The sequence below is a fragment of the Lutjanus erythropterus genome, chromosome 24, assembly GCF_056507025.1.
Source record: "Lutjanus erythropterus isolate fLutEry1 chromosome 24, fLutEry1.hap2, whole genome shotgun sequence".
NCBI classification, from domain to species: Eukaryota; Metazoa; Chordata; class Actinopteri; order Lutjaniformes; family Lutjanidae; genus Lutjanus; species Lutjanus erythropterus.
Window position 1 is genome coordinate 17,591,926 of NC_139340.1, and position 110,126 is coordinate 17,702,051.

The following is a 110,126-nucleotide window of genomic DNA, read 5'->3' on the forward strand; positions in this document are numbered from 1 at the left end:
ACATTGAAATATCTCATCATACAAAAAGATAAAAAAAAAAAGATTGTGTCAAATAATTCAAAGCTCAGCAGACTTCACACATCAGGATCAACTACATGTGTGAACCTCGGTGAAATGTGAATGGGTGGATGAAATGAAGACAGCAGAAATAAATCATTGCTGCGGGGAGGTGTTTATTTATTGATGAAGGCTTTCTTCTCTAACCTACATCAAAGGCAGAGTGACACACGAGGTGTGTGTAAGTGTGTGCATGAGAGAGACAGACGGAGAGGGATCGACTGACTGGGTGTGTGTGACGTGTGTGTTTTACAGTGACAGCTGAATCAGGTCATTAAAATGAGATCAAAGTGACATGACACCATATCATCAAGATCACAACCGGCAAAACTTTAAATGCAGACCTTTCTCCTGTCAAACACAGCAAGTCTTATACAGCGAGAAAGTCAGAAATGTGTCAGCTTTAAATACAAAACAATACCAGCAATAGTAATTTAAGACAATATAATTGTTGCTATGTTACAGATAGCAGTTAAGTGGTTGTGGAACGTGTCCTCGCAGGATAGATTCAAGTTCTACCTCAATAAAATATTCACGTGTGATAAAATAGTTATTGGTAGCTGTAATAATACCCAAGACATTCTTTTGGAGTGTGAATATACTGTAAGAGATGGAGGGGCAAAGTCTGCAGGCATTCAGAATTCAGCTGAAGTTGATGCAAAACTCATCAGCCATAACACAAATACTCGCAGGCATTGGAAAGGAAGCGTGGGGTTTTAGTTAGCGCTTTAATCGTGCCTGAAAAGTTGAGCCCATTTTTCTTCACAAGCCGACATTTTTTTTGACAAGCTTCCCTCTACGCACCAAATAGCGGGAGGTTTCAGCAACAGGGACATATGTAGGGAATCTGAACTGGCAAATAAATAAATAAACAAATACAGGACAGCCCGAACCCGACGTGAGCCTGTGAAATATGTGAGAAATAAGTTCTGACCCGACCCGAATGACTCGTGTACCTTGAGGCAATCAACAATGTGCACAGCATCTTTTGACTGTGGCCAGATCAGCTGGACGCGTCGCCACGGAGGAAGTGAGTGGGGACAAGAGTCATGCTAACTTGAGCGTGAGTGTCACATGACTCCTGTCCTGTCTCGACACAATTCCGGAAAAAAAAGCTCCCCCCATCCTGTTCCTGGCAATCCACAGTCAAGTGCCTGCAAAAAACTGACCTGTCCCGGGATCAATAGTGAAATTGATCCATCCAAATTGACCCATGGGACCAACAAAAAAAGTCCAGCTTGGATTTAAGACGGCTCCTCACTGACTGTCTGGTCAGTAAAATGAAACAGACATATTGAGACTCGGGCTGAGAACGTCAGCAAGACAGTCTTTATAAAGGATCTTTGTCTACCATTTGATGTCTCTCTGTGTTCTACCTTATTCCATGGCCTTAAAGTTGATATTGGGGCCCGGTGTCATACCATGTGATGCATTTGGCCCTTCACAGTACTGGTCCCTGTCTGGAAAAAACAATGGGCGAAAACCTTGTTTTAATAGAAAATAGAATACGGAGACATGGCGCTCACAGGTCTAAAATTAAGAGTTAAAAAGTCTGAAATAATTCAACAAAGACACAGTGTCAGGGTATGTTCTTGAATTTTAATAAACAAAAGAAAAATGGAAAAAAAAACTGAAGCAGCAAAACTTTCTACAGGAGAAAAGAAAGGTTGTTCTAAAAAGGGAGAAAGAAGTGAAAAATTAGGAAAGAGAAAATGTTTTTCAATCAATCGTGAAAGAACAGACAGCTTGTATAATCCTAATGCAAATTCATAAAACTCATCTTCCAAATGCACTTTACTCTACAGACAACTATACACTCTTAGAAATAAGGGTTCTAAAAAGGTTCTTCCTGAAAGGCTCAGGTTCTACCCAGAACCATTTACTTGAGATTTCCATTAAGAACCATTTTTGGAAGAAAGAGTTCTTCAAGGATTGTTGGAGTTCTTGAAGAATTTCATGAGGGGTTCATGAATCATTTGTGGGTTCTCAGCAGAACACCCTGGGTGGATTCTAGATAAAACCCATGGAATATAAATGTTGGTTTTAGGAACAATGGGCTTTGAAGTAGAACTCTTTGAAAAGAACCTTCATAAAGACAAGCTGAATAACGTAACCTTTACGGTTCTTGTTGGCACCTTTATTTCTAAGAGTGAGCGGTTAGAATTATTGAAAAGGGTTCTTGCGAAGTTCCACATCCAATATTAACAAAAGATTCAGACCCAGAGCGTAGACGAGCTGAGAAACTTGAAAGCTTGGAAGTTGAAAAGCTCGATACCCAGATGCATTTATTTTATGAAAGGTTTGGGTCAGATATAGAGAATACCTCACGGATAGCATTTTTCACAATATTTAAAATTGAAGAATATATAAGACGTGGTTCTAAAGGAAGACTTATAATGAGATTATTTCAAATGCACTTTGATTTGGAAGCAACTGCTTGAGGAAGTCTGGAGAAGATTTCAAGATGTGCGCTGGATATCAGGCTATAAATCTACAAGTGGCGAGTGACTTGTCGAGAGCAGGTGCTTCAGATAATTCTCGTTTTATTTCTATTTGTTGGAGACTCTTGTCTGATCCTGGAGACTCTCTGCAGCCTTTCTAGTTCACTTTGCCTTTTCTCTTCTTGCCTGGACAAAAGACACAAAGAGAGGCACGAATATTACTCTCGCTGTTCGTTAATAAATGGTTTGTCTGTTTTTGCAAAGGAGTCATAAGACATTGAAGGTGATGAGGTGATGGTGATCATTAACAGACCAATGAGAAGCCAGGACATTCAGACAACAAAAAAAAACAGGAAACATCACTGTTTGTTCCTCCCCTTTACGATGGAGAAACATCCAGTAGTGAGCTTGTCTGTCTAACCTTTGGTTTTTGTCTTGGTTTTTCCAGGACAAGGTTTGTTGACCGAGATTGTCTGCTGACACTCTGCATTATACAGAGCCTTCTTCAGTGTCCCCGTTCTGGTCCGTGAGCCAGAGCTTGGGTCACACTCTCCCCAACTGCCGAAGCGATACTTACAGTCAGCTAGAAGAGAGAGACAGGCAGAAGATACATGAACACACGCTGGGTGCAGGACGGTCCAGTCCACCATGACACCTTACTTCAGAAAAACACCAATGAAATTATCCTGAAGCTGAAACTTGGATGCAAATTCTAGATTTGTGATGTCAAGAAAGTTGCTAGAAAGAAAACTGTTAAAACTGTGAAGCTGTTACACTATGATGCCTATTTGTTTTTGTGTTTGGATTTAGGTCCTTAGTTGTTTGTTCTTTTGCTTCCCGGATGATGAAAATGGGCAGAAGTTGAAGATAAAGTGGTACTGATGACCAATACTTTCATTTGGTGTATAATAATAAATAATTTACCTTGAAACATTGTATTCAAAGTTGTTTTTTCTGAATATTGTAAAGTAAAAGTGTTAAACTTAAATAAATCTTCACTCAGTACAACCCACTAATGTTTAGCTTCCATCTGATTTGTTGGAAAAAGTTTTTAAAATTGTTGAAGATCAAGCTAATCTTAAACTCATGTAACATGTTTCCCTGTACTATAAAGAAAAGTGAGACACATAAGACAGTGACAATGCAGCTGTCCTCTACTGTAAAAGAGAAGGCCATCCTGCAGAGTTATGCAACAGTCATTGTAAACCTCTGAGCACGACGGCTTCACAAATACACTGATGGTATCATTATGGCCACACTGATGTTTTCATGCAGGCTGCTGCACTGGATTGCATCAGAGTTACAGGTGCTTGTGATGTTGTTTGCACCACTACAGGATTCTGAGCAAACATTCACATTCGTTGTATTAAATTACTGTTGCAGATGACTTTACTTTCCTTATTTTCACCTGCTCTGTATCCACTCATCAGTCTCTAACTTTTCTACCGTTCTGTGTGTGTGTGTGTGTGTGTGTGTGTGTGTGTGTGTGTGTGTGTGTGCGCGTCTTACCTCCAAAGAATTTCTTCCAGTTGCAAGGTACTTTACATTTCATCTTCTTGGTCTGCTGGTCACATGACCCCTCTCTAAACCCTGCTCCGCAGTCCCCGTTGCTAGGGACACAGTTGCCATAGCGCCAGTCGGTGCATTCTGACCCGGACGGGGTGGGTTTGTTTTTCTCTGAGGACAGAGTAAAGATTTATATTAACTTGTTATCTCAGACGTGCAGAGTTTCAATATTGCTTCAACATGCAGTCCACAAATGAAAAGACGGCCCGAGCTCCCCAGTTCAGCGAGTCTGCTGGTGACTGCTGCTCACTGGGCTCCAACTGTGTCAACAAAACAAGTGTGAGCAATTAGGTGTTCAGTGAGCAGCACTTACAGGTGCAAATATGAAAGTCAGCGTCCATATGAGTCAAATTTATTTAAATTTATTTGTCACTAAAAACTTGATTCAAAATCATGATAAAATCCAGATGTTAGAAGAGGATCTTACTGTGCAAGAGAAATGTAGAAAGACAGAGACAGAGTGGAAAAGATGGGAAGGGAATCTCACCTTTCTTGTTTTTCCCTCCAGTTACAGTTTTAATGGTGATGAGGGTGACTAACAGCAGCAGCAGCAGCGCAGCCCTCATCCTGTACAAACACACAGCAACATTAAAAGGGTTCACATGCATCACAACTGCTAAACCATTAAGTGTTGACCCTCACCCCGAGGTTATTTCATGTGAAATCATTATGTGCTCCTCTCACCGCTTCCATCACAGACCATAATAACCCGACAGGGGACTTCTGAACACTGGTTCTCTTTATACAAGGAAATGAGCACATAACTGTTTTAAAAATGCAACTTTAGAAAAGGTTCTACTCAGAAGCCCCTATGTCTTTTTTTTTTACAGTTACTTTTGTTTAAATTGAGAAAATACTTTGCTTTTGTCAATCCTTGAAGAACTCTTTCTCCCAAAAAGGGTTCCTTGGAAGAAAAGGGTTCTTAATGGAACCCATCCAGAAGCACATTGCTCTGGGTAGAACCTCAGCCATTTCAGAACCCTAATTTCAAAGACAGCCGTATCAGTGAGTGACTGACAAATCTCTTCTACAGAACACAGTCAATAAAATATCTGCGTTGAATCTGTGAATAAAGTTAGCATTCAGTTTAAACAGTTTCAAAGTGAGTATATTAGTTGATACAGTCTTTTTTAAAAAGCAAAAAGGCAAAAAGAGGAACATTTTTTCAGTATGTAGAGTACGTTCAGATCACCTCAGCTCTGAGGCCGTAGGCTGATGCAGAAGATCTCTGATCCTGCCGGCTAGTGAGGCAAAGCTAATGATAGTTAATGATGTCTGTTGGAAAGCTTGAAGTCTTCGCTGGAAGATAAAAGAGTTTCGTGGGTTGAAAAACATGTTTGGCATCCATCTTCTGCTCATGTCTAAATAAAGAATGATTTCTAGAAATATGCTAGGCAGCACAACTTACAGCTTTACAACAATGCACCCAGAGCCCTGCAGTAATGAGCTACATTTAAAGTCTGTCTGTTATTGGCTGCTCACTGCTGGTGGCTGCAAATACAGTGGCTGAATATGACACGTCTTAAAGTTTGGAAATGCATGTTTTGAAGATGGATGTGATGAATCACTTCTACATGTTGTGCATATGGTTGATGGCATGTTTATTATTGCATGTAGGGTGTAAATATGTACCTGAGCAGTTTGATGCTGGTGTTGGCAGGTGTAAAATATCTGCACACCACTTCACTCAATCAATGTCAATGCATGTCCATGAGGCAACATGTGAATTATTTCTTTGAGATTAAAATCAGAATTCTGACTTTAATCTTAGAATTCTGACTTTATTCCCCTAAATTAGATTTTTTCCCCCTCAGAATTCTGGCTTGAAACTCTGAATTCTGACTTTATCCTCAAAATTCTGGCTTGAAACTCAGATGTTAAAGGCTGCATCTTGGGTTCTGCTATTGAGACAAGCCAAAGTGAGAGTTGGCTGAAGGCTCTGGAGAAAACAAATAAGTGGATTTGATAAAAGTGTTTTATCAAACAGCTTTTTCCAAGGTCAAGTAGAACATTTAGTTCAGCACACAGTGAAGTGTGATGATCTGTCTGAACAGTATACACTTCCTACAAATGCAAATGGACTTCCAGCACATCTATTATACATATATGATGTATATCAGTGTCCTCAGACAAAACATTTTGCAGGATTTTTCACAGTCTTCCTGTTATAAGTCAGTAAAACACAGAGCAGGCGAAGCTGCTGGAGCATGTTAGAGAGGAGGTTTCACACGCCAACCAGGCTGCAATTATGCACTGCAGCTCTAATAACCTGTCCAGGGACTGGAGTTGAAAAGCACCATCCCATGAGCATCCCATGAGAAAACCACTCCAAGCTTTTCCAGGATCAACTGAAGCAGCAGCGAGGGGGATAAAAAAAAAATGAAGCTATGGCAATAAAGCTTAAATCATCATCCAGACGCTGGTCAACCTGAGCTTCATTTATGTAGAATTAGACGAAGAAGAGAAGGGTTTAAAAAATGATGTTGCTGATTACGATACCGTGAGACTGTGTGTGTGGAGGTGAGGCAGAGGATTTTACTTCTTCCTCAGCTGCCTGCATTTTGTTGCGATTTTTAAAAGCTGCATAATTAAAGCAAATGTTTGCAAATGACAAAAGAGCCATAAAAAAATAATAAAGAGCAGCAACATCTGTTTTCACTGCCTGAAACAGACAGACAGACTCTGTTACGACTCAGAGTGAAGGTCAGAGGTCATCCTCACTGTTGGGGAACGAGCAACAATGAGGCTTTTTCAGGTCAGAGGTCAACAACAGTCTGCTCAGAGCGTCTCACGTAATAAAAAAACTGACTGCAGACCAGCTGAACCCTTTCTTCAACATATTTTCATTCATTCATGTCCAAATACATTTTAGATTCTACTTTAACAAAGTGCTAGATGATCAGATACATGACTGAATAAATGCAAAAGAATAAGCAAGATTTGCAGCATTAAAGGGAAAGTTCAACCAAAAATCAATAACTTTTTTAAACAAATGCAAAGGATGATTGAAAATGCCAAACAAGACAGAAATCACTCAGAGATGAGAGTAAATATTGGATCTCTGAATTGCTAACAGCTGACTGGAGTGGGATTTTATTAATTTTACAAATGCTGAGACAGTTACAGTGCTTGAAACTTTAAAAAAAGCACTTGTATGAGCAGCAAGATGCACATGAACCACTATGGAGAGTCAGTGAGCAAGTGACAGATTGAGAAAGACAGACAGACTGCCAACGAGACAGAGAGGGAGCTCGGCTCTTCTTATCATCAGTGTTTCAGTAACAGCTACAGAACAGTGAAAAACACTTTAGTGACAGTGACAGAGTGTGTGGCAGTAAATTAAAAAATGCATGTAAAGTGCACTTTACAGGCGGTGTCACGTACCATACGGCTGCAGTATTCCTGGTTCCATTCCAGCTGACAACCTGTGCTGCCCACAGAGAGCCCACCCCTCTCTCGACAAGTTCCCCATCTGCATCTCATGTGCACCTGAAAGGAGCTGTTTGTTCGCCACAACAAAACCACGGCACAAGTGATGCAGTAAGACCATATTTCTCACATGAACCACAACAACACTATCAATTCATTTTTATGACCTTACAGTTGCCTCAGAGTTGCCTTCTGCAGGAATCTACATAGTATATAGCAGCATTTACAACCGTTTAAAGCTCAGTTGGGAGTGTTGGTGTAAAATGAGCTGATCTGGCTCATTTTTATATTACTTTTCTGCCCTTATGCTAATTGTGTTTCTGGCTGGCAGTTTGACACGACCAGCGCAAGCTTCCCTTCAAAATTCATGGAAAAGAAGAGCAACAACGGGAGCATTCAGCTGTGAAATTATCAACTTTCCAAACCCAAATTCCTCATCTGTGCATCACGTTGCATTAAATATACATAAGGGTTTTTTTTTGGTGAGACTTTTATAATCGTGCCCCGCTTGGCTCAGAGTTAGCTGGTTTGCTGCAGTGTTTGCTGAGGAAATGATTCTCATCCAGCTGAGGAAACATGCTACAGAATATATAGGCTACCATGTAAAAAGAGCAGCACACAACAAGTTCAGTGCATCGTGATTAATTCAACCACTCTGCACCCCGGTACAGAGTGACATTAAGCTTTTTCAGCCACTTGCCCTTCAGGCGAGTAGCAGAAATGTTTTATTTGCCTGACAGCCAAACGTACTTGTCTGGGACAAGGATCTGGACAATTATATAACATAATATTATTATTTTTCAATTATTTTACCTCAGTAAGCTTTAGAATTCACAGTGGGGTTGGTATTAATACTCTTGCTTAAGTACTGGACTTTGTCAAACTACTTCCCCCCACAGCCTAACTGCACCCGTGTGTTACATGCATGTAGATGTGTTACCTCCTGAACCTGAACTCTTTCCTCACCACTGACAAGATAGATCGTCATTTAAGACACAGTGCTTCCAGTCAATTGCTAATTTCACTGCAAGGCAGTAGAGGACGCTGTGATGGATCATATGACAAAAATTTGAAGAAGAAGATGATGTTCTGTAGCAAACATCGGTGCTCAGCTGCAGATCTGCGGGTCAGAGAGCACCATGACCCGACCGCAGAACCCAGGAAGAGCGCAGAGAGCGCTCCAGACCCCGGGTCTGTTGGACGGAGCATTTCGGGCGTGGGGAGGGGGACAGCTAACATTAGCTGGTGACAGTGATGTCACACACGTAATATGAAGCGATAAAAAAGCAAAAGTAAAAAAGTGAAGTGAATTTTTCTCATTCTTCTCATTTTCTGTCGGAAAAAGTGGATTTTTTGATGCAACCAGCCAAAATTCAAGTGCTTATAAAAAAAGAATGAATGAAGCTGGAACAAAATGATTTTTGTGTCTGAAACTAGAAAATCTGTTTTTCCTTTTGACATATTCCACATTAACATATTCATAGAACTGAATGTTCTGTGGCTGTTGAAAAATCTGTGAATTTTGTCAAATATGCTGGCGCTGGGGGGGGCAACTTTTTAAAAAGAGAGTTAAGGCAAATCTAGAGGATATCCTTTAAGGACAAATGGATGTATAAGATGCTGCCCACCTGTTCAAAATGTAAAGTGAGAAAAGACCTGCAGAAACAGAAGGTAGAAAACAGATAGACAGAGAACCGTCTGTCACAAGACCTTTATCCATAATTTCATTCTGAAGCCACTGAGCGAGAAACCAGAGCTGCAAACTTTTCAATTTAGTTTGGTGTGAGAGTCACTATCACTGAAGTCGGTGCATTTTATGAGAGGGCCTCGGGTGACATTACCCTCTGCAGGGCTTGGGTCATCACTCCTCAACCTCCCAGGAATTTCGCTTAAAACGTTCTGCAGCCAAAGACACTGTTTGTCCTGCATTCTAGTGAATTCATGGAGTCAATTTGCTGCAGAAATGTGGAGTCTCGGGGTCTGTGGGAACCCTCAGGAGAATCTGCAGGGTTGGCAAACAGCTACATCTGCACACAGTAAAACTGTATGAAAAGTAAATGAAGGAGAAAAACAAAAGTCTGCCTAGTTTGGATTTGTCAACTTGTGACACCTTGGCAGCTAAATGAAGCTGTTAACCAAAGGTACTGTCTATAATTATAAAAATAGGATCTAGGATAAATACCAATGATGATTTGATATTCATTTTTTTAATTTGCAGTATTCACCTCCAACCCCCTCTGCCTGTCTGCATGATGGGTTTAACTTAATTATGATAATATAGTGTGATGACATATCAGTGTGTCTGTCTGCTGTTTGCTGCCCAAACTTTCTGAAGGAAAAATCTCTCTGGTCACTGGTTTCAGCCCAGAGGTTTTGGTCCAGGGCAGCTGTGTAATTGACATTATTCACATTGAGGGCCTGTAAACTTTCTGTCAGCCAGGATCTCACTGTGATCGATGCATGAACACAATGTTTTCTGCCAAAGTCTGAACAGTTTTAGTTATTTCACATGAGACTTTCTGTATTTGTGTTTTTCTTTGAACTCCTGTCACTGGTTTGAAGTGGAGGAGCTGAGCTGGAACACAGTGATATCACAGACATCTGTGCACCAATTAGGATTAAACGACATTTGAAGCAAAATCTGATGAAACAGTTATTATCTCCAGGGTGGAAACTACTGTCCCGACCTGTTGCAATGATTTTACTGACTGCTGATTCGTCACTCCTTCTAACCAGCCAGCAGGGGCCACAATCCACCAAACAAACTGCTAGGCTAAAAACAAGGCTAACCCTGTTTGTTGCAGGGCACATTTTGACCTTTGCTATGGCTCAAACACCGACTTCGCTGCCACCTCCACTCTGCACCAGTGCAGAGCGTTCAAGGTCCGCTAGTAAACAAATGAGTGCTGCAGATTTCACTGCAAAATCAACTTTACTTGTTTCATCACCTCAGCCTCTTCCAATCCAACATGTCACTGTCCTGATCATTGTTACCGCCATGTCCACATCATGTATTATCATGACGCACGCATGTACACATTAAATACTTTATACATAAAAATCTAAATGCACCTAAAAAAAACCCTCAAAAGTTACTTCAGCAGCTTTACTCAACTTTTGAAATGTAATTTTTTAACATTCAAGTTTATCTAAAAGAAGAAAAGTAAATTATCTAAGTTGGTAAAACTTAAAATTTAAGAGCTTGAGTTGAGCTCAAAACTCAAAAATCTATTGAAGTCATAAGACATAATAAGAGCATTTAGGTGGAATTATCAGAATAAAACATGTACTGTAGGTATATTTTTTATGTGAGCCAATAAAATCTTCTCTACATAAATAACAAAATGTGCTAAGTAAAAAACAAAATACTCTTAATAAATACTTCTTGACTAGTTGACTAGTGATGAATAGTTAATTGATCAGATAGATTTTAGGGTTTTGGGGTCTTTAGAATAAAGAGATTTAAGGAGGGACTGATTTCAGTGGTGTGAAATGTGTGTCTTTGTATCAGCTACTGTAGACACTGTGTGAATGTGAAATACTGACACTACCAGAAAGAAAAACCCTGGTCAACAGACAGAAAAACTCTAAACTCCCCTGAGTGACTTTCCTCTCTCTGCTCTGATTATCTCTGTCAGAGCCTAGGGGTCCATCTGCCATAAGACACAAAGAAAAAAACAAACATAGTAAAATCAGTCCCGAAACCACATTCGGACTTTTTTATGAACATGAAAGCAGACAAAGGAAATATTTCTTCAGGGTCAGGACGGTATGAGAAGTTATTTCCAGTGGAATGAGTGTGTCTGAGAGAGGGAAGGAACAAATGCTTTCCCTCTCCTGCACTGACTGCAGTGTTTACTGTGATGGACGTGGCGTCCTCCCCCATGACTCAGATTAAATCAGGATATCGCCAGTGGCCATTTTATTTTCTTTTACTCTGTCATTTTAGAGCCGGTTAAATTATACCCCTCAGATTTACTGTAACTCAGGACAATCCATTTAGGTCAAAAGTAATAGGAATGGAAAATGAGCTGTGACGTAGTGAGCCTACTGTAAACTGAGAGGTTATCAAGTAAGATTTATCAGAGCGATACACACTGCCTGGACAGAAAAATAAAAGTCATCACCTGGATTTCATTAAGCAAACAGGTAAGATCCTTCCACTGGATAATTAATGCAGTGATTAATATGTTTCAGGTGGCAACAAGTTACTTAATGCAACTCTGGACAGAAATAAATGTTGAGACATTTCATGAACTAATTGAAATGATGCCATGGAGGACACATGCTGCAATTAAAGCTAAAGACGAAGATTTTAAAATTCTACTAAAATATTAGAAAAATCTTTCAGTGTGAATTGAAAAGCTAGAACGCATTTTTGGCAGAATATTTTATTTTAATGTCCTGCAGGAGTTTGGTGCCGTTATGCACGTTTTGTGCTACTTTAAAATTCAGTCCAGTGGTCAAATTTATTCAAATAAAACAAAATGAAAATTTATTTTGTATTCAGTCTGAATGCACTTGCATGCTTTGCATGTGCAGAATCATTTCCATGGTTACTGTGGCATGACACCCCAGTCCTGCTGTTTTTTTTTTTTTTTCTTTGAAGAGAAGTGGGTCATTGCTGGGATAATTTGTACCTCCTCATCATCTTTATACAGAATTTTAAGTGAGGTCCGGCTTTATTCTGGCAAAGTTTAGCTTTAATGGGCTTTAACTGTGCAGAACAGGATTACAACAACTAACCTTTAATTTTAACTTCTGCAGAGCTGGCATTTAGCAGACACAGTGTGTTTATCTGACAGGACCAAGAGTCTTCGTTGATCATTTAGGCAAAACACAACCTCATGATAAAAGGCTGACGGGACAAGTTTCTGTTTTCATTTTTAATCTGAAGAGCCAAGTGTGCTGAGGAAAAATAACAGTTTTGTCCCCAGCCACCCCAGTTTAGAGTTTGGATTCTGACCAAATTATTAGAAGTGAGGGAGGTTGGGGATGAGGGCTTGAGAGCTGGTGAATGTGTGTGTGTGTGTGTGTGTGTGTGTGTGTGTGTGTGTGTGTGTGTGTGTGTGTGTGTGTGTGTGTGTACTGCTGTTGACTCTGTAATTAGGGATTTTGAAAAGCAGCCAAGCGGAAATGACTTTTTATCGGTCCCTGTATGACCTACTAACTACAGCAGAGAGCTGGACCAGAGAGACAGAGGAAGGAGAAGAGACTGTATACACACACACACACACACACACACACACACACATGTCTCAGTGTCATCTGTAAGTAACAGCCTGTCTACACAGAGTGTTTCGTGTGTGACGTCCTTCACTTTCAATCAGTGCAGCTGTATTCAATGGCTGCTTCACTCACTGTTTATTTGTGTAACTGCAACACAAAGCAGAGTGCTGCAGCAGAATGGATCCAGTGTACACACACACACACACACACACACACACACACACACACACACACACACACACACACACACACACACACACTGCGAGAGACCATTCACAAAGACCTGTCAGGTTATCGAACATAATGTGCAGCTGCATTATTTTTAATAATTGCTCTGATTGTTTTGTTTTAATGTGACTGCTTACTGGTGCATGGAAACACATTTCTGCCAGCAAAAGAAAAAACACAGTAGGTCGTGATAATGAGATAAAAAATAAATAAATTATGGGGTAAAAAAAGTAATAATTAAGATATGAATGATGAGATACAAAGTCATAATCATGAGACAAAAGTCATAATCATGGATAAAAAGTAATAATTGTGAGATAAAAAATTAATTATGAGAAGAAAAAAGTAAAAACTATGAGATGTTAAGTATACAACAGATAAAAAGTCATAATTAAGATAAATGAAGTTACAATTATGAGCTAAAAAGTTGAAATTATACTTTTTGATCTCAGAATGATAGATTTTTTTTAACTTATCCAGTGATCAATATATAAATATTGTTTATTCATATTTTGAGGCTGCAGTCCAGTAACAGTGATCTCTGCTGCTGTAATTACAGGATGTATCTCATGTTATAAACAGTGAACACACAGATTCCTTTACATCATTGACTCATCTGTTAAGTTACCTCATTTTACTGAGGGTATTCCCACTGGAGGTGGACTGCCAGGACCGCTGGAGTCACTGACCACCTCTCTCTGATGTTAGAAGCTCACATCCCATCCACCTCCACACAGACTGCCTGAACAACCACAAGTCAACCATGAGTCAACAATTCCTGCAGATGTTTCACATTAAAAGCCTCCCAGTAAAGGGAGGGATTATCTCCTTTGAAGGTTTTTAATGTGAAACATCTGCATGAGAAATGTTGGGTTTTATTTACTGTAATTGCATGAGTGAGACAGTTTTTCTATTAAACTCTGCAGGGAGCGTGAGATGACTTGATTATGATGAGCCTCACATTAAAGTATTGGGAATTTTTTAATTGTAATTTTGTTAGGGAATTTGCACAATATCAAGTGGCATCAGAAGGGCCTGAAGGTGGGTCCTGCTTTATTACTTTATTACCCTGCGTCTGGTTGGTGTTTTTTTGTCTGCATGATTTCAGCTGATATTGTGCTTACCTGGCACGTATTCCTAAATGAGTTTGTGTTTAATCATATTATTACACATCAGACCTGAGGCCAAGTAATATTCCAACAGAAGAATACCACTCAATGAATAGAATACAGTGGGGGGTAGCTCATTTTTTCCAGGGCCCCGAAGCTGATTAATCTACCCATGTGTGAAAAAGGACATTATGCATTATGAAATTATCAAGCAGTCCCTCCAGGATTTTTGGGGGCCTTCTTTTGGGATTGTTGCAGCCTAAAATGCCTTATTTCACAGCAGCTTAAAAAAACTGCAATGCATGTTGCAGTGCTTTTAGGGATTTTTTTGCAATGAAAATTGCAAAAGAAAGTTGCAATTTTTTTGGTGTAATTCATTAAAAATCAAAGGCAACTTGCTCCAGGGAGAACAAAACCACACTTGTTTGGTAACCATGGTAATTAGGGTTAGGAACTGATTTAGGAAAAAAGCCACAGCAGATGATCAATTTCTGAGTCAACTGGTCTCACACAAGAACCCCTGGGTTCTGTAATACAGCCTGTCCTCTCTCTCTGTAAGGTGAGGCTGAGAGTTTGCAGTAGTGTACTTGAATATAATTCATAGCTGACTGGGTCATAAATATTCACTACGGGGGCAATAATAGTTTACACAATTAAGATTTACTGGACTGCAGCTGTCCTCTCTGCTCCCCAGTCTGTCCTGTTGCCCAGTTTGTCAGTTAAAAAAAAGCCAATAATAACATGCAATTCTCTCAACCTGCTCCCATCTGCCTGCCCTCTCTACCTCTCTTTCCCACACACACACACACACACACACACACACACACACACACACACACACACACACACACACACACACACACACACACACTGGAACTGTGCCAGATACTAACAGCACAACACAACAAAGCTACTTGTATCAGCAGGAAGCAAAAAACATGCATTTCGAACATTTTTAATCAAACCCTAAAAATATGCTACAATAGCTCAACTTGCTGCAGATACATTCCTCCACATTCCCAATGCCTCTCTCCCACTGTACGAGCACAGTGCACCCTCACACACACATGCACGACACAAAGTGTGCGTACAGAAAAGCTTTAGTTGCAGTATTTGAGTTGAGTTGAGTTGCGGGGAAAGTGCTGGGATCTGGCACGGGAAATGGGACAATTATATAAAGACTAATAAAACCCAGCGGGCAGATGATAAGCACCAAACAGAAAAGGGTTAGAGACGCAGCCAATCTTCACTACAGAGTTTGAAATACAGGGTTTTTTTCAATGTATGTTTATTTTTAACACCTAATTCTGAATCCATAAACAGAAAACACAACTAATTACAGGTTTTTACAACACTAACATCCTTTTGTCCAATGTGTTGTCACATTTTCAAAACTCGAAACACAATTAGCACAGCGCCCGTACACATACCATGAACACAGTTCAGGCAGTTTTCACAGAATATGCACTCAGTCCGTTCCATTATTTCTAAAATGGTTCAATTGTCCAGCCAAAATGATGGATCTGTCTTTTCTTATGTACAAATGTTTGCACACAGCACACCAGAAATGTTCAGTGCAGTAAAAATCCTCTACTTCTGCAAGTTAAAAAGCTATACTGAAACAGCTGATGAGCATTTTTGAATGAATCCTGTGTGAAACATTAAGAAAAAGCTGATTTATGTAAGTTTGTAAAACAGACCACCATCAGCTGATTCCAATCTCAGCTGGAGATACATTAGCCAGGTGTGGAGATTCTTCCAATTACATGGACATATACGACAAAACAAGACTTTGTGGACTGATTTTGTTCAACGTGGACACTGAGCAGCACAGAGGAGAAAGAGAAAAAATAATGGGCCTCACGCAAGAACATTTTTGTATTTTTTTCTTAAATTTGCCTTACTTTTTTGTAGGAAGTGCTCGTACGAATACGCCACGTCAGATTCAGCAAACGTTTGTAACTTCAGATACCTGTGTAGATGATCCACCTGTGCATATTTGAGTGCACATGCATAAGACTTGTAAATTAGCATGATTATCGTTCTAATAATATCATACATGACTGCACTTCCTGCTCCATGTCCATGAAGGAAAATCTGTAATTTTAACAGTGGTGGAATTAAAAGACCTGCTAAAACAAAGAGGCGGGAAAAGCGAGTGCTGCTGATGTCGTCTGACAGGATCAGACTGAAGAAACATCTCGATATGAAAATGGCTTCAGAGAAAAAAATGACTCGCCATAGCAAAGCAGTTGATGACTGCAGCGAGAGGAAAGGGTTAAAGGGAAGTGAGGATGTTCACCTGGACAGAGACTCAAAAATGTCTTCAAACTAATGAAACATGCAGTTCTTAGTGAAAAACTTCAGTTTGAATAACAGCAGACTGACAGAACACAACTCTACGACAGATCTGACACTCAGAAAGTGTACTTGTATCGTATTGTATTGTATTGTATATTGGTGAATGCGACAAGTTCTCTTAAATCTCTCGTACGCACCGCCTCTGAACAAATCTGAGCGGTTCCTGCATGAGGCCTAACGTCTGGAAAAGGGAGAGGACGAGATGGACGAGGACAGAAAGATGACCAGACTGAGGATTACTGGCCTGAAATTTCATGTTGCTACTAAAGTAAAGTTGCACTTCTGTCACTTAGTTTTTTTTCTGTAGCCAGAGCAAATGAAAACATGAGCTCGGCAGATACGTCTGGTTCCCAGGCTAATTATTTTCTACTGTATGTTTCTCTGTATGTTGTCATTTCAATGTTGTCTTTTTGGCTAAATCTGGCTTTTATGTAGCCCAAAAAATCAAGATTGAGACACTGAGACCTGGACCATGTTTGGTCCGTCTGATGTGGTTCAAATCTAACCCAGAATTAGCCGTTGAAGTTTTGGACCGGTCTGTCTGTCTTTTCAGCGACGACTTTTCACCTTTCACTTTCAACCAAAACTGAACATAGATACGATGTCAGCAACATAAAAATGACATCTCTCCATCTTTCACTTTCAACCAAAATCAAACTTTTCTTAGACGACTGGCAAAGATGCTTTTTTCCAGCGTCTTTTCAACTAAATTTTGCTCTTTGGGATAAATCAGAAATGCGGCAATCAAGCAAAAAATGTGTTGTGGTTTACAGCAAAAGGAAACTGAATACTGTCTGTTTGATGCAGGTTTGTTTTTTGCATTTAGCAGTGTGGACTTGGTATTTAATGAACAAATCAGAAAATTAACCATTTGACTAACTGTGTGATGTAGGTGAGAGTTGGTAATAAAAGTATTTTAAGTAAATGCTTGAAAAAAAGTCAAACTTTCTCAGTGGAAGCTTTTAGCAAAACTTCATTTTGAATATATGGGTTAGTTCTATAAAATCACAGTGAACACAGAGTTAAACAAACCAAATGAGCTCATTTGGTTGTTGATGGAGGTTCTTTGTCATTTTTAAGTTGAGAAAATGTGCTGTAAAGTCTGAGCCGAAGCATAGAGAGCACTTACTTGTTCAGCAGGCAGTTGCAGAAAGACTCAGGGGAAAAGTTGTGTCTCTCTCCTGTTTCCTATGTATCTCACTCTTGCACCTCCCCTCGCCCCCTGCTTTTGTCTCCCAAACCAGTTCATTCTGGTTACATTAGCCCCATTCACCCCACGCCCTCAGACACACACAGTAGCACACACACACAGTAGCACACACACACACACACACACACACACTCCAGTGAGACAGAAGCACAACTTCAGTTTTAGTTGATTGTATAGATCCACATCAGCGAATACTAACAGCAGCACTTGTGCCACAGCTGGAGCGAGGAGAATTCCTCCTCAGCTTTTGTTGTTTCTTTGATCGTTGTGTATCTTGTCTTATCAAACGAGACTGAATCAATTCATGTCTCTCTTTCATCTTATACCCATAATTTGGTGTTGATCTATATCATGGGAGAGAAAAGACATAAAAAGGCAACAAAAACAGCACAGAAAATAACATTTTTCAAAGCTATTATGTAGCAGAGCGGCTTTGATGGTATTTAAGCAGGCCAAGAGGAAAAGCCAATGGAAAGCAAAAAATACGACATGAGTCATGTTTTTTTTTATAAGCTGGCAAAACCCATAATAACCCCTGAACCACCAATTTACTGTGTTTAAGAGCACGCTGAATAGCAGGTCCACAACAAGTTGTTGTTGTCTTAGTGTAGATATCCACGGTGCACAGAAGATGATATCATCTGATGAAGCTTTGTAAATGAGCGTGAGAGCAGTTGGCAGTGTGTCATCCTCCTGATCAAAGACACCAAAATAACCTCCGAACTAAAGCCTTCATTATTCATGAGAAATTAGCTCGCACTTGTCAATGGGAAAATGAATAGAGATTTCACAGGGATGAATGCAGCAGCATATATTATATTACTTCTTCTCTGACTCCTCTCACTGAACCAAGAGTCTCAAACCGAAGCACCCAAGAGCTCCTCATTCCATCACTGACAGCTCCACACATTTCTCAGTCCTTCCAACAATTCAGCCAAGCGCCATGAATTCTGCACAGCTTCACAATTTTATCCAATCATTGCAACTTTTCTGCAAATCTGGCCAATCACTGTCATTTCCTATGAGTTCCAGCTACGCTAAAATCATACATGAAACGTGTCAAAGAATAAACTCAATGTTTAGTTACTAATTTGTTGTATTTTTAACTTCTTTTTAATTTTGTTACAGGTACTTAAGAGGTTTATCGTTGTTATTGTAATTGCATTTTTTTTTAAGTTGTAATCTTGAGTCTTTTTGGTGAGGTTAGATAAAGCACTCAGAACAGAGCGGTTTTATTCTCCCTGGAACAAATGGCCTTTGATTTTTAATGAATTATACAAAATAATTAAACATCGCAACGATTTTTTGACTAGTTTCCACAATTTCTTTGCAAAAAAATAACACTTTCACGGTGATTTCTTAAAACTGTGTATTTGGTAGCCAAAGATCAGTTTTGCAAACCGATGACAAAAGTTGAAGGGATTCTGATTCTGAACATTTTATTGGTGCAAAAATTCAAAGCGTAGATCAACTGTCCTCACGTATTGTAATTCCTGCACAGTGAGGGGACTGCATACAGGAAACCTTTATTTAATCAGGTTATCTCATTGAGATCAAGACAGATCTGAGTACAGCAAGAGAATTTAAAGAGATTTATTGACATAATATGGCAGAAAAACAATAGTAAGGCATATATTAGGCGGCACAGTGCTTTAATATAACATGCATGCATATCTTCATGATGAGCTGCAGTAACTTTTCAGATCGAGTGTTAGCAGTGCTAGCACACAGCTGTCTTTCCTTGCAGATTAATAATAATTAGTTTTACTATGTTTTATTTTTTACTAAAACATTTTTATCATATTTAATGTGCAGGATGAGGACAGGAGGACTGTGTGTTTAAATCAATGATGCTCTGTTTAATAGATGTCTAACTTTTTGAAAATGTCAACCATATTGTTACTATATTATTTATACACTTTCAATTATTTATTTTCTTAAAGTTTCTGTGTTTATCTGAACTTATTCTGTCCTTGTGCTGCTGTAACACCCGAATTTCCCCTCTGGGGGATCAATAAAGGATTATCTTATCTTATCTTATAGACAAACCGCATCAGAGACAAACTGATTCAATGTTAAAACTCTCAAATCACCCAGTGGAATGAAATGTTCAAGTTTTTAAATCCTTCACTAATCATTTCCTCATGGGATATCAAGATTTAGCCTGTCCTGGGATCTGCTCTGATCACCACGGGGGATGTTCAAGTTTTATTCACAAAACAAATTGAAGCTAAAAGCTGACTGGCTGAGATAGGAGAAACTCCCAAAAATAATGTTTGTGTCGGTCCGAACTTTAGGACTCCTGAGTTTTTGGTCTCAGAGTCATTCAGTAAGAATTTCAAAGATGGAAGCTCTTCAGTCTGAGACAGTTCAGAGGTTCCTGAGAGACCTGCTCACTGCTGCATGAATCAGCCTGTCCACACCAGAAAAATGTACGGTGGTAGAAGCTTATTCCCACTGATATGTCCATTTATTGTTGGGGGCGCTCTCTAGTGAGTGCAAACACACACACACACACACACACACACACACACACACACACACACACACACACACACACACACACACAGGGAGAATAAACAGCCGCTCGAGTAACTACAAAATGATCCACTGATCAAACTTTTGTGAGTAAGACAAGGCGAATATTTGCTTCGCTTTCGGTGTGAGGACGCCCGTCAGTTTACAATCAGTCTCGCTTCACTCTGTGCACAAGCATGAACATCACCTGTTGCTGATTGGCTGGAAGAGCCAAGAGCTGGAAGTGTTCGCGGGATTTGATAAAAAGTTAACACACCCCACCTTTAACCCTAATCAGGTAGTTCTGTTGCTTAAACCTCAGCAAACAGACCGTTTTACAACATAAACTACGTCTAATGTCACGTGAGTTATTCCATGTGACTAAAGTTAAATAGTTAAAGTCCCATAAGCCTTTGCTGCTGGTACTTTTCACTGGTAATACATAACATTTTGGGATCTATTCTGTTGTTTAGGTATGAGAATGTGCTGAATTTTTTTGAGAAAATGCTAAAATACAAAAGGGTCCAGAATTCAGTGTCTGCCCTTTGCTCCTGCTTTGCTTCTTCTCAGTGCTAATTGGCAAATTCCTATTTATAAGCTTTGTTCAGAGGGATAATTACGAGGGAGGAAATGTCAGAGCTACGTACCTGACCCATTCAAAAAGCCATGGACTGTGGAGATCGATCAGTCCCACTACATGTACGTGGATAGAAATCTCCTGCATTTAAAGTGGCTTTTACATTACATTTACTTCTTTTTTAAACCCTACTCTGACTGATAATTAGTTGAAAAAAATGTGTAGGAGATTTTCTAGACAAATTAGTCCTGGGCACGAAGACTTAGAGCTGCACTAACAGTGGCCCAGTAGTGCATCCCTCCACACAGCTCCAGAGGAATCAATCAAAAGAAGAAAAATAAGCAACACAGGACGCTTATTCCCAGAAAACAATACAGCTGCTCATTAAGACAAAGTGATCAATACATTTGATCTGAAAGGAGCGGCTCAAATATCACCCTGATTGACTGTCCACTGTGGACGACAGAGGACACACCATCCTGGGTGGAAATCCATTGCTATTTTTGGGAAAGTGAAGTGAGTTGTCCACAGAGGATAACAGAGTCTCACTGCTGCCATCTGGGTTGTTTTTACTGTAAGTCAGAAATATGACGAAGTAGAAATGCTGCAAAATGTTTTGAATGTCTGATGTACACAGGCTCAGCATGCACTGCTTCAACATGGATCCTAGCATTAATGCATGCATACTGACATGTAAAGAAAGTCAAGATGTATGGACTTAATTAATTATTAAATTCATAAATAAGACATTACAAAATAAATTAGAAGAGGTCACTCAGAGTGTACATCTTCAACAGACAACCTGAAAAGATGATCTGGATGTAATCTCAACATTTTTATAGATTTGTATTAATGTTAGGACAGCTGAGGGTATGACAGGAAACTGGGGGTGAGAGAGTGGGGGAACGACCTGCAGCAAAAGGGCCGTGAGCAGGAATCAAACCCGTGGTGTCTGCAAAGGACTCTAATAAAAGAATAAAAAAAGTTACTCACCAGGCTGCCATGTTGACATCAGATGTGAGGAGGATGGAGAGGGACGTGGACGAACATGCACGTGCAGCCAGACTGGAGAACTGCCAGAGAAACTCAGAAAACACACACAGTGACTTAACATTCTACTTTACTATATCTTAAAGAAGGACTTGATGTGGGACATACAGGTCTAGCAGAATAAATTGATAAATTGGCAACAATCATGTACAGACACTGAGGCTGCTTTACCGCAAGGATTTTAAGAGGACAGGACATTTGTCAGTCTAAACTGGCGGCTCCAGGTTGTCCAGAATATGGGGACATTTACATGATTTCACAGTCAAACATTTGAATCTTTGAAGCTTTGTGCTCTGAACTTGTTCTGTAGCACCATGGTAATGTGTTTACAGGAACAAAACAGAAATAATTAAATGCTAAATTCACTTTGCCAGTGTGTAATCCCATATCTATGAAAACACAAGAGAAACAAGAAAAAACACGAGTTGTTCTCAAATATACTGCCTTTTTAATTATATATAACAAATTATACAAATATCAAAGAACTTCAACACAAAAAACAAACGCAGGATTAAAAAGACAGAAAAAAATAGAAAATTAAAACTATTTTTACTGTTTCACACCAACGTGGTTACCAAAAAATAATGTCATGAACACAAGAATAAAGACTAGATTGGCCACAGATGTGTTAAAAACAGAAACAGAAGATTGAAGACTGCGATGCAGTGCATGCAAAAGTTTGTCTTTAATGCAAAGCTAATCTGGAGACACCAACACATTTTTCAAAAAGCTAAAATTCACAGGCAAAACAAAATAAAAAGTCAGTGAAGCTAGTTTGAAGCTTGTCTTTTTGGTTGGCCAATTATTTCAGCGGCCGCTGTTCTGAATCAAAGTCAGAGCAGATTCTAATAATTTACTGTACAGAAATCATCAAACCCTCAAAAATCCTAGAACACGCTTTTTTTTCCCTCCACTGTGACTGAAAACGGGTTGGAGGTTAGTTCTGAAAAGCAGCTGCACGCTGCTTTTCATCAAAGCGGCGTGCGGTTCTTCAGTCTGATCTCAGAACGTAGGAGTCAGCTGCAGCACAGAGCAGAGGTCTGGAGGTCCAGCTGGTCACTCTCTTGTTAAAATCTGTGAGTACTCTGGTGGCCCTGCTGGACAACCTGCTGCAGGACCAAGCACTAACTGGATTTTTTTTGTTCAGTGATGGGGTATTCATTCTCAAACCTCTTTGGTGAACCTGTGTGAATCAGTTATCCCATCAAAAGCTGCCTGCCAGTCGTGTTTCTGAAAATATCATGATCACATCCACAGAATGTGTGACCTGCTATTACCAACAGGGACACGGTAAAACCGGCAAAGTGCACGCAGTTTTCCTGAATTAAAGACTGTGGCGAAGCTGCACACTTAGAGGATCACATGTAGACAGCAGGCTTGAAAAACACACATGAAAAACCATTTCATGTTAATGTCACATAACGAGTGAGGACTGGTTTCCCACTGTGGCTGCCTGGCTGGCTGTTGACATGCACATTAACAGAGCAGTAAACCCTGTTCTTTATATGCACAGAAGCCACGATTCTAACATGGTTCTAACATGGTTCTAACATGGTTCTAACATGATCCAGGTTTATGATACTGAGGTCTCATCTCATATTACAACAAGGGTTCCAGGGCTGAAGGGTTGAGATTCTTTTTTAAGAAAGGGTTTCACTGTAAGATTGAAAGGGCCAAGAGAGCGAGCACTGGTTCTAAAACCGGGGTCCAGAACCCTATTAGGGGGCCGCCAGAAATCAAAAGTGGTCCCCAAGTCTTTGTCTGTTCTGAGGGCGTCAGAATCAGATTTGGACATGTCGACTAAAATCACAATTTCAACGTTGCTGATTGCTCCAAGAAGAGAATCTAAGCTAACCCTGCTCGGACCGAGCGAGCGTCAGCCCACTTTGATTCTGGATCCCAGTGGAACCCTGAGGAGTTTGGCAGATGCAGTGGTATGAAGGTACTGCAGGTAGTAAGCTAGTTAGCAGAAAATGCTACCATTAGCAGCTTACATCAGAGCCGACAGAGACAAAGTATAATCAAGAAAGATGCCCCAAGCGCACGGCTTCAACATGTGGAAATCCAACGCTTGGCAGGCCTGTTACAGTTGCTAAGCCATGATTGGACAGTTGCTGTTTGGAGGAGGGGCTTAGCGAAGGGTCAGCTCTGTACAAACTGAGTTACCTGAGCTGACTGCACTACAGTGATTTGCGAGTTCTATATCTTCAAATTTAAATAAGCTTTGACATTTGGCACAACAAAATATAATAATCATACACAACTTGAGACTTGATTTTACTTGACTTCAATAATCCTCATAAAATATGAACATGTAATTTTCTTTTTTTTTTTTAATCTAAAGCACACATACACACACTCACGCACTTTTGATCTAATTTGACATGACTGTGCTCTAACAGAAGCCTCCTACCCAGTCGAAGAAGAAGAAGTATAAGCACATTATTATTTTGGTCTTTTTAAAAATGGAAATGGAATGATTACATGAACATAAGTTAAATCCTCCCGTTGACAAATGATTGAAATACTAACGTATTGATTGAAACGTTTTGGATACTTAAATGGAAGGTAAAGTCAGACCTCTGATCTCAGACATGCAATCCTTCAGTACAGGCACCAGAAAATCATCACTTTGATTATTTTCCAACATATAAATAATAATAATCACCTCCAGAAAATGTTGATATAACTCAACAAAACACAACATATTGATAAAGCTGTGTGGGTGAGGTAAGACCAACCGAAACTTTTCAAAGTACAGCAGGTTGTAGGTGATGATTGGTGAAATAATCACACACCTTCATTCCAACTAACATTCAGGGGGAATGGCAGGAGCTTGGTTGGTCTGTCCAACACTTTGGTCCAAACATAATCTTCTAGAGCTGTGAAACCTGACAGCAGTATTCAGGATCCCCTGGCCTTCATACAGTCGCCCCGGCTTCCAAACACTTTGGTTTGTGACAAAATACTTCAAAAGTAAATGGTCCAGTTTCCACAAAATTAGCTGAGGATATTCATGGTCCAAAGAAGATGAATCCTCATGGCTTTGACACTCTGATCTGTCCTACACTAAAGATTGTCCCAGTGGACTACAGACCATTCACCATGTTCAGGTGAGTCGTATAAACTTACATATTGTTATCATTTGATCAGCAACTGAAAAGACAATGGGCAGTTAAATCTGGAGAGACATGTTGCTAACGTACGCTGTTGTCTCACGGTGACTAATGTCTTCAAATATGTTGCTTTAGCTTGAAACATGACGCGATGTGCCTCCAGATTTTCCCTGTCCATCCTCTTCTCTGTTGCTGATCAGTTACAAAGCGGTGAAATTATTTCATGTGCAACCTGGATCACAGCGCTACAACATTTGAGCTTCTCACGCTGAGCGTTACGTCAGAGGAAAATGGCTGCCATATGAAAATGGTGAATTAGTTGTTGCATGTTTGTTTTATTGTTAGTTATTTAAATATATATTTTTAGGGCACTAAGTGAGACAGCTGTTAAATGCTAACGGCAAAAGATTATATCAACACAGTATGACCTCAAAATAACAATGGATGTGTACTTAGAAATGAACTCCCTATGAACTCGCTCTTCAACTGCGTCACGCTTCCTGTCACTGCCTGAAACCACCACGTCTTCATCGTCCCTGAAGTCAGCGTCTTGGCCGGGGCTGCTGTAAATCACCTCGGTATTGTATTCCAGGTCATCAAGCTGGCGTCCATCAGTCTTGGAGGCTGCGTTCCAGTATAAGAGGACTGCTAACTGAGCTAACAGTTAGCAGCAGCAGTGCGCTGGTGACTTCTGTGTTTACGTTCACGTCGCAACACTCCACTTTCATCCGAGGCCAAACGGCAAAGAGCAGCTCCCACATGGAGGTTTTTTCTTTCAACTACTGAAAACTTATTTGACTCTTTTGTTTAGTCGTCTATCAGGGGACATTTCCTGAGTTTTTCAACCATGACGAGTCTGCGGACTCAACTTTGCATCATCACTAATTAATGGAAGATGATGATCGCTTTAATTGACAATGGAGTCCTTTGAAATTATTTGATATGTACACGTTCTGAAGAACAAGTCTGTTAATGTTGACTCCTCATTGATCATCCCAAACACTTTTATTACTGAGCTGCTCAAAATGAAAAGGAATGACTTCATGAACATCTCATATCTTTGCCCTCATTAACATACGTCTCAACCCTCAATAACTGTCACTACAATCATGGTTTCATCAGTATAATCACCGCCACGATCATTATTAAATGCATGTTGAGATCAGATTTGGCACAGCTTCGCTCTCTGTGCTGTCAAGGAAGGACACATGTCAGCGGTGAACTGTGTCCATCCTCCTGTCACACAGGCCCAAATGAGCTGTTGTCAGTCTCGTGAAGACAAGGAAGAAGACAGCAGCTTCTTCATCCATGTCCGTGTTCGTACGGAGTTCAACAGTTTCAGACAGCTGTTTCCTGGTCCTCTCTCTGGATCATCTGGTAATGCTGTCTGTTCTCCAGATAGGCCGCCAGCTCTGCATCATGAGCCTTCTCAGCTCTGTTCTTTGGAGTATCACCCTGATAAAGAGACACAAAGAGGTACACAAGCATTTTAATTGTCATTTCTGTGTGTCCATCTAAGCATTTTTTCCCCCATCTTAAATGTCAGTTGCTCTTCTGAAAACGCCCAGCTGGTCACGCTTGCGGGGTGCAGCATCTTTTCCACTGAGACATGTTGGTTGCTATGATACAAAATGTCCGTGAAAGCAACGGTTAATTTATGTGTTGCAAGTATTTAATTTCACAGATGGTTGTGTTATCAACAAATCCTGAATGTGGACATGTCAGCACAAGGTAGCGTACTTGTTCTGGCCCTCCTCCTCTGTGATTAGACGGCTGGGTAACAAGCGACAGCGACAATGACGGCGTTTTACCCAAAGCTGAACATTTTTCAACTCTCAGTGACCAGAGAAAAAAAGCAAACATGCAGTGCTCATCAACATCAGGAAAGGAAGTGCAAGAAGTGGATTAATGCACGTCATGTTACATACATGCATTATGTAACTTCAACAGAAGTAAACTTTCACATGGGACATGAACCCTGGTCTCCTGGGTGTTTGACCCGTCCTTCAAACATGGACTTTCTTGCTCTTTAAACTACGCCACCTGGCTTCACTTAAAAGCCGCGTCCAGAAACGATGCTGGAGGAGTACCCACACGCTGCCCAGGCTGCTGTATTTAGCGCTTTGGGAGTGAGAAGGAGCTGCACAGCGCCGCCACATTTGCACAGCAGATCGTGTATCTCATTATCTAATGGGCAGACTGACAGCTTGCTGGGCACTTTCACGCTCCTCAAGATGAACCATTTGGATTTTAATGAACCTGTGGACTCTGGTACTGTAAGACTCTCGCACTAACAAAGTCACCATGTTGCTCCTTCAGTCTGCAAGCTGTGATGAACACAGGGCTTTAGACTTTGAGTCTTGTTAACAACAGAGCAGCCTTTTGTCAGGGTCTTATTCCCACTTGCCACAATGACCAGCCTCCCCACTCCTCCCCTCTGTGCTGGAAAGCCTCTTGTGTTTCATTAGGTTCCAGTAGCCGTGTCTAAAATGTGTGTGATGTGAGTTTACAGGCCGGCTCATGCTCTGTGTTGATGACTTTTCCATTTCACATTTCTCTATAATTGAAAAGTGTTGTTCTTGTTACAGTAGCATTCTCTCCAGCAGATAGAAATGAGATAATGAGAAACAACGGAATTCAAATTAAATCAACAACATGTGTCCTTGAGAGGACGCACACATACATATACTGTATATACACAAAACACGACACACATTTTCTATGGGGGAGGGGCCTTTATGCTGAATCACATCCAGAGTTTAGAACAGACTCTAATTAGTTGAGTCCAGTGTGTGTGTGTGTGTATGTGTGTGTGTGTGTGTGTGTGTGTGTGTGTGTGTGTGTGTGTGTGTGTGTGTGTGTGTGTGTGTGTGCATTTGTCTTTGGGGTTCTACCAAATTTGGAAACATTCCCAGTGAACGAGTGAGTGAGTGAAATGAACGGAGAGAGGGTGAGACGAAGACAAAGTGGGGGGGGGCTAAGTGTAGAGTGCAGAGATGTAGAGATAACACAGAGTACTTTATAGCAAATGTCAGGATCATAGTCTTCTCTTCTCAAGTCATTTGTTTCTTTTTCCCTTCAATGCACTCTCTCACTGTCTGTCTTTCTCACATGCTCTCTCCCTGTCTCTCTGTCTTTTCGTTCCCCTCTCTCTTGCCATTCTTTCCCCTCTCTCCCCATCTTTCCTCTCTCTCTGTCTCTGTATCTAGGTCATTGCTGAGTCCAGCCAGTTAGGAGCTTTTTCTACAATGGTTGGAACCTCCACGGAAAACTGAACACAAATGAAAGAAGATGCATATTTGAGACCGATCGACCGAGTGGCCAAAACACACACACACAAAGAAAAAGCCATGATGGCTGCCACAGTGTGTGAAGCGGGGGGGAGTGGTGACTGCCGTTAACATTAAAAAAGAGCGATATCTCTGCAGTCATGGTCATGACAGGTATTGGAATAAAATCTCTGTCTGAGCAAAAGCACAGTCTATTCTGAGACTCTACAACTCTATGCTGAAGTATATTCACAGTGCAAAGTTCTCTGTCATGTTTATTTGGATGCAAAGCAAAGAAGCCAAGATGTCCCTCCACCAATCGACAGTACATGCTCCAGCATTCCCATCATCATCCGATGTGAGACAGACGTCGCTTCCACTGTCCCTCATCAGCAGATCTGGCAAACATGAGCGCTCTGCTTCCTTTTGAAAGGCCAAGGAAGTCTCCAGAGCCGAATGTCTGAGATTATCTGGTCATTTGCTCTGTGGCAGTGTCCAGCAAAGTGAACTCTTCTTTGTGGTGCAACAACAGAAATTGGTGGGATGCTGCCCTAAATCTGAGCTTTTGTGGGACGTTTCCTCCATGAGAGGCTCTGGATATGCATGAGAAGTCTTCCTGGAGTTAAGCAAGTCATAACCACATCTGGATGATGTATCAGGAGGAAGCTCTGTAGATCAAAGGTGTTTGAACTGCCAAGAAAACTGATCTGGTATCTCATTAAGAGACCAAAGCTCTGTTTTTTAAAACCACACAAAAATTAGGTTCTTTGTTATCTGTTAAAGAACAAAAATAAAAAAGAAATCTCTGTGGTTATTTTGAAATGAGCAGAATAAAGATGAAATTCTCCAGGGCCTAATAGGAACATGTTATTATTTAAGCTTTTTTGCTTTCTTTTCATTTGAAAAATTGGAAATATCTTTTTTGAAATGAGACATTTCGCATTGGCAGGGTAGCTTGAAATGGGAATAAGAGCCTGTGGCCACATAGCCATTTTTTTGTTATTTTCCCTGGCAGAAAGTGCACTGAAATTAAATTAAATTAAAATTAATTAAATTAAATTAACCATCTGCATGTGGGCTTTGTTTCTATGACAACCATATCTTTAAAATTTCCATGATGTCGTTGTTGTGCTGTCTAGCATCGCCTGTTGGTTAAAAGATGGGAGCAGGAGAGAAGCTGACCTTCAAACCACAGAGATTCACTCAGAAGCTGCAAAAGTACTGAAAACACAAGAAAATAAGAAGAAAAACAGAATGGCAAAAATCTCCTCCATTTTCTTTGTTACCAGGGTGACAGGTTCCTATCTAATATATAAGTGGTTGCATGACAAAAAGACAGTGGCGACTTTTTGAGAAGTTCAGAGAAAGTTAAAAAAAAAAAGGCAGAACGCTTGGAAAAAAAGATGGTGGGCGCTACATCTTTTCTCCAGGCGGCTGTATGCTGCCACAGACTCTCTCTCCTCACTGTGAACTGAAAAAAAAAAACACGCTGATGCTCAGAAAACAATTCTATGTGAACACAGGCCCTAAGTGACGGGCAGGAAAGTGTTTGTGATGTTATATATTTAATGAGTGGAGCCTGGTGAACGGTGACCGGACATGCATGCATGTGTGAGAGTGTGAGCACAGAAGCTACCTGTAGGTCCGTTTTCATCAATGAGGCTCCTGCTTCTACCAGATAATGACAGATGGTCCTGTGACACAGAGATGCAGCTCGATGAAGGACCGTCTCCCCGCTGGTGGTCCACAGTACAGAGACAGAGAGAGAGGGAGAGAGCGAGCATGAGATAACAGCATCTGACGTCTTCTGGGAGTCGAGCACCATTGATGACCAGGCACCCCACGGCTTTTGTTTGGTTTCTTATGTTTATTCTCTTTAAAATTCGGTACACTTGTTAGCATGCCCAGCACATATAGACGGAGCAGAGCCCAGTGGAACAACATCAAAGCTGGAGCTACAATCACAGGACAAAGTTTGAGAGTTTTACAACACTTTCTCAGCCAGACTGCATCACCTGCTGTATATGTCCATAAAAAAATATAATTATGGCCTCGGGTTGATCAAAGGGTGGAAACAAGATTCAAAAACAAAAACAAAGCAACTTGAAGATTAGCATGTTTGGTAGCTGGCGCCTGACTTGGCGCTGGCAGCCTCAGTGTTTCATCGCTCCTGGACCCCAACCGTCCTGCCAGGACTGTGCTATTTATGCAAATATGTGCACTTGTTGCATAACGCAGCATATTTATTATTACCTCTTCTTTTCTGCCTTGCATACACAGCATACTAGAACACCAAATATAATATGTAGCATAAGACAGCATACTTATTATTCTCATTGTAATGTATTATTCTGTATGTCTAACTTCTTCACTTTCCTTGCATCACTGTGCTGTATCACAATGTCAAGTTTACTTACTGTAGCTTTTCTGTGACATCAAGCAGGTCACTTGGAGCTGGAAAACAAACAGATGAGAGGAAATTACTGTAGAGAGACATCAGACCAGACCATTATTATACAACTTTTCTGTAGTGACCCTCTCCTGCAAGTCACATGGCAGCCATAGGGACCAAAGCACCAAAGTAGTGTGATGTCTGCTGTTTTTTATGACTTCAGCATGACTTCAAATAGCAAACATTACTGGTATGACTTGTGTTTTGTCCAAATCTAGACAGTATGTATATGCAATGTATTGTGCAAAGCATCTAAAGTTGAACAAAGCATCAAATCATTGTTACAAAAACACCATTGCATCTCTTCATGGTACAGAAGGCTGGATGTATTAGAATTTATTATCACTGACTCTAATTACAACATATGACTTGATGGTAAATTGTGATTCATAATGGATGCTGGTTTGCTTACCGTTGTCCAGGATGTAGCGGACCATCTCTTTGCTTCCTGTGCTGACAGCATGGTGCAGTAAAGTGCAGCCTGATAAGTCCAGCGCTGTGAGGTCTGCTCCCTTCAGGTGCAGCTCCTGCAGCTTTTGGTGAAACAGGAGTTAAATGAGCTTTAAAACAACACGTAAAGTGTGGCAACATTTTGACTGAATACTATGGAAAAATCTCTTCATGCATTAGTTGATTCTTTGACCACTCTGACGGTCTCTGAAGCTCCTTCCAACTGACAGGCAGGTAGGCTGCATCAGCTAACACTTCCTGATAAACTTTGTTTTTTAATGCCTTAAACGTGATCTAATGGTTGCATCTTGTTCTCATTCTGTGGTGCAGAATTTCTCAAACAATGGAAGTGAATGATCAGTTTTCAAATGTAAAAAAACAATGCCTCCATACAGCTCGTCTGGTGTAATCCAAGCCTCCTAAAGCCCCGACATACGCACACATGAACGTGGCCCCAGGCTAAAGATCTACAGTGAAGACGAGGATGAGCAGTATGGAGGCGTTTTATGTTTTTTGCTGGTTGTTTTTTTACGTTTGGAAACCAGTCAAAATTCACTTCATCTGGTATGGAGATGTTTTTCTTTACTTTTGAATCAAAGTTGCTATGGCAACACTATTTCACTGCATTTTAATTAATAATAATATGTTTAATTATTATTGATTATTTATTTGCATGAGAGTATCAATACTATAATGTCATGCTGCAATTCATAGTCATGGTTACTAGGTTTTAGATCAGGCCTAGAACGTCTTTTTATTGAACTTCATTGTATCCAGTAGTTATTATTTATTTTAAACTGTAAGAGGGAAAAAACTCTTTCTAACTGCCAGAGAGAGGAGACACACTGCCAGCTGATGTCAATACAAAAGAGAGATCAATACTGAGGACATGACACACCTGCCTCCAGCCTCTTAATTGAATACGCCTGAACACAAGGCCTCACCATCAATAGTTTAAACACACCAGTTATATCAAAAACAGCTGCATTCATTTAGTCTCGTTTCTCTCCACCTGATGAATAAAACTCCAGTATTCACTCTCATTTAGCTCTTAAAACTTCCACTCCCACAATGCACTCTGTCCTCTTGCTGCTGCTTGTGCTTCATACGAGCAGGAACCAAATTTCACAGCTCTGGTCTGAACATTTTGTGGATTCACCCACTCTTTACTCATCTCAAACTCTATCCATGGTAATTTTGGGTAACTTATCATGGAGTTTAAGCCATGCTGTGCTAAAGCCACGTGGTTACGACAGATCTGAAGTTTTGTGAGAAAGTTGTGTATGAAGAGTTAGCAGATGTGCAGCTGATTCCAGGTCTCCAAAGCAAAACCATACATGTGATGAATGAATATTGACACACTGATGATTGACACTCACCTTCTTCATGTCCTTGTTCTTCACACACTCGATCAGCATCTCTAGCGTGAGAGAGAGAAAGAAAGTGAGAGGATGTGAGAAGGGCACCAGCTGTTTCAGAGTCAACATTTCTTTGCTGTTCAGCTGCTCCCCATCAGGATACCTTGCGGGGCAGCTGGATTCGCAAGAATCCATCTTGGCAGGCTCCAAGTTATCCGTTTGTGTTGCACCAGAGCGGGTGTGAGCCAATCAGCATCCTCATAGGGACTACTTTCAGCTATGGGCATGGTTTTGGTGCACCGACAGCGAGAATCGCCCATGGAAACGACTCATCTCGACATTTGAAGATGATTAAGCAGATGCTGTGATAGCATCAGTTATATCAGAACTGGAGAGTATTTCTTCAGAGCAAAGAAGGATTTTATTCTATGATTTAATATTTATTCACCCATTTTTCATTTGTGATTTTGTTAGTCAGTAGCATACAGGGAGCTACAACTTAATCTTGTTATACAACCCTGTGCTGGGAAATGATGAATAAATCTACCTTGTACCTTATAACCTTATATTTATTTAGGCAATTTAATATGGACTTAAATTGCATTTCACAGAACGGAGAATCTTTTGAGCTCAAGCAATCAAAGAAAAACATCGCACTGTGTACTGGAGTCAGGGTCATAAGGTAAAAGTGGCAAAAACCAAAAAAAGAAACTCTCACGTCTGGTCAAGCTGCAGCCAAAACATTAGAAGAGAAAAAAGACAGAGGAGTCATATTTTTATGGCAAACTCAAGCACAGGGTGCTGGAGGGACATTTAGGGCTGCAGCTAACAATTATCTTCATAAAAAATGTCACAGTCCATGATGAGGCTGAGTTTTAACTGACCAGTCTGATGTGTGTAGCATGTGTGTGGTTTTTCTGTAGCAGCTGACGAGTCGTGTGTAATAACACACTCAAATGGATATATCATCATACTGTCTCTGCCCTGCTGCCTTCACATGCTGCAGGAATTTAATGAACTGAAGGAGAAGCTTTTCATACAGCATGAAGCTGCTGTGGACAACAGATACTGTAAAAAACACTCAGTCATTTATGGATAATTGCAAACTGATTTACACGACACAAGATGCAATGCTTTTCTTTGTTTTAGCATAAATGTATATCTTGCATATTTGATATCAGACTGAATTTGTTACACTTCATCTCACTTATCAGCCGACTCAGTGGATTCAAAGGTCTGGATCCAGGCGAGGATTTAGATCACTGGTTGGACAAAATGAGACGTCACCGCAGATTTTGGAATTCTGCCATGGGCCTTTTTTTCTGGCATTTTACAGATAAGAAGAATCATCCATTACTTAAGAATCAACTGATTAACTGACAATGCAAATAATCATTTGTTGTAGCCCTAAAACAATGATGATGACTTGAATGACTGTGCAGTGCAGAATTCAATAAACTCATTAAATTAAAATTAAATTAAGTATGAACAGGGTGTGATTCACTTGGGGGGATGATCTGTATATGCCAGAGTGAGTATGAGTAAATACTATGGACAGCACTGCACCAATAAAAAGCACCACCCAAGTGTCAAACTGCAGGACAATGCTTTGCCACTGCATGAGGAAATACAGGTAGTTTACAGCTGGCAAAACCCATTCTTTTAAGTTTTTAAAAATCATCACTAAAGCTTAAGTCCTGATCAGACACAGCAGTTTCTGCAGTGTGAGGAGTCAAACGGGGAGACAGAGCGCTCATGTGGACTGACAGCAGCATAATATTCTCAAGTTCAACTTGATGAATGCATGCATGTGTCATAGTGCGCTCTGGTAATTAAAAAATGTCACTAAATCTCTGAATTTAGCAAGTTATTTCATCAATTTCACAGCACAAACACCCACTTACTTCGCTATGGGGCTTGAAGTAATCATCAGATAACATTAAATATTACACAAACTTTATTTAGAGATTTTGATTCTGACAAAGGAGGGACTGGATCCAATTAAACATGTGCTGGAGGCTCAACGATGCTGTTCTGGTGCACTACTTTATTTACCAAAATGTTTTAAAGAGATTAAAACATTCCTGCTGATGCAGTGTTTCGGTCACAGTTCTTAAATTGTTTTATTAAGGTAACTAATTATTCTATAAATGTTACTTTAACATCTGCAAGGAATATGGCAGACTTCGTGATCTATAGTCCTTAATAAGACTGTTTCAAAAACTTTTTCAGAAATCGCACCCTGAGTATGAACAGCATGTGAGCAAACTTCCCAGCATGCATTGTTTGAGAGTTGGCTTCATGCTTTGTGTGGAATAGAGAACTGACTCTTCAAAAATAAGAGAATATAAAAGTTTGTTGGAAATGTTTGTCAGAGTGGCCGAAGAGTTGCTCGTTCAATTTAATATCTTAAGATGCAAAATTACTTCAAGTCGCCTTTTCAAATTCAGTCAAGTTAAAGATTTAAAGCAGCCTGGTGCTAATATTTTCAAGTGAAATCAAATGTTTTTACAGTGTAGTTACAGCACTCCGCGACTCCCCTGACAAAAAAGAGTGAGATGGATATAGATATACAATATATAGACAGAGTGGTTACTTCTTGTGGCTCTGTATATTTGATGAGACAACAGCTGTAGTTATTCTCAGCCTGTGGGATTTCACCAGAAGTGCCAGTGGTGGAAAGAGTACTGAAAATGTGTACTCAAGTACAGCTACTGTTACATTACTAAAATATCACTCAAATACGATAAAAAAAAGTACTGGTGTTAGAAAAGTAGCAAAAGTACAAAGTACTCGTCTCAAAAACTACTCAAAGTATTAGTTACTTTGTCCCACAGATTTCATAGTTAATTATGTGATAATTAGGAAGTATACTGATTTTATGTAGTGGGCGGTAAATACCAATTAACACTATACATTGCAGTTAACTTCAAAGAAAGTTGAAATGGTAAATACCACCTTTAACACACACTTACCATGAAATTTGGAGGTAATTTGTGGTTAATTTCTAATAAATTTCAACTATATTTCTTGGTAATTACCGCATATGTACTATGTAAAATATGGGACCTGGAAATTGAAGCGTTACCTTACTTTTTTACTTTTTAATACATTATCAACAGAAGACATTCTTTTGTCATTTGTATCTCGTTTTAAGTTTGTTTCCCTGTTCATCTACTGGTTCCACCAGAGAAAACAATGTTGAACGAGGGGCAGTTCCTTCCATCTTTAGATTATAGATACAGAGTGAAAGTACAGACTTGAAAATCTCCTCGTAAGTTACAGTAACTTATTTGCAATTAGTTACTTCCACCTCTGAAAACACCATCACACTCTAATACAAACATGTACATACAGACACAGGGAGCAGCCATTATGGAATTAAAGGAGAGTATACATCGCCAGCTGGTGAATTAGATGAAGCCAATAAAAGCATCATCGTTGTGATGTTCATCCTCATCAAAAGCACTTCAAACACAGACGCCCAGTGTGTTCATGTCATTGGTTATTGGCTGAAACACATGCTGCGTGTATGGCTGAAGCCAGGCTGACATATGAGATGAATGTTTATTAGGTTGACCTCAATACTCGCTCTCACTCCCTCTCTCTCTCTAAATAGCTGAGTCCTAATCCAGTTATGTTAGGCTTAGTGTGAGTGTGTGTGAGGAGGGGAGGGAGGGGGGAGGCAGGGCGGGGAGGGAGCGCAGACTTTGAAAACCTCTAAGAGCTTTTGTGGCTGCAAGACAAATCAAAAAACAACACACAAACCACAAAACCCAACACACACTGTTGGATGTAGGAATTAAATGAATTTAGCCCAGGGAAGGAATTAAGTAAACCAGAGAAAATGAGAGCTGGTCTGAAGAGAGGAGAGGAGAGGAGAGGAGAGGAGAGGAGAGGAGAGGAGAGGAGAGGAGAGGAGAGGAGAGGAGAGGAGAGGAGAGGTTTATGAAACCACAGGGGCTATGCGAAGACCCGCCCCCTTCTTTCTATCTCCCAGACACACACACACACACACGCACACACACTCTCTCTCTCTCACATACACGCACACGTCACTTGCTCCATTGAACTCCTCAGTTTGATGCAGTCAACCTGTCTGACCCTTACGGGAGCTGTCTGTGTGTGCGCGGATGAAGGACAGAGGACGAGTGTCTGCATTAGAAGTAGAGGATGCATGTATGTTCCACAGAGACGGACTGAAGCGAAATGTCTCCATGACTAAATCCATTTTCTTTTCTAAACAAATTATGCAAATTAAGGAAAGCATCCTCGTCCTGGTTGTCCACATCTGAGTCAACAAGCGTTCATGTGCAGTCAGTGAAGAAACTTGTCAGTTTCTCTGATTGGCTGTGTTCAGACTGAGAATAACGCAGCGTCCTCCTCCTTCATTTCAATGAGCACACTGCGTTGGAGCAGCTATGATGCAGCCAAGGGCTTCACCGAAAAAAAAGAAACACAAGTTTACAGAATCCATACAACGCTCACATGTGTAAGAGATGTGGAGGAAAATGCAGAAACCTCAGTAGCCTGGGTTAAACTAATCAAGTGCGTCCACAGTGGGAGCGATATTTCACATCTAAAATCTCTGATATCAGTAAAAGATTTAGAAGAAATCTCTGCATGCAAGGCCCAAGGCTGAAAACCAGCACTGAATGCCTGTGACCTCTGATCCCTCAGGCGGTACTGCATTAAAAACCCACATGATTTTATTACTACATGGCCTTGGGAACAGATCTGAAAACTGTAGTTTGTAATCACAGTTCGTCTCTGCAGCTACAAACACGAGTTAAAACTTGACTTGATAGCAGAAAATGTTAACAGCTATAAAACACACATTTTTTCTTTTTTTCCCTCTTTGTTCTTATTTAAATTTCTTAGTTAAGCTCTTATTTAAGTTTAATTTTAAGTTTCCTTATCCAATAAATGGCTCCGTCAGACAAAACTATGTCAAATAAGATGCAATTAATATGAATAATGATTAATCATTAACTTTCTATGTATATATGTGAGTGTGTCTTCAGCCTGGGGGGGCTCAGCTTTCCTTAGATACATGTGGGGGGGGCTCTGAAGAAAAAAGGTTGAGAACCCCTGCACTAAACTGTTGAGAGTGGATGCTTTCCTCGGAGGCAGCTGGCTTTCAACACGTCTCTTTCAGAAACATCAGCACACCTGAATTAGCTGCTGTTGCTGCAGAATGGGACTGATTTCCATAGTGACTTTAATCACTGACAGAAAGAACTGGATCGTTCAGCTCAAAAATGCAGAACACCAAGACTGGAATCAAACACAAACCTGCTGGCAAACTGAGCGCCAAGAAGAAGAAACACAACTGAACCAGATCATGAAGCGAAAACTTGCAACTTCCCGAGGAGAATAAAACCACAGCGAGGCTGACAGAAAAGAAAGCTCAGGCTCCCACACAACCAACATCCAGCATGCAAAGTGAGCGCGCAGAGACAAGAGGTTGAGAGAATGTGTGTCAGAGAAGAAAACAGTCTGTCTGGAGACACAGAAGCTGTCTCACTTCTCTTTATTACCCACAGGCACACCTGTCAGCTACACGCTACTGTTCTGAGCGTAACCTGAAATTTAAATGAATCTTTAGAGCAAACGTCAAGCTGTAACAGCCAGGTCTGACGAACCACCTATAGGACAGACGTGTGTGTGTGCATGTAGTTTTAAACCACTGTAGTTGAGACATTTTGAGCTGCCCTACTTAGCCCCTTTTACGCTGCTTGTTCAGGGCTGTTGCGCTGTTATTCCGCCTCGCTGTTCTGTATAAAACATACAAACATGGAACGGAGGAATCTAAGCTGGCAGCAGAGGAAGTAACAGAGACAAAATCCACGTCTATGAGAAAAGGGTGAGACAGTGAGAGGCTGCTGTGTTACACATTCACTGCTGTGTGTGATTGTGTTTTCATTGTTCAAAGAAACTTATGAGATAATCATCCTGGAGGGGGAGACGTACATGTCTAATAGATTATGTTGTTCATGTGACTGTCCAGGATACAGACACAGTAAACAGACTCATGATGTCAGTAAGATAAAAAAAAATCTTCAGATATCATCATTGTTTTAAGGTTCATGTTTAGTTGAGATTAAAAGAGAGGCTTTGTAGTTAGGGTAATAGGGAATGAATTACAGCAGGAACCTCAAAAGTATTGAGAGAAAAAAATGTGTGTGTGTGTGTCTTACCTTTTTCTTTCTCCCTCTCTGTTTCACTCGTCTTTTGGTTTTTTTCTTGTCTACAGAGAGAGAAACCAACACAGAAAGAAAACCTGTTCAAACACTTACTGTTTATATTCAATCTACATTTACAGCCTTTTGCAGTGTTAAAAACATTCCTGTCAATAATAGTCCTCTCATACTGTGGCTCCCCTTAAGTGCCATTTATTGGCACATCTGCAAGTGACGTTTCGAGCTACTGCTGCGCCTGAAGAAGAGTGGAAACGTCACCCGTGGATGTGCCAATAAAGTGCACTTAAGGGGAGCTACAGCGTTCGGACTTTTTCTTCCACGTTTTCATTGCTGACGTGTCTGATCAGGCTGTGCCACAGAGCTCCGAATGTGTCCAAAAACCATTAAAATCACATCAGTGAGCCACACTGTTGCACTGAGTGACATGTTCCTTAACTACCATGAACACAAACACTGTACTTTATTTTGACTCAATCCCACTTGCACAGTCCTGGTGCTCAAATACTGTATTTACCTCAAATTGCACCAGGTGTTTATTTCTCATGTTTCTGCTAATGCATGATGCTCATAACACAAACTCAGTAACTTCTGTGTGAGTTTCAAATCAAAAGCCCTCTAGTTTCAGGGGACAGAATCATTTTATTTCTTAGAAAAGCTTTTATTTTGAAATATTTGAAAAATTCAGCAGGAGGAGAGTGGAAATAACAGCCATGGTAAACCAGCCTGGACTTATTAATTATCTGTATTGCATGTATATGTATATGTAGCATGAAAGAACTACAACTTTCATTTCCATGTGCAATTCTGTGTTGTATGATGAACATAAATTATCATAGCATTAAAAAGACAAAATTAAAGTTTTCTTTCTCTCAGGCCTGTATTTGTATGTATGAGATGCAATTAATCAGACAAATAGGGATAACATTTGAATTCAAGTACACATGTATATTTTATATTATATATAAAGATAACTGTAAATGTCAGAAATAAAAAGGTATATAAATTAACTACTATATAGCAAGTATATAAATGATAATAGAGATTACAAGCAAAGGGAAGAAGAATAAACCTGACAACCTCCCGTACTTCTCTGTGGATGACTTTGCCTAGGATCTCATTTTGCTTTTACACACACACACACACACACACACACACACACACACACACACACACATTCATTTTGTAAGTGCAATAGTGTTTTAATGAACAGAGCGCTGCTTTGCTTTAATGAGTACCGGTATGTTTTTAATGAGCAGAGGAATGTGACACAGACTTGACTCAAACTGACAGTATCACAAGAACTTTGCGTAGGGGCTGTTAATGAATGAAAACTCAAACTAAACACACAAACTCACACACACAGGCACATTAGCATTAAACCGCAGACAACAGACCACGCCATCACACTCCTGCTGGCAGATTTCTCACACCTTGGACTGTTGGTCCAAACTGAGAAACCTGTCTCTTGTATCTTCAGTGAACTTTGTGTTGGTGCAGTAAAAACTTTATGTGTATGTGATCAAAACAGTGAGTGAAACACAACCACGTTTGTTTCACAGCAGAGTTAACCAGTCTGTTGGATGCTCGTGCACTGACCTCAGTTTTGGTTTAAAATCAGCAGCAGTGGTGTTGGAACGATGGATGCAACCAGCCCTGCGAAACACAAACCAGTGACAGCATGACGACAAACAGGAAGTACAGGAAAAACTCTTTCAGTAGTCAAAAATATAAAATAGAACATAATGACAAATTAAGCTGAGTATGAGTATGAAATAACATAGTACTGAACTTTTGTAAGGTGTTGATTCAGTGTCGCTTCAGTGACCCGAACCCATGAGGGTAATTTGCGGATAATTCCTAAGTAATTTCAAACATTTTACTTGGTAATTACCACCTATTTACCATAAAATTATGGCTGGAAATTGAAGCGTTATCAAAATTATTTGTTTAAATTTGCTGTTTTATGTTCCAAAGTGCAAATATTACTTGTTGTTAGTGTTTGTGTCTGTTCAGAACTTGTTGGTTTGGTTTAAATGGATCGAGGTGGTTGTTGAGTTTCATGAGCTTAGCTGTATTTTCCATCATTTTTTATGAGTTCTTGGCTTCTGCCTCGAATTGCAATAAACAGGAGACGTCAGCAGGAGATACTTCATGTCTCTTCATAACATACTAGAACGTTTCATAATGGCAAATATTCGATTAGTGTAAAATCAAAGTTATCATTCATGCTGAGTCATGTTTGTGCCCACCTGATGAATCTAAGGCCAATATTAGTCACCAACACCTGTAAAAAATATCTGTCTCATTGGCTGCTAAATGTTCCACTGGTCCACTGGTCTCTGACTGTGTTTGTCGGCTGTTTGCTGCAGGGCAGGTAATGATCAGTGGGTTTGTCAGAGCCTTTTCACTGAAAACAGCTGCCTGCTGCTACTAGAGACCAGTAAAGTTGAACTGCAGACTTGGTGATAAACTTGTGGGTCCATCACACTAGTGACTTGACCTATTGATTTAACTTGATCTTGATACACTCCCTGATCTTGTTAAATCATTTTGCAACTGTGATCTCAGTATATTTAGGTCTACAAATGTTCCAGTTTTGCAGGTTTTCTTGGATTATATTCAGTCCCTCTGGGATTTTGTGGGCCTGTTTTAGGGTTGTTGCAGCCTAAAATGCCTGCTTTCACTGCAGCTTTTCTAAAAAAATTGCGATGCTTGCTGCAAGGCTTTTAGACATTTTTTGGAATGAAATTGCGGGACCAAGTAAAAGTTGCGATTTCTTTTGTAGAATTCATTAAAAATTAAAGACAGCTTGTTTCGGGGAGAACAAAACAACCACACTAACCTCACCAAAAAAGCTCAGAATTACCAAAATTATACAAATCTGCTTGATTTGTAAATAAAGAAGTACACCTGGGGAGTATTTCACATAGAGGCAGAAGACTTTCTGGAGCTCAAACGCAGTCAAAACAGCACAAAATGATTAAATAAACGTGCACAGAACATTTATAAATGTCAATAAGAATGACAAATCATAATTATTATTTTTTTTACCATCAGTATCACTTATTACTTATTAGGATACATCCAACTAAGAGTATACTGACCTGCTGAGTTTGCTGGCCACAGGAGTTGAGTTGTGTGTTAAAGCTTCTGCTGCAGAGCTGTCACTGTTCACCCGCTGCCTCTGAGAAGAACTACAGCAGAACACAGAGAACACAGACACTCTAAGTTTACAGTCAGGACTGAGTGTTTCCTCCACTGAGTTGCAGCTTTTCCTACTGACCAAGTCCTTCTCTGTACGTTTGAGCAGCTTCCATGCGTTTTTCTGAACTTTTCTGTGGTTTAAACATCCCAAAGTCGACAAATACAATATTCAGCATGTTCTACATTCTGTTGAAAACATCTGGACGCAAGTGACCATACAAAATGTAGATGTGAACTGTTCTACACAACAAGATCTAAACATATTTAGTTAATCAGTTTTAAATAGGGAACAGGGAGCTATCTTCTCTGACCCCACTCCTCCTCACTCATGTCTTCCAACTCTGCCCTGGACACTTTCCTCTCTACTTTGTCCTCCTCTCTGGACTCTCTCCGTCCTCTCACCTCTCGGCGGGCTCGCCCGACTCCTCCGGCACTGCGGTAGTCTCTGACTCAGTGATGCTGACAGAGTCGCCCTGTGAGCAGCTGAGAGAAAACAGAGGAAATCAAAGCACTCTGAGGACCTCCTTGCATATCAATCTCCTCTCTACTCTTTCCCTGGATCCTTATCTCCAGCTAAAAGCTCTTTCAATCCAATCTCTTAAATCCAAAATTCAATCTACCTTCACCAATAACAAAAAACTTTTTCTATCTTCTCTACCCTCCTTGACGCTCACACTATCCCATCTCTCTCCTCACTTCTACTCACTAACTTTTTAAAAAAGCTAGATGACAATCTGCATTTCCCAATTACTTGACAACACCTGTCCCATATCCACCTCATCCTTCTATCTAAATTCCTTTTTACCCCTCTCTACCGATGAAGTACTAACCCTGGTTACCTCCCACCCCAAACTTCCTGCTCTCTTGATGCCATGCATTCTCACTTCCATCACTCTATTACTCCTGACCTCCTTCCTCTCCTCGCCCACTTCATCAGTGCTTCTTTGACAACTGGCTGTTTTCCTAACACTCTAAAAGCAGTTAGAGCCCTAACCCTCCTTCAAAGAAACCCACACCCAATCATTCTGTCTCTCTTCTTGCATTTCTTGAGCACTTTCTAAAACGCCAGAACAACTTTCTACCCTAACTTAAACTGCTCTCCCTGTTCCCTGCTGCCACAGAGGAACTCAGCACTGTTAGAGTAGCCTCTCCCTCCTCTGTCGTCATCCTGCTGGACCTTTCAGCATCATTTTACACAGTGAACCATCAGATCCTTCTTCACATCAGGGACCCGGGCCCAGGTGTGATTGCACGTCACCCAAAAGTCCAGTTCCTTTGATTGGTGTGAACAAACTGCGCCCGAGTCCCCTTGAAAAGGTGATCTTGAGTACGGTTCATGAGTACTCTGGTACAGTGTGAAAACTACCATACCAAAACAAGTGGACCGCTACAGGGATCTTGTAATTGGTGGGATACACTATAGCAAGAACATAAACAAATGTTGCATGGATGATGATGCAAGCGCACTCGCCCTGTTCACATCCCTCCTTAAGGGCTGCACTCACAGGTGCTCTTTTCTCTTTTTCTCTCTACACCACTTTACTGGGATCTGTTATTCATGGCTTTTATACATGGATTTTCCCATCAACTGAGTTTCTCCTGAAACCACATGAATTTCAGTGTCTGGCTGAAACCTCTCAGCTCATGTCTAAGGCTACCCAAAGTTCAACCTCGACAGGACTGAGCTGCTCTTCCTTCCAGGGGAGGCATCTCTGCTCCATGACCTCTCTGTTACCACTGAGGCTGCTGTGGTGTCAGCCCAGCTGGAGAGCCAGTGGCTTGTTCCTCCCCGACTCCAAGGGAGGCTCTGCTATCACTCCAGAAAATAACAACTATTATGTTTTCTGTCCTGGCTTCATAAAGGTGGAACAAGCTCCCCACTGACAGCAGAAACTCTTCTCATTTTCAGGTGCAGATGAAGGACTCATCTGTTCAGTTTGCACCTAAAATCAGCCATAAAAAGAGCCTCGTGTCCATAAAGAGTGCTCTCTTTTCTGCACACATACGCTGGCTTGCCCAGCCCTGCGCTGCAGAGATTTGCATCTCGACTACCCACTTGAGGGAGAGTCTTGATGTGTGCTCCTCTTGAGTCAAGTGGCTGTAAAATGCTAACCTGACACACCAGATGGTTTGTTACACAGAAACATCTGGGAAGCCGTCCATAGAAATTGTTTGGAAAAGGGCAAATGCTTTAAAAAAAAAACAACTGACTGTCCAGTTTAACATCAGCTAACTTAACTGAACAGAAGCTGAAGCTGACTGGAGGAAGAGCGAAAACATCTTTTCCACTGATAAAAGCCTTCAGTGCCATCCTTTGCTCTTCTTTAAATTAATAAATACTCTCCAGTTGTGTTTATGCTAATATCTTCAAGAGCTGCCATTGTTTGTTCGAGACAAGTTGTCTCCATGGACGCTTCTCACTGTGGACTGCCAGTAGTGCCTTCGAGAATGCTGATTGGTTCACACCACCTCTGGTGTGGTCACAGACGGATAGCTTGGAGCCTGGCGAGATGGACTCTCTCACAAATCCAGCTGCCTTGCAAGGTAAAATGCAGGTTAACCACATGTCATTTCCAATAAATTCTTCACAATAAAAGTCCCCCACAAATTTTGTTATCATAAAACTTTTGTAAGGAAGCAGTAAAATCAGTAAATGTTTCAATCAGCAGTAACTTAACACGACTCCTATACAGTTGAAAGAGTAAAATACAGCAGATACTTGAAAGTACTTGAAAGAACTAAACTTCAAACCACAGAGATTCATTGAGTTACAAGTTAAAAAATCCCTGATAGGTCAAAACTATGCTGTAGGAGTTTATGGCATTGGACAACTGTTAACCCCTTATTTCGGCTGTAAATTAGGCTTGACACCCATTTTGACGAGTCAGCTGAGGGTCCACTACTCATTTGGTTCTGGACGTTTTGACTGTATCACACTGTCTTCTTTAGCAGACTGAGTTTGCTGAGTTTCCATGGATCTGTAGATGATTCTGAGCCCTTCCACTAAAGTTCAGCTTGACATTTCATTCTTTAACTGACAATCTCAACTCAAGGTCCACTTACTATTGTATATGTTATTTCTTTCTTTCATTTATGTGTAAGGACTTGTACTGCAGGTAGAGCTCCACAGCTGCGGCTGCAACAACAAAGCATTCACCACTGAGATAAACATAGCTCTCCTGTGCATGTCAGCCTCTTCTAAAACACAAATCCATGATAAAATCTAACATTTCTCATGTAATAAACCTGGTTAATATTTGAGAAATCCCCTGAGCTGTGGAGAGCCTGCTGTCTTGTGAGCCTGCGTTAACAGATTTTCACCTGATGCTGAAGTGTAAACTGACGGTATGTGAAGCTATCAGCTCAGAAATCATTTAAAAAAACACAATGTTTTGTGTGTAGGTGTCTTTCAGTGTGTTTGTCAGAGAGACAGAGGGATAGAGAGAAGCAGAAGAGAGAGGTAATTATAGTGGGAGGAATAACGTTCACCTCTGGCCCTGCGTGGGCAAACTGCTACACTGTTTGTGTGAGTGTGTGTGAGTGTGTGTGTGTGTCTAAGTACAGTAGATTGGTGTGACTCTTGAGTGCTCTGACATGCATTCCATTTCTCTCTCCATCCACTGTTTTTCTGACTCTATCTTTCTCCTAAACCCATCTCTCCCTCTCTCTGCCCCTGCCTCTCGGTCTCATCTCTCCTCCTCATCCTCCCACTCAGTGCACTCAGCATTGCAAATCAGCCCGCCAACACACATGCACATGCGCGCACACACACACATGTGCATGCGCATGCACGCATGCACGCACACACACACACACACACACACACACACACACACACACACACACACACACACACACACACACACACAGCCAAAGGGAAGTGTTGTTAGATCAGCAGGTTGCGTTGCTCTGCCTATACTCACATTGTACCTGTTACTTTATTTATTCCCTCTTTTCTATTCTGTATGCTAATCTTTATATGTTCACATTTTGTATTTTAAAACCACACAGCAGCTCAAATGCCAGGAGAAATATTATGATCCTGTAAGCATTTTCATTTTACCCCCTTTGTCATACTGTCGGCATTGTTGTTTCAATAACTGATAGATGTGACACATCAGATAATTCAACTCAGATGATACAAAAACTAAACACTGTTCCAGGATCTAAACCGGTCTCTGAACCCTGCGCAGTCTTTTTGCAAGGGTCAATTAACTTCAGCGATGTTGTCAGTGCAGCGCATCCACTTACACTAATAATTAGCGTTCATTACCAAAATGGTACAAAAGAGCACTGATGCTAATGAGTAAACACATTACATGATGTGTTCAGGAACACACACATGCACGCACATTATCTTTAACAACATGGACATAATTAACACGTTGTCACTTAATGTTACAGCATGACTTTCTGTTGTCAATGTTTTTGTTAATTGAGCTCATCATGTGTCATATTTATGTTTACATGCAAACAATAAGATCACAGAGTAACACACCTTCACAGTTATCACTACACAACCACAGATTTATCAGGGTTTTCATTGGGGATATATAAAATCACCTGAAGCGTAGTTTTCTGCATTATATGTTCTGCTGTAAAACAAAGCATACAGGTAAACATACACTGATATATCTGTGACAGGCCACAGAATCTGTGCACTGAAATATTCCTTTACATTCTGGTAAATCTGCACCATGGAGAGTCATGCTGCATTAGCTGCTTGTAACGGTTGGAGATGTAATTATCACTGAATTCCTATGATGATGATGATGATGAGGGAAAATCTTAAATTGGATTTAAGACTATTTAAACATCTGATAAACTGGAAAGAGTAAATCTCGCTGATCCTTTAATGTTATTTAAGATTTCTGTAGTGATAATGAAAATTTCCAGTGAAGAACTTTACTCAGGATAATCAACAGATGTCTGGATCTTTAGTTAAGCACTGAGCTGTTAAGTGACTAAAGTTATAAATTTAAAAAAGTGCAGTTATTTGAAAGATGCTGACAGTATTCTATATATTTCTGAGCAACAAATCCCATGTGCAGACTCAAACCAACAATGAATGTGTCCTCCTAAACAAGTAGTATAGCCTGATATATAACCTGTAGTTTATTTTGACTCAAACACACATACAGGAAACCGTCCTGCTGCTCCAATTACCCACCAGAGCACAAAATATGGGTCAATCCGCCTCTGAAAATAGTCCCCATCAATGCAATACTTAATAGACAAACGTTTAAAACTACAGTGTCCCTTTGGCTGTGTGTGTCCAGTCCAGTCATAGGGGTCTTTTCATGGGATTAGTTGATAATAAGGAAAATACAGGCTGACATCATCCTCTCCTCTCTCACTGTGTCTGCGTTCTCTCTCTGCTCTGATCTCATCATTCTGATGGAGAGGCAGAGTGTGTTTAAAGACAGCTTCTGTAACAGGTTCCTGTAGGTGAGAATTTAATCTGTGTATCTCTGTGTAAATATGCTTAAAAGGATTTCATATGGAGGCAGGGCAAGCAAGGACACACACACACACACACACACACACACACACACACACACACACACCCATAGCTAATATTATAGTAACACTTGGCTGTTTCTCAGAAGGAGAAGAAAGTGTGGAAAAAATGCAGATAGAAAATATTATTCACATATTTACACTCCCACACACACATATGCACTTATGCACACACACACACACACACACACACACACACACACAGACACACACTTCAGAATTATGCAGTTCTACTTTTCTACTTCATGCAGGCTTTGCCCTCTAACAGGCTCAATAGGCTTGACAACTCAAACTGTGAAGCAGCGCACTGAAATTAGCATGTGCTTGCTCAACTACAGTGAGCCGAGCCCTTCCTACAGTCATATAGAGTCATACAGAACACAGTAAATATATAAATATATATACATATATATATATATATATATATATACAGTTGTTACTGTGTTGTATTTTAATCTACAGGTTGTTCTGCTCTGATCACTTCATGTTCCTGTTTTGATAAGTAGCAAACAAAATGTACTAAATCTGTATAATTATTACATTTGATATAATTACTCGTCTTCCACTGTCTGTCCCCTCAAAAAGCTCAGTCTAACCAAGACAACTGCAGACAAGCTGTCAGTTCTTCTACATCAGGTGTAGGATCGATGCTGTTCTTACATCTGCCAGTTCAATTAGCACAAAAGACAATGTGCCCCATCAGCTATATAACACTGGAACAATCACTCAGCATTTGAAAACCTCTTGCTGCTGTGATATTCATTCCCCAGGCTTCATCAAAAATGTTTTTAACTGCAAGGTAGCAGATCTTCTGCACTACTTACCCTCAAAATGGAAGTTTATCGAGCCATTCTTAGAAAAAAACAATCACGAGAGCTCACAAACGAACAATTACACGCCGTATAAAACCTCCCATTTTAAAGTAAAATAATTAAAAGGCTGATTTTCAACACCTTCCTAGCTGTAAACAACTGTTTTGATGTGTTACTGTCAGGATTTTCACCACTCCGAGGACTTACGTGGCATCCTCATAAACATGGGCAGTGGAAATATTTCAGTCTTGTTATCAACAGATCTCAGTGCTGCATTCACTGCCAACCATAACATGTTACTAGGCACACTGAAAAACAGGGTGCTACCGTGCTAAAGTATTCTGAATGAAGGGATGCTGGTGCCTATCACTGTCATATCCCTGCCAGGCAAGCGTCCAACATACATCCCCACGCTGGGTTTAAAAGGGTCTTCATTTCTGCACCAAATGTCCGTAACTCTGTGTTCAGCCTCTGAAGCCTGAAACAAAATCAGGCAGCTGTGGAAGCTAAACTAAGGAAATAACAGTACGATTGAAAAAACACAGCAGCCACCAGTATAACCGAGCATCTTGGGTTTGCCTAACTGGGCAGGTTTAAGAGTAAAATAAAAATAATTAATATTATGGAAAAAGACAACAGATTTATATCTTATCACCAGGTGAATATGGCTCCATGCAAACACTGAGTAAGCGCATAAAAACAAATCAAAAGAACTAAAGTGATTGTATTTGGACCCAAAAAAGAACAATTAAATGTCACTATGGCATTTTCCACAGTCTCTTCCCTTTTGCCTTTCACTTGATACGTGTGCAGCTGTTAGCACAGTATGTTTTCTCATTTTTTCTATAATTCAGTCCAGTAATGTTTTTGTTTGGCTGGCGGCCTACTTTCCTGCATGTATCTGTCAAAAACTGTTAAGAGACGTGAATTCTTATTATTTTTTTTGCTCTAGCTTATCTACCTCTGTAGAGAACAGATTGACTGATTAAGGAGACTGTATTGTCTCAATAAGCCACAGCTGTCCTTGATGCCATAAAGACAGTGAGTTAGAAATCTGACAGCTTATTGTGCTGCAGCAGTTTTAAATAAATAATGGCTCTGGTTAGTCGTGCTTGGCTTTAAGGTTCAGCCGGTGGTGACAGGATCACAGCGGTGGCGATTGACCTACTTGCTGTTTTCAAGGCTGGAGGCGGGGTTGACCAGGTCCGGCATGGCTGAGGGGGAGGTACCGACCGTCGTCATAACAACCAGTTCAGGGTCTAGAATGAAGATCTCTTCCTGGGAGATTTCTGATACATAGTTGAGATGTTCCTGATTTAAAAAAAGAAAAAAAAAGAAATGTAAATAAAAACAGAATGTATTCATTTGTAAAAACTTTTCAATCTCTAGTCAACTGAATACAGTACAAAGACAAAATATTTAAAGTTTTTAATTAACTTTTTTTTTGGTCTAATGAACGCCCTGAAAAAGACGCCATGAGGATGGCAGTGCATGTCGCTCTAAAACCTAAATGTACATTTCAGTAATAATGGGGCCTTCAGAGATGTGACAGTTACCCATGATGCCATGGGCACTAACACACCCTCATACCACAGATGCTGCAAACTGTCATGCGGTAAGTACCCCTCTAGTGTCAGTATGCGCAGGGAGCTGTGGTCAGTTTAGCAATAATAAATGAGCAATGTCCACGTGGACTTTCAAAATAAAGACACTAAACTAAGAGTCGGGGTTAACGTGCAGTCAGACTGAATCAGGCGCAGCAGAGTTTAGTCACAGGATTGTGTAGCGGTGTGAGAACATAACCACTGTGAAACAATCAGAAAATTGCATTTAATTTTTCTGATTTACTGGCTCATACTGCGCTCTCTCCCCACTCATTCCTCATGTTGACCGCCCAAAGCTGTACACAGCCTCTCTCCCTCTCTTCTCTCTCTCAAACACATTGACATACACCAAAAGAAGCTCCTTCGTGTTGCTACAAAATAAACCAAACAAGGACACAGTTGGGAGAGTGTGATCATGAACTCTGCCTGGTTAGTGCCTGTTTTCAGATATATTTCAGGCTGACTGTGGAGAACGTCTGATCTAAGGTTCATGATTGGCCACCCCCATCAGCTTGCATTTCCTGAAAAGTCGATTCGCACTACCGCGCTATCCTGTGATTTCCCTGCAGCACCTGATTCAGTCTGAATGAGGTCTTAGAGTTAGTTATGTATGCATTATCAAGATGATGCTGTGCAAATGATAAAAATCTGCTTTATTTGTGAACGAAGAAGTGCATCTGATGTATGACATTTGCATGGGGGACTGTTGTGATTGGTGGAATTTGTGGGAGGTAACAATGATTGGTCAAATTTGCAGAAAAGCTTTGCAATCGCAACATCACAACTTCCTGGAGGGACTGGTTCATTTCACCAGGAATACTGATCAGTCGCACTGACGCCATGATTACCATAAAACAGCTCACTGACTTACAACATCACCCAGGAGAAAAAACACATCTAAAAACTTATAATTTGCTTTGAAAGCAGTTTTCAGAGCTGCAAAGTCACCGGGACTCGAGGTGATTGCAGTAGAACATGGAACCCTCGGCAAATTGACCAAGCCACTTCATATGTCACCATGATTCTTTGAGTGAAATAAATCTCTCCAGTCCGGTAGACGATCCATATGGAGCTGAGTGGAGAGGTGCTGTGAGGTGGCTTTTCACAGCTCTTGATCTCAGAGTGGAGCTCCTGCTCTCTGAAGAAGAAAGTTCTCACAGCCACATTAAAAATGGACAGAACTCTATAGACGTGGCTGGAAAAGACCAAGTGGCAGTGGAATATATCTGAGAAAGTCCAGCACCCTGCCTCTGACGGTGAAACTTTAAACTCTGATTTTAAGCTAAGAAGGAGCTGAATATTAACAAGAGCCAGTATCCAGATGCAGCAGCAGAAGCCTCTGTAGCTGTGGTGTATTAAACACTTGGCAGAGCCTTTACTACGTCAACAATGGGAATAATCGACCCCTTACTAAGCCCCACCTTCAAACAGCAACTGTCCAATCATAGCTTAGCAACCGTAACTAGAGCTGTCAAGCTTTGTTGAAGGTGTGCAGGAGGCTCTGAGAGGAGTGATACTCGGTGTTAGTCTGGACGGTGATGTCTTTTTTGTCATCTCTCAAAAACGTGAAACACAAGAACACATGTGGTGAATGGACGTTATGGCATGTATGCAGCTGTTAGCTAACTTTACCTAAACACTTTCACAGGGTGTTTGTTTTAAAATGTGTCGGATGGAAACATTAAAACGTCAGCTGGAGTTCAGTTAGCATTAGCATCAGCTTACATCAGCCAGCTACACTTATAAAATCTCCTTTGAGTCATTATTTTCACCGACAAAATCCACCGTTGTCAGCTGGAAATGAGGAGCTGCTTTTGCTTACGTCTCTAAGGATTTGAAGACCTTGTGTTTCAACAGTTACTCACAATTTCCATGTTAAACCTGCCACTGTTATCACTGCACAGTGCTTAAATGCAGTGAGAGAATGGAAAGTTTGGCAGGCGTGTAGTGAAGGGTGAGTCCAAGGGCTTAATTTTCAAGGGGGACAGTCTGAGGATAATATTATTTCTCGTCTCCCTCACTGATTCATTTATGAAAATAACTTTTAATGGTGTTCTCCTATGATCCATCTGCTAAAATCCAGATGGGAGGAGCTCTTAGCCTAAACCCATTCATGTCCCCTGTCCTCATATTGAATATGTAACTACATTTAGAGAGTTAAGAGTCTTGACATGACAGAAATAACATCCAGTGAAGTGGTGTTAGGTGTGACAGACTTACCTGTGCTCTGTCTATCCTGTAGAACCGATCTGCTGTTGTGGCTGAAGAGACAAACAGAATCACTGTGTTAACTGATGAAATATTATGTGCACTGATAGAAAACCTTTCCTGTAAAATCAGCTGATTTAAAACAGATTGTTCCACGCAGTCACTGAGAGTTCTTTTCCCAAAACACAAATGGCTTTCATCGTTGTTAAATTGTACATGGGTCGGCTCCTCACTTTTGTGGCAATTATACTGAGAACCACTGTATATATGACAACCTGCAGAGTAACAAGACAAGGCAGTATCATCACGCTGTGAAAAAGCACATTCAGTCAATTCCACTGTCTCTTACACCATAAAATAATGGGATTTTACACCAGTACTTTCCATTCAGTCTCTGAGGAAGTGAGACAGCAGTAGACAGACTGACTGACTGAACTGATGAATTAAATGTGGGTTTTGTGGATGTGTTCTGGCTTTGCTCTGTTGGAGTTCCTGCTCCTGTTCTAATTACTTACTTTTGGACTGGATGGTCTTAATGAAGATGTTCTAGTTTCGCCTTGTTGGAACATTTCATGTTCGTGTAATGTGTCCAAGTGCTATTAATTTAAGACTTTTTATCTTTGGCGGTAAGACCATTTTAATAACAGTCTAAAGATGAAAACTCGTGGATAATTAATTCTAATGCTGATTAATGAGCGTGGTCCCTAATAAATACAAAAACAAAAAACAACAGAAATGCAGGGAAGGAGACTAAACTTTAAAGGACTCGGCATTCTGCAATTTTTGGACAGTTTCACATTTTGAGATTCAAAAGCCTGATTTACCTGGTATATTTACCTGGTATATTTTCTTTGGTACATCTACATATATAAAGGAAGGAATATTTTATCAATCCATTTATCTATCCATCAAAGTAGCTATCAATATAAGCCATGCCCATTTGCATCCAGATCAATTTTGCACCATTTTGAATTTTGTCCACTACTGCCATTAGTTGACGCTGTAGCAGCATCATCTAAATATAAAGATAGGAATCTCTGTTCGTCTGTGTATAAGGCTGTCCTTTGTATAACCCGAGAACCGTTCTTCAAATCGATTTCAATCTTGTCGGGTATATTACTGAGGACCCACAGGAGTGCACTGTCGAGTGTGAAGTCGATCGGATAAGCGGTTCTCAACAACGCTGCAAGCAGCACCTCTGGGGGCCAAGCAATCAGCCTGCTCTGAACAGGCACCGAACAAGTATACAAAATACAGAAATACAGAGTATAGACCGACACAGGTGATTAGTAGCTACAGCAGAAGAGAGAAGAAAGAGAAGACCCCATAACCAAGATAAAGTTCATTTTGTCTGACTTTCAGAGAGACAGGAAGCAGGTAGGCTAAATACTCGTTACACAAGACAGTGTTCTAAAAATACTTAAAGACTTTTCCCCGTGTGATCAGATCATCAGCATAAAGACCTCATCGAGCTCAGGAGCTAAAAACTTGATCCGGAAGTGAAACTGACTTACTGCTGTTACCTGTGCTGTGCTGGACTGTACGGTCACATACTGCGGCTTTATTGATGCCACTTTAAAGGCAAACCTTGAGTGAAAGTTCCCTTTAATTAACAGGATCACACTGTGACAGAGCACCTGCTGCACCACACACACACATTTCCTGTGTCCTCTTCAAACACTTCTCCCTGCTCTCTCTGTTTCAGCGAGCTCTCTTTGTTTGACTCCAGTTCTCTGCTAAAATTCCACCAGGACTCACAGAGCAGAGGTGTGTGTGTGTGTGTACGTGCATGTGAGCGTGTACGTGTGTGTATGTGGGTTTGTGTGCTTGTGTGAATGCATGTATAACATTGTGTAAGACGTGGGGGTTTTCTCTGTGATATTTTTGGTAAGCTGCTGCTGTATGAGATTAATATTCATGACATTCACCAATAAACAGGATCTGATGGAATTATGCTTTTTGTTATTTTGAGGGAGTGGGAGAGCAAGAACCTGTTAGCACCTGTTAGCACTGTTAGCACACTTCATGTGTCTATGCAGTTCTTTAACCTTCTTTAAAAGAAAATTCTTTTGTTTTTTTGAGATGTAAAAATCTTGTGCTTGATAGGGTTGGCCTGGCGATGCAACAATACTGGGGCTGCAAATTGTGAGCTCTTTCCTTAATCAATCACTGGTAAAATGAACAATCAATTAATTGTTCTTGCAAAATCTTAAAAATTTCTAGAACCCAACATAAAGGGTTATATGTAAAGGTTTCACCTAGAACCCCCTGTGAGAGGTTCGACAGAGAACCCATTTATGGTGCTGTGGTTCAACCTAGAACCCTCTGGAGGTTCCATCCAGGACTTTTCTACCTTTTTAAAGGTGCTAACAGGAACCCAATTAGAAGCTTTAACCGAGAACTGTTTTATATTATGGTACAAAGAGCTATGAAAACAATAATCAGGTGCTGTTCAATACAATGAAGCAGTTTTTGCTTCCTCCTGTTACCGGCCATTTTTTAAGATCCCTTCCTAACATGCTTCTTAATGAAAGAGATGGAGACAAAAATCCACAGTTCTTGTTCTGTGAAAAATGTATTCCCAAGTTTATCTGAAGTTAATGCAAGGCTTCAGCAGCCTGAGTTAATTAGATCACGTGAGGATCTTCCAAAGTTAGTTTTTTTTAGTAAATTCCCTCTTTTTCCACCCCTGCACTCCAGCTTAGCGAGGAAACACTGTCTGGGGAACCATAAAGAGGAAATTCACACTGAAACACTGTGCAACTGAAAGTCATCCACTGTATTGATTAAATGAGACTGCTGAATCCTTATTTTAGCTTCATATGTAAAAAGGACTGTGGATTTTCTCTCCTTTCACACATAGGAAGGAAGGGTTTTCTTAATAGGCAGCGTGAACAGGAGAAATGATTAATTAATGTCTCACTTTTGACCCTGCTCTTTCCCTTTATTTGTCCAGCTGTGTTGGACAAATAAAGGGAAAGGTTGGGTCAAACAGGGTTGCAACAATAACCAATAATGCAATATCGTGGTCACATGATGCCTGCTGCAGGGTTGAACTCTTTACCGTCATCACCACAAATTTCATTTCGAAGGATCAGACTCATCTTTTAACATGGATCTATGGATTAACGCCATTACACACGAGTCAGGAACACAGCCTCTGATTGGTCGACAGACTCAACCCATCGTGGGGTTGTCTATGGACTTTTAAATCTTTCTCTTTTTTGGTGTAATATATATTATTCTACTGATATTCTGTGCATTTCAATCTGCCTTTGCAGGGCATCACTGTTTTCCTTTTACTTATGATGCTACACACCATGTGTGTATTTCAACTTGTGTATCATTCACTCCCTTTTCTATCTGGACTATGTGAGCTGCTGTAACGTGTGAATTTCACCTGGTGTGGCATCAGTTTATTTTATTTTATCATAATTTGAACCATGGTCACGTCCTACATTCCAACTAGGGTTGTCTACTATATAACCATCATTTTGTGTAAATGTAATGACTCATGAGAACTAGTAGAGACAGAGACTGACTTTCTCCATTAAGATGTGACTTGTGTTTTTTTTTATAAAAAATAGAAACTTGTGTCTTATTGCACAGCACAGTGTGGAAAATGTTTGTGTGGAGAAGAAGCTATTGAGGGCGAGAGAGTTCAGGCAGTGGAAAAACTGATCAAGGAAAGAGTAAATTATTAACAAGATGATGTACTTACAGTCAAGGAAACACCACTTTGGAGATAATCTCTGCGAGGATAGAATCTTTGGCTTGGCTGCCTCCTCCTGAATGACAAACAGACACAAGTGTTAGATTACAGAGCAGGAGGGAACCAGCTGGCCGTGAACAGGAGCTCAGCTGACCTGAGGATGGAACTTTTTCTTAATATTGCTCCATCTGTGGAACAAGCAAGTTTGTCTGATTTTTTTGCCGTTTGCAGAGATTCCTGTCTACATAATTACCAAATACAGTTAAGTTTCAGAGTGTTTCCCCAAAGAGGCAGGAAGAATATCATGACGAAAGATTGAAAGGCTCTTCAGGCAGATGCTGACACATGTTTGACCCACGTCTCTGTCTGGGTGTGAACAGAGTTTATCCTACGTCACTACTCCGTCTACTCTACGTCCTGATGTTGAAACATATTAAAAAAAAAAAAAAAACAGGAGTCACATTTGATCCAGCTTGGAAGCTTAATAATCTGATAGATCAGATAAATTAAAGTTAAATTCAGCTTTAATCATATAATGTTTTAGTGTCTGAACATTGAAAGAACCGTGTGTGTGCGTGACCCGTAGAAAGTTGTCCACACCTTCATATCCACCCGCCTCATTACTGCAACTTTTTGTATTTTGGTATCACTCAGGCTTCTTTTCATCCAGCCTCCAATTAGCTCAGAATGCTGCAGCAAGACTTTTAACAAGATCAGAAAACAGACACCATATTACTGAGATTCCTGCCTCCCAGCTCTGGCTCCCTGTTAGCTGTAGACTGATGCTTAAAACCTTGTTCTTTGTTTACACAGCACTAAATGGTCTGAGGCCTGTCTCTATCAGTGATCTCCTGCCCCCGTACCACACTGTCAGACACCTCCAGATTCCCTTCTGTCCACAGATCAGCCACTAAATGTTGTGGTTATAGCGCTTTCTCAGCAGGCACAGGAACGCTGTGAAAGTCTCTTCCTCCATCAATTTGTTCTCCTCACAGAATGGATGATTTCAACTTAAAAACACACTCACAAACTGTTTACTGTGCCTGACTTTCAATTGTTCCTGCCATATGTTGTCTGCTGCATTCTCTTGTTCTCGCTTTAAGCGCTGTAAAGCTCCTTGGAATAACTTTGTTTTGTCCTCCACATTAAGTTTAATCCAACAGTCCTGAAGTAAATCCAGGTATAGTGTTCTGTTTTTGTTGAAACTGTTTTGAAAGAGGTGTTGAATCAACTTTATGGTCATTTTGGAGGCTGTTGATTGTTGTGGAGTGGTGACGCTACATGTAATGACGCTGCTACTTATTTCCCAGTTGGGTCCAGTAGCACTGAGGTATTATAGCTTTTTAGTGGGTTTCTCAAATCATGTAACATTTCCTGTAGTGAGTCTGCTAACCATAGTTCAAATTACAGGGGAGCTAAGGGGACAAAAGGACACAAGCTGCCCTGAAAGTTTACTTTGAGACGTTTAGGGAAAGCTCTAAAACATTGTTCATGCTTTGATTCTGAAACTGTAGCCTTATGTCGCTGTTATGTAGCGTCTATCAAATGTTATTGACAGTATTAACTGCCTGTAGAGGTAAGAGTAGAGCAGTAACCCTGCAACTGACAGTGCTGCTGCACACTTCCATGCATGTATGTGCATGTGAGAACATGGACAAATTCTGCACTGCTTTATTTTATATCTCCTGAAAACAGTGAAAAGGTTGCGAAGGCTAGGATGATTGCCTGCAACCGGCACTTTGCACAAATTTCAAAACTGATCACATAAATAGTTGTTTCAATGGGTGTGATACTCACGTCTTTTATGTTGTCAATGAAAACTGAACTAAAGCAAAATAAAAAGAAATCTGAAGAACTATGATTTTTCATCAACATACAAAAACTAAACAATAACGCGAAATATGCATAAATGGACAAATGAACTTATCAATTAAAGTCCTATTCAAAAATCTCCATGCACACTGAACCCGAGCTCCTAATTAGTAAAACAGTATTGTCTTCCGCCCAAAATATCTCTCGTTCAGAAGTTGATTTAGCTGCTTGACCTTTTAATAAGAAGCATCTTGTATTCAGTGACATTCTGTTTGTGTCTGTAACTGTCCTCCAAAAGAACCAATTAATGGATCCTACAGTCCACTGAAGAAAATAAGACAAGGAGCAGCAACAAAACTGCTGCAGGAAACAATCAAGAAGCACACCGACAAAAAAAAAAAAAAAGAGCTAATATCATGCTAATTATCAAGAGCTGTGGATGCAACATTAATGTTACTTTCAATCAGCTGTCTTTTTATTGACAATTTTTGTGCTGTTTGGGTTTTGCCTTCGAGCATGTGGACCAGACCAGCTGGACAACTGAAACAAAGAAATCATCCTTGCATGCGATTCAGGTTCTGGACATTTAGGTGTGTAACCATGACTAGAACTGCATCAACTGCTGTGATGTTCACTGGTCTGAAAGTGTCTCGAGGCCTTAACTTTAGCCACTTCATCAACACTCCTTCACGTCACAGCCCAGAGTGAACCTGATGTGGTGGACAGAATGGAAACCTGCAGACTCTAGACACCTGCTGCCACTGGCCTCATGCTGTGTAAAAGGCTTTTCTCCACTCACCAAAGTCTTGTCAGCGTTCTGCACACTGAGGTTCGGTAGGATAAAATTGGTCAGATTTGCAGATAATCAATGCTGTTTTTGCAGCTTCACCGTAACACAAAACAACTTACTTCTGCAGAGGAGTGACTGAATGTAAAAAGTCTCCTTCCAATAGATGTGACAGGAGGAAAACAAGACAAAGAAAGTAAAGTCATTTTCCTTTCAAACTGCAAACCTTTCATGCAGACTGTGACAGAGAGGCTGGCTGAAGTAAACACCTCTCCTACTCTCCTTCTCGGCGTTTGTCTCTACTTATCTAATCCTGCTGTCGAGTTCAGCAGCAGTCTCAAGCTGAGTAAAATGCCTGCAGGCTTTTACAACAAACCTACAAACGTGGAATCAAAAGCTGAACTCGTCTGACTGACTGACTCTTCTCTTCTTCACCTTCTTTCTTCTCATGTCTCTCCTCCATTCACTCCTGTTCGTCTTCTCACACAGAAAGTTGCTGAGTTTCTTCTCTGTTCCGGTCAGACTTAGTCAGCCTCGCAGGCTTGTTTCTGATTCATCCTACGCCTCGAGTCGTGTGTGTTATTTATCAAAGAGGAGCATCAGACTGGAAGTGCAGTTTACCTGTCGCTCCAGGTGTCAGCACTGACAGGCACCTCTCCTCTTCTCAAATTTTTCCTAAAGATAGATCGTTCCAGAGTGTTTTTAAAGCCTGTCCTACTCCTCTGAAGACACCGTGCAAATGCGGTAAGTGAATATTGTGGTGGAGAAAAGGTGTCTTGACTTTTAATCTGCAGAATATAATAATTGATTAATCATTTCAGTTACTTTTCAAGCAAAAATGTCAACAAGCCTCTGCTTCCAGCTTTTAAATGTGAAGATTTGCTGCTTTTCTTTGTTCATTTCTGACAGTAAATGAAGAGTCTTTGGGCTTTGGACTGTTGGTTGGACAAAAGAAGCAATTTGAAGACGTCACTTTAGGCTCTGGGGTGGAAGTAACAAATTACAATGACTCAAATTACTGTAATTAAGTCAGACTGAGCAGAACAGAACAGGAAGTGGAAGTGATTTTGTGCTAAAGATTTGACGAAACAGAAGCCCCTTTCATTTGAATGGCTGCTATTAATAATGCATTAAACATCAACAGTTAAAATGCATGAAAGGTGAAATTATGCTCTGATGAAATATCGCTTCTATTTCAACTGCTTTAAAATCCACTTTGTCCTATTTTCAACCGGCCAATCAGAACAAGCGATATCACACACGGCAGCAGCGACATGGCAACATACACTAAAAACGGTTCAAGCAATTTATCTTATTGCTCACATCTGGCAGCAGCTTTAGTAAAATCCATAAAAACATGAGCTCAGATTGGCACTTCAGACTCCGTTAACAGTAAAATGAGAACTCATGCTCTTACAGACACTTAAAGGTCCACAAAGGTGTACAGGTGTGCACACAGGCCGAGCTGTGACAGCTGCCTCTGTTTTTAGATTTCAGCCTACAGAGCTCTTTATATGCATTCATACACACTGTTTTTTTTTTTTTGCTCAGGTGTTGAACTGGGGCCTCGGTATTGATACTAATCGAGTTGCCTTGTACTCACAGAAGTAGCCCTGAGGGCAGGTCTACACTCACTGAAAGCACAAACTGAGGTGCAGTTTAAATCTGCTCTGCACTTTCATACATCTGTATGTCATCTGGGACAACAGCGGCTAAAGACAAAATCTTGTCTTTCTCAACAGGTCTCCATTATCAAACTAAAAGATCCACATGGAGCTCTTTGTCTTGTCTGTCTTAATGTTTGATGGTGAGAGGAAAACATCGAGCAGCATTGTTCTGGTCATGAAGGGGTTGGATGTACTGAATATACTGCAACAAGTGCAACAAGTTGACTATGTTTCTGCAGGTCATTATCAGAAATGAGCTGTTTTTCTCCAAGTGAATCACAAACTGTACCAGAGAGCATCAGCAGTCACCAGAGAGCAGGAGATCAAATGGTGAAACAAGTGTTACATCATTTGGTTGCTATGCAACACAACGTCTGACAACAACTCATGAGCTGTCTTCTTAGTATTTGTGATCTAACCTATATAAAAACAGGGTAGTGTTGTTAAAAATAACATTTACAGAGTTAGTGTTGCTCTGCTGCATGGTTCCTGAAGGGGAAGATGAAAAGCTCATTGTGAAGTGAAGGATGTGGGTACATGACATCCACATAGGGAGAACAGAACGCGGAGCTTCATCTCCTCCACAGTGTCTGCCTAAATAAAGCATGTTCAAGAGCTACTTTCACTTTCACTGCATTTGCATGCACTTGAGTAATGGGATTACCTCTGGTTTTAAGCAGTGTCTTGATGTATGAGGCATTGTGTAAACCAGAAACACGCTTCCCTTTTTCAAGTTTAGGAATTAAGACAGACACAGTTAACAAAGCTGTGCTGGATAAAACCTGGTAACAGGCAGTGTACACCCTTCACACGGGACACGTCACTGTGGCAGGAAGTATCACAACTCATAGACTACTACTTAAAATATTCAGTATTTAAAGACCAACTGAACTTCAGGCAGAACAGCAGTGTTTCACTGCAATATCTGGTTCAAAGTTTCATGTGTGGTTTTACCTCTGACCAGGGTGCTCTGTGGTACATGTAACCACGTACTGACACACCCTAAAATACACTTTTATTAGTCTGGCATCAGTCACACAGGTGAATCAGCCTGGAACCTCACAGGGTTTCAACACACGCAGGCTAAACTGCCTCTGAATGCAACCCACAATCAGATCAACAGAATGTGTCACGTAGTGGTGCTTGATCCGTTTCTGGTGGAAACTTAAACACAGGACTTTCACCGAGGAGATCAGGTTTCATGTCATTACAAAGTGTAACAAAGTTAGAAAATTATAGTGACATGATCAAGTTAGATTTCCACAAGATTTCTTAGGAGGGTTGGGAGCACAAAGCCATGTGACCCAACACTGGAGAGCAAAGCTTTATTTTGATCTTTAACCATGATGACAATCTAACTTTATTAAGTATAATTAGAGTCCTAAACCAAACCAGACCTTAAAGGGGACCAGTTATGCTTTTCCTTATTTTCTGACATATATAATGTTAAAATGTTCATATTGAACACAGCCTAAGTTTTAAATAATGAGGTAAAAGTATCTATGAACAAACTGCTCAGGTTTCAGACTGACCTAAATGCTTTGTTTTCAATGTTTTTTGTTTTTTTTTCCCGAGGACTTGACGCGACCGGCTGACGTTGGCATGTGTGGATTTTCTGATATGGTCGTCCCTCCAGGCGCAGCTCAGTGTGCACAGCACGCCCACACGTTATTTTTTCCCCCCAAGAGATGCCCACCCACTTGTGCTGTTTTCACTTGACCGCTCTGCTCAGGATTATGTTCTGTGTTCAGTTTGTCTCACAGAACGTGTTTTTCAGTTGTGAAGTAGTTTATTATTTTCTGATGTCCTGCTGCAGCTCAACTATCTGTGATTTACAGTTTCAGGTATATTTACTCGGACGAATAAACCGGAAGACACAACAGGGACAAATAGAAAATATTTTCTCCACAAAATATGATCCAGTTTCATCAAAATCACTGAATAAAATTATAAAGTAGTGTGCTTGTGTGTAATAATCATCCCACAGAAACACTCTGCTCCAGCTGCCTCTATCGTTTTTCCAACCTAATCCTTGTCTCATTTGTGGTCTGATAAACAGTAAATTAATAACATTCGCTGTATCATATCGCTATTTTCTCATGTGCTCTGAACCACTGGGACTGATCTCTGAGCAAACTAGCCAGCTAGTGGGTAAAGTAGCCACTAATGACATGTAAATCTGTCTGGCAATCAGAAAACTCGGTGGAATAAATCGCCAAAAGTTGAGGCAGAGCAGCTGGAGGTGATCACAGTTTCCAGTTTCACCAAAATCGGTGAATAAATATGTGTTTTTGGACAGTAATCAGTGTGGAGCGGCGCTCATGGGCGTGGGTCATGCCCCTCGGCAGGCTTCCGGGAAGATGGCCAATCAGAGGAGAGTGGGCTTTTAAGGAGGGGGGCTTAAAGAGATTAGAGCTAAAATGGTCTGTTTCTGACAGAGGATGGACAGAGGGGATGCAAAAAGGGCTAATGCAAGATAAATAGGGATGTTTTTGAACTGTGAATCATCCAAAGCTCCTCTGGTGGAGTCCCAGAATAAAAATATGGAGCTGGAAAAGGGCATAATAGGTTCTCTTTAACCAAGGAGGTGGCAGATCAGGAAATACTAATTAGCCACTTAGTTATTTGGTTGGTTATATGGTTTTGAGTCTGCTACTATAAACCTTGGAAATGCAAATGGCTGCAGAGCTCTATGCTTTGTGACCACAATTCAGGTTGCATTGGCTAGCTTGCTGTAAAAGCACAGCGGCCTCATCCCTTCGACTGCTCATGTCAGGGTGACAGAGCATGGCAGTACAGCACAGTACAGCATCCCTGAGGCAAAATCCCCCCCGGCCCACGGAGAGAAAAGAAAGAAGAGAAACAGACAGGGTCCTTGAGAGTGACTCAGAGGGAGCGAGCAGGTGGGCTTGTCCTCTCTTCTCTCATAGAGTACTGTTCAATGTTGTTTGGACTTTTCAAAGAATCCTCACAATCTCACCTCTGCTGTATTTATTGAAGATGAAGGAAAGGCAGCATTGTCAGCCTACACATATCTGACCACACTGATGAGTTCTTTGTGTTGACATGTGATTCCATGTGACTCTTTTTCTGCTATTGTGTAAAATGATCCTGGAACAAAAAGGGTTTTCAGTAGTGTCTCTCATTTCCCCAGGAGAAAGAAGTGTGGGTGTGGAAGTGCACTGGATGACCTTGGGTGGGTTTGCTAACATCAGTGCGAGGATGTGGTAGATCAGAAGAAAAAAAACAGCTTTTCTTCTGTGCAGCTGAGATTGACATTCTGTACATTATTTTCCTTAATATGATGCATTGTGAATCAAAAGACAGAAGAAAAGTCTTGGGACTACAAGAGTTAAAAGAGACTTCATTCTAAACTCAAGATTCAACTTCAAAAGTATAACGCTCTTTGAGTTTCATTTATAACATTTATAATTAGGTTTTCTGTCTGATCCTGTCTGCTGTCCACGGCACAGAACAAAACTGTGAAAAGTGCCTTTATTGAACACCAAAGTTATTCTGAATACAACGACAGAAAGACTTTTCAAACATGTACTGAATTGTCAGTTCTAAAGAATTCTGTTTTTGTTCTCAAGCCTCTCCTGAGGAGACTGGACCCTCAAAGAGACTAATTAACCCTTTAATTACATAAAGGAATGATGAAAAATTAAAGTTTTTGTCAGTGAGTACTTATTTTGTCTCTTCCAACTCAACACTCTCTGAGCAGATTGAATCACCTCGACATTATAAGATAAACTCAGCACACCTTCTCACAAAACAACAGACTTCACTGCACAGACACACCAAGCAGAATATGACGCCACACATGCAGAGATTCACAGACGATAGTGCATGCATCATGCTGGAACGCCGAGACACACGGGGGAAACTAACCTCTAACTGTGTGCGTGTTTTTGTGTCCTAACGATATCAGGAATCATGTTATTAGGAATACAAATCAGAGGGGTGTTTCAGCTACTCACATTGCTTGTCTATGAAACGGCTGTGCAAATGAGAATAGAGTGTGATGAAAGAGTTGTCTGGATGGTACAGCATGAAAAGATGTGAATGCCCAACACCACAAATCTGCACCCATGCTGAGGCCTTTCAGGTTGAACTTTCATCTGAGAAGAAACGGAAAGTCTTGTTTTGTCAGGTGTTCTGGGCATAACGTTGCCTCATTCTATCATGCAGCACAAGTGATCGACATAAAAGCCATAAGATGCAGCTCCTGACTCTGCTATCGGCATCAGTAAAATCATTTACCACTCACAGATACTAGTTGGGATTACAGCAGTAGTGTTATCAAGGGATGTCACACATCTTAGAAGTGCCTGACAGGCACGGGAAGATTGAAGAGACCTGGTTGTTCTGCTTGCTGCGTGCTGAATCTATGATCCACTCGGTCACTACTAATTTCCAGCTCCTCCTTTAACAGGAACTGAACAAAGACAGACCAAATCAGAGGAGAAATTAACTTAAGAGAAGTCTACATGACTGCAAATTCACCCTCCTTCTACCTCGATCGGTTCAATAACTGTACACACCATCTCCTCCAACATCTTCTCTCTTTTCAGCACTGGAGTATTTTTCAGTAAAAGTAAGTCCAACAAGATACACTCACTTTCAGTTGCCACTCTTACAAGTGGAGGTAGAAGGAAGAAGCTCAACACAGTGGTGTAACTGCAGAGCAACACAAGTCTAAATGCTCACAGACCATTTGTGTGTGTTATGGCATAGGCTCTGAGTTTATATGCACCACCTCATTTTTAATGACTCTGGACCAAAGAGAGTTGAGAGTTAATGTCCCCATGATTATTGGTGACAGTGAAATTGAGCAGGTGTGCTGCTTTAAGTCAATAAATTAAAAATGGAGCATCCATGTTGATTATCTGTGTGCTTTCTCTGCAGACCCAGACTGTCTGACTGTTTGCCTGGAGCTCTGGAAAGCTGAGCCAGTCTGATCCACTTAGGACTTCCTCTCCAGCCCATCCAACCTCTTCCACTGGGGTCTGGCAAAAACATTGCTAAACTGCAGCATGCCCACTGTGCCAGGGAAGGAGATCCCTGCAACATCCAAAGTTGCTGTCTGAAGAGCCTTGGGGAGGGGCAGATGTCATCTGCAATAACTTATACCATCTGCACAGGAATCGTCAGAAGCAAATGACTCCCCCTAGAATCAACTTTTACTTGGGAAGACTAAACGGAGGAGGCCTCGAAGAGGAATAGAGCCAAATACACAACCCCGATAGGCAAGTGCAGCGGGCGAGGATGACAGGCACAATGTGCACCCATTGAAGTTCATTGCAGAGGCTTTGCCGCCCAGTCCCTCTGCAGGGCTTTAAAGCATCTCTGCATCAAACGATTACAGAGTGAGAGAGCCATCATGACCATCACAGACACTGCAGAAAAGGCATCAAGATGGCTGTGGATCAAAAAGGGAGATCCATGAATCACAGATGCTACTTGGATTCAAGCTGGGGTTTGATCTCCCAAAACTGGATTGCATGGGTGAGGCAGTCTGATGCTGAAAGACCTAAAATAGTCAGTGAGTGTAAGGACAATAGAATTACATATCTAAAATCTCAGATATTGAAAAAACACAGTAGATAAATTCATTTCTTATTTTTTGTAACATGCATTTAATTAAACATCACTCCAAAAATCCCTGCAGATTATTCCCTCACAACTCAAGACATGTATGTCCTCACAACTGGTGTGTAACACACTTTCACACAAATACTTACACTACAAAAGTGTCTGCACTCAGACATGTAGAACCAAGAGGTTAAATTAATGACCACACATGTGCCATCTCAGACTGGCCGAGCAGATTTCATGGCTGAATGACCTGAAGGGCCTGGGATTCTCTAACACTTCTCTTTTAGTTAGTTATGGGGCCCTATTTAAATGGTCTACAGCATGCATTTATTCACCACCAGAGTCTCTTTCCAAAAAATGACCCAGTTACTCAGGATAATCCACAGACCTTGTTGTGAGTAGTTTCCTGTAAGTACTACTTTCTTTCAGTGGTAAAATCTACCAGAACTACTTTATTTCTACTTGAAAGAAAGAGCACTTTTGGTCATTTAAGCAGTTTTAGTATTTTAGTTCTGTATTTAGCCACTTAACATCAACAACTAAACACATAAAATAATTTCTGTTGTGTGGAATACTGCCCTGCTGAGACATGTCATCTGTATCTTTGCTGCTTTCATTTATCTCTAATGGCATTTTGGCCTTTCAAACATAGTTCTCCATTAGGGAGATGTTCCATAATGACTGTTCAGACATGAAAGGACCATAATGGATAGAGCTGCAATGCTCATGTGATATTTAGCATCTGACACACAAGACAAAGGTCCAAAGTTCTTTTTTCCTCCTTGCCATGGTGGCAGCAGAGCTGGAGAGCACTGGTGAGTTGGAAATTAATGATATCATAACAGAAGAAAAGTCTCTCACATGGCACATCAACGAGCGATGTTAAAACTTTGAAGTTTGTAATTTGTGTCAACTTTGGAAAATTTTCTAAGTTGTTGGTTTGGATCCAACACTTTTTTCCAAGTGATGTCACTTTGTCCCCAGTTCTGAACCACTAACTGAGTACAATGCTATCATTACTGATAGAAATGATGCTTAAAACCACAGAAATAAGACCAAAGTTGCTGAGCTGCAGCATATTTCCTTGATACACTTCATTAGCTCGAGCAGGTAAATAAATAACAATCATAAGGTTTTTAAAAGTGTTCTGGCAAACTGTTCTTTTCTGTTCTCGCTGCATATTTCCATCTCACTCTGGTGCTTTTTTCATGACTAAAACGTTACGATGTCTTAGTGGAATTTGGAATGACTAAGAGGATGTTTTTTTACTGATCCTGTTTAAAAACATGGTTTTATTTGTGTATCTCTGTGTGCGTATTGTGTTGTGTAATACATTACTTTGTAACCCCTAGAGTACAGAATCTGTTCTGTTTATGTGTGTAGGTGTTAGTTTGTTTAGAATGGTGTGTGTGTGTGTGTGTGTGTGTGTGTGTGTGTGTGTGTGTGTGTGTGTGTGTCTCTGTGTGTGTGTGTGTGTGTGTGTGTGTGTGTGTGTGTGTGTGTGTGTGTGTGTGTGTGCTGCAGGATTTCATACTGGTGGAACATTTAGAGCCCTCTTTAACTAGACTTCAGCTGCCAGTCACTCACACTGGCTATCAGCACTGGTGTCAGATGTAACCTTTCTAACAAAGTCCGCCCCTGCTAAAAACAGGAAGTGTCACTCTTTAGTTTGATGAATTGATTTTAAAAAAAAAGATGCAAAATATCAAACTAAAGCCTAAAAGAACTGCAGCAACATTAGTGAAGCAGTCTGCTATGTTCTACTTGAATTATCGCTGCTGTGTTGAACGTTGTTGCTTATATATATGTGTTGTCTCCTGTCAATCAGCCTGTTTTGGTGCAGTCATGTGCAGTGGGTCCTTGAGACGGCACCACAGAGATCGTGGAGTGTATCGAACGTATAATGCCATGGTTACGGCTATGGTAGCTGTTAATTTCAAGCCCAGCTGACTCCCCTGCCTTAGTGTCAGGGAATTAAAAAAAAAAACATATTATAAAGATGTTTTAAAAACTAAACTGTGTTAACCACACAGGGTCTGTGCTCCTGCTCCATTAAGGCTGCGACAACATTTTTTCATTTTTGTTTAATTTGTGTTAAATTAATGAATCAGTGCTTTAAAAATTGTGACATACGAGGGCCAACGATTCAAGCTCAAGAATGGATGAACTTAGTGGCTACTCCCACAGACTGGGATGATGATGATGTTGGACTGCAGGGCCCCCACACATCATCAACAGTAAAACAGCGTTGCACTGGCTGTCCCATTGTTTTCCTACAGAAAGAGCAGTGATGCCCAACTACGCAGCACCGCTACACTTGGCGTGGCACATTATTTGGATTTGCCTTTGAGTGCTATACTTGATTGCCACGGACCTTCTAATGCATGGAGAAATGTCAATGGATCGTACTGCAAGGTTTGTGAATCATGCAGTTTATGAACTGAATCCAGTGCTTTTATAAAACTGAGGGACAGTCAAAAGAAATTGTGTGAACATTAAGTTTCATTTGAAGCCAAACTAAATAACAAGAATAGTGAGTTGCTCACCAGTAACTGTTTTTTTCATGTTGCTACGGTGAGAACTATGTTTGCTTTGTCATTATACGGATGGTTGTGCCCTGTGATCCAGTCACCAGCCGGGCAGTGAGGTGAAATTCAAGTTATTTCAATTATCATAACTGCAGGGGAAACGGAGTCAAGACAGTGTTTCTATCAGAAAGTTCAACAATACGGCAGCCTTGACACAACGCTGAGCCAGCACAACCATATCAATTCAAAGCACACATACAACATTATAAACTGATGCCACAGCCACAATCAGAACAACTGAAGCACAGCCATGGCCACAGTCACAATCACAGCAACAGCCAAAGAGTCAAAAAGCACTAGGATGGCCCTGGGGTTTGGAAGCTGTGATGGAAATGATAACTCTGGTGAACATCTACATCTGCATGAATGACTTCTTTGATTTGAAAGATTGCTTCTCTTTCCTGGCGTTGTTTCCATCTCACTACATCTGCCGTCTTCCATTGACATGTTTACACTGAACTGACCCTTCGCTAAGCCCCACCTCCAAACAGCAACTGTCCAATCATTTCACCATTTCTCTCCACGTTGAAGGTGTGCAGGAGGCTCTGAGAAGACTGATATTCTGTGTTTCATGAGTCTGGATGGTGCCGTCTTTTCTGTCATCTCTCAAAAATGTGAAACACAAGAGCAGACGTGTGGTGAATGGATTAAACTCTGTCTTCATCTGCTTTAACATAAGCTGCAAATGTTAGCATGTCTTGCTAACTAACGCCGCATCTGCATTTGTTGTGTCTGGGTTTGAGGAGCAACAGTAACTAAGGAGGGCGGTGCTTAGTGAAGGGTCAATTAACTGACTGTTAACCAACGCTGTAAGATCTTCCAATAAAACATTTCATGTTTAGTGGTAGCTGTTCTTTTCCCGTGTGCCTCTGAGACGAACAAAAACCACACGACAAAAGCCAGTGTCTAACTACCAACCTGCAGTCCCAAGCATCTGAAGGGGGGGTGGACAGAGCAGAAGTCCTACAGAGGAAAGACGGGAGCACAGGAGAGCAGAGAAGAGAGGTCGAAAAGCTTGACAGTCAGAGTGAGCCGAGCTCTTCCCACAGTACCAGACATGCACATGGACGATGTCAAATATATATACATATATATATATATATATTTAACTTGAAATCCACGTTCTTGACTGAAACACATCATAAAAGTGTTTTCTGGAAGTTCTGCTTTTACATCTGTGTTTTCTATTTGGTAAAAAAAAAAAAAACTTCAGAGCAATTATAAAAGAGTTCCTCAGTCTCCATGAACTCAATTAACTGTTTAATTAGTGCTGTTTTAAATATGGTTCTTTTTCAGTTTGCTTTTTGTCCTTTTTCTTTTTGCTCCACCCCCTCTGTCCCTCTTACCTCCTGTAGGCGCTGGATGTGTTCTCTGCAGGTTTCTAAGTCGCTGTCGCCAGGAACCACGATCAGTCCCAGAGGAATGGCTGCAGATACAGAGGAACAACACAATTATCCACCGGCACTTTGATATGTGGTGTTCAACTCCAGCGCTCGGGACCCTGGGAGGACTACTGCTTTTAATTCTAGTCACCTGGCAGGGCCTGGCGTAGGACTGGGACTCCACATGAATGTCTTTAAATATATGGTGGTGTATCATATTCTACAGCGGTGCATTGTAACTTCTGGAAGCACATTTCTACCACTTAAAGAAAAAAAACATCTCATGAGAAGTCAAAATTATGAGATAAAAGTGTGATACGGTCTGATCGTGGTCAATACATTTGTCTGTTGTGGAGGTGGAGCAGACCGGCATCCAAGAATTACATTAACATTGGACAACTCTACATCTGACAAGTGACGTCCAGAGCCAAATCTCAGCGCCAACATCACGCTGGCGCTGGTGTCTTTTATATCATTCAATGAGCCTGACCACGCTGGCTCGTCATCAGTAAGCCAACGTACATCGTGGAAACAATAAAAGAGCGCTCCCTGAGGCGGCGCAGGCCTGCCGCCCGCTGCACCAACACAACACTGCTGGCTCCACATCACACAGCTCATTGTGCTGAAAGAGCTGCAGAACCGAGCGAGGAGCTCCTGAACCCACACACACACACACACACACACACACACACACACACACACACCTCTCATTGATACTAAATACCTCAATGAAGAAGACAAACACTGCACTGGGAGTAAGCAGGAGTAAGTTGTTGACAGATCCTAGAAAAGTGCAGCCTGTTCACTCCACATGTTCTTCAGCGACAGAGAACCTTATTACCATGCGGTTACTGTACATCTCACCATGGGTGCCTCGTTAGAGCTTAAAGTAGGGGTGCAAGATTAGTATAATTAGTATAATACTATAATTTTCATTTAATTAACACCTGAAAGTGCCATTTCCTGCAAAAAGAAGCCTTTAATCATGACCAGTAAAGCTGTTCTTTCGCTATAAAGCTCATTTCATATTACACTATAATTAAAATATTAAGATGTTCTGTTCTCTCAGCAGTGAGTGACAGATAAACGCACACAAAGAGCACCATTTAATGCATCTTACCTGAGTACAATTAGCTGATAACAGACATTTTTCACTGCAGCCATATTGATATGAAATAGTCGTGTAAACACAGGCGTTACCAATGATACTGATTAAGGCACCATTCCATTTAGTGTAGCAGAGGGCGCCAGCATGCACAAAAGCAGCACCTTGACTCTGTTTGACCTGAATGGAACAGACTCTTAATTAAAGTCAAAATGTAATCAAACTAACAGCAGTCAACCTTTTACAAATGCAGTGTTTCTACAGTTGTGACAAAACATAATGTTGCACAAAACTCCCTTTAACAAATTTAACATTTTAACAATTCCGTAAAAACACATAACTCTATCCATAATGATAAACTGCATTTCAGTACAAACTTTACATTTTGGATTTTTTTTGCCTTTGGTCAGCTGCGTTATTTTAATGGGAGAAGACTGTGGGAATGAGAAACGAACTGTCGAACTGTTGATTTCCTTTGTTTGAGAGATTCTGCAACAGTTTTCCTGTGAAACTCCAGAAGACTCTCAAAAAAATAAACCCAATCCTCAATCAGCATGAGGTTAAGTAGATAATGACTGAATTTTCATTTTTGGGTGAACTATCCCTTTAAATGTGTATCTCAACCAAATCAAATTTGGTGATTGTTGGAACAGTGGAAAGATGAATCAGGGTGTTTTTGATCGTTTTTCGTGTTACTGTCGTGTCTGAGTGAAGACAAAGACGAAGGCGACGATATTAAAATCACAGTTTTGCAAAGAGAGTTTGGTGAGTTCAGGTAGAGAGATAAAACGTCTGTTTCTGGTTAAACAAAACAGGTCTGACTCTTTCAGAAAAAGGTCTGCATCTGTGGGGATCATTTCAATCACACTATCAGACATTATAATAACAATCTGAGGATGTCAGTGGCAAAAACAAGCAATTTTACTGGATGGACCTACCAATTAGTCACTGAGGCACGACTAAAAAATGTCACTGTTACCCTTTAACTGTTTATAGTCTCTCAGACGATGGTTGCTGTTGTAAACTGTAGTGCAGCGTCCAAATCTATGTTCAACAATTTCTGTATTGTATCTGTGATCTGGCTGGAACACAGAGCCACAGTGAAAAAAACACCATTCAGATGATCTAACCAGTGTGCCTCGGGGTATGAAAACATATTTTTATCATCTCCCCGAGTGTGACACATCCACAAGTTGAGAGCAGTGATTGATTTGCATAATAAGAGAAAACAAGTCAAACTTCAGACAGCGAGAACAAAGGACGCGGTATAAAACACGATAAAGATCATCTTAAACCAACATAAGAACACTTTGGGATTCAACTGGAGGAAAGTGATTATGAATTATTAATATGAGTCAGTGTGGAATACACACATATTTCCATACATGCATACATATTTCCACCATGGATTAGGCTTAAGTTCCTGTACCTCACATACAATTGATATGCAAAACACAGAAACACAAAGAACCGTGTCCACATTCACACCAACACAGTTTACAGTGTCATTGTGAAAGGTAACAGCGCCCCCCTGTGACCAAACTGTTAACTAACATGAATTAACTGATGGTGATTGCGTGCGGCTGAGTGTAATTGCTCCTAATGAGACAGAGACAGATAGAGGAGGAGCTTTCCCTCTCTATATTCCTGAAACACCAGCGTCTCTGTGTGTGCGCGCAGTATATAAATCATATAAATCTTTCATGCGAACACACGCAGCTCCAGCACAGCAGCGAGGAGTGAAGAGCGGTTGTGATGCAGGACGGAGAGACAGCTAAAAATGAGCTTGTTGACCTTCACATTACTGCTCCACCCTCTAATCATCCCGCAGTTTTATTCCCACTCAGCCTCCACAGGCTGCTGCTGCTGCACGCTGTCACTCAGCTCCACCATCGACCTGCAGCGTCTTACCGGACAGCGTGTCCACATACTGACAAGCTACAAGCAGCTGGTCGAAAAGGTGGTCTGACAGAACCAAATCATCAGGAAAAAAACAAAAAAAACAAAGCTCTACCTTTACTTAAAGGGATAGTTCATCCCCCAAAAAAGAAAATGATCATGCTGATTGAAGATCAGGTTTAGTTTTTTTTAGTCCACAAAACAAAGCCGGAGAAACTCCCAAACAATGGAAGTTTTACCATATAACACCTCCAGAGTCCTCCTCTGGTGTGTCTGAACCGTCTGAACTGACGGTGTGCACGTGCAAGTGAACGAGGTATTTACTGAACTAAATCCAACCTTCAATCTACATGAGGGTCTTTCATTCAGATTCTGCATCAAGTATTTTTGCAAGCTTTGACTTAAAAATACAATAAAACCATTTCACATAAATTCATGGTGTTGTCATGGTGATTATAACAGCAGTGATGTTCAGTAATGTTGAAAAATAAAGAACACATTTATAGTCTGTTACAAGTTAAAAATTCTGAGTGCATCAGAATAAATACTGAGTTCTGTAAGTTGAACAGTGTGTGTCCTCTCTGCTCTCCTGTAGACCCATTTTTCATGTGTGTAACATAAACATCGTTGACACAAAGATGTACGTGTGTGTGTGTGTGTGTGTGTGTGTGTGTGTGTGTGTTTCCTTACATGCTTGTCGTAGTTTGTCCTTGTCATAGTGCAGAGCCTCGTAGTCGGTCATACTGATCCTGCTGACCCTGATCCTCAGCCGGTCGGGGACTGGCTGCTGACTGAGACACAAACACGTCCAGAATTTATTAACTTTGGGGTTTTTTTCCCTCTTAATTTTAGAAAAACATTCATTCCACATTCAACACTTTACACAGCATCAGTATTACTCCTCTTTTTGTCTAGCATTGTGTACACTTCAAACAGATGTTTGATAGCCTGGCTCTTCCAGATGTTTGCAAGATTAGCTTTAATTATTTACTGTTGGACACTGAAAGTGTTCACCTGAGAAGATACCAAGGACTGACAGAAAAGACAAGAAACAAATATGATATAAAACATTAACATATTCTGTCCACTGGGAGAATGAAAACCTTTTTTTTTTTTAGGTAATTGTAGTTTTGTGAAATCTGTACTTTCACTCATACTTAAGTATGCATTGCAAGATGTAATCTGTTACTTTTAAAATTGAAGTTGAGTACTGTATCACATGAATGGCTTGTCTAAAAGCTCAAAAACACTCAACTGATTTGAGATTAAAACTTCTTCAGTTTAAGTCATTAATGAGAGTTTACATAACCCCTGTTAAACTTTAAACATTGCAGATATTTGTGTTAAATGTCTGAATCAGAAGGGATAAGACGGAGGTATTTTGGGAAAATGTGGTTAAATGTTTACCACAGATGGTTAAAAGTATGATTCCACTGAGGACAAAAGTATGTAGAGTCAGAATATACCCCGAGGACTTTGTTAGAACCACAGAGCAAACAAAAATGATTGATGCTGGACTTCTTCATGGAAGAAGAGTGATTGCACTACGTTGGAAAAATGTAGAACCACCGTCACTTAGAATGTGGAGGGGGGAGTTGTTGACATATTTTGTTAAAGGTAAACAGAAAGAGTTGGAACTCATTTATGTTCATCATGTGTCACTGACTGAAAAGAAAATGTTATATGGAAAACATGAAAGTATAGATCCTGCCTTCTTTTTTATTTCTATTTTACTATTTTGATATATTTTTTTTTTATAACCTGATCATTTCAGAAAATAGAGAAGTAATTGGCATCATTTATGACAAATTAATTAATTTTAAGCTGTACATGATCATGGACAGTTAGACACTCACCTGTTGGAAAGTCAGTGTGTGTGTGTGTGTGTGTGTGTGTGTGTGTGTGTGTGTGTGTGTGTGTGTGTGTGTGTGTGTGTGTGTGTGTGTGTGTGTGTGTGTGTGACTAACTCACTTGTTGAGGTGTGGTAGTGACGTCCGTCGTTTGGTCTTCTGAACCATGTTGGCCTGGTTTCTGAGGCTTATGTGGATGACAGAGGGAGCAAGTCTGCATGGTTCACCATCCACCTGATGATCAATAAATAATACAGATCAACCAATCAATCTGTAATTTAATGCCCTGCTTCATTAAGCTGCCATGAGTAATAGTGAATAGTGAATAATCGGGGTGAGTGTATAAATATGAAGACTGTGGTTGATGCTCAGTGAAGCAGCCCAGCAGCACCTGTGTGTCCAGTATGTACCTGTACTGGGAGAGGTTTAGTCGTAGTGAGGGTGACTTCTCTGCACTGGTTCAACCTCTCGCCATGACCTCCAACCTGGAGAGTAGCCTACACACACACACACACACACACACACCAATTAGTCACTTCTCCAGCTATGACTCTGTGCTTTTCCACTACTTCCCCTGCAGCATCAGCTGCACCAACAGATGGATGATTATTTTTATAACCTATGGCTCATGATGGGAGTTTTAAATTACTGGTCCAATTAAATCTGCACTGACTATGTGTATCATTAAAGCATTTAAAAGTTCAGCATCTGTTTTTTTTTTTCTGAAAGAGAAATCCAGTGGGATCTTATCTAAACCAAGCGGCAACCTCCAGGGATGAAAAATGAAGCCAAAACTGCAGTTCCTTGACAGACCACATGAGGCTTCAAAAAGTGAGTCAATCCCCATAGAGCCTAATATTAAAATGTCCAACCTCACAGCAAAAATAAACCAGACTTTCAATACGGAAAGATATCAGTTCCAGGGACTTTGTTTCCTGCATTCTGGTGTCTTTTTTGCAACAGTTATTTTCATTGTTAATTTATCTGTCCATCATTTTCTTTATTAATCCTGTCACAATCAAGTCTTTTCTGTAACAATTATTTTCAATATTGATTATCTATAATATGTAATATAAAACATTATAATAACTTTCTTGATTAAGCAATTAATTGTTTGGTCTATAAAATGTCAGAAAAAGGCTGACTTCCTCAAATGTTTTTTGTCCACAACACAAAGATATTCAGTTTACTGTCATGAAGGGGTAGAGAAACCAGAAAATATTCACATTTAAGAGGCTGAAATCAGAGAATCTGGACTTTTTTCCCTCAAAAAAATACTCAAACTGATTCACTGAATATCAAAATAGTTGGTGATTAATTTGATAATCATTCATAATCGATTAATCTTTGCAGCTCTACACTGCAACAGTATTTTTTATGTTGAATACTTTAATATTAAGGCTTAAAGTTTGGCATAATTAATGGCGTGGCCACTTTATGTGACAGGTGGTGCCGTCACAGATGGACAAACACTCCACTGACTATCTGGATGAAAAATATTCTACCTGCTGCACAATGAAATGTATTTTTTATTAAGTCTTTCACAAGTTGTAACTCTAAAGATGTTAGCTGGAAACAATGGATCTTATTTGCTGTTTTGCACGACATAAAAAGTGTAAAAAGTGTACAAGAAAATAAAATCACATCAATATAGCAAACATAAATGATTAAAAAAAAATAATTTTTCCTCTCTTGTCATCCAAAAGTCATCTTTGTTTGAACTAGTTTTGGAAAAAGGAACAAATCTTTTATTGGACATAATATCTTTTAATCCTAACCGTCAGAAGTGTCTTCAAAGATTCTAGACATTTAATCTAAACGTGTCGTTAAAATCAAACTTCACTCTGTGATGATGAGCACACACGCGAGGCGCACACAGGCTGCCGATGATAATTAGTGTGCATATAATCACAAATAGTAATTATACTAATCATCACAATGGAACCCCACTGAATTTATATTTGTATTTACAATAATAAGAAGGACAGACTTTTGGCTGGATGTCCCTCACAGGTAACCATGCCTTACCAGTGAAGTCATGGTGAACCCGATGACCTCGATGTATCCGTCATCATGGCGCTGAGGTTCAAAGTCGTGATGCTCGCTAGGATTTCCCCAAGGTGTAGTGCCTGCACAGTACCTGAAGAACACCACACACACACACACACACACACACACACACACACACACACACACACACACACACACACAGACAAAGCTGCTGTCATAATGAATCCAGATGTGACCTGATACCCCTAATAAATAACATAATCATAAATGAATCAATAAAATAAATGTGTCTTGAGGATATGTGAGTGCTAAAAGAGTTACAGCCATTAACTGGAAAATTATGAACAATATAACAATATATATTTTGCAAATTTGACCAGTTATCATAGCGTCCTGCAGCTCCACCAATCATAGCATGTCATACACATAAGGTTTGTCATTGTCATCGCCATTTATCAATGTTCTGTACACATAAGTAACTTATCTTGACCCTTTTAGGTAAGATTACTTAAAAGTGGTTTTATTCTCACCAGAACAAAATTTGTGACTTTTTTGTGGCAATTTTCGCGTGCTTCCACAGCTGGTCAGGAAGAACCTGAGCAGGTTAAAACTTCAACTTTGGAAAAAAGACGGAATGCAAAATAAACAAGCCTTTACTTTCTAAAGAGTGCTGCTCTCTGAGACCAGAGACTCTACATACATTCCCTGGCATACAGAGGACCAATATGTTCACCAGAAATCAATTTTTAAAATAAAATAAATAAATAAAGAAAGAAAGAAAGAAAAAAGCCAGATAAGAAGAAGGTGGGGTGATGGAAGGAGCTTCAGCAGCAAACATCACTGGCATGAGCTCAACCAGCAGAGTAACGGAGCTGATGAACAGTTAATATAAACGCAACTTTGGTGTTCTGCCTGAACTAACTTAAAATAAATATCATCAGAGGCAGCAGTAACACTCATTATCAGCATGTGATTTCATTAAAGCTCCTTGTGAGTGATTTTCGGATGGATCTCTCCATCTACAGCGACGTTCCCACTCTGACAGCAGGGATGACGAGGCTCCCTCAGCACTGACATTGTGTTTATTGCACATCAACGCTCCAACACTACACATGTTCAGTAATTAACCAGTGACAATAAACAAGATTAAAAAGAGATTTCACACAAACTGGTGGCTTATTTCCTCCGTGTCATAAACAGCTTATATAAAATCAGATTGTTCCCGACGTCAAAGACGAACACATTCCAAGTTAATTAACATGTATAATTGGTTGTGCTTAATTCATGTTGTTGTGACCGTATGAAACACACAAAAGATACACACCCTGTGAAAATACACAGTGCAGATAACCGCTGCCTTATCGCTAGATATTGCACCACTGGACTGATAGACTACACAACAAAATGAAACACTGGTCAGAAACCTCACAAATCCTGCAAGAATTTCAAACACTACAGTCAGAAACCGTGGCAACAACAAGCGTACCATGTCTTTGCTTTTCTGTTATTATCCATGCTACTTACAGTGCGTGTCTGTATTTGGTTGTGTTTTTTTTTTTGTTTTTTTTTTGCAGCGGGTTTCTGTATTTGCAGCATGACTTCTAAATGTTGTACATGTCAAACTGAAGATGCTTTTCTTAATTTAGTTGTGTTTTGTCTACTTGCATGCATTTTCTTAAGTTGCAGTGCTTTGGGCTCTCAGGGCCCCTGTAGGTTTTCCTTTATAAAAACAAAACAATTCTTACTACTAAAAAGTGGGGAAAAAAACTCAGCTACAGTTGCGTAAGGTTTTGTTCAGACTGCAACTCAAATCAGTTCTTCAAGACAAATGATCAGATTGGATTTGTGTTTCCAGACATCACCGACCGATCTGCATGGGTTGCCGTGGTAACGAGGCAGGTGTCAGTAGCTACACACGGAGGTGACGCAGCTTTCCAACATGCCTGAACCAAAGCTTCCTCCCAGCGTCTGTCCACAGAGCAGAACGGACTCTGCTCAGCCACTCTGGTGCACTCCCATCACTCTGGACTCAATGCTGACATTGTGTGTCGAGTGACAAAGAAGACAATTTGAAATCAGATCTGAATGGCCACTGTAGAAATCTGATCAGAATCAGTTTTCAAACCACCAATTCGCCAAATCTGAGTTGGATTCAAAACACCAAAATGATATTTGACGTGTTTTCTTGCTGTCCAGATGTTCTAAAATCAATCTGGATCAGCAACATGCAGTCAGAAGAAGGCCTTTGTATCAGCAGCAGACACTGAAGAAGGTAGAATCAGGAAGAGTTGCAGTATCACCTGGGGATGTTGAGGAAGACCAGACACTGCAGCTTCAAGTCCTGAACCTTTGATGTTAAATCTGTCCCGTCACACTGGAGACAGACAGAGAGAGACAGACAGAGGGAGAGAGAGAGACAGAGTGATGCAGTGACTCAGTGTTTTCACACAAATGACTGACTGTTTGATTGATGGCTACTCACCACAACTTTGATGTGCTTAGACAGGTCTTTGGAGCTCCCCATCAGGAAATCTGAAAATGCTGTCTGTATGAGGCACAGAGAGAGAGAGAGACAAACAGAGACAGGGAGACAGGTAAGCAGGATTGTTTCTCTCAGAGGAGTGCATCATGAAGCTCACAGTAGGATGGAGCTGTGCTCCGCTGCCTCCGGCGGAGTCAGACACACAATGTTCCCAAACAACAAGCTCCACTGCCTGACTGTAGCTGACCTGACTCACCTGCAGTCATGTTTACCACAGTCATGTTTACCACATGAAGAGGCCTGAGGACAAACACTGGACACTTGTAACTCATCCTGGGAAGAGACTGGTGTGACCTCAGACCTCAGACTGTTATATTTGGAAGAATATTGAGGGCCCAGAACATTTCACTGACACAGCTGCTCTCTGCACACTGACACTGGATGTTTCTCTCATTGCAAGGCTTCTGTGGTTTTTCTAAATTTAGAGATTTGACAGTTTTTTTCAGTTGCTTTGGCACAAGCGAATCACAATTCTCTTCACACACTATGTGCAGTTCTCAAATATATGGTTCATTTTAACTGTTACTGCTTTAACTTAAAGATGTAGTAGTCATTACACATATCAGGTACAAGTCACATATGCCATGTTGGATTTTGCACACAGATGCAGGCTGCTGATAATCTACTAGAGGGTAGAACACATAAGTCAAATTGTACAGACCATTTTACAGTCTGTACAGAAATGACAAAACTGCACACAGTTTGGCAACGGAAGTAAGGCGGATCACAACAGCTCTGTCACTGGGCTGCTGCAAACACTCCAGTCCAGTCAACACATTTAACAACTTGCAGCCGTAGACGCCACCAATCGCTCTGAAACAGTCGTGATCCTGTCTGAATTTTGTGCAACTTAAGTCGACCAGCGGAGTATCGATTCTGACATATCATATATGCAACAAATAGACATTTTGGTGATTTTGTTACTGGTTAACACAGCCTGCACATCTGTACTGACACACAGATTAAAATGACGATGATTTCTTATCTGATTGAATTCACACACTGATGTTCAACATGGAGGTCGACTCACCCCAGCATAGAACATTTTATTCCTAAAACGGCTGTTAAACTTCTCAGGGTTGGCCTCTAAAAAAGCAAAGACACACAGAGAGACATACAAATCAACAAAACATTTGATATCGAAAAACAAGTCTGCGATGTCCTCAGAATGTGAATATGAAGATACCTCTTGACTCGTGGAACTCCAGAGTCACATGAGCATCAAATCCAAGACTGAAGTAATTGTTGAAAACATCTAGAGGAAGCTGAGGGAGCACACACACATATAAAACACACACAATCAGAAACGCACATCTGCTTCCTGTTCAGGCTGATGAGCTCTGAAACAGCTGATCACTGATGTAGAACAAGAATCAGTTTTTAACAGTGGAGCTTTCAGAGGTTAGCTTACTTTATCAGTTTGTTGCTCATCTGGTTCAGCCCCTGCGCTGTGGTTTGGTTCAACCTGTAGATTCCATCTGTCTAGCTGGACGACAGTTCCATCCTCAACATGAGACAGGATCTTTGACAGAGGTTCATCTGTATAACCCTGGAAGACACGCAGAGTGAAAAACATACAGCTATCAGTCCCTCCAGGATTGTTTTGGGGATTGTTGTGGCCTAAAATGCCACATTTCTTGGCAACTTTTGCTATGAAGTTGCAGGAGCACATTAAAATTGCAAAAACAATTTGCAAAATAATAAAACATTTAGTCGGTTCATTTAAAAAGGGTGAGGGTGTGTCTGTCTGTGTTTATACCCACCCCTCCCCAGTTGAGGGTCCTGGCGAGGTCATTTCCTGTCCCCAGTGGTAACACAGCAACAGGAGGTTGAGGATTTAAAGCCAGCTCATCGAGACAAGACAGGATCCAGCCCACCTGGTTTAACACACACAGACACACACACACAAACAGACAGATGTGCAGTTTTGTTAATACACACCTCAGGGTGTCAGTCTGTTTTACAAAACGCCTTCTTGGTATCAGAGTTTGCCTACAATCTTCCTTCACAATATATATGTGATATACTGCATTTACCAACACGTATGCATGTTAGCGTGCATAACTTCATTTTTATTCCTCTTGGTTCATTTGTAAAGTCAGTGTGAACAGGAGCCGGACTAGATCTAAAATGCAACAGTAGATCATGTTCTTTCTCCTGCTCCAGAACAAACTGTGGGTACCCAACCTGGTGCAGTTAATCAGCTTATCTACCTCCCTGATATGTACTCCATCAGATCTATTTTCTGTCTGATGTTTCTCTCCTCTGTGCAGATACACAAAGGTGAATATCAAGTGTTATACTTCACAGATACAGGTCTTATTATACTTCTATTCATTACTAATGGTGTGTGTCTGTTAAGTCTGCGTGTGTGTGTTAATACTCACAGTGCCGTCTCCTCCGCAGGCCAGGATTCTCAGGTTGTGGACTTTTCGATACAGCTCCAGGCTGTAAAATCAGCACAATTTAATGTTAAATTCAGTCAAAACAATTTGACATCATTAGTAGATACTCACCGATGTTAGTGTGTGTGTGCATGTGTGTGTGAGTGTGTGTGAGAGAGAAGCATACCCGTCCTTTGGTCCTCCTTGGCTCAGGTCAAACACCTGTCTGGGGTTCAGATACCACATGAAGGACTGCAGGATCTTCGCTCCCTGTTGGTTGACAGACAAACCAACAGAATGTTAGAAGATGACAAACGTCTTTGTCTTAACTGTGTTACATGTTAGATGTGGTCTATTTTTCCTTCACGCACAATGACAGGCCCAAGTCAGCTTCACTGTTCATGAGTACCTGGTTTCCTCCACTCTTGGGGTTGACGAACACCAGCAGCGGTTTCATGAGCGGTGAAGGGATGGGTCGGATTATAAACGGCTTCCACTGTCGTCCCTCCTGTCAGAGAAGAAGAAGAAAATGTGCTCAGAATCCCTGTTTAATCCAGAAATCTCAAGTCACATCTGGATTCATATCAGTGAAAAAACAGCCTCTATAAACAACAGAACCAAAGAAGGAAGAAGGAAGAAGGAGCCTACTGGACAATCAGAGGCAGAGTTCCTGGAGAATGTGAGGGGAAAAATAGGTGCCAATCCACTAAACTGGTCTTTTTAAAAGAATTTCTTAAGGCTACAGAATTTGCTTCTGTTAGAGTCCAGCACTGGGTCATGTACCTGCCGGGTGACCAGCAAAAACACTGTTGAGTCATCATCGAAGGCCAAGTTGGGAGAATTTTGGTGCTCAAAGACTGTGAGGATAATGCTGTCAGTGGCTGTGCTGCTTGTAAAAAGTTCCAAAAACTATTAGCTTTTGATAAGTGGAAGCAAGGCTCATCGTAACTATGGAAACACATCAACAGGATGTGCAGGAGCACAGGCACTGCGCCAGTTGAGAGCACAAGTGTGTGTTTAATCACAGGTGTAGGTCGGGTCGCTGGGCTTATATTCTCAGTTCCAGCTGGGTTTAAATTGGACTTAGAGATAATTTCAGGTAGCAGGTTGGTTCTGGTTCTCAGATTTGCAGGTGGGTGTGGGTTTGCAAAACTGGACCCATGCAGGACTCTGTATTGAGAAATGAGTGCACACAAAGCACTGATATAGTTGTTATAGCTGTCCTTTGACAAACAAAAGCACTAATTTTCACTTAATCATCATCAGATAGATTGATATCTTCGTGCTCTGCTCCAAAGTTGCAGGACTGACCTCTGCTCCTTTCTTGCTGCTCTTCCTCTTGAACGATGTTCTCTTCTTCTTCTTACTTGACTTCATAGACGACTGTTTGAGACACAAAACAAAGACAGCAGCTGCAGATCACTGCCTGCTGATTTCATGAGGAGCAGAGAGGAACATGTGATTCATGGTTTGCTGTGTCCTTTATCTTTAAGGTAGATGTTATGATGTGTTTTTGTAAGTCTGGGTCCAGAGAGACAGCACATTCTCTTTTGAGTCTCGAGCTGAAAAACTTTGGAAACTTTTAAAAGATTTGAAAGTTCATATAAAAGCACAGACGTGTACGTTGTCATGTCACGATGAGGCAGTGAGTCCAGTCTGTGGTCCCCATAAAGACAAACCAGGACAAGAGAAACTGAAAGCAGTGTTACCTGATGTCGTCGGACCCGGATGATCCATGTGGGTGGAACTATAAGAGCAGCGTGAGCTCCTATTGGACAAGCCTCCTCAATCTGCTGCAGCATGAAGCAGGACACTTTGTTGTGGTACTGCAGAAGGAAACACAAAAAGATATAGATACTGAAAGATCATCTTTTTTTAAAAAAAAAAAAAATAAAGACTCTGTGTGGTAGTTTAAAAAAAGTCAAGTCAAATGATGTTCATACTCACAGCTTGTTTGCACCAGGAGCAGCTGATGGCCACAATCTCTTTACTGTGGAACGCAAACTTCTGCTGGAAGCCCTGCACACAAACACTGAGAAATGAAGCTAAACTACCACTTTCATTGATGTTGTCAGTTTAGAACAACATTGTCATAACATCTAACATTAAAATGATTCTCATGTATTGTTGGTCAATAGAAAAAAGCACCCACCTTCCCACACTGTTTACATTTGCCTTCTTGCCGTCTCCGATGCACCCAGTGATGACGCACCACAATAGGCTGGACACACACACAGACATCATAAATGATCATTTTTCAAACCTAAATTTAATAGTTAACATTTTACAACATTATATAAATGACCATTTTTGAATATGAACAACATAAAAACAGTTTCTGAGATTTCCCTGAGCTTGACAGTAGTAGCAGTAGTTCTAATTTTATTAAATTACTTTGTGTATACAGAAAAGATTTACATGGGCATAGATGTAAATATTTCTTAATGCTGTTATATCAAGGTCAGAAATTAAATTTATCATTATCTCAAGATAAAATAGCCTGCTTTCTCATTATATTTATCTCGTTCTCTCAAGATAACAAAGTCTCAGCAGCAGCACTGCTTGGACCACCAACAACAGTGTGTGGACAAACATTTCTAGAACTCACCTCTCGAATGTTTCTGGAGCCTGATTCTCTGAAGGACGGTTTACACCTGAAATTAATCTGGAGGAGAGCAGAGGAGGAGGACAGAGGTGTAAATACACAGATTATAACTGGGCACTGTGAGAGGGAAAACTCCAGAATGTGAAAACACCTGCAGAGTCATGATCAGAATGATTTCCAGTGACCAGGTCGGCAGATAGAACTTATTTGATGAGAAAGAAGCGGTTTGGCCAAAGCGACTTTGTAGCAGTGCCAGTGGGCTCTGCCTCCATGATTCCCCCATGATGAAGTGTGCACAGAAAGAGAAAAAGCATGGAGTTCTGTTTGGTTCTACACAGTTCAGCCTCGCTAATCACAGACCTCTGTGGCATCCACCTTCTCATGGTAAAAATTCATCAGCGGTCATTCGTTTCAGGAGGACACTGATGGCATGAAAAGGGCAAAAGCTTGAAGACACATGATACCGGTAGGACTGGGCTGACTTAGTGGACCCCCACCATGATGCTGTCTCCCCGAGTGCTTCAGAAAGTGACCCCCAGTACCAGATCCCTCTCTGAGATCTCCTCACTCTTTGAAACGAACAGAGACCCTTTAAACCTGTCAGATTTATCATACCACTTTGATCAGCAAGAAAAAGGAGACCAAGAGACAGAAGATTCTCCGTGATTGATATAAGAAGAAAATGAACCTTTTATGATCAATCAAGAACAGCAGAAGTTTTCAGAAGGTGTGTGTCTGACCTGAATTAGATTACGCTCATTTTAAAGGACCAGTGTGAAGGATTTAGTGGCATCTAGAGGTGAGCTTGCAGATCGCAAACATGTCGTTTCATACCCTGCTCTTCCAAGCGTGTGGGATAACCTACAACGTCCAAAAAATTCCTGAAAAGCCGCCTCTAGAGATAGTACAGTGAGGTGACTCAGGCGGAAACATGAATATAGTGGTTTGAAAGCTCAGTAGCGACATCTGGTGGTTTAAAACATCAAAGAACTATAGAGATTAAGTGCCTCCACTTTCAGTGTCCTATCATTTTTTGTGTATCATGTTTTGAACTGTAACATGAATTGCACATAAGATATTTGTCAAAAGTTTTCTGACCCCGTCTGTAAAAATGACGGACAACAAGAAAATCTAACACAACATGTAAATAAAACCTCTTAAATCTTACACCCTGGACCTTTAAAAGTCAATTATTTGTGCTCCAAATAAATTTCTATCCTGAGGGAAACATTGACATCAGCACTGAGTGAAGTGAGGTCCAGACACCACCTCTGCTCCGTGTGTTTGTGTCAGATTGCGGGTCACAGATGAGGAGAGGGCAGAGAAAGAAGGAGCTTTGTGTGTCTCACTCTAAAGTTGGGGTCACTGACGGGCAGGGTGGCCTCCAGCAGAACGGCTTTAGAGCTGGGAAACTGCAGGTTAGACAGGAGGGACAGATCGTTCAAATGTGCCGTCCGCTGCTTCACAAATGAAATGACTGAATTAAGAGTTAAGTGAAATAAATAAGACATGAGCTGAAAAGCAACCACCTTGGATACATTTTTAGATCTCCATCAGGACTGAGGGTTTAAAGTAATCCTGCTTTTCACTTCCCTCTGATCTTAAACTCATCCAATAATCCTTCTTTATTCTTCCCTCCATTACCTTTTGTGCCTCCTGAAAGATGGTTTAAACATCTTTCTTTCTAATCTTCTCCTCTCAGCTCTGTCTGTCTGTGTTGACTGAAGTTTTACACCTGCATCTTTATGTTTCTTGTCTCCATAAAGGCAAACTCATCTGGATTTCCTGGATCAGTCAGCTTGGAAAAAGTATTTTGAACACATGAGAAATTACCTTCTCAATAGAGCGTTAAAAGCCCCCTTTCAATTTGAATTACCTTCTCCAGTTGTTCTATACAGATGGTGTGTGCGACGATCTTACAGGCGGCACACTTCCTTCGACTGACAGACTTTTGCTGAAAGGAGAAAGAGAGAAAGAGGGAGAACATGATCAGTTTTAAAACACAGAAAAACAACCAACCAGGGTCACTGTTGTCCTTTTTTGTGCTTCATAATGCAGTTCTGGACTGGTCAGTCTAGTACCTGAACTTATTTTACAACGAAGACACGCTGTTGGAACATGTGCACAACGTGTCTTGGCGTCATCTCGCTGAAATAAGCAAGGATGGCGTCATATGTCAATCCAAAAACCACAGTGAAAAATTGAAATGTTGACTGCAGCATTTCTGGATTGCCTCTTAAGTACCTTTCCCTGGTTTCTCTGAAAACCTTAATGATATTATGGATTGTAGATGGTGAAATCTCTAAATTCCCTAAAGCTCTGAACCTCATCCCATCCTTGCTTGTGCGTGACTGAGCCTTTTGAAGATGCCCCTTTAATACACAACTTTCACAGTTTTTTGTTGCTTCTGTCACAACTTTTTCTGGAACATGTTGCAGGCATCAAATTCAGAATGAGTTTATTTTTTACTAAAAACAGTTAAGTTTATCAATTCGACAAGTGAATACAAGTTGTAAAGTATTTTCTAATAATTACATTCTGCTTTTATTTATGTTTTAGACAATGCTCCGTCTTTCTTAGAATTAGGATTTGTATGATCTTCAGCAGCCAGCAGTGACGCCGTAATACCATCTCTGACCACTGAGGGTCAGTCTCACACTAAGAAGTGAAACACTGTTGGCTGAATCCAGACACAGAATTGATGGCATGTGGTGACACTGAGTGGGTGTGATGTGATCTGACAGACTGGCCATATGTTTGACCCTCATTTAAAGTGACATGAGTAAAAATATAACATGATATGAGCATGTCATGGCGCTGGAGATGGATCAGTGTAGCATCACTGAGCATAAGGTGTCATTTTTGAATACATGTGCAGATCAGAGTGGATGATCCCACATAGAGTCACTGTCACAGACCTGTCAGAGCTCACACAGATGACAGGTGGAGATGACTGAGTCATATGACCTACTTTAATTAAAAATTAGTGTATTTTTGTTAAGGGTGTGACAGGGAGTGACAAAGAAATGGCAGCACAAACTGAGCCGGCTTCCTATTCTAAAAAAACCCCACAGATTCCATTGCAAAATGTGTGGACCTCGTGGATCTTTGCATTCTTACCAGCAGAAACTAAATGAGATTTTGCTTCTAACTACATCAATAAAATAGTGAGAACCTTGAGAGGGTGAATGAACCCCGGGAAACAAACAGTCTGTGAACTCCAAAACCACTCCCAGCATCCCCTGGGAGGAGGTCAGAGGTTATGGATGGAGAAAGATCAGGAAGGACATTTACGTCTGACACCAGAGACCAACACAGACAGGGTTCACCATCTGTCCCCTCATATGCAATATTCACATGATGTCAGCCAAGCCCGGTCCACGGGCAGGATGAAGCCTGGGAGATGTGGATGAAAGCTCAAAAAAAAAAAAAAAAAAAAAACATAGGACACAGAGCGGGGATTAGAGCCCAGCTTGGACTGGCTCCTGGCTAATGTTTGGTGTGCGAGAGGGTGAAGTGGACGACATGGGACTCAGCTGGACAAGCAACAAGAACAGAGACCTGCTGCACAACAGCATCATGGGTCAAACTGATGGGCAGAGCGGTTCTGAGCTGACAGGACACAAAAGACTCATAAATGTACATAAAAAACTGTATTTTATCCTTTTCTGTTTTCTCATTTCATTGCACAGCCCTGTGTTGTATAATGACAATTAACTGACCTCAAATACCTTGAATAAATAAGAATACCATGCTCAGATCCTTTGCGGTGTTTCTCATCTGGACCTGAGAGGTGTAACTCATACTCAGACATCTGATAGGTACAGCTCAGTTCCTACTGCATCCTGATATATAAATAAATATTGTAAAGTCCTCTTTGTCGCAGACCTTTGCTTTAACTTGACTTGATGCACAGACAGTGTGTGGATTTAAAGAGGACCCATCATTTGTTAATGGTTTTTCCTATGAAAACTCCTGTTTAGAATATGTTTAAAATATGCAAAGCAACAGGGATGTGGATTCTGCAAAGATATGCTGCTGTTGAATTTTTCACTGCCATGACTACCACAGTGATAGTTCACCCAGGAACTTCAGTCATTATCTACTGACCCTCGTGCCGACTGAGGGTCAGGTTTATTTTGTTAGTCAGCAAAACACTGCTGGAGTTTCACAAGAAAACAGCATTGCAGAATCTCCCAGTGTAAGTGACCAGTGTTTTCACACCATCACACCACACACACCCATTCCACACAGTGTGCATGTGAATGTGGCTCCAAGCTAAAGATCTACAGTGAAGATTCAGGCTAAAAACATTTTTTAGTCAACTTGGCATTTTGGGGATTTAGGAGACCTGGATTACACCAGACGAGCAGTATGGAGGCATTTTATGTTTTTATTCTGTTGTTTTTACAGTCCACCAGACTGTAAAAGTTCATATTCATGATTAAGGATATGTGTCTTGTCTTTTACAATCTTATGTGTCTTCTTTATGTTTATATCAAGTTGCATCTTTTGTGTATGTTTGAACTAACTCAATCAAAGCAGGAGGACAGAGGAGAGAGGGAGGAGAGGAACAGGAAGTATAATCAGAGTGAGACACTGACCTGTGCTCTGGCGATACAGTGCTGTTCTCCCACATAACAGTAGTCTCCAGACACATTCGTCTCAAACCAGATATGATCTCCATACACAGCCGAGTCCTGCAGGGACAGAGACACAGAGGACACTCACTGACAGGACTGACACAGAAAATCAACTTGCGTTCTATTAAACAGTCACAGAAAAGTGAAAGGTTTGATGAGAGTTGTATAATTATTGTGAAATCACTGACAGTAGATTCTGATAGCAGGCTGTGCCAGTCAGAGTCAGCTCATGTGTTTATGTGGAAGGATCCAGAGGGAGTTTTATCCTGTGTGATATCAGAGCTGCTGAGCTGCCGGTGCAGGCAAGAGGTAAAACCAAAGGAACAGAAACACACACCGTGTGTGTGTGTGTGTGTGTGTGTGTACTGATACTGATACTCACGGTCCAGTCCACAGTGCTGCGGATGCTTGCTTCTGGATCGGTCCTGTTCAGAGACGATGTGCTGGGCTGACAGGGCAGATGGTGCAGGCCTGACTTGGCTATGGCTTTCCTGCAAACACAAACAGACAGAAACTTGTGAATCCTCCTGATTTCTTCTTGACAATAAAATTGTAAAGGCAACAAAATGTTTCATGCAAATCTAAAATCTAAAATCTCGTAACGTCACACAGGTTTCAGTGTTTGTCTAAAATTAAACAGTTTCACATCTGAAAAAGACACATACGTTGGAATGTGTAGCAGCAAGTTAAAAATATTTCACTTGGGGTTATTAAACAAAAAGAATAGAAAAGTGCTGTATCTGTATTTCAGTGTCGTACTCAGTGAGAGAAACATGGAGCAATATGTGAAATCTGTAGCATTAAAAGGAATACAGCTGAATTACAGGCTCAGCTGGACATGCAGGGGTCACATTTCCACCATCACTACTGCACATCAACAAATATACACAATACATAGAAGAAAATAGACCAGAGTGCAACACAGTGACACTTTTATCCATCCATTCTGGAAACCTTTTATCAGTTCACACTGGGTGAAAGGCAGAGGACACCTGCACAGGTCACCAGCCTGTCAGAGTGCAGACACACACAGACAAACAGCCATTCACGTCCACATTCACACATATGAGCAACTCAATTACTGAAGCAGTACGTCTTTGTACTGTGGAGACCCACACAGACATGACGCACACCTCACACAGAGATATACAGACATACAAATCTGGAACTTCTTTTTGTAAAATGCTGCAATTTTCATGTCATGTGTATGGTGAGGTTTTATTGAGAGCAGGGAAACAGTCCGTGTAAGAGAAATCAGGCAGAATGCATTGTACAAAATGCAACCTCTGAATCACAATTTAGCTTCTTATTTTTTAGATTTATCTGCATGCATACACTCTGCCTCCATTCTAACATCTCAAATTCCTAACTGGACTGTCAACAATGACCGACGTGCGGAAAATGAGGTTTTGACCCTGGTTACACTGGAAGCCCTGAAATATTAGCCACTGCTCCCAGAGGCGAAATCATCATCAGATGATAGCTCCCAGATTACCACAAACATAATTTTGGCTATGAACATCATCAACAAATGTTACAGAAATCTGTGTGATCACAAAGTATGTTTTTTAAACATCATCATCATCATCTCCTCCTGATGTGACCATAGTGGGAAATTTAGGATCTAAGTATGAAACTTTGGAACAACAGGAACAATGAGTTAAAGGATGAGACTCACAGCTCGATTTGAGGCCAGGACAGACAGATGCAGTTAAAACTGCATCTCTCCTACATGGCTGGACTGTCAGACATACTTACTACTTGTCTGTATTACTGTGTACACATTGCAGGAACATTCCTGACAAATTACGCAGAAAAAAATGTATTTGGCCGCCAAGCCCCGAAATACAGCGGCCAAAGTTCTTTTGATGGTCCAAATGTGAACTTAAACTTACATGAAAATAATACATAAAGGGAAATGTAACACAACTTAACAAAGCCTTTTTTAACTGTGACCGACTTTTGCCTTTTGTGTTTCTGGTTCTTCTGTCAGGATTGTGTCCGCAGTTTGAGCTGGCTCAGTAAACCCAAACTTCAGTAGCCCCGACATGTCTGTTGCTAGCTGCAGACAAGTACTGTTCGCTGTTGAACTAAAATGTGTAAAGGAATCTGAATGTTTGTGGAGCTGTAACGTTGTGTTGGTGAAGGCTCACAGTATGGGGATAAAACCACAGGGAGCCACATACACAGAATATTTGGTGGCCACAGAGTCACTTTTTGTGGCTACTAGTGATAAATGAACCCTGGTGAGTGTGTGTGTGTGTGTGTGTGTGTGTGTGTTACATACGACAGGAAGTTCTCCCATGTATCCAGATAAGGATCATAGTATATGGTTCCTTCTGGTCCCTGCAGTGGTGAAGAGCAGCTTTTATGGAGTGTAGATCCAGATGAGGCCACATCTGTCCCACCCTCCCCAGGCTCAGAGCTCAGACCAGCTGAGGCCAGCTGACCCAGACTGGGGCTGGTGTTGGACGTCTGGATCGGTTTCTTTTCAGTCCAGTGAACTTGGCTCGACTTTCGCCGGTTATATCGACCGTAAACTCCGTAGCCTGTCTCGCCGGTGTGAAACACGGAGTCTGCTGGGAGGAGGTGGGAGGAGTTTCGCCTCAGACAGCGAGGAGGGCGGAGCAAAGGGCGAGGTGTGAGGTTTTCCAAAATGACTGCCTGGGTTATCTGATCTTTCATTCCTCCAGTTCTGTCCTCTGCTTCTTCATCGCTCTCTTCCTCTTCATCCGACTCCGAACAAGAACACAGGGAGACGTCTAGCTCCTCCTCCTCCTCATCCTTCTCCTTCACTCCTCCGCCCATCTGGACTAAACTGGCCAGTAACATGGACGACCCCAGCAAATGAGGTTCAATGGATTTGACTTTAGAGGGACGTCGATATCGCACCGCCAGCCCACGATGGACATGGGGGGCGTTGCCAGAGGCTCCACGAGTATGCTGTTTATACGGAAATCCTCTTCTTCCTCTCTTGATGGCTCCACCTTCTCCACCTGCTTCACCTGTGTTTGTTAAAGCCTGCTCTATAATGGACTGTCGCCTCTGTCCACTAGCCACGAGAAGGCCAACACTGGGCCGCCTGCGCTGGTCACTACAAACTGGAGGTAAACCAACAGAGGAGCGTCTGGACTGAACTAATGCGGCAGAGGGCAGCCCAACACTGGAGCGCCTCCTGGCTTTACTGGTCTGAACTGCAGGGCCAGGCGGACGCGCTGCAGCTGGATGCTTCTGTCTTTTTTGGCGGCAGCGGAAATGACGCTGGAAGAAAAAATCCATCATGTCTTGGACTGCAGTGCAAAATTGAAGGTACTAGAAATGATAAGTGGCCTCTGATGAGATATGCTTGGGTAAAGATCATAGCAGTTCCTGTGTCTGACAACACATGAAAGGTTAAAGGTCAGATGGTATCCATGGTGACTGGGGCCTGGTCAGCTCCTCTTGTTCTTTCCAAACTTCCTGTACAAATGCTGAAGGGGCAAATAGGCTTTTCTGTTAATGGATACAAGAAGTGGTCCCTTCTGGGGAACAAATAATGGATACATCTAAAAAAAACATCCTGAAAGTTAAATTTAAACAAATTCAAAGGGTCAACTTTTCCCATGTTGTTTAATTCTATCAATGGATCCCTGATGCAGTGCTGCTTTGTTCAAAGTCACTCAAGTCATCAAGACATCAACCAGTACCTCCATCACTGGTTCCCTCAACGCTCACAGTGTGCTTGATTCAATCACTTGTTCTTCTTTTGCAGTGTTTAGTGACACTGATGTGTTAAAAAATACACGAGTGCTGCATTGCTGCATCGTTTCTCCTTTATGAGCACAGAGTTTGGAGCATCATCTCAAAATATAAGTTTACCCAGAGGCAAGTGATTAAAAAACAAGAAACCTGGCCATTAGCACACAAGCGTGTCCTTTAAGCAATTTAAACCATTTCTTGGTGGAACACATAAACTAAAAGGCAACCTGTGAGTGGATCTTTGAGGCACAAATCAATTGTTTTGTCAAATACAGGCAGTTCTTTTCCAATTTGCGTGACCTGGGAACATAAAACACTTTCAAACTGTGAGATAACAAATAATTGTACCTAATATGTCCAACCAAAAAACTTAGAATGAATTATCATGAACTCTGTAGCTTTGGTCTCATTTAGCTCACAGTTTTGGTTCAGTCTCTTTTCTTTATCAACCTGTTTTCAATACATGACCTGCCCAACACTAAACAGCAAACAGACACAGCTTAAGACTGGCTGTGAACACAGTGGAAAATCCAGCAACTAAAGAGCTGGATATCCTTCTCAAGAGCTGGTACAGACCAAAAACAGAGCTATACAAAAATTATAAGACTTTGATTTATGTGCAATTTAATTCTAATATTGCTTAGGCAACTGTCCACTAATGTGCTGGCTACTGTCAGCTTGTTGTAAAGTTCTCTTGCCCTGCAAATGCCAGAAAACTCACCTAATACAGCTGTAATAAATTCCCAACTGCCGTGCAACTTAATTTACTTAAGAGGTCAATAAAATGAAAATGTTTGGACGAGGTGTTCTGTTCAAGGTGTTCTGTTCATAGAAGAGCTTTGACTCTCAGCCCAAATCTGAGACAGAAAGACATTAGACAGGTTGTCTTCCCACCAAGCTGAAGAATGAGTGAAACAAACAGAAGCAAGAAAAATACAAGTGAAACTTTTGGCTTATTATTTATACACTCAATTTGAATAGATTGTTCTGTGATGTGTGTCATCTCATCTCAGCAAAAATTAGATTTATCAATCTGATCTTTGTGGTTCTTGATAAGCAGTGATAATGCAAATACACATGCACTAAACTCATTATTAGTTCCTCATTCAGCTCTTTGACCTTTTCTGTGGCTAATGCGGCAAAAAGGCCTATTAGTTTAATGTCTTCAGCCAGCGTCATGCTCTAATTTCCCGTCATTTAACCAGGCTTGTTGGAATTTTTTTTTCTTATATTGCTGCCATCCCTCAGGTATCTGGTGAACCAAATTTTGCTGAGTCTGACAGTATCAATTCCTGCTGTCTTTAGCAGAAGAGTGAGCTAAAGGTAAACTGAGAAAGCACTCTGTCCGACCGCATCATGAAGAGAAATCTGAACTTAAAGGCCTAACATTAGACCAACGCCACAGATTGAACAATAAAGCACAGGTGAGTCATTCTCACCTCCACCCATTGATTTGCATGGATTCTGTTCACAATAATGCTGACACTTATTTTACTGGTATCACTAGTTCACATTAGATGTCTTGAGAATTTGCCTTGCATGGAAATTAAGTCAAGTTGCACATTGACTTAACTGCTATGAATTTTGACACACAAATTTGTGGCTTTGGTCTGTTGCAAACCCAACAAATTCTCACTCCCAACTTATCGAAATACAGCAGCGTGGTCAGTGGCCGTATGATTTAAACTATGACCCCTCCAGTGCCAGGTTTGCACAAGCAGGTCTGTGCCACAGACGTACCTGTCCTGTAAGAATTGCTTGTCTGGCACATTTCTCTTTTAGCTTCCAGGTTTACTACTGCAACATGCAGCCCACTGAACAGGAGCTGCACAGCAGTGTTTCTCCCACGGGTTCCCGCTCGGCCCATGGACTATACATTGTGATGACATCACACAGCCTGTTCTTTTATAATGTTGGCCTATGGGGAAAATGTTTTTTGTGTTGCGGGGAAATTTTTGCTGCAATACCCCGAGAGGCCGCTGAGAAAAACAACGACCATAGCAGGTTACAAAAGCAAGATACAGATGTGCTGCATCTGTAATTGTAATGTAAATTGTAGCCCTGGTCCAAACTTAATTATTGTTTTCAAAATTTAAATATAACTGTTAAATCATACACTTTTTATCGTAATAGTTCTGTCATTTATTGTCAGTCAGCAAGGCATCAAACAGCTGATGTTTCCTGTTACAGACAGGTTAGTTCATTTTACAGTGAGCATATTACTCAGGAATAAGCTTTAGAGAAAACGGACAGCAGTGGGCTGTTGATTATGCTACCGATCAACATTTTCTATTTTCATAAGAATTTGGTTGTTTTAATATACAGAATAAAGGAAAATGTACATCTAAAGAGGGGGGAAATAAACAGTTCCGTATTTGTTGACTTACAAGAAACAGAATGACTGAGTCAGGGCCAACGCTGCTCACCACACCACCACAAACTACCCCGACTGAGTGTGACAGATGAGCTTACAGCTCAGAGAACAGACAGAAAACGACATGTGGTGTGATCAGAGGGTACAGGAACAGAACAGAGCATGTAGAACAGCAGACATCAGATGTATAGGATAAAAGAGCGCGTAGCTTAGAACTCTGAAACCACCACACAGTCTTAACAGGAAGTCCCTTCACTGAGAACCATCAGCGCACTGAAACCTCTGCTGCTCACTTAATCCCACCAGCGACATTAAACAGACTGCACTCTGCTGTGCTGTATACACGTCCTAATGCTCTGCCACAAAGGTCAAGGCTCGTCAAAGGCATGTAGCCACAAAGAGACGCTAACAACAGCTACGTATAGTCTGAGGTGATATGCAGTGTCTTCAAATAAAGTATGATTTCTTTATTACATTTAGTCACGTACCACTCTGATTGTCCATTCCCTCTCAAACACTCTTTGCCTCCTCACCTCACTGAGTTTAAACTTACTGAATTGTGACCAATAGAATCTGTGTTACCTCAGCACACTTAACAAGTGAGATGCTGAGACCCTGTAGTTAAAAATCAACCATCAGCCCATGCTCAGTGTGACTGTACTTCAGTTGATTTAATGAATAAATAAAGATATAAGCCAAAAGAGAGGCTGAATCATTGGCTCAGTAAACTAGAGATTAAATATTTATTAAATGTGGTTCATTTTTGTGCCTTTGGAACCTCAATCTCACACCCCCTTCATACTATGACCCCCATGTTTGTCTCTCAGCACTCTCACCCATACAGATTAGGGATGCCCCGATAGGGATCATTTTTTTTATTTGTTATAGCAGCTGGTATGGAGTTTTCAGTTTGACATTAAGCCAGACTTGACTGGATAAAGAGCCGATGAATAAAAGAGCAAGGCAGTGAGTTTTCCTCCAAGTGTTTCATAATAAAAGCCTTGCTAAGAAATTAAGGGTTTCTGTCCAATAAGTGCCAAAGGGCTTTTAATTTTAAAGAGGTACAGGAAATGTAAAGTTTGAATTAACTGTGTATGCAGTAATTTAACACGGAAAAAAGGAGCTGATTAAATCGAGGTTTCATACTTTTGCTGCTGAAAAATGACTGCTGTCTAACTTCCTCACTAACATAGCAAACAGATGTGATCAGCACGAGTGATATGACGGTTATGACACAGGGTTAAATTAAAGTTATACTGAAAACTTAAAAAAGGCAGTTAAAATGAAGCATGATGAAAGTTTTATTCAGATCATCTTATTTTTGACATTAGATTTTGTGGTTATTATATTAGAAGCAAAATAAAATATATAAAATATAATAATGTGCAAGTTAATTGTGGTAGCTTTGATGTTAGAGCAACACAAACTAGTTAGCAACTTAGTGTGAAGACCACGACTTGACCACGTCACCTCACGGCTGTTCTGCTTAACTGCATGCACAAGATTTCATGAGTGTTTTTTGGAAGTTTTAAGCTGACATAGCAGCTGTGTGAGAGTTCTTAAAGAGAAGGTTCTATATGTTCTGAACCAAATAAACGACTGTACATGCTGTGGTAGCATAACATGTAACCCTGAACAATATGAAAAAAGAAAGTCATGTTGTGATTATCATGACAGAATAATGGATTGCACAACACATTCTCAGGCATGTGAAATAGTCCCAGAATTTAATCTATTACATTTGTGTACTTGGATATGAACTGTCCATTTTTTTCTTGACACTTAGCATGACTTTCAAACATATTTATTACGCACGGTCATCATTCTATGGTCAAGTTAGCGATAATAAATACGCAATAAAAGTCTTGGATAGGTTAAAGCACCAAAACTAAATCAAACTACTTGGTTATGTTGGTGAAAAGACTGTGGCATGGGTTGATAAAATTAATTCCTTAAAACAACAAATACTTTCAAAATAAAGGTCTCAGGTAGGTTTAAGCAGCAAAACTACTTGGTTAGGGTTAGGCAAAGACTGTGGTGTGGTTAACACAAACCACATCCTTAAAACACTCAACAGTGACAGTTTGTGTCACATGGGAAACGAATACCTGTTCTCCTGGGTGGAGGTTCTGTGTTTGTCCCTCCCATCCACCCCAACCCCCTCCTCTGTCATTTCGATGCCACACTTTGCCACATTGTGATTTCAATAATGTTGTGATTAAATTTTATATCCTGCTCACTATATATATAGTCTGAGTCACAATTTCTTAATAATAATTTTCATCAAAATGATTGTCAGGCTGATATACTGTATCATTATCAGATTCACACATATCATATTGGCTTCAAAAATCTGATTTAAGTCAAGTTAAAATGTGTTTAATGTTCTTGTTTAAAGTGCAAATAATTAATGCTTAGCAGAGATTTACTTTCCTGACAATTTAAAACTGCTTTTCTCTGATCCGTCTCTCTCTATCCTCCTCTTCTCTAAACAACACTATTATGACTATGTGTTTTTCCCCACTGTGTGTGTGTGTTGCTGTTATGTAACTGCTTCCCTCTACAATGATAATCCTCCGACCATAACAGGGGAGAGTGAGCAGGAGATGAGATGAGAGTACTCAGTAATAAAACATTACCCACCTGAGTGTGTATTTGCATGTCAACACAGCTTAACGCTCTTTGTGTGGCTGAATCGAGAGTGAAAAACACTGAGATATTTCAATCTGCATATGGAGGCAGGAAAACATCTTCCCGTCTCCTGTTTCCACAAATAGAAACTTTCTATTGAAGAGAACAGCGGGACTCCTTTTAAAGACAGAGCAGTGGCTCAAATGATGCATGAAACAAATCACAGTCAGAGCTGAGGACAGACTGAAATCAAACGGAGACGCTTGGTGCGTCTCATGAGAACACCAGTGCACTTATTCAAGAGGAATTTCTATTTTATTTTGTTAACCCACCATCCTTTAAGTTCCTATGAATTGTTAATCAATTTATCAAAATGTTTTTATCACATATGTATTGCACTGTAGAGCAGTATTTGGCCCAACAATGACACAAAAAGTCATTCTGCAGGTATATTGGGGTATTAAAATGGTATTACGTGTTTTTGTATGCCAACAGTTAGCATGGTCCCTGACAAAAGTTTATGATCCTTAGACATTTTGTTCAGCAGGATAATCTTTTAAAATGAATACTACACACACAGTCACACATCTCACAGTCACCATCACCAAGTGACTTGTGTTCGGTGTGATGATGTTTAATGTTTCTGCCAGCTTTGAAGCCTCATTTAGGCACTTGTTAAGTATTTCTTTAAAGATAAAATAAAAGCATCAGAATTCATAAGGGAGTGTCTACTGAGGTACCTTATTTGAGACTCTCTATTCCCTCATGGCGTTCCTGACGTATCACATTTACCAGAATGCAACGGACAACGATAACAACACTGACAACCATGAGAAAATAATGCCTCCAGAGGCATAAAAATAAACCAGCTCTATCATGTGGTGATGGTAAAGTTTTGGTTAGGGTTCAAAAACGTTTTATCACAAATCAGCAAAATCAGGTAATGTTGGGTTTTCATTTTGGGTTAAAGACTTGTAAGGACTCCTATGCAGCTGAAAGCAAACATGAAACAGTAAAATGAAGCAGAAACCTGAAGGTAAAACCAGCAACGCAGGAGAGAAACTAAACTTCAAACCGCAGAGATTAACTTAGAAGCTATAAGAGTACTGAGAGCTGAACACAAAGACACTTTTAAAACACCTCTTTCTTGCAGCTCTCCTGCACTCCCATGAGTTCAAGTCTTGGCTTTCCAGCAGAAAGAAAAAGGAAGGAGGAAAGGAGTCAACTGCCTATATAATAAAAAAAAAAACCTTGCATATACGCACTTATTTTAGTGTAAAAACAGTAATGATCAATACATACACAAGCCAGTGTCTTTCATCGCTGTCTGCAAGTTGATGCAAGCTGAACACTAGTAAACTGAAAGGAAAATGACACTGATGTTGGACTGATGTTGGACTTCTGTTCTGCAAAAGCCCAAAAGTGTGTAAGACATCTGTTGGATGAGCAGCGAGCTCAGGTGGACTTTGTGGAAAGAATAAAGAGGTTCTGTCAGTGTGTGTGTGCAAATGTGTGACACTATCCAGAGCTCAGTGCTGCTTGGTTAAATATTTACATGAAAAACAGCGGAGCACTATGCAAATACACAGACATAAATAGTTTTCTAAAGCAATGTGGTTTTCCTCTACGTGGATCAGACCAAGCCTTCTTGCCACCCGTCACAATGCAATGAGAGCAAGCTCTCACCTCTGCACCCCTCTACAAGGCGCTGACGTGCTTTATTGTGACAGGATCCTGCTGTCTCATACTACAATCCACCTACTTTAATTTGAGCTGATGTGGTGCCTCCACCTTCCACTTTGACAGTGATTTTCAAGATTTATGATTGGCAAAAACCTCCCAGAAAATCTATTTTCATCGGTGTGATGTCATCACAGTGTAAAGTCTACTGGACACACCAGCGAGTTCAGGGAAAGAGACACTACTGAGCATGTGCAGTGGGCCACATAACAAGGAAGCAATTGTGAAATTTTTGTATTTTGGCTGGGTGAGCAACATTCAGACAAATTAAAAGGCTCTGCTATCCATGAGAAAACATCATACATACTCTCTAACTGGACAGTACTTGTTGCCTTTGTTGCTTCGTTGCTTTGGTTAAGGTTAGGGTAAGAACATCAAGGTTAGTCAATCAGAGACAGAGTAGGGAGGGTCATGGATTTAGTATCTGTAGCCCTATGCCTTATAAATGTCTTTTTACAGTGTCAAACTGCTTTTAGAGCATCCTTCTACTGTGACCAGTTCAAGGCACAGCTGTGCAATAATCCTGATGTTTGATGGAACTTAACTGTAACATGTTTTTCTCATGAACTGTGATGTGGTTTTTTGCTGAAGGCATTGTTTCCAGCGAGCTAGACATCTCGGCTAGTGGAGGAAAGCGGCGCTAAACACCACAGTGCATTAGTCTTTAGATGAGTTTCGCTTTTTGTGTTTCTGGTTCTTCTGGATTCTAAGAATCGTGTCAGAAGTTTGAGTAGGCTCAGTAAGCTCAGACTTCAGTAACCCCAGTAGCTAGCTGGTGATGAGTACTGTTTGCTGTTTTCCTGAATGAAAGGTGTGAAGGAATCGTTTGTGAATCTGTGACGTTGTGTCGGTGAAGGCTCACAGTGCGAGGGTGAAACTCAGTGGCCACAGGAGGCCACCTACATGGTCTATTTAGTGGCTAAAGAGAAACTTCTTTTTGTCACGGGACATCGGGCCACTGTAATGTCAAAGGGATTATCTTATCTTTATCTTTATTCTCTAAAAGGAGAATTGCTCACCAGCACAGATATTGAACAAAATTTGAGAGGAATAAACCTTTTGCATGCATAGAAAAAGCCTTAGATTTTTGACTTCAATGCATAAAAAATGTGAACAAAAACAGGAGTTTATGTTTGCTAACTGTATATGGAAAAAACATTTTCCAGTCCAAGATGTCCAAAAAGGTTTGAATTTACTTTCTTCTGTTATCCTCATCTGCGTAACAAACCATGGGACATATACAGCTCGGAGCTGCAGGATCCTGTCATCATGTGGCTCAAATCTGGACCAGCAACTCATCTTCCAGGAACCCCAGTCATCAAGATTTTAATATTCTAATTCCACACACACACACACACACACACACACACACACACACACACACACACACACACACACACACACACACACACACACACTAATTTTACTCCACATGAAATAAGAGCCATGGCCTCAGCAAACTGCACCCTGTGCACACAAAGTCACAGTGTTATGGATGCTGTCAAACATCCTGCCCAAAGCAACCTTCCACTCGCCTGCAGGACTGATCATCATCCACCGTGGAGCTCTGAGCCAAAAAGAGATGCCTCTGGACTTAAATCTGCCCACACATCTCCCTCTGACAATATACAAACAAAATCACTATCAACTATTGCTATAAAGCGGTTATTTTATTATTATTTTATTAGTTTAGTTGATCCTTTAATTGTATTATTTCAGTAATGACTTTTGTTAAAGCACTTTGCAACTACGTTAACAAAAGTTCTATGCACTGTAAAAAACAAATCAGACAAATTTAGTGCAATCAACTAATCTCTTCTAACTTAACATAATTGAACAAATCGTATTCATCCAGCTTACTTAAACTTAAACTCTCTAGTCATTATTTATTTTCTTATACTCAAGTTCTTCTAAAATACTTGAAATGATGAGTTGGATGACTGTGCAGCACAGTTCAATACACTCATTGGGCCAAATTCAGTTTCTGGAGAAACATGATCAACAGACTTCCCAGCATGCATTGTTTAAGAATTAAAAACTCTTGTGAGTTTATAGTTTAAAGAAAACATATATGTTGAAAATGTAAAAGGAAATCAACTTTGTTTGTTATGTTCATCGGTGGGATTTAAGAGTTGTTGATTCAAATTAATATCTTACGCTTATTGAACGTGTTTTCTCAAGTACAACTGAAATAATATCAAGTTTATTTGACTAGAAATAAACTTATAAATAATAAACTGTATTGTGCTCTATCATTATTATTAGTATTATTGGTTGAAAGTACTTGCTGGATGCCAACACTTTCACTCTCATTTCTTATCACATTGATGGATTTTTCCAATGACGGAGGTGAGTCTCTTATCTTGGGCTAACAGATCAGGTTCTCCTTGTTCTCCACCTGTTTATTTTTCTTCTCGTCTGTTTTTCTTTTGTCCGCATCAACTCCATCAACATTTCTTTTTCACCTGAGACACAGTCCGTCTCTCTGGGGATACAACATGCACCACTATTACTATTATTATTGCAGCCCAAGAATTGATTATTTTTCCTTCTCTGGCCTCAGAACAGATTGGACGAGGAGAGGCAGCGCTCAGCGCTGGTAGAAAGTGGGTGAATCAGAGAAATAAAATGTTATCTCCTGAATGTTTCACACTGTATGTATGATCTAAACACAAATATACAGCCCACACACGCACAAACACACACCGCAGCAACGCCTGATTTTGTCTGAATGTGACATTACAACAACTTCACCACTTCCTCCATGAAACTTTTCTACGCATATTACGTATTTCCTTATAAAGAGAAATGTGAGTGTCAGAACACAGATTGCATGAGCAACTTCAGATTTTGATTCACTAACAGACGCACAGCGGCCGGCGCGCACGTTTCATGAGTCAGATGGTAAGTTTGTGTGGGACCTTAGTTTGTGCCACAGTAAGAACATTTTTCTGCAAGTTGGTGAATGAAGCCCTGGGTAATTCATTCTGATGACTAAAGCACATTTTTATTCAGTTCCTCTATTTAGTCTGCTCAGGACAGCTTGCGGTCTTGGCTAAATACTGGAAAAGTCAACAGTGACATGAAGCATTTGTTCAGACGTTTTCATTTTAAAAATAATTCACAGAGATCTTGAGCTTGAGATGCAAAGTGGCGCCTCTGGTTTTAAACACCTGTTCTTCGTTTGCCCACCATTCCTCCAAAACCACCTGTCTATGACTCCTGCACAGTACAAGAACAAAACGTCATTTCTATAAGACATAGAGGCAGGGTGAGGGGATGGCCTCAGACAACCTTCACCCTCGTCCTGGATAACTTCTTAAAACGTCAACAGTGAGCTGGGAGTACATTTGGGAGTGTATATTCAACTTAGATTGATGATGTTTGGACGTGTGGAGCCATCAGTCTCTATTATGGATGAATGCTGCAAAAGACAGTCCAGGGAACACACCCCCAGCTCTGAGGCATATTCTGACTCAGTCGGCTGCCGGTCATTAGCCAATATTCAGTAAAAATATTGAGATTGAGATTAATGCTTTCTATTCGCATTTGCAAAAAACTGAACAACGATGCCAAAAACTTGAGCCAGTTCTCAGCTGAGTTTGTGCTGCTGTCACACGCTAACTAAGCTAAACTGAGCACTTTGCCTCAAAATGTTTTGAACATTAATTCCTCACTCACACATGTTGCCCTGAGTTTAGAGCCGACTCAAATGCTTTGAAGTTTCTACTGTCACCATGGTGCTCCGTTTTAGGCGGGAGACTGATTAATGTAAGGGAATATATAAGGGGATATGCTGTTTACATGACATGAATATTGTCACTTTCTGAATAAAAGTGTGTATGCACAAACATATTCCATGACTGATTTCCGTGACTTTCCTTAGCCTCTCTCTCTCTGTTTTCAGTCCAAACAGTAGCCATCTCTCTCATCACCTCTCTCTCTCTGTGTTGCCATATTTTTAGTCTAAACAGCAGCTTTAATGTCAGCCTGATGACTCAAATTGAACACACACACACACACACACACACACACACACACACACACACACACCTTCACAGACACACATATACAGGCACTAAGTCGTCTTGCTCAGCAGAATCCTGTGCGCCTCTACAGCCATTCACTCAACAGATTCACATTGTTTTTCTGGCTGGTGACTGAAGCAAATCTGCCAGCTGCTTGTGTATTTAAACTGGTGACTGGTGCTAATTTTGAGCCCTGATTCAACCTCTATAAATAATCATTCATTTACTTCTACTCTTACAGTGATGATATAAGAGCACCAGCCAGGAAATGAAAGCAAATGAAAGCAAACAACATACTATAGCTTCATGAACTAGATCAGCATTTATTTGCTCGCTAAGAGGTTGTAATAAAAAAATGGATATTAGTTTCATCTCAGTGCGTCCAGGTCATGCAAGAACAGATTTGTTCTTAAGTGGTGCGTACAAGTGATTTATGTCACAGTCACCAATTTTCTTGTATTTTGAATTTTCTTTCAGATACGAGCACAATTTACAAGTTACAGAGTTGGTGTAGAGTCAGTGTGCTGGTATCCAAACCAAATTTTTTCATGAGTTATTATTATTATTATCATCACTTCCTGAGTTTAAAGACATTTTGAGTTTGAAAAATAAATTAAACTTCAGAATTATGTCAACAGTATCTTATACTAGTACTTATAAAGCCTATAATCATTAATTTCATGACATATTATCACCTTCTGTCAGGTTTACTGGCTGTATGTCCTCACATGCAGGTTTATAAAATCTCTGTTCATGGCAACATGCTCACTTATTCTGTCCTCTGTCTCTGTGATGGAAACTTTCCCTTGACCCCCTCCTCCCGCTGCACAAATTTAAGATAGGAATATGAAAATGTTCTTGAACGAGGCCCAGTGCTTAGCATAGCTTAGCACAAAGTCTGGGAATGGGAGGAAAAAACAGACCTCCGAAAATATGCAAAAAACAAGAAAGCTTGTATCTAGGGCAAGTGTTTGCTTTGTTCCCCAAAATCTGATGCACTGGACCTTTAAACCTACAGTCAGAAGGGGGAAGCAACACCAGCTGTAAACACACCACTGTCACATAATCATATCACAAGTTATTATGGCAGTTCAGCAGCGTGTAATGTTGTACATGTGGAGTTTGGCGGTGGGCAGCTTGTGTACAGTGTGTTTTACAGCTGCGGCATGCTGCTGCTGGAAACAACACTATAAGAACGGAAAGACTGACCCCGAATAGTAAAGCTGTGAGTCATAAAAGCAAAACAATGAGCTGAGTGGAGCTGCAGTGATAATTCTCTCTGGGTTTATTACTATGATCAACAAATTTCACATTCTACTCTTCATCTACTGTTGATCAACTGTTGCTAATAAAATATTGATTAAAGCCACTTTATGTGTGTTTTAAGATGTAATTAAGGCCATTTGGAATAAAAGTTGCTAAACACCCCACTGAGCTTCCTCTGTACACGGCGCACAGACATTCAGTTATCAGCTAACTTTTGGTAGAACAGCAAATAAGCAAATTACCAAAATATCACAGCATTCCTTATAAAACACTGTAAAGTTGATTTTAAAAGTGATTTGTGTTCACCACATTTATGCCTTGATTCCATTGGCCACATCTGAGATGCAGTTTTGTTCCGTCCTCCACACGGTTTCACACTCCACCAGCAACAGAGCATTTTTCCCGCTTGATTATGCTGACTTGCTCGGACTTTTTCCATCTTTCTTCATGGGTAAGTAGGCTACATAGTTCTTTTCACTGTTTTTATGATTCAGACGCTTTTATTTTGAAAATGAGCCCGATGCTCTGTGCTGTTCCTGTGTCTGACACTGACTTCCTGACCCACTTGATCTGTTCTGTGCAGCTTGACATGTAATCCGTCAAGAATAGACTCGCCGAATGTTCCCCATGGAGAAGAGCAGAGAACGTGGAACGTGCTGCGGCACATCTGCTGGAATCACAAGCAACGTCTGGAACATCCGCAATCAGCTCTGGTAACCACGTCACAGCTGGAACGCGACACAGCCGTAGCCAGCGGAATCGTGTAGTCAGTAAATAACATTGATAATAATAATAATAATAATAATGATAATAATAATAATAATAATAATAATATGACAAAATGACACCAGCTATTTAGAGTTTTCTTAATTATAAAAAGGGGGTGGAGTTTTAAATTCTGCTTGGTTAGGCCTGAGTGTAGCAGTTGCACATTTTCCTAATTTTATCCAACATTTTAAAACATTATTTGAAATGCTGCAGAAAATAAAACGCTCAAGCTCACAGTGTCAGCACATGCAGTATAACTTTGAAAAACACATCTGGTTTTATATCGAGAAACAGTGATGCATTTTAATAACAGCAGTGACTTAGTTTAAGACAAGCACAAAGAATTTTGTACCAGAACTCATCCTCCTGCCACCGCCGACTCGACCATCATGAATGAAACCTGAAATCTAAAGTTGCTAGAAACACTGAGGTTGTAGCACGACCTTGCTGTTGGCCAGACTCATTCTGATCTGTTTATTTCTGCTTCACATCAGCTGGTTATTCTGCCTGAGTTGAGTGAAAACTAAGAACACAGCAGCATTGCATCAGTCCAACCTCACTCATACCACCCTCTATACCCTCTATTAATGAGTTCACTTTCACTGAGTTGAAGACTAATTTTACTTTTCAAAACACAACAACCACAAAACAAGTTATTTGTACCTATGTATTTAAATTCATATGCAATACTCATAAACAAAAGAATAAATTATGATCCAACCTGATAAAAGGAGGAGAAAACTATCCATCCATGCTTCTCTCTCATCTATCTATGAGCCAAGCTCACACTAAACCGTGAACAGCGTACAGTGAGCGCTAATGGGGAGCAGAGAGAGGGGGGGGGGGAGGGACGGGTGAGAGACACCAACAGTGTGGTAGGAGAGAGAGAGAGAGAGAGTGGGTGTGGCCCAGAGAGAGAGCGAGAGTCTGAGAGAGGACTAAAATAACTTAGTGTACTTCCTTGACAAGCTGAGTGCAAAACTGTCAAATGATAAATATTCACACAGTGGAGAGAAAGAGGAAACAGAAGGGGCCTTATAAAGATAGGGTGACTGTGCTGTGACACAGAAATGTGAGTTACATCCTCTTTCTGAACAAGATTAAATTATCTGAACTAGAAGTGTGAGCGAAGGATTTCCAACAACCCATACCAGCCCAGGCAAACAGAAACAACCTTGTTCATTTTCATGCTTTGCTTTAAAGGTTTTTCCCCCTACTTTTTCCATGTTGTTAATCCTCAGATGATGACAAAAACACTTAAAGGAGAAACATGTACTTACTGTAATATGGCCGTGATGTAAAGGAAACATGCTTAGTTGAAATACTTGCTTTTCCAAACAACAACACTACAGCCAGCATGTTCTCCTCCAATTTCCATCCCGGCTAGAACGTCTGTTTTTGTTTGCCCTTTCACTTCGATTAGAGCTTAATGTTCACTGAATGAGTAAGTGTAAGTGAGTCATAAGAAATTAATAATCTTCAAGAAGGAGTAGATGTTTATAATGGTTAAATTGAGCAGTATGTTAATGGTCTGGCAGGCAGTGAGACAAGAGTCCCACAGCAGTGGAAATTTCAAGGCATAGTTCATCCAAAAATGAAAATTCAGTCATTATCTACTCACTTTCATGCTGATTAAAGGTCAGGTTTAATTTTTATTCCACAAAACGCTGCTGGAGTTTTACGGTGTTGCAGAATCTCCCAAACAATGGAACTGAATGGTGACCAGTTTTCAAACATGAAAAATAATCAAATAAAAACATAAAATGCCTCCATGCTGCTCGTGTGGTGTAATCGAAGTCTCATAAAAGGTAAACAAATAGTCCAATAGTTTAATAAAAAGTTTCTCAACACAAAACTGCAGGAATTTATAGATTTCACGATCTACAATCCAAAATATCATTAAAAAATTCAGAGAATCCAGAGAAGTCTCTGCATGTAAGAAGCAAGACTGAAAACCAACACTGAATGTCTGTGACCTTTGACCCCTCAGGCAGCACTACATTAAAAACCCACATCATTGTATAAAGGATACTACATGGGCTCAGGAACACTTCGGAAAACGGTTGTCAGTAAACACAGTTTGTCTCTGCAAATACAAATGCAAGTTAAGACTCTACCATGCAAAGAGAAAGATGTATATCAACAACATCCAGAAACACTGCAGACTTCTCTGAGCCCGAGCTCATCTGAGATGGACTGACACAAAGTGGAAAAGTGTGCTGTGGTCTGACGAGTCCACATTTCAGATTGTTTTCACAAATCATGGACGTCGTGTCCTCCGGGCTAAAGAGAAAAAGGACCATCCAGAATGTTACCAGTGCTAACTTAGCACCTAACAGCTGTGAAGGCCCCATTACTGCTGAAAGGTACATACAGGTTTTGGAGCGACATGTGCTGCAATCTATGTCATCTTTTTCAGAGACATCCCTGCTCATTTCAGCGAGACAATGCCATGACACACTGTGCATGTGTTACAACAGCACAGCTTCATATTAAGAAAAAGAGTTTGGGTACTAGTGTTTGTCTACCAACTGTACATTATCTTTTACTAATTTGTTGTCTTAACAAGCTAAAAGAGCTGAGAGCTAAACTGACACCTGTCACTGGCTTAAATTTAATCTGCTGTGGTTAGCTAACCAACAGAATACCAAAATAAACATCTGAGATGTTGTGTTATCTGGTCAATACGCATCACGTTATTTTTACCCAAACTGGCAAAGACAAGACAAATCAAATTAGCTGCTAGTGCTGCCCTGTGATCCCCCCCTGAACTCTGACAACTGTTTATTGGAGAGTCTAGCCAAGCTGGAAGCACAACTATCATCGCTGTTGTTGTCGGCATGACAACCGCAGCCCCTGTTGCCGTGGGAATCATGTCCCCTGTCCACATGATGACTAGTGGCCCACTGGCAAGGTTATGCACACATTCAGACACAAACACACACATATAAATAAAATGCGGATCCTTTGCTGACTCACCAGGACAGCAGGAAACAGCACTGCGGGAAAAACCCAGAATCTTTCCCAAACATGTGAACTAAACCTTTAATAACACAGGAGGTAATGTCATGCAGCTGTGTTATCTCATGTGTGTACATCTACAGGTGTGTGATGCTGTACAGTTCAACGTCTGCCTCGCTAGAAATGTGCACAGCCCAATGTGTGTCAGAGAGTCTACACCAGTGTGTCTAAGGGTGTCAAGGTGTGTGTGTGTGTAGATAAGGTCTGGTTGCTGTTACTGCAGCTGTGAGCCGTCTTAGCGTCACTTGCATCTACGCATCTGTTCACATCCTGTCTAATTAGGGCAGCAGGCTCTGTCTCATCCAATGGCTCCACCTGCTGGTGAACACCGTCATTCAGCCACAATCATTGACAGTTTTTCTCATTTACTTTGGCTCAAATCTCTTTAACTGTGTGCAAAACATTATTTGGTTGTTTGAGCCATCATATGCATGATGGTCCATCCAAATCCACCACACGTGTATTTCATGAATATCTCTAACCTGAAATGTTCTTGAAAATGATGGATGTCTGTTTGTGTTCACTGTCTACACCCAAATGTCCATATCCTTTTTCTGTGGACTACAGCATTAGACAGTATTGACTTTTCCATGTGAACTTTGAGCCACTGTTAAAATCTGATACACAACAGCATTCATCTAAACTGTAAAAATACACTTTTGTTTTAACTTAAAAAAAAAGTCCTGGATGCCTTAAAATTTTGTTGACTGAATTTAAAAGGACAAGTTGAGGTAAAAAATGTTTTATTCAATCTTGATATTAATTCAGTTGTACTTGAGAAAAGATGTTTAATAAGCTTAAGATATTTGTAGTTGTACCAACAAAGCTTCAGTCGCACTGAGGAACATAACAAACAAATCACATAAATAATCAAACTAAACTTACTCAAAAGTTTTCTTTTTGCAATGTATATGTTTTCCTAAAATTATGACTTGTCTCAACTTTTTTTTAATGTTTATTTTCTTGATCAGAGGAAAAATGCTGAGGTAACCTCAGCCTATATCCATTTATTTCTCATTTAGAAAGTATGTGTAAGTGCATTTGTCAAGATAATATAAGGTGCAGAAATGGCACTAAAATGTCAAGAACATTAATTTATGCATAAATTAACTCTACTAAGATTTACTATGAATTGGGCTGCGATGGTTTGTCACTTTTAAAAAGTGGATCCCCAGAAAAAAAGAGTTTGGGAAACACTGGTTTAGAGGATGTTAGAGCCAAAGCAACTGAGAATAACTGTAATATTGTGTCACTTGCTGAGTCTTACCTCCTGGTGAAGAGCTTGAGTCCAGTGAAAGACTTGGAGCAGCCGCTCAGCGTCTCCTTCTCTTCCTCCACACAGATCGGGGGCACCGAGGAGAAGACCGGAGGGAAGGTGGAGGAGGAGGGCAGGGAGGAATTAGAGGAGGAGGATGCAGAGCTGAATTCTCCATCACCTCGTCTCACGTTTAGTACGTCCTCTTCTTCTTCTAATCGTCCTGTCTCTCCGCTGTTTCCTTCAGGAGCTCCACCACAGGCCTCGAGTCCGGCCCCGAGTTCCAGATCATCTGCTCGCACCTCAGGATCCATGATATGAATTTGTTCGGTTCCTGTCATGTCATGCCTTGTCACATTTTGGCAGGATATGCTGCTGAAACTCATGGAATTCTGGGTAATTCTTCTGAAATTTGCAATATTCTTGGAAGGAAAAGTCCTTATATGACTAAACTTCAGAATATAGTCCAAGCAATCCCAGAGGAGTCCAAATGTTCTGTAAGTATTCCAAATATTCCCAGAGGAGTTCTCGGTGTGTTTGGAGGAATGACTGCAGGTCCTGAAGGCTTCCTATGAAAACCACCGAGCTGCAAATGATATCTTATCACTGCAGTCAGGTCATAAAGTTCTCATGGGAGGAAGTACCAGTACTACTACTACTACTGCAATACTACAACCAAAGGGACCACACGAAGAACACTGTTCAAAAAAATCTGTGTATTTAAAGAATACCTTGGAAGCAGTGATATGAA

General features: G+C 40.7%; 2 protein-coding genes across 6 annotated transcripts; both read right to left on the reverse strand.

The window, feature by feature from the left end:
- Positions 1 to 1,798: 1,798 nt before the first annotated feature.
- On the reverse strand, positions 1,799 to 17,631 carry mdka (midkine a). The gene is made up of 5 exons (XM_084713484.1): positions 17,550 to 17,631; positions 4,552 to 4,631; positions 4,008 to 4,175; positions 2,920 to 3,081; positions 1,799 to 2,684 (listed from the first exon to the last, which is right to left on the reverse strand). Exons 2-5 carry the CDS (start codon positions 4,628 to 4,630, stop codon positions 2,656 to 2,658), a joined length of 438 nt encoding a protein of 145 aa, XP_084569610.1. The 5' UTR covers position 4,631; positions 17,550 to 17,631; the 3' UTR covers positions 1,799 to 2,655.
- An 8,234-nt stretch (positions 17,632 to 25,865) lies between these two features.
- On the reverse strand, positions 25,866 to 105,921 carry dgkza (diacylglycerol kinase, zeta a). 5 transcript variants are annotated; one of them, XM_084713489.1, is made up of 38 exons: positions 105,821 to 105,921; positions 90,842 to 92,024; positions 88,937 to 89,045; positions 88,516 to 88,611; positions 85,788 to 85,865; positions 85,261 to 85,323; positions 83,915 to 83,971; positions 83,459 to 83,527; positions 83,254 to 83,325; positions 83,016 to 83,132; positions 82,618 to 82,689; positions 81,716 to 81,814; positions 81,494 to 81,576; positions 81,310 to 81,370; positions 80,686 to 80,799; positions 80,334 to 80,471; positions 80,109 to 80,187; positions 79,953 to 80,008; positions 78,863 to 78,925; positions 78,681 to 78,754; positions 76,399 to 76,510; positions 74,781 to 74,867; positions 74,492 to 74,604; positions 73,211 to 73,311; positions 69,481 to 69,560; positions 69,053 to 69,097; positions 55,692 to 55,758; positions 51,983 to 52,023; positions 49,327 to 49,469; positions 42,229 to 42,309; positions 41,727 to 41,816; positions 40,219 to 40,275; positions 38,620 to 38,669; positions 32,441 to 32,481; positions 31,024 to 31,144; positions 30,577 to 30,613; positions 29,796 to 29,895; positions 25,866 to 26,345 (listed from the first exon to the last, which is right to left on the reverse strand). In XM_084713489.1, the coding sequence occupies exons 2-38, from the start codon at positions 91,834 to 91,836 to the stop codon at positions 26,229 to 26,231; spliced, it is 3,978 nt and encodes a 1,325-aa protein (XP_084569615.1). In that variant the 5' UTR covers positions 91,837 to 92,024; positions 105,821 to 105,921; the 3' UTR covers positions 25,866 to 26,228. The 5 variants fall into 5 exon arrangements, with proteins under 5 accessions (XP_084569615.1, XP_084569612.1, XP_084569611.1 ...); XM_084713486.1 differs by lacking the exons at positions 25,866 to 26,345; positions 29,796 to 29,895; positions 85,261 to 85,323 and having other exon boundaries at positions 30,007 to 30,613; XM_084713485.1 differs by lacking the exons at positions 25,866 to 26,345; positions 29,796 to 29,895; positions 69,053 to 69,097 and having other exon boundaries at positions 30,008 to 30,613.
- Between the last annotated feature and the right edge of the window lie 4,205 nt (positions 105,922 to 110,126).

Excerpts from the sequence above, each read along its gene's own strand:
- mdka (XM_084713484.1), bottom strand. The coding sequence starts at position 4,630 with ATGAGGGCTGCGCTGCTGCTGCTGCTGTTAGTCACCCTCATCACCATT. Across the intron at positions 3,082-4,007 it reads CTGGAAGAAATTCTTTGGAG|CTGACTGTAAGTATCGCTTC; the intron begins GTAAGACGCGCA and ends TCTCTCTTCTAG. Across the intron at positions 2,685-2,919 it reads AACCAAGACAAAAACCAAAG|GCAAGAAGAGAAAAGGCAAA; the intron begins GTTAGACAGACA and ends TCTTTTGTCCAG.
- dgkza (XM_084713489.1), bottom strand. The coding sequence starts at position 91,836 with ATGATGGATTTTTTCTTCCAGCGTCATTTCCGCTGCCGCCAAAAAAGA. Across the intron at positions 83,326-83,458 it reads AATGTAAACAGTGTGGGAAG|GGCTTCCAGCAGAAGTTTGC; the intron begins GTGGGTGCTTTT and ends GTTTGTGTGCAG. Across the intron at positions 74,868-76,398 it reads GGTTCACCATGACTTCACTG|GCTACTCTCCAGGTTGGAGG; the intron begins GTAAGGCATGGT and ends GTGTGTGTGTAG.